At 41.9% G+C, this 144,179-nt stretch overlaps 6 protein-coding genes and 2 long non-coding RNA genes across 20 annotated transcripts in view; 5 read left to right on the plus strand and 3 right to left on the minus strand.

Annotated features, from left to right (window-relative positions):
* The window catches only part of LOC106567894 (arrestin red cell), a 12,890-nt gene extending 12,592 nt beyond the window's left edge, over positions 1-298 (minus strand). For 2 of the 4 annotated variants that reach the window (XM_014137760.2, XM_014137761.2), the window contains exon 1: positions 26-297. In XM_014137760.2, coding sequence (XP_013993235.1) covers positions 26-48 — 23 coding nt within the window. In that variant the 5' untranslated portion in view covers positions 49-297. Of the gene's footprint in view, positions 1-25 lie in introns of all 4 variants that reach the window. The other 2 variants (XM_014137759.2, XM_014137763.2) reach the window with 2 other exon arrangements.
* Positions 299-24,306: 24,008 nt separating this feature from the next.
* Positions 24,307-32,780, plus strand: LOC106567893 (transcription initiation factor TFIID subunit 9). Of its 2 annotated transcripts, none has more exons than XM_014137757.2 (7): positions 24,307-24,596; positions 25,378-25,459; positions 26,300-26,436; positions 26,537-26,671; positions 26,774-26,855; positions 27,059-27,169; positions 32,427-32,780. In XM_014137757.2, exons 1-7 carry the CDS (start codon positions 24,534-24,536, stop codon positions 32,579-32,581), a joined length of 765 nt encoding a protein of 254 aa, XP_013993232.2. In that variant the 5' UTR covers positions 24,307-24,533; the 3' UTR covers positions 32,582-32,780. The 2 variants fall into 2 exon arrangements, with proteins under 2 accessions (XP_013993232.2, XP_013993233.2); XM_014137758.2 differs by lacking the exon at positions 24,307-24,596 and adding an exon at positions 24,654-24,771.
* Positions 32,781-33,632: 852 nt separating this feature from the next.
* On the plus strand, positions 33,633-63,190 carry LOC106567892 (E3 ubiquitin-protein ligase Siah2). Of its 3 annotated transcripts, XM_014137755.2 has the most exons (3): positions 33,635-34,200; positions 58,123-58,703; positions 59,032-63,190. In XM_014137755.2, exons 1-2 carry the CDS (start codon positions 33,793-33,795, stop codon positions 58,672-58,674), a joined length of 960 nt encoding a protein of 319 aa, XP_013993230.1. In that variant the 5' UTR covers positions 33,635-33,792; the 3' UTR covers positions 58,675-58,703; positions 59,032-63,190. The 3 variants fall into 3 exon arrangements, with proteins under 3 accessions (XP_013993229.1, XP_013993230.1, XP_013993231.1); XM_014137754.2 differs by having other exon boundaries at positions 33,633-34,200; positions 58,123-63,190; XM_014137756.2 differs by lacking the exon at positions 33,635-34,200 and adding an exon at positions 43,570-44,992 and having other exon boundaries at positions 58,123-63,190.
* Positions 63,191-67,130: 3,940 nt separating this feature from the next.
* LOC106567889 (RNA-binding motif protein, X-linked 2) lies at positions 67,131-69,892 on the minus strand. 2 transcript variants are annotated; one of them, XM_014137748.2, is made up of 6 exons: positions 69,628-69,892; positions 69,110-69,225; positions 68,820-68,871; positions 68,480-68,609; positions 68,142-68,328; positions 67,131-67,914 (listed from the first exon to the last, which is right to left on the minus strand). In XM_014137748.2, the coding sequence occupies exons 1-6, from the start codon at positions 69,630-69,632 to the stop codon at positions 67,313-67,315; spliced, it is 1,092 nt and encodes a 363-aa protein (XP_013993223.2). In that variant the 5' UTR covers positions 69,633-69,892; the 3' UTR covers positions 67,131-67,312. The 2 variants fall into 2 exon arrangements, with proteins under 2 accessions (XP_013993223.2, XP_013993224.2); XM_014137749.2 differs by lacking the exon at positions 68,820-68,871 and having other exon boundaries at positions 69,628-69,784.
* On the plus strand, positions 69,867-74,837 carry LOC123726085 (uncharacterized). The gene is made up of 3 exons (XR_006758359.1): positions 69,867-70,041; positions 74,288-74,358; positions 74,610-74,837. It is a non-coding gene; the product is annotated as an uncharacterized lncRNA (long non-coding RNA).
* On the minus strand, positions 74,360-82,394 carry LOC106567891 (uncharacterized). Its single transcript, XR_001320191.2, has 4 exons — positions 82,319-82,394; positions 79,629-79,859; positions 79,010-79,424; positions 74,360-75,928 (listed from the first exon to the last, which is right to left on the minus strand). It is a non-coding gene; the product is annotated as an uncharacterized lncRNA (long non-coding RNA).
* LOC106567890 (brain mitochondrial carrier protein 1) lies at positions 81,947-97,571 on the plus strand. Of its 5 annotated transcripts, none has more exons than XM_045692261.1 (10): positions 81,948-82,114; positions 82,702-82,800; positions 85,190-85,248; positions 87,365-87,503; positions 89,171-89,265; positions 90,905-90,990; positions 91,174-91,269; positions 91,523-91,647; positions 91,824-92,037; positions 93,454-97,571. In XM_045692261.1, the coding sequence occupies exons 4-10, from the start codon at positions 87,424-87,426 to the stop codon at positions 93,493-93,495; spliced, it is 738 nt and encodes a 245-aa protein (XP_045548217.1). In that variant the 5' UTR covers positions 81,948-82,114; positions 82,702-82,800; positions 85,190-85,248; positions 87,365-87,423; the 3' UTR covers positions 93,496-97,571. The 5 variants fall into 5 exon arrangements, with proteins under 5 accessions (XP_013993226.1, XP_045548217.1, XP_045548216.1 ...); XM_045692260.1 differs by having other exon boundaries at positions 82,705-82,800; XM_014137751.2 differs by lacking the exon at positions 85,190-85,248 and having other exon boundaries at positions 81,947-82,114.
* A 3,009-nt stretch (positions 97,572-100,580) lies between these two features.
* On the plus strand, positions 100,581-133,270 carry LOC106567888 (protein POF1B). 2 transcript variants are annotated; one of them, XM_014137746.2, is made up of 13 exons: positions 100,581-101,153; positions 103,334-103,477; positions 124,378-124,586; positions 125,699-125,732; positions 127,243-127,323; positions 127,465-127,557; positions 128,052-128,165; positions 128,327-128,479; positions 128,658-128,777; positions 129,657-129,785; positions 130,203-130,273; positions 130,459-130,590; positions 132,345-133,270. In XM_014137746.2, the coding sequence occupies exons 1-12, from the start codon at positions 100,815-100,817 to the stop codon at positions 130,583-130,585; spliced, it is 1,614 nt and encodes a 537-aa protein (XP_013993221.1). In that variant the 5' UTR covers positions 100,581-100,814; the 3' UTR covers positions 130,586-130,590; positions 132,345-133,270. The 2 variants fall into 2 exon arrangements, with proteins under 2 accessions (XP_013993221.1, XP_013993222.1); XM_014137747.2 differs by having other exon boundaries at positions 130,459-130,576.
* Positions 133,271-144,179: the final 10,909 nt, after the last annotated feature.

Raw genomic sequence — 144,179 nt, forward strand, 5'->3', positions numbered from 1 at the left:
ATATTGCGGGGGAATTCATCCTTACCTGGTGCCGGCCTTATCCCCCATCTCCTCGACGGGCTTTCGGTAGATGGATGTATTTTTCTTATTTTTTCACTTAATTTTATGGTGTCTTTTCCTCCACCCTTCCAAGCTTATTTGCTCTCTAGCGCTAGCAATTTCGCTTCCGCAAAAGCAGGAACTCATCCGATCCGTGCAGCAATAAAGATGCGCTTTGGGGAAGAGTACTGTAGCATTGCGCAATACCTACGCACTAGCAGAAGGCGCTACGCCCAAATGGTAGTGCTTTTTGGGATGCAACGTTCAGAGCATTGCAGACAGAATTGCAATGTGTAGAACAGAACTCTTTTTTTTTTTTTTTTTTTTACAATATAGTGAAACATGTCTGTTCTACACTACTATTATATATGAACATTCTGGAAATAAGTGAAATGTAGATGACAACTATTACAGCCATCCTACAATCTAAACTTGATGCCCTCAATCTCACACAAATGATCAATGAACCTACCAGGTACAACATCAAATCCGTAAACATGGGCACCCTCATAGATATCATCCTAACCAACCTGCCCTCCAAATACACCTCTGCTGTCTTCAACCAGGATCTCAGCGATCACTGCCTCATTGCCTGCGTCCGTAATGGGTCTGCGGTCAAACGACCACCCCTCATCACTGTCAAACGCTCCCTAAAACACTTCAGCGAGCAGGCCTTTCTAATCAACCTGGCCCGGGTATCCTGGAAGGATATTGACCTCATTCCGTCAGTAGAGGATGCCTGGTTATTCTTTGAAAGTGCTTTCCTCGCCATCTTAAAAAAGCATGCCCCATTCAAAAAATGTAGAACCAGGAACTGATATAGCCCTTGGTTCACTCCAGACCTGACTGCCCTTGACCAGTACAAAAACATCCTGTGGCGTACTGCATTAGCATCGAATAGCCCCCGCGATATGCAACTTTTCAGGGAAGTTAGGAACTAATATACACAGGCAGTTAGGAAAGCAAAGGCTAGCTTTTTCAAACAGAAATTTGCATCCTGTAGCACACACTCCAAAAAGTTCTGGGACACTGTAAAGTCCATGGAGAATAAGAGCACCTCCTCCCAGCTGCCCACTGCACTGAGGCTAGGAAACACTGTCACCACTGATAAATCCACAATAATTGAGAATATCAATAAGAATTTTTCTACGGCTGGCCATGCTTTCCACCTGGCTACCCGTGTCCCGGTCAACAGCCCTGCACCCCCCACAGCAACTTGCCCAAGCCTCCCCCATTTTTCCTTCACCCAAATCCAGATAGCTGATGTCAGCCAGGCTAGACAATCTGACCGGCCCCAGGCTAGACAAATCAGCCAGGCTAGACAATCTGGACCCTCTCTTTCTAAAATTATCCGCCGAAATTGTTGCAACCCCTATTACTAGCTTATTCAACCTCTCTTTCGTATCGTCTGAGATCCCCAAAGATTGGAAAGCTGCCACGGTCATCCCCCTCTTCAAAGTGGGAGACACTCTAGACCCAAACTGCTACAGACCTATATCTATCCTACCCTGCCTTTCTAAGGTCTTTGAAAGCCAAGTTAACAAACAGATCACCGACCATTTCGAATCCCACTGTACCTTCTCCGCTATGCAATCTGGTTTCCGAGCTGGTCATGGGTGCACCTCAGCCACGCTCAAGGTCCTAAATGATGTCATAACCGCCATCGATAAGAGACAATACTGTGCAGCTGCATTCGTCGACCTGGCCAAGGCTTTCGACTCTGTCAATCACCACATTCTTATCGGCAGACTCAACAGCCTTGGTTTCTCAAATGACTCTCTCGCCTGGTTCACCAACTACTTCTCAGACAGAGTTCAGTGTGTCAAATCGGAGGGCCTGTTGTCCGAACCTCTGGCAGTCTATGGGGGTGCCACAGGGTTCAAACCTCGGGCCGACTCTTTTCTCTGTATACATCAGCGATGTCGCTCTTGCTGCTGGTGATTCTCTAATCCACCTCTACATAGACAACACCATTCTGTATACTTCTGGCCCTTCTTTGGACACTGTGTTAACTAACCTCCAGACGAGCTTCAATGCCATACAACTCTCCTTCCGTGGCATCCAACTGCTCTTAAATGCAAGTAAAACTAAGTGCATGCTCTTCAACCGATCGCTGCCCACACCTGCCTGCCCGTCACTACTCTGGACGGCTCTGACTTAGAATATGTGGACAACTACAAATGCCTAGGTGTCTGGTTAGACTGTAAACTGTCCTTCCAGACTCACATTAAGCATCTCCAATCCAAAAATAAATCTAGAATCGGCTTCCTATTTCACAACAAAGCATCCTTCACTCATGCTGCCAAACATACCCTCGTAAAACTGACTATCCTACCGATCCTTAACTTCGGGGATGTCATTTACAAAATAGCCTCCAACACTCTACTCAGCAAATTGGATGCAGTCTATCACAGTGCTATCCGTTTTGTCACCAAAGCCCCATATAATACCCACCACTGCGACCTGCATGCTCTTGTTGGTTGGCCCTCGCTTCATATTCGTTGCCAAACCCACTGGCTCCAGGTCATCTATAAGTCTTTGCTAGGTAAAGCCTGCCTTATCTCAGCTCACTGGTCACCATAGCAGCACCCACCCGTAGCACGTGCTCCAGCAGGTATATTTCACTGGTCACCCCCAAAGCCAATTCTTCCTTTGGCCGCCTTTCCTTCCAGTTCTCTGCTGCCAATGACGGGAACGAACTGCAAAAATCACTGAAGCTGGAGACTCATATCTCCCTCACTAACTTTAAGCACCAGCTGTTAGAGCAGCTCACTGATCACTGCACCTGTACATAGCCCATCTGTAAATAGCCCATCCAACTACCTCATCCCCATACTGTTATTTATTTTATTTATTTTGCTCCTTTGCACACCAGCATCTCTACTTGCACACTCATCTTCTGCTCATCTATCACTCCAGTGTTTAATTGTTATATTGTAATTATTTCGCCACTATGGCCTATTTATTGCCTTACCTCCGTTATCCTATCTCATTTGCACACACTGTATATAGACTTTTTCTATGGTATTATTGACTGTATGTTTGTTTATTCCATGTGTAACTCTGTGTTGTTGTTTGTATTGCACTGCTTTGCTTTATCCTGGCCAGGTCGCAGTTGTAAATGAGAACTTGTTCTCAACTAGCCTACCTGGTTAAATAAAGGTGAAATAAAATACATTTAAAACACAGGCAGGGTGCTGAATGTTTCTATGCACATTCATAGATTTTCCTGAATAGTTTCCCATATGACATAATATAAGGGTAGCTTTTTTGGTGTAGTAGATGCATTTGTATTGGGTCACTCCACTACACAGAATTAATATGTCAAACAAAAGTCCCTTGACTTTTTCAGGCGGTCAAGATCAGGGTTCACATCCATATTGAGAGTAGACCAGATTCTGAGTGATCAATGGTGTGTCTGTGTGCACTGCATGTCCACATCAGATACGAATGGTATACGAGTCTGAATGGGACAGGCAGAAGAATCTAATTTGCAGTCCTGTGCAGGTGTACTTCGGCAGCTCAAAGCTCAGACTGACCGGCCCTACTTCCTTTAATGAGGCAGAGCTAAGGCCAGAGACCTCCAGCTGAATGTACAGGGATAGAGGAAGTGCTCACCATGTTGCTCAATGCTATGCATAGTTGTCTATCTATTACATGTCTATTAGGGTCAAATTGTGTACCTTGAACTACAGGATTATTTTGCACTTGCTAAGTTTTCACTGAAGTATGTTAATCATATAATGCTGTCTGCAGATGCCTCATTGCTCTACGTGACCTGCAAATGGCTCATGGATTTTGAGAACCTGGTCTATAGCTAACGATCTGATCTTCAATCTATCTGATCTATTGCAAACAAGTGTGCAGAGATGTGATTCTTCCTCAATGATAAGACATTCCTGATTTCCTGACATCAGCATCACTGAAACTGACCTATTTTACCCTCACATTACCAGACCTGCTATCTGCTATTGTGCTGATAATGTTTAGTCACCTTGAACAGGGCGGAGAGCTGGGCGCCCCCCAGGGAAGCGAGGGATCTCCCAGTGGGCAGCCTTGTTTTTAGGCTTCAGTTCAGCACTCTGGTCCGGGCTGCTCAACTCCTGAGAGAAACTGGAAAACAACAAGGGTGAGAAGAGATGGAGAGAGCGAGGAGGGGGTGGTTGTTATGTACTGAGAGGGTACACATGGTGAGAGACTGAGAGAAGGATGGAAGGAACAGGAGATAGAGAAATTAGTTTCTCCTCACCTAAGCGAGCCCTTGGGGACCGGTATTGTAATGGAAACATCAATAGCAGCGCTGTAAGAGAGAATAGATTGCTTAATTGACAGATAGCGACCTACGTTGCAGCCCAATCAGAAAAGGCAAGGATAATCACACTGACAGACTACATTTAACTATTATAAAGTACTCATAAAGCATTATAAAGTGTTCAATGACTTCCACATTAGCTACATGCAAACTCTACATTCTCAACATAATGTACACGCATATCAGCATTCCCTGTTATTAGAGAACTGACCTCTTTGGGGGCAGGTCACACCGCAGCTTCAAGTACATCATTAACCTAAAGAAAATAGCAATTGTGTGTTGAGGGTGGTGGTTGGGATGTTGATTTCCTAACACTCAAGTTAGTAAAATGTGGAAGTTAAAATGACTGTTTTCATCATGAGTAAGAGGAAGTGAAATGTGTGTGTTCTACATATTTTGAGATGGTTCTAGTAAAGGGTTCTCTACCCAAAAGGAATGAAGCACTGTCCCTCTCAAAAGAAGGGAAAATATGGAATGGAGGGGCTGTGGGCAGGTCATCACACAACTGGTATTGCATCACTGTTTGCTTGAGAGCGAAAAAGTGTGTGTAAAAAACATTGAGGGAGAATACATTTGTATATGTAACAGAGAGAAAAAAGTCTTGGTGTACAGTCGTGGCCAAAAGTTTTGAAAATGACACAAATATTAATTTTCACAAAGTCTGCTGCCTCAGTTTGTATGATGGCAATTTGCATATACTCCAGAATGTTATGAAGAGAGATCAGATGAAAGTCCCCTTTTGCCATGCAAATGAACTGAATCCCCCAAAAACATTTCCACTGCATTTCAGCCCTGCCACAAAAGGACCAGCTGACATCATGTCAGTGATTCTCTCATTAACACAAGTGTGAGTGTTGACGAGGACAAGGCTGGAGATCACTCTGTCATGCTGATTGAGTTCGAATAACAGACTGGAAGCTTCAAAAGGAGGGTGGTGCTTGGAATCATTGTTCTTCCTCTGTCAACCATGATTACCTGCAAGGAAACACGTGCCATCATCATTGCTTTGCACAAAAAGGGCTTCACAGTCAAGGATATTGCTGCCAGTAAGATTGCACCTAAATCAACCATTTATCAGATCATCAAGAACTTCAAGGAGAGCAGTTCAATTGTTGTGAAGAAGCCTTCAGGGCGCCCAAGAAAGTCCAGCAAGCGCCAGGACCGTCTCCTAAAGTTGATTCAGCTGCGGGATCGGGGCACCACCAGTACAGAGCTTGCTCAGGAATGGCAGCAGGCAGGTGTGAGTGCATCTGCACGCACAGTGAGGCAAAGACTTTTGGAGGATGGCTGGTGTCAAGAAGGGGAGCAAAGAAGCCACCTCTCCAGGAAAAACATCAGAGACAGACTGATATTCTGCAAAAGGTACAGGGATTGGACTGCTGAGGACTGGGGTAAAATCATTTTCTCTGATGAATCCCCTTTCCGATTGTTTGGGGTATCCGGAAAAAAGCTTGGCCGGAGAAGACAAGGTGAGCACTACCATCAGTCCTGTGTCATGCCAACAGTAAAGCATCCTGAGACCATTCATGTGTGGGGTTGCTTCTCAGCCAAGGGAGTGGGCTCACTCACTCAGCTATCCATTAGCTCGAAAAGCTATCGCCATTTTTTTGTACAGCGCGACTCAGACCAGAGCACACCGGACCTATTCTCTCTCCTTTCCCCGATTTCTACCGCAGGCTCAGGACATTTACACCTGGATCTTGCAGCTAACTAACTGCTACCTGAGTGACTATTGGCAACGTCGGTCACGGAATTAACACACATTATTACGGAGCTAGCCAGCTGAAGAGTTCCGTCAGCCACTCGTGGGCTATTCCTGAGCTAGCCAGCTGAAGTGTCCCCTGGGCTACAATCACCTATCCTGACCCGCTTTACTGCCGATGCGGAGCCCCATCGGGCCCTCACGACTGGACCACCGACGTTATCTGCCCTAGGGAGTTATCCAATTGGCCCCTCCGTCGCGACGTAACCTGAACGCCCATCTGCGGCCCACTAATCGTTAATCGTTAGCTGTCTTATCGGCTGCGATCTGAATAGGTCTATCGGACACTTTTCTTGGGCCACTATAACTAACTATTTTGCCAACTTGGACTGGTCCCCCCTTCCACACGGAACCCCACTAACCCACAGACGGAAACGCACGAGGTGGCTAAAAACAGACCTCCCTCCATCTTCCACCAGCTTGCTACCTATGGCCCGGCTAGCTGTCTGAATCTCACTGGACCCTTTGATCACACGGCTAAGCATGCCTCTCCTCAATGTCAATATGCAATGTCCATTGCTGTTCTGGTTAGTGTTTATTGGCTTATTTCACTGTAGAGCCTCTAGCCCTGCTCATTATACCTTATCCAACCTCTCAGTTCCTCCACCCACACATGCTATGACATCTTCTGGTTTCAATGATGTTTCTAGAGACAATATCTCTCTCATCATCACTAAATGCCTAGGTTTACCTCCTCTGTATTCACATCCCACCATACCTTTGTCTGTACATTATACCTTGAAGCTATTTTATCGCCCCCAGAAACCTGCTCCTTTTTCTCTCTATTCTGGACGTCACAGACGACCAATTCTTATAGCTTTTAGCCGTACCCTTATACTCATTCTTCTCTGCTCCTCTGGGGATGTAGAGGTGAATCCAGGCCCTGCAGTGCCTGGCTCCACTCCTACTCCCCAGGCGCTCTCTTTTGATGACTTCTGTAACCGTAATAGCCTTGGTTTCATGCATGTTAACATTAGAAGCCTCCTCCCTAAGTTTGTTTTATTCACTGCTTTAGCACACTCTGCCAACCCGGATGTCCTAGCTGTGTCTGAATCTTGGCTTAGGAAGTCCACCAAAAACTCTGAAATCTTCATCCCTAACTACAACGTTTTCAGACAAGATAGAACGACCAAAGGGGGCGGTGTTGCAATCTACTGCAGAGATAGCCTGCAGAGCTCTGTCCTGCTATCCAGGTCTGTACCCAAACAATTTGAACGTCTACTTTTAAAAATCCACCTCTCCAAAAACAAGTCTCTCACCGTCGCCGCCTGCTATAGACCCCCCTCGGCCCCTAGCTGTGCTCTGGACACCATATGTGAACTGATTGCCCCCCATCTATCTTCAGAGCTCGTGCTACTAGGTGACCTAAACTGGGACATGCTTAACACCCCAGCCATCCTACAATCCAAGCTTGATGGCCTCAATCTCACACAAATGATTAATGAACCCACCAGGTACAACCCCAAAGCCGCAAACACTGGCACCCTCATAGATATCATCCTAACCATCGTGCCCGCTAAATACACCTCTGCTGTTTTCAACCAAGATCTCAGCGATCACTGCCTCATTGCCTGCACCCGTAATGGTTCAGAGGTCAAACGACCTCCACTGATCACTGTCAAACGCTCCCTGAAACATTTCAACGAGCAAGCCTTTCTAATCGACCTGGCCCTGGTATCCTGGAAAGATATTGACCTCATCCCGTCAGTAGAGGATGCCTGGTTATTTAAAAAAAATGCCTTCCTCACCATCTTAAATAAGCATGCCCCTTTCAAGAAATTTAGAACCATGAACAGATATAGCCCTTGGTTCTCCCCAGACCTGACTGCCCTTAACCAACACAAAAATATCCTGTGGCGTTCTGCATTAGCATCGAACTGCCCCCGCGATATGCAACTTTTCAGAGAAGTTAGAAACCAATACACACAGGCAGTTAGAAACACCAAGGCTAGCTTTTTCAAACAGAAATTTGCTTCCTGCAACTCAAACTCTAAAAAGTTCTGGGAAACTGTAAAGTCCATGGAGAATAAGAACACCTCCTCCCAACTGCCCTCTGCACTGAGGATAGGAAACTCTGTCACCACCGATAAGCCCACTATAATAGAGAATTTCAATAAGCATTTTTCAACGGCTGGCCATGCTTTCCACCTAACTACCCCTACTGCATTCAACAGCACTGCACCCCTCACAGCTACTCGCCCAAGCCTCCCCCATTTCTCCTTCTCCCAAATCCATTCAGCTGATGTTCTGAAAGAGCTGCAAAATCTGGACCCCTACAAATCAGCTGGGCTTGACAATCTGGACCCTTTCTTTCTAAAATTATCTGCCGAAATTATTGCAACCCCTATTACTAGCCTGTTCAACCTCTCTTTCGTGTCATCTGAGATTCCCATAGATTGGAAAGCAGCTGCTGTATTCAAAGGAGGTGACACTCTTGACCCAAATTGCTACAGACCTATATCCATCCTACCCTGCCTTTCTAAGGTCTTCGAAAGCCAAGTCAACAAACAGATTACCGACCATTTCGAATCCCACCGCACCCTCTCCGCTATGCAATCTGGTTTCAGAGCTGGTCATGGGTGCACCTCAGCCACGCTCAAGGTCCTAAACGACATCGTAACCGCCATCGATAAGAAACAATCCTGTGCTGCTGTATTCATTGACCTGGCCAAAGCTTTTGACTCTGTTAATCACCACATCCTCATCGGCAGACTCAGTAGCCTTGGTTTCTCAAACGATTGCGTCGCCTGGTTCACCAACTACTTCTCTGATAGAGTTCAGTGTGTCAAATCGGAGGGCCTGTTGTCCGGACCTCTGGCAGTCTCTATGGGGGTACCACAGGGTTCAATTCTTGGGCCAACTCTTTTCTCTGTATACATCAATGATGTCGCTCTTGCTGCTGGTGAATCTCTGATCCACCTCTACGCAGACGACACCATTCTGTATACTTCTGGCCCTTCTTTGGACACTGTGTTAACAACTCTCCAGACGAGCTTCAATGCCATACAACTCTCCTTCCGTGGTCTCCAACTGCTCCTAAATACAAGTAAAACTAAATGCATGCTCTTCAACCATTCGCTGCCTGCACCTGCCCGCCTGTCCAGCATCACTTCTCTGGACGGTTCTGACTTAGAATTTGTGGATAACTACAAATACCTAGGTGTCTGGTTAGACTGTAAACTCTCCTTCCAGACTCACATCAATCATCTCCAATCCAAAGTTAAATCTAGAATTGGCTTCCTATTTCGCAACAAAGCATCCTTCACTCATGCTGCCAAACATACCCTCGTAAAACTGACCATCCTACCAATCCTCGACTTCGGCGATGTCATTTCCAAAATAGCCTCCAATACCCTACTCAACAAGCTGGATGCAGTCTATCACAGTGCCATCCGTTTTGTCACCAAAGCCCCATATACTACCCACCACTGCGACCTGTACGCTCTCGTTGGCTGGCCTTCGCTTCATAATCGTCGCCAAACACATTGGCTCCAGGTCATCTACAAGACCCTGCTAGGTAAAGTCCCCCCTTATCTCCGCTCACTGGTCACCATAGCAGCACCCACCTGTAGCACGCGCTCCAGCAGGTATATCTCTCTGGTCACCCCTAAAGCCAACTCCTGCTTTGGTCGTCTCTCCTTCCAGTTCTCTGCTGCCAATGACTGGAACGAACTACAAAAATCTCTGAAACTGGAAACACTTATCTCCCTCACTAGCTTTAAGCACCAGCTATCAGAGCAGCTCCCAGATCACTGCACCTGTACATAGCCCATCTATAATTTATCCCAAACTACTACCTCTTCCCCTACTGTATTTATTTATTTTATTTATTATTTTGCTCCTTTGCACCATATTATTTATATTTTAACTTTGAACTTTCTTCAAATTATAATTCTACCATTCCAGTGTTTTACTTGCTATACTTTATTTACTTTGCCACCATGGCCTTTTTTGCCTTTACCTCCCTTATCTCACATCATTTGCTCACATTGTATATAGTCTTATTTTTATCTACTGTATCATTGATTGTATGTTGTTTTACTCCATGTGTAACTCTGTGTTTTTGTATGTTGTCGAACTGCTTTGCTTTATCTTGGCCAGGTCGCAATTGTAAATGAGAACTTGTTCTCAACATGCCTACCTGGTTAAATAAAGGTGAAATAAAATAAAAATAAATAAATAAAACAACTTACAATTTTTCCTAAGCACACAGCCATGAATAAAGAATGATACCGACACATCCTCCGAGAGCAACTTCTCCCAACCATCCAGCAACAGTTTGGTGACGAACAATGCCTTTTCCAGCATGATGGAGCACCTTGCCATAAGGCAAAAGTGATAACTAAGTGGCTCAGGTAACAAAACATCGATATTTTGGGTCCATGGCCAGGAAACTCCCCAGACCTTAATCCCATTGAGAACTTGTGGTCAATCCTCAAGAGGCGGGTGGACAAACAAAAACCCACAAATTCTGACAAACTCCAAGCATTGATTATGCAAGAATGGGCTTCCATCAGTCAGGATGTGGCCCAGAAGTTAATTGCAGCATGCCAGGTCGGATTGAGAGGTCTTGAAAAAGAAGTGTCAACACTGCAAATATTTATTATTTGCGTCAACTTCATGTAATTGTCAATAAAAGCCTTTGACACTTATGAAATGCTTGTAATATACTTCAGTATTCCATAGTAACATCTGACAAAAATATCTAAAGACACTGAAGCAGCAAACTTTGTGGAAATTAATATTTGTGTCATTCTCAAAACTTTTGGCCACGACTGTAGTGTGTGTGTGTGAGTGTGTGTGTGTGTGTGTGTGTGTGTGTGTGTGTGTGTGTGTGTGTGGTGCGTGCGTGCGTGCGTGAGTGAATTCCATGAGCACCTCTCCTTGGCTGGGACACACTTTCTGGATTCTGTAGGTAGGAGCTGTTTGAAGTTTGGAGTTTTGGCCTGCCTGGTGACATCCCCAAGCGGTAAATTACCGATAAGACCAATAAGAAAGAGTTCCAAATCTCTCTGCCAATAACAGCTAGTTTTTCGTTTCACCCCTCCCCTCTCTGTGTCAGGCTGTGGGCAACTGGTGCATGGAATCAGGCGCAGGAGAGCAGAGATGAGTGTACAAGGTAATTTATTCCACGAACAGCACTAGTATAAAACAAATACTAAAGGTGCGTAAAATTACCGGTCACTCGTAAATGACGGGCGTAATAACGCAAACAATACCAGCCAACAAGTAACGACCTGAACATTATACACAAACACGCGCACAAACATGGGAGAAACAGAGGGTTAAATAATGAACATGTAATTGGGGAATAGAAACCAGGTGTGTAGAAAACAAAGACAAAACAAATGGAAAATGAAAAGTGGATCGGCGATGGCTAGAAAGCCAGTGACGTCGACCGCCGAACGCCGCCCGAACAAGGAGAGGGACTGACTTCGGCAGAAGTCGTGACACTCTCACCACTGACAGATAGTCCTAGCAAAATTCTTGCTTGAGAAATTGCTCTTTATGTTTATTTTTGAGAACAATCACAGTAAGGTACTTAATTGTTACCTAAAAATTATTAAAGATTGAGATAAAAACGGCTGCATTGGACCTTCTAAAAAATTGCCTCATATTTATCCATTGCAGGATTTTACAGGAATTGTAGTAATAAGGTCACCAATATGGCCAGCACAGTGGCTGATCTAGCCAGTGAAGGATGTAGCATTTGCAAGGGGATGGTACTGATAGGTTTGGATTTCTGAACTTTAAATGTTATTAATCATTAGTTGTAATAGAGACCTGAGGGGTGCCATTGCCGAGGGGCTACACCAGAGGTTCATGGTTATCTGTAGGAAGAAGGTATATGGTGGGTGCAATTAAGCTTGAAATGTACTGAGTATAGGGAAAGCGATCACATGTGGCAGGCATTGATAAGGGGAGAGAGCCATGGATTAGTGATGAAGGGGGTCAAGGACAGGTCAGGTCACATTAAGGGAGAAGAAAAATGTATTACTCGTATCACTTAGTTTCCTGCCTAGGAATAAAGATACAATGTTTAGCGAGAAGGAGGAGACCACCCAAAGTGGGGTACATATACCACCATGTTTTTGTCTAATATAGCTGTACTGACCCTCTGGGAAGAATAAACTTGGTTTGAGCTTTCATAGTGTCCGGTGAGTTTTTACTCTGAGAATTAGAACCTAACAGTAACAACCTCTCAGCTGGAATTTTCCTATGATGAACTCTTCATTCAGTCCAATTCGCATCTCTATGGACAGGGCGAGGAGCAGAGAAGAGAAGGAAAGGGAGAGAGAGTGAGGAGAAAGGAGAATTTGAGAATGTAAAAATGGTTAGGCATGGAAGAATCAGAACCTGTTTAAGGTTGTACTTGCCTCTGACAGCACATCATTCAAAATGAAGACTTTAAACAAGAAAGCTCACCTGAGCAGCTTGGCATGTAACACTTGACTCTGATCTCTTCGTCACGAATCCCTTGAGAACAGTGAGGGAATTTCATCAGTTTATGATCATTCATAAATATATAATCCTTAGAGTATATCCTTATAGAAATATAAAACCCTAAATTATATTTCTGACCTGGTACAGTTTAATACGTAAGTATCCAATTGAAATGCCTGGGGACAGAGAGAGAGAAATGGAAAGGACAGAAAGGAAGTATAGGTTAAGGAGGAGATACTGATCACATGCATGGCTCCACCATGTTATCGGTAACTGAACTAAATTACTATTGCCCCGTAGCACTCACTTCTGTCATCATTAAGTGCTTTGAGAGGCTAGTCAAGGATCATATCACCTCTACCTTTCCCGACATCCTAGACCCACTGCAATTTGCATACCGCCCCAATAGATCCACGGATGATCGCCATTGCATTGCACACTGCCCTATCCCATCTGGACAAGAGGAATACCTATGTAAGAAGCTCAGTCTTCAACACCATATTAACCTCCAAGCTCGACATTAAGCTTGGGGCCCTGGGTCCGAAACCCTGCCCTGTGCAACTGGGTCCTGGACTTCCTGACGGGTCGCCCCCCAGGTGGTAAAGGTAGGCAACAACACCTCCACTACGCTGATCCTCAACACAGGGGACCCACAAAGGTGCGTGCTCAGCCCCCTCCTGTACTCCCAGTTCACCAGTGAAGGCTGCGGAGGGGAGGACGGCTCATAATAATAGCTGGAATGGAGTGAATGAAATCAAACATGTTTGGTACCATTCCATTTACTCCATTTCAGCCATTACTAAGAGCCGTCCTCTGCTCAGCAGATTCTACTGCTGTTCACACATGACTGCGTGGCCACGCACATCTCCAACACAATCATCAGGTTTGCTGACAACACCATTTTTGTAGGCCTGATTATCAACAATGACGAGATACCCCACAGAAAGGAGGTGAGGGCCCTGGCGGAGTTGTTCCAGGAAAATAACCTCTCCCTCAACGTCAACAAATCGAAGGAGATGATCGTGGACTTCAAGAGACAGCAGAGGAAGCACGCCCCCATCCACATCGCCAGGGCTGCAGTGGAGATGGTGAAAAGCTTCAAGTTCCTCAGCGTACACATCACTGACAATCTTAAATGGTCCACCCACACAGACAGTGGTGAAGAATGCGCAACAGCACTTATTCAACCTCAGGAGGCTGAAGAAATTCGCCTTGGGCCCTAAGACCCTCACAAACTTTTACAGATGCACTATTGAAAGCATCCTGTTGGGCTGTATCACTGCCTGGAACGGCAACTGGACCATTCCCAACCGCAGGGCTCTCCAGAGGGTGGTGCCTGCCCTCCAGGACATCTACAGCATCCGGTGTAACAGTAAGGCCAATAAGATCATCAAAGACCTCAGCCGCCCAAACCACAGCCTGTTCACCCGCTACCATCCAGAAGGTGAGGTCAGTACAGGTGTATCAAACCTGGGACCGAGAGACTGAAAAACAGCTTCTATCTCAAGGCCATCAGACTGTTAAATAGTCACCACTAGCCGGCCTCCACCCAGTACCCTGCCCTGAACTTTAGTTACTACCCGGCTACCACCCGGTTGCTCTACCACCTTAGAGGCTGCTGCCATATGTACATAGTCAAGGAACACTGGTCACTTTAATAATGTTTACATACGGTTTTAACCACTTCGTATGTATATACTGTATTCTAGTCAAGGACTATCCTATTTAACAATTGCTGTACATATACTATTCTTCAGACATACTATATATTCTATCCATATACTGTCCATGTTGTCTATACATCCAATCATACATATACTGTGTATATACACTACCGTTCAGAAGTTTGGGGTCACTTAGAAATGTCCATGTTTTTGAAAGAAAAGCGAATTTTTTGGTCCATTAAAATAACATCAAATTGATCAGAAATACAGTGTAGACATTGTTAATGTTGTAAATGACTATTGTAGCTGGAAACGGCAGATTTTTTATGGAATATCTACATAGGCGTACAGAGGCCCAATATCAGCAACCATCCCTCCTGTGTTCCAATGGCACGTTGTGTTAGCTAATCCAAGTTTATAATTTTAAAAGGCTAATTGATCATGAGAAAACCCTTTTGCAATTATGTTAGCACAGCTGAAAACTGTTGTCCAAATTAAAGAAGCAATAAAACTGTCCTTCTTTAGAAATGAAGGCTATTCCATGTGAGAAATTGCCAAGAAACTGAAGATCTCGTGCAACGCTGTGTACTACTCCCTTCACAGAACAGCGCAAACTGCCTTTAACCAGAATTGAAAGAGGAGTGGGAGGACCTGGTACACAACTGAGCAAGAGGACAAGTACATTAGAGTGTCTAGTTTGAGAAACTGACGCCTCCCAAGTCCTCAACTGGCAGCTTCATTAAATAGTACCCGCAAAACACCAGTCTCAACGTCAACAGTGAAGAGGCAACTCCGGGATGCTGGCCTTCTAGGCAGAGTTACAAAGAAAAAGACATATCTCAGACTGGCCAATAAAAATAAAAGATTAAGATGGGCAAAAGAACACAGACACTGGACAGAGGAAGATTGGAAAAAAGTGTCATGGACAGACGAAGTTTGAGGTGTTCGGATCACAAAGAAGAACATTCATGAGATGCAGACAAAATGAAAAGATGCTGGAGGAGTGCTTGACGCCATCTGTCAGGCATGGTGGAGTCAATCTGTTGGTCTGGGGGTGCTTTGGTGGTGGTAAAGTGGGAGATTTGTACAGGGTAAAAGGGATCTTGAAGAAGGAAGGCTATCACTCCATTTTGCAATGCCATGCCATACCCTGTGGACGGAGCTTAATTGGAGCCAATTTCCTCCTACAACAGGACAATGACCCAAAGCACAGCTCCAAACTATGCAATAACTATTTAGGGAAGAAGCAGTCAGCTGGTCTTCTGTCTATAATGGAGTGGCCAGCGCAGTCACCGGATCTCAACCCTTTTGAGTTGTTGTGGGAGAAGCTTGGCCGTATGGTACGTAAAGTGCCAATCAAGCCAATCCAACTTGTGGCAGGTGCTTCAGGAAGAATGGGGTGAAATCTTTTCAGATTTCCTCAACAAATTGACAACTAGAATGCCAAAGGTCTGCAAGGCTGTAGTGGAAGGAGCAATCACTGCAAGGCTGTAGTGATTGCTGGAAATTGAGAATTTTTTGATGAAAGCAAAGTTTGAAGGACACAATTATTATTTCAATTAAAAATCATTATTTATAACCTTGTCAACATCTTGACTATATTTTCTATTCATATTGCAACTAATTTCATGTATGTTTTCATGGGAAACAAGGACATTTCTAAGTGACCCCAAACTTCTGAACGGTAGTGTATATACTGTATACAATACCGTTCCGGACTACGACATTTCTCGTCCTAATATTTCTATATTTCTTAATTCCACTATTTTACTTTTTGGATTTGTGTGTATTGTTAGATATTACTGCACTGTTAGAGATAGGAACACATGCATTTCGCTTCACCCGCAATAACATCTGCTAAATGTGTGTCTGCGATCAATAAAAAGTGATTTGGCACCAATGACTACAGACATCCTTTCAATCACATTCACAAATATCTTGTTTTTGCCTCCCTGAAGACAGAAGGGAAAATACAGAGTGTTGAATACATACATGCATACATACAATTGAAGTCGGAAGTTTACATACACCTTAGAAAAATACATTTAAACTCAGTTATTCACAATTCCTGACATTTAATCCTAGTAAACATTCCCTGTTTTAGGTCAGTTAGGATCACCACTTTATTTTTTAAGAATGTGAAATGTTAGAATAATAGTAGAGAGAATGATTTATTTCAGCTTTCATTTATTTCATCACATTCCCAGTGGGTCAGAAGTTTACATACACTCAATTAGTATTTGGTAGCATTGCCTTTATATTGTTTAACTTGGGTCAAACATTTCGGGTAGCCTTCCACAAGCTTCCCACAATAAGTTGGGTGAATTTTGGCCCATTCCTCCTGACAGAGCTGGTGTAACTGAGTCAGGTTTGTAGGCCTCCTTGCTCGCACACACCTTTTCAGTTCTGCCCACACATTTTCTATAGGATTGAGGTCAGGGCTTTGTGATGGCCAGTCCAATACCTTGACCTTATTTTCCTTAGGCCATTTTGCCACAACTTTGGAAGTATGCTTGGGGTCATTGTCCATGTGGAAGACCCATTTGTGACCAAGCTTTAACTTCCTGACTGACGTCTTGAGATGTTGCTTCAATATATCCACATCATATCCCTCCTCGTGATGCCATCTATTTTGTGAAGTGCACCAGTCCCTACTGCAGCTAAGCACCCCCACAACATGATGCTGTCACCCCTGTGCTTCACGGTTGGGATGGTGTTCTCTGGCTTGCAAGTCTCCTCCGGCTGGTGCGTTTGCACACACACGGCTGGCTGTTTGACCTGTCTGAAAACAGCTTGTACTATAGCTTTGTCTATAAACAATTACCTGAACTGCATGCAATTGAACAAGTCACAGGAATCACGTGATCTTTCGTTGTCATTCTTGTTGACATGGGCAGATTACTTGAAAAATGTACTCGCCCAATCCGTAAGCCTACTAATACATTCATAATAAATTACAAACGTAACATAGGTGGCACAAGGGGACAGTGGAGTGGTTTCTCTTAGACAATCTTGTCCAAAAGTAAACCTTCCACAGCCTGGATAAATAGATTCAGTTTTGCCCAAATATAGCAACACTTTGTTGTCAACCAACCAATCTCTAACAGAATGCAATTCCTTACTCGAGGTCTCCTCTATATAAGCAATACCCTTCCCTGATAGGGCTGAGTCATCAGCATAAAGCATGAGTTTGCACTTTATTGCAGCTGGCATATCATTGACATACATATATAAGGAATAAGAGTGGCCCTAAGATTGATCCATGCGGTACGCCACAGGATATTTATTATAACATCAATAGCATTACATCCTTGTGTTCTGTTAATCAGGTAAGACCTAAACCAATTGATTGCTATATCATTTAGACCTATGCATTTCAGTTTCATCAGAAGAATGTCATCGTCCGGTGTCAAACACGTTTTGCAAGTCTAACATGACCATACCTGTATAGTTCCCCTTCTCACTTTCCTGCTTGATCTGCTCAAAAAGGTGCATAATGTAAGTAGCAGACTCCGTAGTTTGTGCTTGAGAAGGTGTACTTCAAGTTGATAAAACACTCATCTCAGTCTCAACAACTTTAGATAAGGTGCTGAGGAGTGACACAGGCCAGTAGGCCGGAGGACACAGTCTTTGTAGATGAGGTGATCTCCTTTGGAGGACAAGATGAACACCTGGGATATCATCTTCCTGGAGAACAATAATAAGAAAACAATGCATGTTAACTTTAATGGGTAACATCAACCTAGGTCCAATTTAGCTGCTTTTAGCAATGCTAGTATTTACACACTAGCATTGCTGGGAATAAGCTTGAAAAAAAACTGAATAGTCCGCCGGAAGTTACATCAAATACAATTTCAACTTAATCTGTCGATTTTCTTTAGGCTTGGTCCTTTTGCAGGGGGAAATTTGAGATAAAAAAAATAGATCTACTAGATTGTGTAATTAAACAGCATTTCCAAACGTGGGTCTGTTGTAGACCCATGCAGTACCTCATGTCAAAATAAAAATCCCCCACAAGTTATATTTTTTTCAGGTATTATGCACGTGTAGGACTTTTATGTTGACACGAGGTAAATGGAGAGGAATTGGGTCTACCCGTTTGGAAAGTCTTTAATTTATTTTCTATTACATTTTTTTCTTTCTTCAATTTACTCCCTGCATAAGGACGAACCCTACGAGTAAATTGAAATTGAATTGTATTTAACCTCCGTCTTCCGTAGGACATTTTTTTTTTCAAGCTATTTCCTATCAACGCTAGTGTAAATACTAGCGTTGCTAAATGCAGCAAGGTCCAATAGTATAAAGAGCTAGACATCAACTAAACTACTGTGTGCTCAGACATTCAAAGATCAACATTTCAAATGCTTGTGATTCACAATTATTGAGATTAACGTACCAGCAGCCAAAGAACAACCTACTCACTTGACTTGGCTAGAATGTGACTCCTAGTCTTTAACGTTACCACATTACAATAGCTAACTGTAAATTCAAATATCATGATTTAGTATGGAATGGAACTTTGCTTTCCTACAGGATGCTTGCTTACTTAATAATACAAAACAAAATCCCTTTGTATTTTTGTATTTTTACTTTTTTTAATGTTTTTTTTTTATTAAACAGTAACATGCAAAACACAAAAACAGAACAGCCAGAGGGATTCCACAAAGAAATACGGAAGAGAAAGAAAAAAATAATACAAATCCACATTATATCAATTCAAATACAGACATGTAGTGAATACATTTTTGACATTTTTTTGTATACGTTTTAATGATTCTAAATAGTTTTCCAAATCAGATAAAAAATAAAGAAAAGGGACTTTTTCTTCATAAATGTTGATTTGTGTATCCTAATGAAATAAAGAGATGTATGACATACTCACGTTCAATTGTGGAATCAGTGTAGTAAAATAATGTCAAACTTTTGTTGCCAAGATATAGTTTTACATCAGTCCAGAATACTTCACTGTGTAAACAATGACAGAATAAGTGTTCAATAGATTCAGTTTCTAGTTCACAAAAACTTTATTCACTGGTAACTTCAGGTATATATTTAGAAATCAAGCTATTACACGGTGTGGCAGACCAGAAGGTTTGGTCAAGACGTTTACATAGATCAGACACGGACAGAGTATGATTAGCTCGGTTTCAAGGGTGTTTATTAAATAATAAAGGAAAAAGAAAAGAACACTAACCAGTTAACATTCTCTATAGAGTCAAGGCGATCCTTAGAGTCACTCAAATTGTTATCTAAGGAGTAAAGATTCTCATAAAACTTAGTGTTAAAGTATGACAACAACTCTCCATTCTCAGTGGTAAAAAAGTATCTACTGTTCTTTTCACCTTTTTCAAACCATTGTTTTCTGGATCTTATGAAGGCTCCTCTAGCCTTTTCCTCATAAAATGTATCTAGTTGATTCTGTGAATCCTTCAATTTAGCTTTCTCATTAAGATCAAGATGCTCAATCTCTGGGATAGCCGCAACTGTCTTAGAGAGTTCAGCTACCTCACATTTCCTTCTTAAAGCAAGCCGTTTTCCACAAGTAATACAGGCTGAGCGGATTTTAAATTTCAGCAGTTCCCAATATTTCCCATATTCTGCATTAGATGTAGCTAAATTCCAGTAAACAGAAATTAGATTTTTAATCACATTTTCTAAATCATCATGCAATAACAATGAGTTGTTTCATTTCCAATAACCACCAGAGTATTTTTTATCATCATTACTGCACATTCTGAAAGTCAGTCATATGACTTTATGATCCGTTAAGACTGCAGGCAGTATTTTTACCTCTACAGTGTTGGGCTCAAGACTAGAGGTTATCACCTACAAGTCAATTCTTGATTGTAGTGAACGATCTCTATTACTCCATGTGTATTGTTTCTCTCCAGGGTTTTTAACTCCCCATATGTCAATTAAGTCCAGGCTTTGGCAATCAATATGTAAGTAGGTAGCAGTCACGCAATTGTAAATGAGAACTTGTTCTCAACTTGCCTACCTGGTTAAATAAAGGTGAAATAAAAATAAATACAAATTTGTACACACACACACACACACACACACACACGTGCGTGCGCACGCATCAATTCTTTTTTGATGATTGTTGAAGGCCAGCTAAATTAACTTCAAGTTTCACAGCGCCACCTAGTGAGATTATTTAATTCATTGCACTTTCAAATTCACCATATTTTTGCAACATTGAATAGCTTTATATTTTATAAGAGCAATGTATTCACAGTAAATGTGTAGTTTTCATTTACCCTCCCCGCCCCCCAATAATCTAAAATTAACAAAGTCTAGGGGTCATGAACGCTGTGAACCAGAGCGTGGCGGTACCAAGCACATTTTAGCTTAGTCTAGGTTCAAAATGTCCCATTGTGGTTGGAAGTGATTTGGAACTCAGGCATGAGGTAGCTTAAACAAATGTCTGGTGAAGTTTTTGTCCTGAAGGGAAACGTTTTTGGGACAAGATGGCGGGTAGGCCTATGCCCGAATAGTTGTTGGATTTAGAGATGGAGTCAGGGGAACGCATATACAGTTGAAGTCGGAAGTTTACATACACTTAGATTGGAGTTATTAAAACTTGTTTTTCAACCACTCCACACATTTCTTGTTAACAAACTATAGTTTTGGCAAGTCGGTTAGGACATCTACTTTGTACATGACACAAGTCATTTTTTCAACAATTGTTTACAGACAGATTATTTCACCTATAATTCACTGTATCACAATTCCAGTGGCTCAGAAGTTTGCATACACTAAGTTGACTGTGCCTTTAAACAGCGTGGAAAATTCCAGAAAATGATGTCATGGCTTTAGAAGCTTCTGATAGGCTAATTGACATCATTTGAGTCAATTGGAGGTGTACCTGTGGATGTATCTCAAGGCCTACCTTCAAACTCAGTGCCTCATTGCTTGACATCATGGGAAAATCAAAAGAAATGAGCCAAGACCTCAGAAAAACAATTGTAGACCTCCACAAGTCTGGTTCATCCTTGGGAGCAATTTCCAAATGCCTGAAGGTACCACGTTCATCTGTACAAACAATAGTATGCAAGTATAAACACCATGGGACCACGCAGCCGCCATATCGCTCAGGAAGGAGACGCGTTCTGTCTCGTAGAGATTAATGTACTTTGGTGCGAAAAGTGCAAATCAATCCCAGAACAACAGCAAAGGACCTTGTGAAGATGCTGGAGGAAACAGGTACAAACGTATGTATATCCACAGTAAAACGAGTCCTATATCGACATAACCTGAAAGGCCGCTCAGCAAGGAAGAAGCCACTCCTCCAAAACCGCCAAGAAAAAGCCAGACTACGGTTTGCAACTGCACATGGGAACAAAGATCGTACTTTTTGGAGAAATGTCCTCTGGTCTGATGAAACAAAAATAGAACTGTTTGGCCAAAATGACCATCGTTATATTTGGAAAAAAGGGGGAGGCTTGCAAGCCAAAGAACACCATACCAACCATGAATTACGGGGGTGACAGCATCATGTTGTGGGGGTGCTTAGCTGCAGTAGGGACTGGTGCACTTCACAAAATAGATGGCATCACGAGGAGGGAAATGATGTGGATATATTGAAGCAACATCTCAAGACATCAGTCAGGAAGTTAAAGCTTGGTCGCAAATGGGTCTTCCACATGGACAATGACCCCAAGCATACGTCCAAAGTTGTGGCAAAATGGCTTAAGGGCATCAAAGTCAAGGTATTGGACTGGCTATCACAAAGCCCTGACCTCAATCCTACAGAAAATGTGTGGGCAGAACTGAAAAAGCATGTGTGAGCAAGAAGGCCTACAAACCTGACTCAGTTACACCAGCTCTGTCAGGAGGAATGGGCCAAAATTCACCCAACTTATTGTGGGAAGCTTGTGGAAGGCTACCCGAAATGTTTGACCCAAGTTTAACAATATAAAGGCAATGCTACCAAATACTAATTGAGTGTATGTAAACCTCTGACCCACTGGGAATGTGATGAAAGAAATAAAAGCTGAAATAAATCATTCTCTCTACTATTATTCTGACATTACCCATTCTTAAAATAAAGTGGTGATCCTAACTGACCTAAGACAGGGAATTTTTACTCTGATTAAATGTCAGGAATTGTGAAAAACTGAGTTTAAATGTATTTGGCTAAGGTGTATGTAAACTTCCGACTTCAACTGTAGGTGGGTAAGAAGGTGGGCAAAAAAACTAAATAAAGTGGAACATATTAAGAGTAAATATGGAATGCTGCAGAAGGAAATTGAACATGATGAGAATGAGGGTGAATTAACTGCTGTGGCAGGTGCAGTGAAGCTGAGTTTGAGCCTCATCCCAATGGTGATAAAGGTGATTATTGACCCAGTGGCAGTGAGATTTTTGAAAAGAATGGACCCTTGCCTTCTGCCTGATCAGTATGTGTTGTCAGGTTGGGTGGAGAAGAGGTTGGGGATTGTTGGGTTGGTAAAAGTAACGCCAAGAGCAGTTGTGTTGATTTTTAGTTTTTCTATCATCCAGAGGGAGCATGTGCTTCGACCACGTGACTAGGGACAAGAACTGTGAATTGCTTTCTTCTCTGGAGCAGGGCGCTGTTGAATGGAGTGATAACTGGAGTGGCGTTAAGTGTTGAGGATGGTCAACTGAAGTTTAAGATTCCCGGTGTCTGTGCGACACGGACCTACTGAAGAGCTTGGTGAATCAGAGAAGACACTGTCTGTACTACTGAGTTTTGATGCAGAGTCTTTACCAGATGATGTCAAGTTAGAATGTGTCAGTTTTCCCATGAGAGCTTTTGTCCTGAACCCATTATGGTGTTTTAGGTGTCAAGCATATGGTCATGTGGCAGCAATGTGTGAGAGGGAGATTCCTAGATGTGAGAAGCGTGCAGGAGGACATGATACAAAGGAATGTGTAGTATCAGTGGAAAAAGTTGTGTGTGTAAACTGTAGGGGTACCCATGGTGCTGGAGATCAGAGGTGTCCGGTGAGAGAAAGGCAGGTTGAGGTTGCCATGATCAGAGTATTGCAGAAGGTGTTATATGCTGAGGCAGTGAAGAGAGCCCCAGGACAGCAACACAATTAGACCCAACCAAATCATGAAAAAAGAAAAAGATAATTACTTGACACATTGGAATGAATTAACAAGAAAAACAGAGCAACCTATAATGCTATTTGACCAAAACAGAGAGTATACAGTGGCAGAATACCTGACCACTGTGACTGACCCAAACTTAAGGAAAGCTTTGACTATGTACAGACTCAGTGAGCATAGCCTTGCCATTGAGAAAAGACGCCGTAGGCAGATCTGTCTCTCAAGAGAGACAGGCTATGTGCACACTGCCCACAAAATGAGGTGGAAACTGAGATGCATTTCCTAACCTAATGCCAAATGTACGACCATATTAGAGACACATATTTCCCTCAGATTACACAGAGCCACAAATAATTTGAAAACAAACCCGATTTTGATAAACTCCCATATCTACTGGGTGAAATACCACAGCGTGCCATCACAGCAGCAAGATTTGTGACCTGTTGCCACAAGAAAAGGGCAACCTGTGAAGATCAAACACCATTGTAAATACAACCCATATTTATGTTTATTTATTTTCCCTTTTGTACTTTAACCATTTGCACATCGTTACAACACGGTATATATACATAGTATGGCATTTGTAATGTCTTTATCCTTTTGGAACTTCTGTGAGTGTAATGTTTACTGTTCATTTTTGTTGTTTATTTCACTTTTATATATTATCTACTTCACTTGCTTTGGCAATGTTAACATATGTTTCCCATGCCAATAAAGCCCCTTGAATTGAATTGAGTTGTAGAGGAAGATGGGTCCAAAGAGGATCCCTGTGAGTAGGCCAAGGCCAATAGAAAGTGATAGGAATTACGTGTGATTCAATAAGTATATATATTTGTTACATTCATGGCTATGGTTGTCAACTGTACCTCAGGAAGGGAATGTAAACCACAGAGGATAAATATTGTGGTGGCAGCTGCAGAGAAGTACTTGGGTGTACGAGATTTTACTGCAGAAGAGTTACAAGGTGTTTTGAACATCCTCTCAGGCTGCTGGCCTGGTGTAGCATCAGATAGAGCCAAATTAGTGCAATAATGGTGAGATTTTAATGGCTGTAGTAAATTAGTAGGGATTTCTTTTCGCAAAGGGAAATAAAATCATACTGCAGAATAGTAGGTTGATACAATAGGTGGCGTCTTGCACCTATAACATCTGTTTCCGGCCAGGCATAATACAGAAGAAGAATATTATTATTATTATTATCCCATCTTCAACCTAGATTTTAGTGCGGAAGTGGATGCGCGGGAAAGGAACAAACGTGAAAATGGCTTCTCCGAAAACTGTTCCTAAAGATGCACAGGTAGGAGTAAACCACCTAGTTACAATTTGTGAAATGTCATAGTCTCAATCATTCACAGTAATGATGAGTGTTTAGTTAAATATCTATTGTGGCTTTGTCTGAAGTTTTTAAGAAGATTTTTGCAGGATTTTAAGCTCATCTCGCTAGCTAACGTTAGCTAGGTGGCTAACGTTGGGTAAGTTACGGTAGCTTGCGAGCTAGGTAGTTAGACAGTTATTTATCTTTTAGCTAGATAACGTTAGAACTAGAACATAATGCTTTCTTTTTCAAAGTGCATTTATGTAGGGTGCTGTTCAGAAATATAACTCAATGTCATTCTATTTGGATGTATTTTTATAACGCATCTACTTGCCTATTGTATTGGGAACAGTAGCTATAGTAGCTAGTTAACGTTAGCCTGTTATCAGGACAAACTAACGTCAGCAGCTGACTTAATTTTTATTGTTGTAGCTAGCGATCTAGTTAGTGCAGTTTATTTACCTTTATTTCAACAAGGAAGTCATATTGAAACTAAAATCTCTTACAAATGAGCCCTGCACAATACACAAACAAGCACATAAAACAGGTAAGTATAGATAAACATAAATATACTCAATGTAACACATTAAGAACACATAAGAACAAAAAGTCAATTAAAACCAACACATACTTAATTATAAAAATCCTGTCAGCTGTCTGAATTGCCCTAGGGACTTCAAAGCTAATGTCAGCATTGACGAGTTGATGGCACAGTATACTGCTTTTCTAGCTTCTTATCCTCTCTAATTCTTCCTTTGCAAAGGTTATGATCCAAATCCTCAAAGACATGGGGATAACAGATTATGAGCCCAGAGTGATTAATCAAATGCTGGAATTTACCTACAGTAAGTATACATTCAATTCTCCCTTGTTATTTATGCTCTGTGTGCAATATTGCATATTAGCAGCTACAAGACAAACGTTAATGTACCAAAACAATAGTGCTGAGGGATTAGTGCTTTTTGAGGTCGTTTCCATGGATTTCGGTGTCAATTATTTTTACACACTAAATGTATTATGTGGGTTGAATGCTGTAATGACACAGAATAAAACAATTAATAAAGGTCTCATGATGGTAGTGGTTGCCCATTACTGCTTATCACTTATTAACCATAATTTATTCACATTAGTTTACTTTAAAAATGTATATTTCAGTTGTTTATTTAATGTCTTTTAGGCCTATTTGATGACTTTATTATTTCCTATCTCTATAGAGCTGCTGTCTGACGAAATCACTCTTTTAGTAGTTTTTGAAAGTAAATAAGGCATATTTTTATGACTGCTGAATACCAACTATTATTCTTATATAATGTTTTTACAGGTAGAGAAGCAAGTGCTCTATCCATCTCGATCGCTCGTTTTTCCTCTTCTCTCCGTCTCAGACCAGACAAGTAGGCGCGCAATGGATTATGGTCATTGTAGTTCATTACCATGATTTCTGTGCTAAACTATTTATAATATTGGCCTGTTGGAAATTACAACTCTGTACTACATCGCACAGATCGGGCTTGACCTGATTCATCTCTAGAAAAACTGCACGTTGCGCTCACCAAAAAATTAAGAACTAAATGGAATTGAAATAATTGAACAGACGTCGGTCAATACATTTTTGAAACCCCCAAAATAACCAAAATGTCGGTTAATTACTGAGCACTACAAGAAAATAAAGTAATTTGATTTTACAGGGTATGTGACAACCATTATCGAGGATGCCAAAATCTATGCAACACATGCCAAGAAGAACAATGTGGATGCTGACGACATAAGACTCGCGATCCAGAGTCGCATGGACCAGTCCTTCACCTCCCCACCACCACGAGATGTAAGATTGAGTAGCAGTGCCAAGATCGACATCATTATTTGCCTATTCAGGTGTTCATAAATGATCAAGGCTAACTCCTGACTATGTTGACTTTGTGTAGTTCCTGCTGGAGGTAGCTAGGCAGAAGAACCAGACCCCTCTGCCTTTGATTAAGCCATACACTGGGCCCCGCCTGCCCCCAGACCGTTACTGTCTGACTGCTCCTAACTACAGGCTCAAATCCATACAGAAAAAGGTAACCTCATGATCTGCTCTGCGCTTGCAATTCATCTTTATTTTATTCTATTCCATTCTGTTCTATGTTGAGAATCTTTCTGACTGTTCCTCTTCTGTGCAGATGTCCTCATCCGCGGGGAGAATAACAGTGCCTCGTCTCAGTGTAGGAGCTGTATCCAGCAGGTCCAGCACACCTACCTTTGGTGAGGGACCCTTTAGTGCATTAACTTTTCAGTAATATCTCTTCATTGTATTACATATTTTTCAAACACATTGTCACAAGCACGTATATTTGACATTGGGATTTGGGTTGGCCTTTTGGTGTGCAGCCCTGTTGCTACCTTATCTGATGTATTTTCTGTTTCATTACAAAAACATTGACTCCTTTCTTCTTGCATGTTTCCAGGCACTCCCTCAGTTCAGTCAGTCACTACCAAAGTGGGGACGCCAATGTCTCTGTCGGGGCAGCGCTTCACCGTTCAGATCCCATCCTCACAGACCGCAGCCTCCAAGTCCTGTAAGAGACTCCTTGAAATAAATTCATTAGGCCCAAATCTATGGATTCCACAATACTGAGAATACAGATAACTTAAGTAGGGGCGTGGATCAGAAAACCAGTCAGTATCTGGTGTGACCACCATTTGCCTCATGCAGCGTGATACATCTCCTTCGCATATAATTGATTAGGCTGTTGATTGTGGCCTGTGGAATTTCGGTCCATTTCTCTTCAATGGCTATGCGACGTTTGTGGATATTGGCGCGAACTGGAACATGCTGTCGATCCAGAGCATCCCCAACATGCTCAATGGGTACATGTCTGCTGAGTATACAGGCAATGGAAGAACTGGGACATTTTCAGCTTCCAGGAATTGTGTACAGGTCCATGCGACATGGGGCCGTACATTATCATACTGAAACATGAGGTGATGGCGTCGGATGAATGGCACGACAATGGGCCTCAGGATCTCTTCACAGTATGTCTGTGCATTCAAATTGCCATTGATAAAATGCAACGGTGTTCGTTGTCCGTAGCTTATGCCTGGCCACACCATAACCCCACCGGCACCCTGTTCACAACGTTGACATCAGCAAACCGCTCGCTCACATGACGTCATACACTCTGTCTGCCATCTGCCCGGTACATGTGAAACCGGGATTCATCCATGAAGAGTACACTTTTCCAGCGTACCAGTGGCCGTTGAAGGTGAGCATTTGCCCACTGAAGTCAGTTATGATGCCAAAGTGCAGTCAGGTCAAGACCCTAGTGAGGACACAGAGCATGCGAGTGAGCTTCCCTGAGACGGTTTCTGACAGTTTGTGCCAACAGTTTTCAGTTGGGCAAACCCATGGTTTCATTATCTGTCCGGGTGGCTGGTCTCAGACGATCCCGCAGGTGAAGAAGCCGGATGTGGAGGTCCTGGGCTGGCTTGGTTACGTGTGGTCTGCGGTTGTGACATTGGTTGGACGTACTGCCAAATTCTCTAAAATGATGTTGGAGTTGGCTTATGGTAGAGAAATGAACATTACATTCTCTGGCAACAGCTCTGGTGGATATTCCTGCAGTCAGCATGCCAATTGCACGCTCCCTCAACTTGAGACATCTGTGGCATTGTTGTGACACCACTGCACATTTTAGTGGCCTTTTATTGTCCCCAGCACAAGGTGCACCTGTGTAATGATCATGCTGTTTAATCAGCTTCTTGATATGCCACACCTATCAGGTGGATTATCTTGGCAAAGGAGAAATGCTCACTGACAGGGATTTTAACAAATTTGTGCACCAAATGTGCGTATGGGAAATTTCTGGGATCTATTATTTGAGCTCATTAAACATGGGACCAACACTTTTAAATGTTGCATTTTACATCTTTGTTCACTGTATTTACAGTGCCTAAAGAAAGTATCCACACCCCTAAGACTTTTTCCACATGTTGTTACAGCCTGAATTTAGAGATTGTGTCACTGGCCTACACACAATACACCATAATGTCCAAGTAGAATTATGTGTTTAGAGATTTTTACAAATTGATTAAAAATGAAAAGCTGAAATGTCTAACTATTCAACCCCATTGTTATGGCAAGCCTGGAGTTTAGGAGTACAAATTTACTTAACAAGTCATAAGTTGCATGGACTGATTTTTGAATGACTACCTTATCGCTTTACCCCACACATACAATTATCTGTAAGGTCCTTCAGTCGAACAGTGAATTTCAAACACCGATTCTACCACAAAGACCAGGGACATTTTCCAATACCTTGCAAAGAAGGGCACCTAATGGTCGATTGGTTAACAATTTTAAAAAGCAGACATTGAATATCCCTTTTGACCATGGCGAAGTTATTAATTACACTTTGGATGGTGTATCAATACACCCAGTCACTACAAAGATACAGTTGTCCTTCCTAACTCTGTTGCCGAAGAGGAAGGAAACCACTCAGGGATTTCACTGAGGCCAATGGTGACTTTAAAACAGTTACAGGGTTTAATGGCTGTGATAGGAGAACTGATGATGGATCGACATTGTAGTTACTCCACAATACTAACCTAAATGACAGAGTGAAAATAAGGAAGCCTGTATAGAAAAATAATATTACACAACTTGCATCCTGTTTGCAATAAGGCACTAAACTAAAACTGCAAAAAAATGTGGCAAAGATATGTACTTGGCAAAGACTTGGGAGGGTTTTTTTTTTTAGGATAAAAAGAAACTGAGAACCTGGTTGTCTGCTTTCCAACAGACACTGGGAGACATTCACCTTTCAGCAGGACAGTAACCTAAAACACAATGCCAAATCTACACTGGAGTTGCTTACCAAGACGACATTGAATGTTCATGAGTGGCAAGACTTAAATGGCTTACCAACAACCAACGTTCACAGAGATGAATGAAAAATCTGATTTGCAAATATTGTACAATCCAAGTGTGCAAAGTTCAATCAAACTTTATTTTTCACGTGCCGAATACAAGTGTAGCCTTACCATGAAATGCTTACTTAGAAGTCCTATATTTACCAAATAAAGTAAAATAATTATATAAAGTAACAACAATTACAGGGGTACCGGTACCGAGTCAGTGTACGGGGTACAGGTTAGTTGAGGTAATTTGTACATGTAGGTAGGGGTGAAGTGACTATGCATAGATGGTAAACCGTGAGTAGCAGCAGTGTACAAAACAAATGGGGGGGGTCAATGTAATAGTACAAAACGCTCAACAGCTTCGATCCCCAAGCCATAAGACTGCTGAACAATTAATTTGTTTGAATTAATTGTTCAGCAGTCTTATGGCTTGGTGATAGAAGCTGTTGAGGAGCCTTTTGGTCTTAGATTTGGTGCTCTGTAACCGCTTGCCGTGCATTAGTAGAGAGAAGCGGCTATGACTGGGTGTGCGTTCCTCTGACACCGCCTATTTAAATAGGTCCTGGATTGCAGGAAGCTTAGCCCCAATGTTGTACTGGGCTGTACGCACTACCCTTTGTAGCTCCTTACGGTCAGATGCTGAGCAGTTGCAATACCAGGCGGTGATGCAACCGGTCAGGATGCTCTCGGTGGTGCAGCTTTAGAACCTTTTGAGGAGATGGGGACCCATGCCAAATTTTTTCAGTCTCCTGAGGAGGAATAGGTTGCTCTTGCCAGCATACTTGGGGTCCAACATGTACGCTGTGGTGTGTATAGGCTTCAGGCAGAAGTCTTCATGCTTTTTGATGTATTTCAGAACTGCAGTTTCCTCTGCTTGGAGCAACAGTGAAGTGGGCAGGGCAGTACGGATTTCTTCTCTTACATCTGCAAGCAGAGTCTGAACATCAGACAGGATGGCATTGTCTCCCTCAATCCATGCAATGGCTACTGCTATGGGTTTCGGGAGTTTCAGGCTGCTTACCGCTCTCTCCCAAAATACATCATCCAGGAGGATCCTCTTGATGGGGCTGTCCATATCGGCAGACTGCGATATGGCCATTTCTTGTAGAGACTCCTTCCCCTCCAGGAGACTGTCAAACATGACAACACCAACCCCACTGGTGTTGCTGGGCAGCTACAGTGTGGCGCTCTTATTCTTCTTACTTTGCTTGGTGAGGTAGATTGCTGCTATAACTTGATGACCCTTCACATACCTAACCATTTCCTTGGCTCTCTTGTAGAGTGTATCCATTGTTTTCAGTGCCATGATGTCCTTGAGAAGCAGATTCAATGCATGAGCAGCACAGGCAATGGGTGTGATGTGAGGGTAGGACTCCTCCACTTTAGACCAAGCAGCCTTCATGTTCGCAGCATTGTCTGTCACCAGTGCAAATACCTTCTGTGGTCCATGGTCATTGATGACTGCCTTCAGCTCATCTGCAATGTAGAGACTGGTGTTTCTGTTGTCCCTTGTGTCTGTGCTCTTGTAGAATACTGGTTGAGGGGTGGATATGTGTAGTTAATTATTCCTTGCCCACGACCATTCGACGACACCCATCAGAGATGATTGCAATACAGTCTGTTTCTCTATGATTTGTTGGACCTTCACTTGAAATCTGCATCCAGCAAATGAGTAGATAAAGCATGTCTGGTTGGAGGGGTGTATGCTGGGGGAAGAACATTCAGAAATCTCTTCCAATACACATTGCCTGTGAGCATCAGAGGTGAACCAGTTGCATACACAGCTCGAGCAAGACATTCATCAGCATTTCTCTGACTACGTTCCTCCATTGAGTCAAACTTCTGATTCCAGGACCATGAGCTGTTGCTATTGATAAGGTGTCTGATTTATAATTTTAACCTCGAATAGAAGTAAAGGAACTTTTGCCAGAGGTTGCTTGTTGTGGGTGCTTAGGGAACTTTATGCACTTGGCCAGATGATGATTCTGCATCTTTGTTGCATTCTTTACATATGATTTGGCACAGTATTTGCAAATGTACAAGCTTTTCCTTCTACATTAGCTGCAGTGAAATGTCTCCACAAATCAGATAGTGCCCATGGCATTTTCCTGTAAAGATTAGAAAAAAATGAGTAAAAAAACCCAAATACAATTCCATGTACAAGTAAATAGTTAAGCCGTTAAACAACTCCTTTTGTAAGATAAATGTTTTAAAATGAAACATATTGAAACAGGTGAATTAACACTCCTCAGTTAGCAGGCTCAAGCAAGCCAAAACCCACATGGTAGCAAAAACTAACTATCAGAAATTGTTAACAAGTTAGAAATGATTTAAACACACTTTCCTGTAGGCTACTATTTACTAGTTAACAAATAATGTATGTCATATACAAATATATTCACCCTACCTAGTATTTTAATCAACTTACCAGAAAGCATGTAGTCCTTGGCTCAGACAGTGTAGTAGTGTGGGCTCGATAGCATCTCATTAGTGTGCAAGATCTTCAGAATCAGCTGTACATGTGATGGAAGAATGCACTGTGCATGCAAGGGTTGCAATTCCATTGAATTGGGGATAGTTGAACCAAAATATGCCATAAGACCTAGAATTGCCATGTGAATCCCACAAAAAAAGGTACACTGTTATAAGCAAACTTTTTCTTTTGATGAAATGAAGCAAAATTCCCCAAATTCCCGGGCTTAACTTCCCATGGAAAATTTCTGGAAAGTTTCCGACCCTTGGAATACTTCAATGGGTATGAATACTTTCTGAATGCACTGTACATCATTAGTAATTCAGGTCTCTGAAGCTTCAATTCAGTAGTTTGTGGGGATTGTCTTAGCATTTATTCAGTGAATAAAATGTGAATTCAAAATGTTAATTATAAATCATGATTTTTGTCTTGTTTTCCAACAGCCACACCATCCACCCCAACGGTTCAAAACGTCCTAATCAATCCCTCCCTGATCGGCTCTAAGAACATCCTCATCACCACCAACATGGTGTCACAGAACTTGGCCAGTGAATCGCTGAAAAGGAAGCATGAAGATGATGACTATGATGCATTATGACCTCATGGATAAGTAGATAAAGCAGGGAGGAGTCGGCTAGATGAAAGCAAGCGTGTGCTGTAAATATTGTAGAAGGTAGTTTTGAGGTTAGCCAGCCAGTTTACAATTATCCCATCACATTGTGTAAAATGAGTAACTGTCATGCCTGTTTGCCACCAATTTTTGTACATACAAATAAAAAAGATATTTGTGACAAGAAGAAATTTGTCATTTAGCAGACACTCTTATGAAGAGTGACTTATAGGAGCAATTGGGGTTAGGTGCCTTGCTGAAAAGGGCACATTGACAGATTTGTTTCACTTAGTCTGCTCAGGGATTTAAACCAGCAACCTTTCAGTTACTGACTCAGCCTGCTTAAGAGTGCTATCTGCCACCTCCAATAGCAAGTCTAGTCCATTATAACTGTTATAATGGGACTTAAAATGAAAGCAAGAAGTGAGTGAATACAATAGGGGTTTTCCAGTTGTTTGGGCATAGTTCAGATGTATTCCAGTTAGTGGCCAATAGAGGGAGACTTCCCCAATCTGATTATAATTGTATTGGGAATAGGAACACTTGAATATCAAAGCAGTAGGCTTGTGCTCTTTTTTTTTTTATAGTACTGAGATAAACAGTAAGAAACTGGACTGTCCTGTCAAACATTACCCAGCTACTAGGATACAACAATCATATTGCACATGAATAACTTGGACTTCCAAACTGTCCAGTAAATTGTGCAGCGTTCTAAATGTTTTACACGATATGTTATTTTACGATCAATGGTTTATCAAAACCTCTGATCCCAACGTTCATTTTACACCATGACTACGGTCGCGTTCCCCTGCTCAGACGTTGCATGTATCAACCATTGGTTGCAAGGCACGTCGACTGTCAGCGACTGACAGATTGCTATAACATATGTGGTTAGCTGATGCATAAAATACCTATCCAGGCGTTGTAAGATCTGGGAAGCGTCAGCAAAGCCTGGGCTGAAGAAAGTGCACGTTACATAACCGCCCAGGCTCACTTTCTAATTGGCGCAGAAGCTGTCAGTTCAAACCATGCTCTCCAATGGACTACTTGCTTTCTGTCAAACACAGGCCGCCATGTTCTGTCCCCGGGGGCTTGTAGATTTCTTGGAGCGGAGTCTGCCACGCCGAGGAGTGCGTAAACAGTGTTCTTGGGCTTCAAACTTCGCGCTGGGTTTATCCTAAAGAACTGAACTAATCGCTATGAGCCACCCGTCCTCTGCGGGCGGCGGGGGCGGAGGACTCGGTGCCGGGAAAGCAGGAGGAGGAAAGCACGGAGGTTCGGGAGGAGCTGCGGCCGCCGCAGCTGCTGTCGCCGCCGCCGGAGTTGGAGCTGTGGCCGGGTCTGTCTCGGCTCTACCTGCCGCTGTTGTTTCCTTGCCCTCAGCAGCACTACCTGGACAATCTGCTGAACTTACAGCCTTGTTTGAGTGCCCGGTTTGTTTTGACTACGTTCTGCCACCGATTCTGCAATGCCAGGCCGGGCATCTAGTTTGCAACCAATGTCGTCAAAAGCTGAGTTGTTGTCCAACTTGTCGAGGCCCTCTCACCCCGAGTATCAGGAACTTGGCTATGGAAAAAGTTGCCTCTACTCTACCGTTTCCTTGTAAGGTAAGAAAATACAGAGTTGCATTGAATCCGAAATACGCAGATATCTGATTTTAACTAGATTGTCGTACTTATTGCCAATTAATAACTTGATTGACAGCTAAAAGAGAGCTCGCAGTCACTTTCACAAATGTGTGTGCGAGTCCCTCGTGCGCTCCGATAGCTAGATCAAAACGAGTTCGGGTGACGATACAAGGTCCAGGTTTGTAGACCTCCGTACTGTCGCATCTTTCCCATCAGATATCTTCCAGTGTATTGTACTTGGGTAACGTTACTTTAAATGAGTCTAAAGCAAACAAAGAGTATTCGAATTGAAGGTTTGGACGTTGATTCCACGCAGGGGTTACTATTGCATCTCTGCTTTTTTTTTTTACTACTGGGAAGTAGCTAGTTATGATCTATACTGTGTTGTCATCATGGTTAGTCACTTGTTATGTAATTGTCAGAGAAGACCAGAATTGAATGGACCACAACATTGACGAATACTGTCCTGGCAAAGAACAAGAAGCCCTTGTATTGAACTAACATTGTCAGTTAAAGTATCTGGTGTTGTCATAAGGACCAGAAGTGTTGTCATTGTCTTTGTGAATCATCAACAGTACATTCTGTAAATCCGCTCAATCATTCACACAGTTTATGACTGATCAAATTACCTTTACAAATCAAGAAGTTCAGTTTGTAGTTCACACCCTTTCATTGGACCTGCTGAGATGATGCTGATATCATCACTCTTAACTGCTCCATGCGGGGTTCGATTAATCTTGCCCGGGCGCCCGTGTAGGTGTGTCTTGCACCGGCTCAAAGATGATTGCATTGAATTTGGAACCAGGCTGCCTCCCGGGCGTGAGCCAGGTGCCCCTCTGTCCAACTGCAAAGTCAGTTCAAAACAAAAGTGACATAATTAAGGATGTGTAGTAATTTTTAAGATTCTGTGTTTTCCCATGCAAAAGTGAATTGCTTTTGATAAATATGCTTTATCAGCCTTCCCAGTGAGAACTAGTTTGAAAACTCAAAATGTATTTTATGGAAAAGAGCTTCTGGATGATGCCTTGTTGACAAAATGATGCTTTACTGTTTGAATTGAGAAGGGCTCTCCTCCCTCCCCGCTTTCGCCTGATGACATGACAGGCTTTTTCCCGGTTCAAACTGGGCCAGCGTAAAATAACTCCCTCAATGTCCCAGGGTCCTGAGGGTCATGAATCCCTTTGGATTCCGACATTCAAAATGGAGCAGAGGAGGCTTAATGTGTGCAATTAAATTGGCTCTCACTACTCTCATTCATGAATGCTTGGATCCACTCAGTCAAGCCGTCGCTTGACGTCATGGTAGTGTGAAACACAGAAACGCATGTATTCCCCCTCTCTGTCAGCCAGGGCAGTAGCTGCTCCTGCATCTTAATGGTGCTGTGATTGCATTGCGGCCGCATTAAAGATGTATCAGCGCTCTGTGGTGCTACAATCCTTTTGAAAGATGATCTCTGCTTCATCTTCTCATTCTCTGGCTGAGGCTAAAGGCTGTGTCAGAGAGAAGCGGCGATAAAGAGACTAAGGTCAGTAATTTGGTATTTAATACCTGCCTGTATATCCATCCATATGTCCTCAAGTGTTTTTGTTGGGGTGCTAAGGCCTCTGCAGGACCCAGGCCCGCAGAGACGAACATTTGAAAGCTATATGAAGCCCTGCCCTGCCATGTCCTTCCTTGTCCTTCCCAGCCCTGCCTCAGTAGTCAGCCAAACCATCTTCAGCCCTCATCTCTCAGTAGTACCAACAACATAGAACCCTTTAACCTTCTCGAACTTCCACTGAGGACAGGTATCACTATGACCGATAACAGCACAGGACTAAGCAGACGCTTGACCCAAACATTATAGCTCTTGTTCTTCCAGTAGTGTTTCCTCTGAATGTCTGTGTTTATCTTCTCTAAAGCTGCAGCTCAGTGCTCCACTGCACATAGAGGTGTTATATAGTGATTTTATGCATGCCCATTTCCTCAGGAGCAGCTCAATGTTTATGCAGTTACTTTTGATGTATTTTGGACTTTTCCCAACCAGGTCCTCTCCTCTCCTGGTGTTAGTGTTGTAACGGTCTCAGCGTTGGCCTGCAGCCGCCACACTGTGTAATGGGATTAGACACGGATATGCTGAGCCCCAGGCCTGCCTGCCTACCTGCCTACCTACCTGCCTACCTGCCTACCTGCCTACCTGCCTACCTACCTGCCTACCTGCCTGCATGGGCTGACAATTTATTTTCGGTAGGAGTCAGTCTATTCTGGACCGGTTCCTGTTTTTTTGGGTTGTTCCCACACACACTGCCGGCACTCAACTGCCTTCCCTACGGTTTATTGTTGGCTACGAAAGCTGATTTTAACAGACGCTCGGGTGCGGACAAACACACCTTTTTGGACCCCTCTAATCACACCCCTTATCTGAGTCATTTAGAATGGCAGAGCCTGATTGCAGCAGACGGGGAACAACACACAAACATCATTATACATAGTAGGAGTCGCGTATGCATCATAATAGTAATGTCTCATATTCTCTCTTTCTCTCACACACACACAAACAGGTAGGCCTACTCACAAACCCTCACACACATTCCCCCCCACACACACTTACCTCCACTCCCCTCCACTCTCATAATGGAGATTTTAATGAGAAATCAGCAACATTTCACACTTCAGCTGAGCTTAGAAGCAGATCAAAAGCCCACACACACATTCTTGCTCATTCATTGTCTCTCTCTCATTAGCCTATCTCTTTCTCTCCCACACACACATGCACACATTGTTTCCCCTCCTTTCTGAGGTGTGTTCCCTCCATTATATGGCTGAGGGAGTGAGGATGCCTAGCCTGCTGCCTCTGGTTAATTTCACAGTTGAGCTGTTTGCAGGGTGACCCATGTGCCCTTGCAGCTTTTGTCGAAATCAGGCATTGGGCCATGTGAACAGACACACACACACACATACACCATGAGACAATTGTCTTAGCAGGAAAGATGCACTATTTCCTGTTGATCGAAGAAAAAAATCCTCTTAGGGAATTCTGGTTACTCATTTTCAGGAAATGAGTTGACGACTGAATAAACACACTTGAATGGAGAGGAACTCGCACATGGTTAATTCCACTCAATAAAAAACCATAAGCTTAAAGCTCGATTTCAGGGTGCAAGTGTTGTTGGGACATTCTCTTTTTAGAAGCAGCAAAACTGTTAGCAGGTCGAGAATCGTCTTCCCCTTATTTCATGATTGGTTATCCCAACACAAGTACAGCTTTTAATTGGATGTGTCAGGTCTGTATTGATTGACTATTTATGAAATGCTAACTATGTCTGGTCTTTCCACCCTACTGCATCCCCCTTGAGGTTGCATGGCCTGTGGTGCTGCGCTGGCCTGGCACGTCTCTCCTGAGCATGTGATTCCTCACTTCACTTCTGCCTCTATGGCCCCATGTTATTTTTAGAAGCAGGCAATGTGACATCTGCTTTGCATACTCCTCTGCCTCCGAGCTGAGACCTCTGCTGGGAGGGAGCAGGCAGTCTGTGTGTGTGTGTGAGGTGTGGTTAAAGTTGTGGCGTGGTTAGTCGATAAAGCAGGACGCCTGCTGAGGCCTGTGTGTGTTAGAGAGAGAGCAGGGCTGATGTATGACAGATGGTAGTTCAGCTCAGTTGTGGTGTGGATGGAATGGCTGTTCAGTAGGTGTGTTTTACAGTATTAGTGTGAGAGCTGCTTCCTTACTTTGGATGTTTTTCTATTAGCAGTCTATTGAGTTGGTTGCATACTTTTACATTTTTTTTGTCATTCATTATTTGTGTTTGCATTTGTTAGGATGTCAAGGGAGGTGTTAGGAAGTAGGACGGTGCAATGTTTGTTGTGGTTGTTTTTCAGTGAATGTATCAACTGCTCTGTACAGCAACATGTCTGTAGTGCCACTATCTCCTAATGTAGGGAACATAACTGCAGTGTTTATGTTTTAGACCAACAATTTAAAATGATAGACATCATTTGGAGATGAAATGGAATGTGAGTTTATAATGTAGTAGACCCTGCGAGTCAGTATATCCGACCTCTACTAGCTATTACAGCTGATGTGATGTCTCACCATGGGGGTTTCTAATGGGGATTTGATTAAACCAGCATTAGCTGTCTGGATCTCACTACCGCGGTCTTGTTAAGTGTGTGATTTAATGAAGAGGATCGTGAGCAGACTCTGGGGCATTCTATCTCCTCGGCTCTCCTCTCTCCTCGTCAGTCTTTCCCTGCATCTCCTCGGCGCTCCTTCTCACAGCCATCATCAAATTTTCACACTGTCAACCTGACAATGTCATCCACAAATACATTTCCGTGTGTGTGTGTGTGTGTGTGTGTGTGTGTGTGTGTCCACACAAACGCTGGCAGATTGCCAATCCCATCCCCTCTCCCCCTCTGAAGTGTTGCTCTCCTGTGTGTGTGTGTGTGTGTGTGTGTGTGTGTGTGTCAGCGTTGTGATTGACACGTGTGCTTCTGTGTTGCGGTCTTGGGGGTATAGCTGAGGGGAGAGTCTCAAGCCGGAGCCGTATGATAACATCTCTACCTGCCTGTGGAGTATTGATTGTTCCAGTAGTGTAATGTGTTTTCCCTTGCATAAATGTATAGAACTGTCTTGGAGTGGTATTTTTTAGACATACATCTCAATAACTCATTCTACTGATGTATGCGGTAGGGTAGTGGTCACCAACCTTTTCTGAGTCAAAATCACTTTCTGAATCAAAATACAAACCGAGATCTTCCGCTTAGATTTCTTTTAAACATGACTTAAAAAATGTAATCCTATGCCACATGAAGCTATTAAAAACATTACTGTAGCAATGAGGTTTGTGGAGTTAGGCTATAGGCCCAATACATTATCACCGCATATTGGCTTTGCTTGAATTTCCCTGCCAATGCATTGTTGACCTGACCATTTTTTGGTAGGCTATTTGATCACACCGGCAATCGATCAGTTGTATTACTTATGAGGCACATCTGAGTGAGCATACATTTTAAATAATTTGCTTTTTATTTTTTATTTTACTGGGCTGATGGTACCTGCATCTGATGGTCAGTCTCAGCGGCGGGAGAGAACAGTAGTGCACTTGATTTGTTCTCCGGGCCCGCCGGGAAGGCAGAGTTTGAACCTTCAGACACATGAAATGGTTCAAAATCAGAACACGCAGAGCTGAATCGGGTGCACCCTACCGCCAACTTTTGAGGGGAACTCAAGGCTTTATCGTTGGGTTTTTTACAGATGTTTGGCGACTAGAAATGCCTTGGAGATCGACCAGTCGATCGCAATCAACCAGTTGGCGACCACTGTGGTAGGGTGTGTATGGTTTGCTGTGTGTTCACCAAGCCCCTGAATGGGATTTATTTGACTGGAACCAGTTTTCATCATGCTGTATTAGCAGCCTGGGCTCAGTGGGGGTGAGATGTACTTGAATGAATGTCATCATGAAAACAAAAGAACATGATTTATCTGCTTTATGAGCTCCTAGCCCAGCTACCACCACATCGGTCCCTTTCTATTATAATGCTGAATCTCAATGACCAGATCATCAGTGTGTCCTCTACTCTTCCTTTTCCTTCCTCTCCTTCCCCTTATCTCTCTTCCTCCTCCTCCCTCTCTCCTGTGTGAGGAGTCATTCACCTCAGCCAGGCCAGAGTGATGGTCACACCTGACTGCACCATAAACCCTCATCCGTCAGCACTTAATTGAATTGCCTGGTGTTTAAGAACACTGTGCACCCGTCTGTCTCTGCGCGATGTCGGTCTTTTAATCATGCCTTTTCTCATTCGTCATTCTCTTCCTCTCTCTCATGCTTTTTCTTGTTATTTCCTCATTCTCTATCACTCCTCATTTATTGATTTAACCTTTTATTTAACTAGGCAAGTCAGTTAAGAACACTTTTATTTACAATGACGGCCTGGCAAAAGGCCTCATTCTCTCTTTCAAATTAAACATTATTTGCCACATGCGTCAAATACAACGAGAGTAGACTTGACCGTGAAATGCATGCTCGTGAGCCCTTCAAACGATGCGGAGTGAAAGAAAAATGATATAAATAGTAACAGGAGAAATAAAACACAGAAGGATGAAGCTAATATACAGGGAGTACTTTCCCTTCCTGTTCTAGTCTTGCTCCCCATCTCCTTCCCTTTGCTCTCACCCTTTCATCATCTGTTGTTTGGCAGTAATGGAGGCTCCTGGTCCTTTTTGGCTTCAGAGCATCCTGTTTGTCCTTGTCCATGTTGCACTGCAGTGTATGGGTTTGTGTGTGTGCATGCGTGTGCCTCATTACATCACACATGACTCCAGCTGTCTGATTCAGAGGGGTTTGGGTTAAATGGGGAAGACACATTTCAGTTGAAGGCATACAGTTGTACAACTGACTAGGTATCTCCCTTTCCCTAATTGTAACCTCACCTGATACTGTCACCCACAGCTAACACTATAAATATTCAGCCATGTACACTGCAGGGACGCTGACAGTTAGCTATGCAGCTTATGTAGGGGTGTCGTGTGGTTGTCTGTGTCTGCACATCTATCCATATGCATTTCGGTGTCTTTATGAGTGTGTGCTAACACACACTGGTGTGGGTGTTTGCACACACTATGTATGTGTGCCTACTGCCATACCTCTTGTTTGTAAACTTGGCGGCGGTGGGTGTTCTGAAGGCATTGCATTAGCAGAACTTCTCTCACTCTGGTTTAGAGAGTCCTCTGGAAGGACCTGCTGCTGAATCTGTTGTTTTTCGACTGAGGTGTGTCCGAGCCTCCAGACACAAGTACACACGCATACATGTACCTCCGGCTTCTCATCCACATCCCATTGAGGGAGGTAATAGAGGCCGGCCTTGGATAGGGGGGACACCATGGAAACGATGCTGGGGAAATGGAAAGTCAGTCGGCCAAGGCCAGCTGCTCTTCGATCAACCACCTGCCAGAGTCAATGAAACCAGCTCCCAGCACAGCTGTTTACAATATCCATCTCTCACACACACACACAATCTGCCAGGAAAAGGCTCTGCTCTGGAGTCCGAACAGTCTGTCCTACAGGGGCAGATGGATGCGGAGGGAAAAAGAGAGGAACAAAGAAAAACATGGGAGAGGAAAGCCAGGAGGTTGTTGACATAGACAATGTACAAACTGAGTAGACACATAGTCAACATATAGAACATTCAATGGAAATCAAGTAGAGGTCGACCGATTAATCAGAATGGCCGATTAATTGGGGCCGATTTCGAGTTTTCATAACAATCGGAAATCGGTATTTTTGGACACCGATTTGACCAATTTTATTTATTTATATATATATATTTTTACTCCTTTTAACTAGGCAAGTCAGTTAAGAACAAATTCTTATTTTCAATGACGGCCTTGTAATGGTGGCTTAACTGCCTTGTGCAGGGGCAGAACGACAGATTTTTACCTTGTCAGCTCGTGGATTCAATCTTGCAACCTTACGGTTAACTAGTCCAACGCTCTAACCACCTGCTTTATATTGCACTCCACGAGGAGCCTGCCTGTTACGCGAATGCAGTAAGAAGCCAAGTTGCTAGCTAGCTAGCAACTTATCTTATAAAAAAACAATCAATCAATCATAATCACTAGTTAACTACACATGGTTGATGATATTACTAGTTTATCTAGCCTGTCCTGCATTGCATATAATCGCTTAGGTACACGTTGCTCCAACCATAAACATCAATGCCTTTCTTAAAATCCATACACAAGTATATATTTTTTAAACCTGCATATTTAGTTAATATTGCCTGCTAACATGAATTTATTTTAACTAGGGAAAATGTGTCACTTCTCTTGCAACAGAGTCAGGGTATATGCAGCAGTTTGGGCCGCCTGGCTCATTGCGAACTGTGAAGACTATATCTTCCTAACAAAGACAGCCGACTTCGCCAAACGGGGGATGATTTAACAAAAGCGCATTTGCGAAAAAAAGCACAATTGTTGCATGACTGTACCTAACCATAAACATCAATGCCTTTCTTAAAATCTATACACAGAAGTATATATTTTTAAACCTGCATATTTAGCTAAAAGAAATCCAGGTTAGCAGGCAATATTAACCAGGTGAAATTGTCACTTCTCTTGCGTCAGGGTAAATGCAACAGTTTGGGCCACCTGGCTCGTTGCGAACTAATTTGCCAGAATTTTACGTAATTATGACATAACATTGAAGGTTGTGCAATGTAACAGGAATATTTAGACTTAGGGATGCCACCTGTTAGATAAAATACTGAACGGTTCTGTATTTCACTGAAAGGAAAAACATTTTGTTTTCGAGATGATAGTGTCCGGATTCGACCATATTTAATCACCTAAGGCTCGTATTTCTGTGTGTTTATTCTAATATAATTAAGTCTATGATTTGATAGAGCAGTCTGACTGAGCGGTGGTAGGCAGCAGCAGGCTCGTAAGCATTCATTCAAACAGCACTTTCGTGCGTTTTGCCAGCAGCTCTTCGCTGTGCTTCAAGCATTGAGCTGTTTGACTTCAAGCCTATCAACTCCCGAGATTAGGCTGGTGTAACCCATGTGAAATGGCTAGCTAGTTAGCCGGGTGCGCGCTAATAGCGTTTCAAACGTCACTCGCTCTGAGACTTGGAGTAGTTGTTTCCCTTGCTCTGCATGGGTAACGCTGCTTCGAGGGTTGCTGTTGTCGATGTGTTCCTGGTTCGAGCCCAGGTAGGGGCGAGGAGAGGGACGGAAGCTATACTGTTACACTGGCAATACTAAAGTGCCTATAAGAACATCCAATAGTCAAAGGTATATGAAATACAAATCGTATAGAGAAATATTCCTATAATAACTACAACCTAAAACTTCTTACCTGGGAATATTGAAGACTCATGTTAAAAGGAACCACCAGTTTTCATATGTTCTCGTGTTCTGAGCAAGGAACTTAAACGTTAGCTTTTTTACATGACACATATTGCACTTTTACTTTCTTCTCCAACACTTTGTTTTTGCATTATTTAAACCAAATTGAACATGTTTCATTATTTATTGGAGGCTAAATTGATTTTATTGATGTATTATATTAAGGTAAAATAAGTGTTCATTCAGTATTGTTGTAATTGTCATTATTACAAATAAAAAAAAAAAAAATTGGGCAATTAATCGGTATCTGCTTTTTTTGGGTCCTCCAATAATCGGTATCGGCGTTGAAAAATCTTAATCGGTCGACCTCTAAAATCCAGTAAACAAACTCTGGAGTATAAACTGATTTACACTGAGGATGCATCTTAATATGCAGAGGGAGGGATGCTGCTGTAACGAATACAGTGCCCCCCCCCCACCCCACGCACACACACAGGCAGTCTCCCCGCCCCCTCCATTCGTTCGTGTGCTGCAGTCGTTCGATGGGGGAATGTTTTTGCGCGGCGCCTTGTCTGTTACCGCGCTGAGCTGAAAGGAGAGCGCAGCATAGTGTGTGTGTGTGTTATGCAGGCATTCCTCTGTCTAGCCTTAGGTGATTCAGTAGGAGCTTTTGCTGTGTGTGACAGCCACTATTCTGCTGTTGGTCGTGTGTTTAGCTCGATAAGCCATCGAGGAGGAGCTGTCATTGAGCGCTGTTTGCATTTGACTGCTGCAGGAGACCGCCAGGAAGGGAGGGAGCAGGAAAGCGGGAGCGCTGGAACGATGGAGAGACAGCTGTTACCCTTCATGTCCATTGGTCTGTTCATCTTCTCTAGAGATGCTGCTTGCTAGTGTTTAGCTGTGTGGCTGATACAGCACGTGCCTGAGTCAAGCTGAAGTCGTACGATGGCGGTACTGAATGTTCTCTCTGGGTAGAGGACGGACGGTGAGGTAGCTAGTCAGCTGGGCTCCATGCTGCTGTGTGCTGAGCATCACACTGTGTTTGTGTGAGCGAGAGAAGAGAAGCAGCTGAATTCCTCCACAGCAGAGAGGTTCGGAGCTCCTCGTGGCTTTGTTTAGGCTGCCTGGCAGGAGAGAAACAGTGGGCTGGTTTCAGTGTGTTCAGTCAGAGGCACAATAAATGTGTGAGCTGAGCTTTGCAGGTGGCAAGATTAGTGCTAGAGGTAACTTAGTGTGACTGTGGACCGGACAGACACACACCCATTCATTCACACTTAGAGAGACATGCATACCATTGACTGTGTGAAACCGATATTAGGGACTTTGTGTATTTTCAGCCGTTACTGCATCATTAGAGCAGTCAGTTAGGCAGGCAGCTCTCCTTACACCTCAGGCTGCTGTTACATTACAGCAGTGTTCTTTGGGGACTGATACTCAGATTGCTTTATTTAGCCAGCTGTGGAGCCCCTCATCTCTCTTACCTGGCTTATGGTTGAGACGGATAGGTATTCTATCCTTCGAGTGCAGAAGGGATTTAGCCCCTAAACTACTTGAGACTGTGAATTCAGCAGGTCTTTGGTAGACAGGCATTGAGATTTGGATTGGATCTGCTTGTGAAGGAAGAGTGCAGCCATTGATGGGTCTCGTGGGGGGGGTATAGTAAAGACTCAGTGGTGCGTGAAATTGGTTGAGGGATAGTGTGTCAGACGCGGGGGGGTGGGGGTGTTTGTGTGTGTGTCCATTCTCACGCGTCATGCTGTGCCCTGCATCCTGCCTGCCTCTCCTCAGGGAGATGGCTCAGTGGCGCTGCCTGCTGGGGTGGCACCGCCATCACGGGGTCAGCACGGGGGTCACGGCAGGGGCTGGGCTGGGGTCAGAAGTCAGGGTTGTGGTGGGGGGCACGACTCGACCCATCTGCCGCACCAATCCGCAACAGGGGAGCAAGGTGAGTACCTTAATTTACTCAGCAACCTTTCAGACAGTTTAAACCTACTATTTTTACACCACACTTTAGATCAGCTAGATACTGCTAAAAGAGCAATGAATAATATATAAACCCCATCCTTTAGGTGTCTATCCCCTCAGAGGGTTCTGTATTCTTTTGAGAGGAGTTTGTGTGATGCTTGTCATATAGGGGGCCTTGCTGCAGATGTGAGGGTTGTTATGCCCAGAGCCGTTTTTACCGCCAGAATGTAACTCGTTTGATTAAATTCTTGCCTCTGTTCTGCATGATGTTGAATATTTAGCAGCAGATGAAGGAAAGTCTTGTACTAAAATTAGAAGCGCTCTGCTCTCACCATGGCATCAAAACAATGTTGCTATATCTCATTTTGAAGCCTGCTATTGCAGCCAGGGAAAGAGTGTGACTGAAGGAAAAACAATTGGATAAGAAGAACAGGTAATGGAACATGTGGTGTTCAAGCTGGGAAATTTGATGCCTCTAACCCAATTACTAGACAATCTCTCACTGCCGGCCAATCTCATCCCAAACTTTTAGCCAGATTGCTATTGATCCTAGTGTGGGCAGAGGAATGGAGAGGAGGTGGTGGGTGTATGGCTGTGTCAGGGCTGGGGTTGGAGGGGTGGGGGGAGATGGAGAGGATGCAGATGGCCCTCTGTGACCCATTCCCTGGCAAAGAGGGTAATCAAACACCCCTGGTCTGGCAGCTGGATGACTGTTCGGGACACATGAGCCTCTGGGTACTCTGTTCAGTAGTCTGTCATTATGACCTCATCACGCTTCCCAGGCAGAGTACCATGAGGTCACTGCCTCTCACTGGAACTACAGGAGAGGACCACACCTACTCTCTATTCCTCACCAGCTTCTTGCTTTTCTTCTACAGTTCACTATTGTTTTTTCCTTTCCCTCTGTTTTTCTCTCTGTCTACCTCTACATCCAATGTTTCCTCTAAGCTGGGCGCAGAAGAAATATCAGCTTGCGCAGAGAAGCTTGAACTTCACTCAACTTTCTAGAGTTTTCCATGTTAACACTATCAACGTTTCCTTTTACTGTGGGAATTGTGATTGAATCAGCGCAATATTATCCACTTACAATGCAACATACCAAAACAAAATAAACTATGCAAGACTGAGTATGCTAAACTAAATATGCAAGAGATTTTGTTGTAGGCAGAATGCATTGGAGTAGGATTCTATACAGACCGGTGCAGAATAACCAATCAGCTGTAGTAGGCCTATGAAAATGGGCCATTGCCATATATGAATCTTTGCCATTTACTTTGAACTGGACTGTGTTTACAGCATGAGCAGTCATGAGTAGATGTGCTTGTTTTGAGATCAAAGCGAGAGCTGCATGTAGCCACGTGTGATCTATTAGCCCAGTTATAGATCATATGTACTGATTGCTTCCGACAAGCACAAAACGTGTACATTTCTAGACATCTTTGAAAATCAAGTCAGGTAAAGGGGCCATGTTGTATTTTGAGACGGACTTGAATAAGCTAAATAGGTAGAGGGTAGTATCATTTGTCTGATTCTTTATAATAATGGTATGGGAATAAAAATGCATTTTACTTTGTAAAGTGGTTTCTTGCATCAAACAACAACATTTTCAGTCACCTTGTCTGAAGGACAAGTAGATAAATAGGTTCATGTCAAGCCCTGCATGGTTTTGTTCAAACGTCTCATGGAATGTAGGCCTACAATAAACACCACACTTTGGCTGCTACTGTAAGCTATTTCCATTTTAAAATGTTATGGGATGCATTTTCTCCATTGTTGATGGTAGACCACTCTGTTAGGCCTACATTATGATAAAATAGCCACAGTAGCCTACTTGGCCACTCAGTTGGTAGAGCATGGTGTTTGAAACGCATGGTGTTTGCAACGCCAGGGTTGTGGGTTCGATTCCCACGGGGGGCCAGTACGAAAAAGAAAACAAAAACGTATGAAATGTATGCATTCACTACTGTAAGTCGCTCTGGATAAGAGCGTCTGCTAAATGACTAAAATGTAAAAATGTATAGCCTCCGTGTTCACAGCAAACACTCACTGGAAGTTGCACAGAATTTTCACAACGTTCAAGTTTGCTCTCAGTAGACATGACATTTTCTCAGTGGATTTTTTAAAATTTTTTAGGGAACGTCTACATCCACTTTGTTATTCTCTTGATCTCGCCACACTTCTCTTGCGCTCTCCCCTCTCCCTCCCTTTTTTGCTTACTTCATCGATCTTCTCTCTCCCGTTTGACCATTATTGTCCCTCCCTCTCTCTGTCTCGTGGGACATTCCCGCCATCCGTGGAGAAGCGCGAGAGAGAGCTGCAGGATGGAGGCTAGCTAGCAGGGTTTGTGTTCTGAGTGTGATGGCGGTTAATGATGCAGTCAGGCTCCAAGGAGTTAAGTCCCCTCAGCACCACCATCACTCCTCCCCAGGGCTCTGTCTCAGGGGATCTGCCTAGACAACACACACAAATTTACAGTATCCGTACAACCATCTCACACCCCTCTCATTTTCTCCAATCTGCTCTGTCAACGTCAATATGAAAGAAATCGTTCCGTTTATAGTAGAGGTCGACCGATTAATCGGCATGGCCGATTTTAATTAGGGCCGATTTCAAGTTTTCATAACAATCGGTAATCTGTATTTTTGCACGCCGATTACATTGCGATCCACGATGAGACTGTGTGGCAGGCTGACCACCTGTTACGCGAGTGCAGCAAGGAGCCAAGGTAAGTTGCTAGCTAGCATTAAACTTACCTTTATAAAAAAACAATCAATCTTAACATAATCACTAGTTAACTACACATAATTGATGATATTACTAGTTTAACCTCTATGGGCTAGGTGGGACGCTAGCGTGCCACCCGTGGTGCACTCCATCAACAGCAGGTGCATTTCAAGAGCGGCAAATTTGAATCCAAATAAATGTCAAAATTCAAATTTTTCAAACATACAACTATTTTACACCCTTTGAAAGATAAACATCTCCTTAATCTAACCACGTTTTACGATTTCAAAAAGGTTTTACGGCGAAAGCATAAATTTAGAGTATGTTAGGACAGTACATTTACAAGAGTTGTGTGTAATGTTTTGTCAATTCAAAGACAGGGTCACCAAAACCATAAAACCAGCTAAAATGATGCACTAACCTTTTACAATCTCCATCAGATGACACTCCTAGGACATTATGTTAGACAATGCATGCATTTTTAGTTCTATCAAGTTCATATTTATATCCAAAAACAGCGTTTTACTATGGCATTGATGTTGAGGAAATCGTTTCCCTCCAATAACCGGCAGTCAAGTCAGCGTCACAAATTAAATAATTAAAATTAGAAAACATTGGTAAAATATTATATTGTCATTTAAAGAATTATAGATTTACATCTCTTGAACGCAATCAACTTGCCAGATTTAAAAATAACCTTACTGGGAAATCACACTTTGCAATAATCTGAGCACTGCGCCCAGAAAAATACGCGTTGCGATACAGACTAGACGTCATGTTGGGGAGATCTAAAATCGAAAATACTATGTAAATAATCCATTACCTTTGATTCTCTTCATCAGATGTCACTTCCAGGTATCACAGGTCCATAACGAATGTAGTTTTGTTCAAAAAAGCTCATCATTTATGTCCAAAACTCTCCGTCTTGTTAGCACATGATCTAAGCCAGCCGGACTTCTCGTCATGAACGAGGGGAAAAAATATATTTACGTTCGTTCAAACATGTCAAACGTTGTATAGCATAAATCATTAGGGCCTTTTTTAACCAGAACATGAATAATATTCAAGGTGGACGAATGCATACTCTTTTATAACGTATTGGAACGAGGGTACCCAACATGAACTCGCGCGCCAGGTGTCTAATGGGCCATCATCGTTCCATGGCTCTTGTTCGGTCAGATCTCCCTCCAGAAGACTCAAAACACTTTGTAAAGGCTGGTGACATCTAGTGGAAGCAATAGGAAGTGCCAAAATATTCCCCAGCCCCTGTGTTTTTCAATGGGATAGGTTTAAAGGTAATACAACACATCAGGTATCCACTTCCTGTCAGAAAATGTCTCAGGGTTTTGCCTGCCAAATGAGTTCTGTTATACTCACAGACACCATTCAAACAGTTTTAGAAAATGTAGGGTGTTTTCTATCCATATGTAATAAGTATATGCATATTCTAGTTACTGGGTAGGAGTGGTAACCACATTAAATCGGGTATGTTTTTTTATCCAGCCGTGTCAATACTGCCCCCTAGCCCTAACAGGTTAACTAGCTTGTCCTGCGTTGCATATAATCAATGCGGTGCCTGTTAATTTATCAGCGAATCGCAGCCTACTTCGCCAAACGGGTGATTACTTAACTTCTCTAGGGCCAGTGGGACGAGTTCGTCCCACCTACGTAACAGCCAGTGGAATCCCGTGGCGCGTTATTCAAATACCTTAGAAATGCTATTACTTCAATTTCTCAAACATATGACTATTTTACACCATTTTAAAGACAAGACTCTCGTTAATCTAACCACACTGTCCGATTTCAAAAAGGCTTTTCAACGAAAGCAAAACATTAGATTATGTCAGCAGAGTACCCAGCCAGAAATAATCAGACACCCATTTTTCAAGCTAGCATATAATGTCACATAAACCCAAACCACAGCTAAATGCAGCACTAACCTTTGATGATCTTCATCAGATGACAATCCTAGGACATTTGTTATACAATACATGCATGTTTTGTTCAATCAAGTTCATATTTATATCAAAAACCAGCTTTTTACATTAGCATGTGACGTTCAGAACTAGCATACCCCCCGCAAACTTCCGGTGAATTTACTAAATTACTCACGATAAACGTTCACAAAAAACATAACAATTATTTAAAGAATTATAGATACAGAACTCCTCTATGCACTCGCTATGTCCGATTTTTAAAATGGCTTTTCGGTGAAAGCACATTTTGCAATATTCTAAGTAGATAGCCCGGCATCACAGGGCTAGCTATTTAGACACCCACCAAGTTTAGCCCTCACCAAAGTCAGATTTACTATAAGAAAAATGTTATTACCTTTGCTGTTCTTTGTCAGAATGCACTCCCAGGACTTCTACTTCAATAACAAATGTTGGTTTGGTTCAAAATAATCCATAGTTATGTTCAAATATCCTCTGTTTTGTTCGTGCGTTCAAGACACTATCCGAAGTGTAATGAAGGGTGATGCGCCCGACGCGTTTCGTGACAAAAAAATTCTAAATATTCCATTACTGTACTTCGAAGCATGTCAACCGCTGTTTAAAATCAATTTTTATGCCATTTTTCTCATAAAAAAGCGATAATATTCCGACCGGGAATCTGTGTTTTAGTACAAAGAGAGAGAAAATAAAAACATGGGGTCGCCTCGTGCACGCCCCTCTATCTCATAGTACTCTGACCGACCACTATCCAAACGCGCTAATGTTTTTCAGCCAGGGGCTGCCTCGACATCATTCAGCTTTTTCCCGGGTTCTGAGAGCATATGGGAGCCGTAGGAAGTGTCACGTTACAGCAAAGATCCTACGTTTTCAATAAAAAGAGTCAAGAAGCTCAAGGAATGGTCAGAGAGGGCACTTCCTGTACAGAATCTTCTCAGGTTTTTGCCTGCTATATGAGTTCTGTTATACTCACAGACACCATTCAACCAGTTTTAGAAACTTTAGGGTGTTTTCTATCCAAAGCCAATAACTATATGCATATTCTAGTTTCTGGGCAGTAGTAATAACCAGATTAAATTGGGTACGTTTTTTTATCCGGCCGTGTAAATACTGCCCCCAAGCCCTAACAGGTTAACAAAAGTGCATTCGCGAAATAAGGACAATCGTTGCACCAATGAACCTAACCATAAACATCCATGCCTTTCTTAAAATTAATGCACAAGTATATTCTTTTTAAACCTGCATATTTAGTTAAAATATTCATGTTAGCAGGCAATATTAACTAGGGAAATTGTTACTTCTCTTGCGTTCAGTGCAAGCAGAGTCAGGGTATATGCAGCAGTTTGGACCGCCTGGCTCGTTGTGAACTGTGTGAAGACTATTTCTTCCTAACAAAGACTGTAAATAATTTGTCAAAATTTTTACATAATTATGACATAACATTGAAGGCTGTGCAATGTAACAGCAATATTTAGACTTAGGGTTGCCACCCGTTCAATAAAATACGGAATGATTCTGTATTTCACTGAAAGAATAAACGTTTTGTTTTCGAAAAGATAGTTTCCGGATTTGACCATATTAATGACCTAAGGTGTGTGTTTATTATATTATAATTAAGTCTATGATTTAATATTTGATAGAGCAGTCTGACTGACTGAGCGGTGGTAGGCAGCAGCAGGATCGTAAGCATTCATTCAAACAGCACTTTCCTACATTTGACAGCAGCTCTTCGCAATGCTTGAAGCACAGCTCTGTTTATGACTTGAAGCCTATCAACTCCCGAGATTAGGCTGGCAATACTATAGTGCCTATAAGAACATCCAATAGTCAAAGGTATATGAAATACAAATGGTATAGAGAGAAATAGTCCTATAATTCCCATAATAACTACAACCTAAAACTTCTTAACTGGGAATATTGAAGACTCATGTTAAAAGGAACCATCAGCTTTCATATGTTCTGAGCAAGGAACTTAAACGTTAGCGTTTTTACATGGCACATATTGCACTTTTGTTTTTGCATTATTTAAACCAAATTGAACATGTTTCAAAATTGATTTTATTTCTGTATTATATTAAGTTAAAATAAGTGTTCATTCAGTGTTGTAATTGTCATTGTTACAAATATATGTATGTATGTATAAATATCGGCTGATTTAATCGGTATCGGCGTTGAAAAATCATAATCGGTCGACCTCTAGTTTATAGTTCTGTTTTTAAGCACAATGACTAAAATGGCACTAATGTACACTACTCTAAGGCTGTGATCCCAGACTCTCTAATTGACTGACCTGTAAAGTCTTCCATCAGGTTAGTCTGAGGCCCATTAACCCAGGTACCTTGTAGTCTCTGGACCAGGTCTCTCAGCCAGCCCTACTGCCTTGTCAAGATTAGCCACTTAGCAGGACTGATGAGTCTGCAACTTCACAGGCCTTTATGCTGCAACACAACAAAGGCCTGATGGAACACATCCTGGAGGGAGGACAAGACACTCTCTACCTCAGAAGGAGTGCTTCCAAAGTGCCTCAGCCAGTCAGTCGATACCAACCCAGCCCGGCACAGCAGTGGCACAGCAGTGAGGAAGTTGCCCAGGCGAATGGTGTCTTAGTCTGAGAAGCTGTTCAATAATTCAGTGTAGCGAACAACTTTTAACTGTTAGAACAGGCCTGACTGTTCCACTCCTGCACAGCCAGTGAGGTAGTTTGTGTACTTTGGGTTGGTCATCTCAAGATGTAGTGGTGGGAGAGAAGCTGGGTCTCTCAGCTGAATTGAGGTGGGTTTGGCAGTGTTTTACTGCTGCTTCAGGAGGTTGTCAGTAAATGGATTTTCTAGAAATGCCCTCACAGTTAATGGTCACACAACTGGGTGTTTTTATTCATCTTATCAAATTTGAGATGGTTACATGTCATTTGTTACTTGATTGCTGACCAGCTTATAATTGAGGTTGGCTGAGCTGGTTTTTGGACAGAATTTGAGAGAATCATGGACTCTGTTTTTTTTCACTTTAAAATGTATTCCAAAAAAACACCATTGATTTCAAAGTTTAACAAACCATACAACTTGACTACTTAACAGCACTACTTCCATGCACAAGGACAACTTAACAGTTTACACTGAAACATTTGCAAAAATTGATTTTTGTGGAAGAACTGTGCAAATGTAAACTTTGGTAACGGAATCTCCCTTCAGTTTTATATGCGACCGTGGTTTCCAAAAAACTCTTAAATATCTGCTTTGACTTAAGATTCAAAGATGTCTGCAGAAAGAATGCGGTGTCTGCTATGACATGGCACTTTGAGTTTGAAAAAATATATTTTGGTTATTGAACTATGGTAAGTGAAGTGGATTTACACCTGCTAATGGAATTAAATCATGGGTCCCTGATGTGTACTACACAGAAATGCATAATTATGGGTATGAATGTCATTCTCCTCATGTATTACAAGTTTGGTCATCGCAGAACACAGTAGAGTACAGTACAATAACTGTACCTTACTTTACTTTACTTTATTTTTCTTTACTTTATTGTATTGGTCTTTACTGTGCTCTACTCACTGTACAGTAAGTTGCTGTACTGTACTCAGTACTGTGCTCAACTCACTTGACTGTACTGTGATATCCAAACTTGTGAAACATTCATCTATGATGGGTTCAGATTTGGTACAATCCATTAACATCAAGGCCAGGGTAGCCTGACCAAATTTCAACTACTCTCTGGAGAGAGAGGCAGAGAGGGGGCGAGAGAGAAGGGTTGTCGAGACTGACTGTTTTAACACTTTTGGTTTGACCAACAGAAAGACAAAACGGTTATGAGCTGAACGTAACAGTATGCCAGTGAAAGGACGGTAGAAGGTGACCCAACAGTGGTTGGTGTCTTATGATTTCCCGTTGCAGTAATGGCGTTACTGATATTTGTTTTGTTGGTAATTCAGTAACCAAATTGGTAACGGAATTACAAGTTTTAATCACTTAATAACCAAAATGTATATCAGTAGAATCACCAACTTATTGGTAGGTGTACCATTACTTGTTAATTCTGTGAACTTTTATTATCCTCCCTCATGAGGTAGAGACATTAGAATATATCTTAAAGATATGTGGTGGTTTTTGTTCATGGAATTACAAGGCAATATTTCATAAACTCATAGAAGGTAAACGGCTTGGCAGGGGTCTTTACATCAACATTATTGTGTTTTGATGTATTTCTTTTTAAGACTTTTTCTGGCAGATGTTTTCCAAGACGCTTTTTCCATCTGTTTATCCAGAAATCAAAGCCTTTAATTATGCCTAAATTCTAAGATGGGGAAATGGTTGAAAATGTTAATCTATGCTTTCATTTCCCCAAAAATATGTTAACTTTTAGCTTTTCGACATGCTCCTTTGAACTTCACATGTTGGTGCTCATGGTTCCTTTTCGATGGAAATACCCTCAAGTCAAAAGCTGTCATCAAACACCAACAAAGAAGCCTACAGAATTTCAGAAAATATATGTACAATTAAGAATGTCAAAGCAGAGGGATAGAAGCCAAGGCGGTTTATCGAACTTCTGTTTTGATTCAACGTGAACACATAAGTCTAGGAAACGTTCACCAGCAGCTCCAGTCAGACTCCCCTCGCTGGCCAAGCTCACTGCACATGATTTGCAACTTAAATGTGGAAGTTCATTAATTCAGCAGCCAGCGGCTGGGCTGACCTTTGTGCCTCTTCAAAGGTTTGGCCCGTTTCCTGGCAGGAACCCAGCCCCGTCTCTCTAGACCAGGGATCATCAACTAGATTCAGCCGCAGGCCATTTAAAAAAAACAACAACAAAACACCCGCCAGTTGGGAAACCCCGCTCTAGACCTTGCCCCCCTGCCTCCGCTCCAGCACACGTACCCTAGTAGACCTATCTCCATCCCCATCTCCCCAGACCCATCGCCTCAGCCCCATCTCTATCTGCCCAGCACCAGTCCCATCCCTATTGCTAGCCCTATCCCCCAGCCTCCGCCATATCGCCCCCACCATGCAGCCCCATCCCAAGCCAGCCAGTACTAGAAAGATAATGCTTTAGTTAGGATTTTAGCAGGCCTCCAGAGCCCAGGCCTGGGCTAGATTAGGTTTAATTAAAATAAGCGTGAGGGAGAGAAGGAAGAAAATAGCATTTACCGCCACTGGGCGAATTTACCAGCTTTTGTTAATGTCAGGGGATTGCCAACAAACCAGTTGGTTTTTCACTCCCTGGTTTAGAGAGCTAAATTGATTTTAAACAATTGTGTGGGTGAATAAGTGTGAGGGGGTTGTGTGTGTGTGTGTGTGTGTGTGTGTGTGTGTGCACTACGTCATTGACAGTGTAGAGAAGTGTAGTTGACATGAAAACCCTGAGACTCTGTAGCACCCCACAGAGAGAGGCTGGGCTATGACTCTGGTCTGACACACACAAAACCACACTGGAGGAGGAGTAGATGGAGGATTGGACACAGTGTACAATCACTGTTATTGTATTCAGAGATGAAGAGGAGAACAAGGGGTTTGGTCCAAATGGAGCAGGGACATGCTACATTCCATGAGATGTAATGTGAGCGCTGCTCAGTTGTTTAGCGTGTATTCATGTTTTGGTGGCTCTGAGGAAATGTGACCATTTTTGATGGACAAGGTTTTTCAATTCAATTTTCCTAAATTAAATTCATTGGCAACATTGGGGAACTCTACCAGAGGTCCTCATTTACCCCTTCTCCCTCCCAACCCCCTAGCACACACACCCCTCATCCAGGAGGGGAGAGGAGGGAGCTTTATCACAGACGGCCTGCCGACAGGATTACGGCAACAAATCCTGTCAATCACTCATTAATAAAGGTGGATAAGAGGATCAGCTTCCCCCAGGGACTCAACCAGTGAAACAGACTGACTTCTATACAAATATTTGGTCTGGGAGAGAGTGAAAAAGGATATAGAGGAATTTGCGTGACTGCAAGTAGGCCCATTTGAAAACCCAAATGGAATGACGTTTAACCAGATTGTTAGGTTAATAATTGGGAAACTTTTAATGGACAGGAGAATCAGTATTTGATTTTAACCAACGTTTTCTAACCCAAACAGTTGCAGTTGTGTGTGTGTGTGTGTGTGTGTGTGGCCCCTGATGGTTTTAATACCCAGCTACCCTATATATAACGCACGGTTTGTCGGACATGCTTCTATTCTCTCAAATGGTCCAGTGGGTCCAATAGCTATGTTAGATCACACCAAGTGGGAAGCCTCTAATCTGCCACATAGATGAATATTTAATGGGGCAAATATTAAAACTTGCCCCCTAGGGCAGTTAACTGCAGGGTTGTGCTCAATTCAGAATTTTGAATTGACTCCCATTCAACTCATGAGTTAATTTGACTTGATTGGCCACACCCCACAGGATGTAGAATTTGAGTTTGAATGACAGGAAGTAGAATGTAATTCAGTGCAATTCAAAGAAATTCCACTCCGTCATAGAACATGAGATTTTTCATTGTATCTGACAGGTCACACTTCCAGATACCAAGGAATATATCACTTTTCTATGGAAACAATGTTCATACTCTTTTAACCTTAGTGCTTAGAATAGCCAATTAATAATTTAAGGGTTACTAATGCATTCTGGAAAATGTATATATCGACATGTTTTATGTACAAGATGTATATTTATATAGATTACACCTAATATAGAAGAGGCATTTGAATTTCATTGCATTCTATTTCCTTTTAATTCATGTTTACTATTTAAAATATAAATCCAATAATTGAATTGGAATTTGAGTCATTCTCAATTCAATTCTGAATTTACCACAACCCTGGTTAACTGGGGCCAAAACACAAGCATCTCTCACACCATGTCACCCCACATCCTCCCTCGGTCCCCCTCCTTCACACACTCCCATCCTTTCAACACCAGGTTAAAAGGAGGACACAGCACATAGCCCCTGTTGGAATGCTTAGAAAAATGCATCCTTTCTTCCTTCCTACCTTGCTTGGAGTAATGACTGATCTAACAGAACTGAGTGGGTATATTGTGACATTTGCTTCAATTCCTTCCTGAAGGAAATTCAAATTCAAGCTTTCCATCATAGACAATAGGTTGCCTATCTATCCCAGGTTATCCACCTTAATGACATCAAATGGATCTCCTGTCCTTGTGTTAGTAGCCCTTCAGGACGCGTGTCCAGCTCTAGTTCAGCAGAAGTCCTCTCCCTCCAGCCTTATCAAGGCCAAACAGCCAAATCCGCCCCCTCTTTGCACCTTTCGTTAGATAATCCACTTATTACTCCAACCATTCAATACCTCCCCAGCACTCCCAGAAACGGAGGAGCTACGCACATGACATGTCTTCCCATACTGTCTGTCCTCTCCTGCTACATTATCTTTACTGTTATCTGCTGATGATTCAGTATGTGCATTTCTTTTAAAAACATCCCTGCTAACGATGTCATGTGTCTCCATTTAGTTGAATGGCCTTGTATTGCATTGTTTTCATACGTCATTACCATCGAATCTTCTAAGATTTGTCCTGCCTAACATCTCCGTTGATGTGTTTGGAAGCTGTAGTAGTGCCAGAGGGTTTGTCTGGAGAGGTGCTGCTGCTGTTCAACTAGATTAAGCAGCCGTATGAGGAGGAGAGGAGGGAGAGCATACCAGTATGACCTTCATTGGTATTCCCTGTCGAAGATGATCAAGGAGAAAGCCCTGTACTGGAGCCATGCAATTCATCTCTTCTTGATTGACCTGAGCCTCTCTTTTAAGGAGCATGCATGCCTCACACCAGCTCATATACATGCACACATAAACATCTATAGGCAGCCGCTTCGTCGTCGAACACGCACACCACACACGTACACATCACACACTCGTACCCTGACACTTTCACGGAAAATGGAATGCCGCTGGCATTTACACTCAACCTTGGCTCCCCTCATCTGTGTAGCCTTAGTTTTCTATGCATGACATTGGTTGGACAGTAATGTCTCGCAAATGGTAATTGGTGATATTACAATCTCATGGGTCTTTTGATGAACATTTATCTTTATCATGTTCTTCACTTCCCCCCACTCCCTACCCTCCTAATTTTATCTACTACTCTTCACATGCTCTCCCTCACACCCCCCTCCCTTCTCCATGTCTTTGTTCCCTCTCTTGCACTCTTTCCCTGCCTCTCTTTTCTCTCTCCTCCCCCACATTTTTTTTCTCTCAATTTGTTCGTCTTTCGTTCCCTCTTCACCAACATCATTCCTTCATTTCCTCTTTTCCCCCATCTCCTTTTGTCATCTCTTTTCTTTGCCCTCTCCCATTCCATCTTTCCTCTCCCATCTGTGGCTCAATCAACTCCACTCCACTTCAAGCTTATTGTCATAAACAAGAATTGGTTATCAATCAACATACCTAAAACCAAATTGTAAACAATTATCATTTTCTCTCTCGCTCTCCCCCTCCAGTACGCATCAGCCGGCTGCCTGTTGTCTCTCCACCACAGTGAGAAGCCTGAACACGAGGAAGTGTGTGAGTTCCGTCCCTACACATGCCCGTGCCCCGGAGCTTCCTGTAAGTGGCAGGGCTCCCTGGAGGCCGTCATGCCTCACCTGATGCATGCCCACAAGTCCATCACCACCCTGCAGGGAGAAGACATCGTCTTCCTGGCCACAGACATCAACCTGCCGGGGGCTGTGGACTGGGTCATGATGCAGTCCTGCTTCGGCCACCACTTCATGCTGGTCCTGGAGAAGCAGGAGAAGTACGAGGGCCACCAACAGTTCTTCGCCGTGGTGCTGCTCATCGGAACGAGGAAGCAGGCCGAGAACTTCGCCTACCGCCTGGAGCTCAACGGGAACCGGCGGCGCCTCACCTGGGAGGCCACGCCCCGCTCCATCCACGACGGCGTGGCAGCTGCCATCATGAACAGCGACTGTCTGGTGTTTGACACATCCATCGCTCACCTGTTTGCTGACAACGGCAACCTGGGGATCAACGTCACCATCTCCATGTGCTGAGCTGCTCAGATGTGGAAACACACACACCCGTGCGTAGAAGTTACACACCTCTCGTTCTCAGACTTACACACAAACTAGTATACAGTTACTGACTGCTGTGTGATGCAGTAGAGTGTGTGTGTGTGTGTGTGTGTGTGTGTGTGTGTGTGTTGAGAGGACAGGTAGGAGATGGAGAGGATATATGTGTGTGTGTTGCTGCTTGAGGCTGGTTGGCTCCCCATAATGCTTGAATGGAGACTGGCCTGTAGCGTAGTTTCAAGGTGTGTGTGCCTGTTCTCTCGTTGTGTGTGCTGGAGACCGTGTACAGTAGCTTACATGTGGTGGGCTTGTAATGATTGATGCCCTACCTGTGCCCAGGTGAGTTTGCCTTGCTCCCAGGACCCCACATCCCTCAACTGCTCCCACCGCGCTCACCCCCACCACCTCTTCTGCCCAGCCAACCAGTGCCAGGCAAGGAGGGCACTGCCCAGGGTAAGAAGGGGCGGTCCGTCAATCTGCAGCCACCCGGCAGATTCAGAGAAGCTCCACTTCAACAGCCAGTGGCCCCTGCAGATGCAGCTTTCTAATCCTCACAGCGAATCAAGTTTCAGTAAATTGCACAGTGGACAAATCGGGGCTTCAGAGACGCATGTGGGCAGAGTCGGGGCCTAATGGTGACCAATGCGCTGCCTCCCAGTCTGGGTTAGTGTGAGCTGAGGGGTTGCTCATGCTCTACTAAAGGATTACACAGACTACTAACCAACTCCTTACTGTTCAAAACAGTAAGCTGCAAAACGCAACCATTTCCATAAGTATGTCATGCTTAATTAAACAAGCCTATGTTATGTCCAGAGTGTCTATGAAATGAAGATGGTGACACTGTAACTGAGGAAGTTCAGTGTATAATATACACTGAGTGTACAAAACATTAGGAACACCTTCCTAGTATTGAGTTGCACCTTCCTAGTATTGCTTTCAGAACTGCCTCAATTTGTTGCGGCATGGACTCTACAAGGTGTCGAAAGCATTCCACAGAGATGCTGGCCGATGTTGACTCCAATGCTTCCCACAGTTGTCAAGTTGGCTGGATGTCCTTTGGATGGTGGACCGTTCTTGATGCACACGGGAAACTGTTAAGCATGAGAACCCCAGGAGTGTTGCAGTTCTTAACACACTCAGACCGGTGCGCCTGGCACCTACTACCATACCCCGTTCAAAGACACTTAAATATTTTGTCTTGCCCATTCATCCTCGGAATGGCATATATACACAATCCTTGTCTCAATTGTTTCAAGATTTAAAAATCTTTCGCTAACCCATCTCCTCCCCTTCATCTACACTGATTTGATGTGGATTTAACAGGTAACATCAATAATGGATCATAGATTTCACCTGGTTAGTCTGTCATGGAAAGAGCAGGTGTTCCTAATGTTTTGTACACTCAGGCGATTGATCCTGATTGTAAGCATATCTGTCCAGCATGTAGAATAAAGAAAGGTTCGATTTTTTTTGGTCTTAGGCGCTCATCATAACGTATCATAAAGGTTACATAATGCCGTCGTAATGATGGTATGAACCCTGTCATAACCACTGTTCGGTAAAACCCTAGTGCCTAGTTATTCACATGGATTCTGTATGACAATACAAACAACAAAAGAAAACAAAGTTAAGTTGAATATTTACATTCTCAAACAACAAAAGCATGTTACTTCTCTGAAGTCACAAGTTCTGTTGCTCATACCCTGACTGATCGAAGGTTAGCTTGTTTGCTAAGAATGAAGTCCCACACCTTTTTGTATGGTCATGTTTCATTTTCTATCCCTGAATGAAAGACCGGACCTTGGGACTATAAGATTCTATCTTACATTTTGGTCAAAAATGAGTTATTCAGATAGTTACTCTTTTGGTGGTCCTTTACATGTGAGAGAGGTCTGGGTTTATAATGAATAAATTATAAGTTATATTTGTGCAAACATCTTTTTAACTTTAAGGTTCTATCTGCAATCCAATGACAAACCAGCATTGTGAATCAAAAATAATTGCATGTAAGGTGATATACTTATTGAGTCATAAAAGAGTAAGACATCGCAAAACAGTTTTGACATCTGGGACTTGGAAAAATACTCCCATCTAAAAATGATATATTTTTCAGATAGAACCTTATAGTCCCAAGTTCTTGATTATTATATCATAGGTTCTGGTCCTCTTTTTCAATTCGATTTTTTTTTTTCTTTTTTTCTCACCACTTTTTCAGAACAATGGCCATAATGTAAGGTAAAAACGAATAAATCCAGGTGCATTAGAGCATCTTATAGGCACTTAGGAGAGGCATTACTGTTTTTGTCTTGTTCTATATCAATACGAAAACCTCCATGGAAGGGGTATTTCACTGAAATTACAAACTTATCACATTTTATTGATTAATAGCAAGTAGTTTACTGACCTTGTGTCAGAGACCAGAAAAATCTATCAGTTTACTCATCCAGAGCTAAGCTTTAAGCAACGCTACTAGTTATCCGTAGGATATAGTGCATTTGTCATTTTGGGGAACTTTCGCTGTAACAAATGGGATGAACGTTAATTAAGAAAGAATAATTCACTACAAAACAGTTCTGAGATGTGTGAACTTTTATGCTCAATATCTCAGAACTGCTTTGCGCAGATGGTCCCAAGGTCTCGAGGTGTCATGTCATATGTTAGATAGCATTATGTTCACTTCATGACACAAGTCAAGTCACATTTTATTGTGTGTGTGCGTTTGTGAATACTTCAATGTTTGCCTGAAGATTAGGTTATTGTCAAAGTTTGTAAAGCACTGAGAAGGTTCTGGAGCAAGTACTACAGTACCACCACGGTTGGGATTATATATGCTGTGTTTTTCTCTGCATACACTCCTTACCAACAGAGAAAAGTATGGAGGAGGCACGCATTTGTAAATACACACATTTTCTTAATCGTTGAACCTGGTTTACCTTCAGTTATTTTATGCTCTGATATACTGTAATATGGGGGTAGTTTTCCTCTTGTGTCAGTCAACCCACCACAGCCTTACTTTTGTATGTATCCTAACTAGCATGCCCTGCGTTGGGAGGGCATCTCTGAGGACTAACTCAGACTGACTCAGACCAACCCTTAGTGTCTTGAACAGACTCTCGGTTTGAGTGGACTTGGGTAAAATCCTGTGACAAAGTGGGTAAAAATGGGCATCCCATAGTAGTCTAGCCATGTACCTTCGCCCTCACCTGGCATCATAGTAACCAAACAAGTACCCACCTTTCCATGAAATACCTCTAATGACGTCGACCACGGATATGTCTGTAATCCAACAGTCCTCTCCTGCTCGCTCTCCTGATGTCCTACATGGGGGGGGGAGGTATCCCCACTACTTGCCCACAAACCCCTGCAGTATACCCAGAAACACCCTCTGCCGATCACCACAACTCTCGTCTTTCTTATAAATATTTGAAATATGTAAATGTTGGATGACCATATTTTCTAAAAGATAGTATGAGGATATTCTGTCAATTTGAGCGCTATTTATGTGTTGTACATAGGTTTTGAGGTTATTTGGAGCTGTTGTAACTACCTGATATTCTGCTCTAGTGGTCAGTGTCCCTGCTTTACCCACTGCCTGGACAGACATTTCTGCCAACACAGTCCTTTGGGCAGCACAGTTCTGCAATCACTATGGTTTATCTGTAATGTCAGCAAAAAATGCTAACTGTGACGGTCATATTTTCCTATAATGGACTTAAGCCTTTAATGCTGCGTCAGTTATCATGATCAGTTGCCATGAGTCATCGAGAACTGCAGTCATCTTTTAATAATTTTTTTAACCTTTATTTAATCAGGGAGTCATACTGAGACCAATGTCTCATTCACAGATTATCCCTGAATTACAGAAAATACGCATATCAATACACAATGCAAGCAGAAAGAAAAACATGGTCATAAAAAACAAACACATACATCAGTAATAATAGTAAAGATGATCTGTTTGGCATTTCATTAATATATTGTTAATGGGGCAATAGGAGATCAAATCAGTGAAAACTAAGGCAGAGACACTGTCCACAAAATGAGATTTCAGGATTTTATGGTGCATTTGTTTCCACTTTGCAAATTGAAAACACCTTTTAGGGCTTTTCACATGATTCAAACACAGAAAACCTGATTTTTTTTAACAGTTTCCCTTCCAAAATGTGGACATTATTTCATTCATATTGTAATTAATTATAGATCATAGAAATATTTAATAGAAATCTGGAAACACTGGACAGCTACTTTAAACATACGATGGCAGATAGAAATCCTTTGCAGGTACTGTCATATGAATACCAAGTCTTAGAAATGCTAATGAATACCTAGGTTGTCATTACAGTGGGTATCATAAGTATTCATCCCCCTTGGATGTATTTACAAAGTGGGATTGAAATTGATGTAATTGTGATTTTTTTGGGGGTCATTATACTACACGAAATACTCAATGTCGAAGTGAAAATAATTCTACAAATGAATAAACATTTTATTACTTGAATATAGTCGTTGCATAAGTATTCACCCCCTAATTTAGTTCAGGAGTAAAATTTGGCGTAATAAATTACATGGACTCACTCTGTGTGAAATAATAGATTTGACAATTTTTTTAGTGGCTACACCTTCCTCTGTCCTCCATATGGCATCTGTCAGGTCCCTCAGTCAAGTATTGAATTTCAAGCACAGATTCAATTACAAAGACCAGGGAGCCTCATAAAGAAGGGCAGTGATTGGTAGATGAGTAACAATAACAAATCAGAGATGGAATCTCTTTAAGCATGGTCAAATTAATAATTATGCTGTGGATGATGTATTAAACCACCCAGACACAACAGTTGTCGTTCTGAGCTGGAGGACAGGAAGGAAACTGCTCAGGGATGTCACCATGAGGCCATTAGTGATTTTAAAACTGCTACAGAGATAAATGGCTGTGATGGGAGAAAGCAACTGAGGATGGATCAACAACATTCTAGTTACTCCACAATAATGACAGTGAAAAGGCTACAAATATACAGAATATTCCAAAACAAAGCACTAAAGTTATACTGCGAGAAAACACGGCAAAGGAATACACTTTTTGGCCTAATTGCAAAGCCTTATGTTTGGGGCAAATCCAACACAACACATCACTGAGTAACTGCCTCCTTATTTTCAAGCATGGCAGCATCATGGTATGGGTAAGCTTGACATTGGCAAGAACTGGAATCTTTCAGGATAGATCCTAGAGGAAAACAGTCTTCAGTTTGCTTTCCACAAGACACTGGGAGACAAATGCACCTTTCAGCAGGGTAATAAACTACAACACAAGGCCAAATCTATACTGAAGTTGTTTACCAAGAAGACCGTTAATGTTCCTAAGTGACCAAGTGAAAGTTTGGACTTAAATCTGCTTGAAAATATATGGCAAGATTTCAAAATTGCTGTGTACCCCCAACACCTTGACAGAGCTTGACACATTTTGAAAATAATAATGGGCAAATATTGCACAATCCAAGTGTGAAGAGCTCTTAGAGACTAACCCAAGACTCACAGCTGTAATCGCTGCCCAAAAGTGTTTCTAGCATGTATTGACTCGGGGTGAATACTTAAGGTACTATATATTATTTTTCATTACATTTTAAGAAATGTAAAAAATAAAAATTTCACTTAGGCATTTCAGAGTACCGTAATTTCCAGACTATTAAGCGCACCTGAATATAAGCCGCACCCACTGAATTTTAAAAAATATATTATTTTGAACATAAATAAGCCGCACATGTCTATAAGCCGCAGGTGCCTACCGGTACATTGAAACAAATTAACTTTACACAGGCTTTAACGAAACACGGCTTGTAACAAAAATAAATAGGCTTTAACGAAACACGGTTTGTAACAAAAAAATAATAATTAGCAGTAAGCTTTAGTTGTCTTTTTGCACTGAGTCAATTCCTCACGCTGCTGTTTCCAACGTCTTATCATCGACTCATTAAGACCAAGCTCCCGTGCAGCAGCTCTATTTCCTTTTCCAACAGCCAGTTCAATCGCCTTCAATTTGAAAGCTGCATCATATGCATTTCTCCGTGTCTTTGCCATGATGAGGGTGACAAAATGACTACCGTAATCAGAATGATGGGAAGTTTGAGAGCGCTCGATTTAATCTAAACAGTAAACAAAAAAGTTGTTTGACCTTAACCCGTTCGGCAATTTCATTGGTCTAATGAAAGCTTCATGCCGCCAAAAAACTGATCACGTCACAGAATGTGTTTTTTGGAGAAAAAAAAATTGAAAGCGGGAAAAATCCATATTAACTGCGTCATTGCCGCGAGGTTCAAAGCCTGGGAAAAAAGTTGCGGCTTAAAGTCCGGAATTTATGGTATGTTGTATAGATCGTTGACAAATCCATTTTAATCCCACTAAAGCAATAAATTGTGAAGACATCCAAGGTGGCGGAATACTTATGATATCCACTGTACACTGAGTGTACAATATTCCTAATATTGAGTTTGACCCCCTTTTGCCCTCAGAACAGACTCAATTTGTCGGGGTATGGACTCTATAAAGGTGTCAAGCGTTCCACAGGGATACTGGCCCATGTTGACTAATGCTTCCCACAGTTGTGTCAAATTGGCTGGATGTCCTTTGGGTGGTGGACCATTATTTATGCACACAGGAAATTGTTGAGCATGAAAAACCCAGCAGCATTGACACACTCAAACCAGTGCACCTGGCACCTACTACCATACCGCATTGAGGCATTTTCATCCGCCTGTCAATCCATTATAATCATTCTACAACCCTGAAAAGTACACACGTTCTTGACATACCTCAGGGAAATACAACCCAAGTGTTTTAGATTCAGTACATTCATAGTAAACATGATGTCAAATACATATTTTGTACAGCAGGCCCAATACTTCTCTCTTACCGAGTCTTGCCAAATCCTGTAAGGTTTCTATAACAGATATATGGGTGCAATTTGTTATTTGTGATAGATACTCTTGACAACTTCTTTTCAACTCTGGATGGACTGCATCATCTGTGTCAGATTGTGGATTGAGATGTGATCATTACAGTTTATGATCAGAGCTTATTTTCTGTTTTTAAAAGTTTGTTTTCTGTAAACAGGAAATGATGGGGGCTGATATTATCAGTGTTGTTAATTGTAATGGCAAAATATTTGTTCTGCTTGTGTGATGTGTTCCTATACAGTAGGAAACCTTTGAGGCTATATAGTGTGGAGTTTATAAACCAAGACAGAAGGTCAATATCTGGGTTGTTTACCTGAACTTTATTATTATCTCATCAGAGAATTTGTCAAAACCCAGTTAAATATGATGCTTGCATGATATTCAACTATATTGCATCACATAGTGCTAAATTGCACCAACTTCCATGCTCCAAAACTCCCCTTTCAATTGCAATTATGTCCCTAACTAAAAAAAGATATATTTGGGACACCGCAATGCTCTCCTCTCCTTTTCTTCCCAGCCTGGCTAAGTGTCTGCTCATCTGGGGCCCAGGTCAAAGCAGAAATTGACCTCTACCTGGAATTCATAAAAACTGTCTAGTACATCACCACCTAGGCAACTAACATAGCATCAACTGGACAAGAGGATAGCATAGCGGATCTATTCATGCAGCCAGACAACAACGGTGGTGACTAAAATCCCAGTGATTAAGTGAGTGTGGCTTGTCTGTTGCCTGGCCCCCCACTGGGAGAGTTTAGAGAGGATAAGGAACGGTTAACCCAGGGAGAGGGAGATTAACTCATATCTGTCTGAGGACAAAATGGTGGCTCGTCCTCAGTCTTTGTACCCCAGTTTGGTATTTTCATTGGAACCCTTGTGTGATGAGATTAAAAGAGCTGATTACATGTACTGTGTTTCAAATGTCAACGATCGACAGGCTCCTTCACACGCTTAACCTCTTGGTTGGAATTAAATTGTTTCTTTAATGGCTGATGATCACAGGCAGAATATGCTTTACCTCTTTTTCCCCTTTCATGTTTTGACACAAAGTGAATTTATTCATGGTATATATTTCTGTAGCAATGCTTTATTCTCTCTCGCTAGGTGATTAACTATGTTGCTGTGGCTTTTAAACATAATTTAGCGTGACGTTCAGTGATACGGATAAATTACAGTTAAAATCCTGTAAAGCAGGTATGGGCTAGTGATACCATGTAAATACTCTTTGTTTGATTAGAATTATTCATTTTCTAATTTTGTTGGTTCTTCACTGAATTACAAGTTGTGTAATGTTGTTTTGGACAGTCAACGTTATATCTTTGGAGGCTATTTCTCTCTTTCTTTTCACCCAAAATTACCTCTATTTTTGAAGCCAAGAGGAAGCTCTGATCTTGCGTTAGGTGTCTTTCACTTGAAATCCTATTACAAAAATAAATATGTTATTTATATGGCATCTGTCTCACTCTTGTTTGAAAGCAAATCTCAAGTCTTCTCTACAAAAGCAATTGTCATTTTTATTTACAACAGTAAATCAGTAAGTAAAATTAGTGTACATACAGCCGTTTAAAGGTGGCAATCTATTGGAAATCCAGTTCCCATTTACTCTGCTGCTGATGTTGACTAAGCTGTTGTCGTGGAAACAGTATAGGACATCTTCTCATGGCATGTATTTTCTGTTACTTTCTCCTGTAGTCTCTCTCCCGACTGTGTGCTTCTCTGTGCTTACTGGACTGGTCTCTCTCTCTATTCCTATCACTGTCCCCGTCTTTCTCTCGCTCCCTGTCCCTATTTCTATCACTGTCCCTGTCTTTCTCTCGCTCCCTGTCCCTATTTCTATCACTGTCCCTGTCTTTCTCGCTCTCCCTATTTCTATCATTGTCCCTCTCTCTTTCTCTCTCCTCCCTGCCTGTCCTCTTGCTCTCCAACTGCAGTCCTCCATCTCTCCTCTCCCCCATCTCATGTCTCCTCTTCTCATCCTCCCTGGACCTATCCCTCTCTCTGTCCTGTTGGTCTCCATGGCGATTTCGGAACCCTCCATACTCCTGCCTGTGTGTATCTTGGGGGTTCCGTGGTTCTGCCCCAGGCCTCTCTCCCCTGGACCTCAGCCGCTCCTCTGCCGCCCCCCGCTGGCTGTACTTGTCATAACCCAGGTCCTCTTTCTCCTTCTTCACCCTCACTGTCGGGGCAGACCCAGGGGGAGTCTGGGCCAGCCTCTCCCTCTGCTCCCTCTCCTCCTTTAGGGCCTTCTTCTCCTTTTTATTTTTCTTCTCTTTCTTTTCTGGTTTGTAAATGAAAGAAAAGATGGAGTGAGGTCAGGTAAGAGGAGATGATATGAACATGACAGACACCTATTTGAGACACACTGACAGCCAAGTTATCCTTCACTACTCGGCTGTACTCAGTGTCCTTGCCTTACAATTAAAGTCTACTTTAGTCAAAACAGCTCTGGGAATGACAAGCAGCAGACATGTGCCATCTAAGCCTCCAGTAGTATCCCCTCCTCACCTTTCTTGGGCTTCTTCACTGGTACAGCATACTGTTCCTCTTCTTCAGACTCAGAGGATGAAGGGTCGGGTAGTTTAGGGGCACAGCCCTCCTCCCTTAGGCGCTTGGTGATATCGTCCATGTCCTCATTGTCTTTGGGAGGGCGGTAGTTCAGCACGTGGTCCACTCGGATGGTCCGCCCCTTTATCTAGATGTAATGAGGTACAGTAATTTACAAGTATTTTGCCAGTAAAAGGGTTTGGAACATCTAACCTTCATTTATGCATGTTTACTGGTTTAGTCTCAAAATGTATTTCTCTCTTGTTCTCTCTCAGCTGGGAGTGATTACTGTTCATTACCTTGATCCCGTTTAAGTTATCCACAGCCAGGATTGTGCTCCTCTGGTCCTCATAGCAGATGAAGCAGAAGCCTTTGGATTTACCAGTCTTCTTATCACGCACCAGGTTGATGTTGGCTATCTCGCCATACCTGCAGACACACATTAAGCAGGATAACTCAATCTAATGCAGAATGTTTTATTCAGAATGAAAAGGAGGAAGGTTCAGAGGGAAGAGTGGATGGAAGATAAGGATGGAACGATACATGCAATTGGATAAACAAGAGACAGAATGAACAGGGGGAGAGAAAGGGGAATGTGAGTGGAGAGATGGGAGGAAAGGGTATATGTATGGGCCTCACTGAGAGAAGACACAGACGATGTCACCTTCTGTCAGCTCATAAGGAAACCCACCTGCAGGTTACAACAGAAACACTAAGGTAAAAAAAAAAGGCTTTTTACTCTGGTGGTGAGACTGGAGAGCAAGCCATTAACTGTGAATAAACAAGCCACTCATTTTCAGCCCCCAACTGGTGAGCTGCCAGTACACTCTAAACACCAACCTTGGCTGTTAGTATGGTGTGGATTTGTAATACAAGGGTTTTGATCAATTCTACTCAATCCCACGGGTGTCTCTGACACAGCCTCTTACCGATGAAGATCCAGGCACTGTCCTTGTACTCCGAGTGCCATGACACAGTCTCCTTGACCCCCAGTGAGGCCTCTCTCTCATTCAGCTCATTGATCAGCTTCACTTTGGTCAGGGGACTGCAGGGTGGGACGAGGGAGAGATGGACTAAATAAGTGTTTAACATGCAATAGAATACAGAATCTTCTCTCTGCTGAGCCTGTCTCTTTTCTTGACCATCCATGGCCAAGCTTTTTTTTTACCCCATGAGTAACTACATACCATCTGACTAGTTAGCTAGCAGCTATTATGGTTAGTATGGTGTATTTATATAATTTTAACATTAGTAACAGTAGCAAATTATTAGCAAGACAACGTTAGCCATGTTGACTGATGTCTGAGTAGTTAGTGGCTGGCTAGTTAGTTAGCTAGATCTCTTCACATGATCACTATTAACATTACACCTAAGCGAGTAACTATATAATAGTTTTGTATCGACTATTAACAAATTGTACAGCACATAATCAGTCACTTATACTCACTTCATTATTAAGTGATCTTCATGAACGTAAACGCGATTCTGACTTTAAAATGGAGATCCCGTTTGTCACTACTTTAGTTAGCTACCACAGTCACAAAGTCAACATTGGCTATATCGTACATATTAACAAAAAAACATAAATTACGACCAAAAAGCTTCTTTTTTTTTTAAGGTTAAAGTTTGGCATAAGTTTAGCAGTGGGGTTAGTGTTAGGTTTAAAACCAGATTTTAGGAAGAGAAATTGGAGAAATAGGCGGGGTTTAGCCATTATGACTTTCTGGCTGGGGTAACAAGTGACAACCGGAGATACCCGAACAACTTCCGTTTTCGACGCGTCAGACTAAGCGGAGGGGATTGTGGGAGGTGTAGTTCAAAGGCATGTTCCCTTCTCAGTAGACGAACCTCAGACAAACTTGTAAGTACGAACAAAATCTTTTTTCCATAAGAGTTCCGCCGAAAAAAATGCATTTTAATGTTATCCAATTCCAAGAGTATTTTTTTGATTCAGCAAAAGTTTGCTTCAACGATAATGCATTGGCCCACACTTGTATGATCTGTTCTCTTTATGAAATCGGCTTTTATAGCACCATCAACCCTCATATTCGTGAGTGTAATTGTATTGCCTAGTTGTAAAATATGGATGTATTTATCCTATAAATAAGTGCTTATATGACAAGGAAGTGCCCATTAATGAATAATCATTCAACCATTGTCTCATTTATTTGAACTAACAAACACTCAAACAATACCTACCTCATATCAAGGTTTTCTCAATATGTTGCCACTATGGTACTGTAAGTGACAACAATAAAGCAATTCTTCATTGACACAAAGAGAGTAAATCATTTGGAGATGATGCAAAATGTGGGCAATAAAACACAACACACATTTCCCATGTACCTTCTGCATGGAGGTAATAACACACACTACTTTCATGAGAAATGACTTTGTAAAAAAAAGTTGTTCATATAATCATTGACATCAGAGAACAACCATTTGTACACAAAACAAGCTGTTCCACTTCAAAACACCTACACCTACTTACACCTCTCAACAGTGGTGTAAAGTACTTAAGTAAAAATACTTTAAAGTACTACTTAAGTAGTTTTTTGGGGTATCTGTTCTTTACTTTACTATTTACATTTTTGCCTACTTTTACTTCTACTTCACTACATTCCTAAAGAAAATAATGTATTTTTTACTCCATACATTTTTAAAAAGTACTCGTTACAACAAAAATACTCGTTACGTTTTGACAGGACAATGGTCAAATTCACGTACTTATCAAGAGACCATCCCTGGTCATCCCTACTGCCTCTGATCTGGTGGACTCACTAAACATAAAAAATAATGTGTAAATTATGTCTGAGTGTTGGAGATTGCCCCTGGCTATCTGTAAATAAATAAAAACAAGAACATTGTGCCGTCTGGTTTGCTTAATATAAAGAATTTAAAATTATTTATACTTTACTTTTAATACTTAGTGCCTTCGGAAAGTATTCAGACCCCTTGACTTTTTCCACATTTTGTTACGTTACAGCCATATTATTTTTCGACAACTTGATTGGAGTCCACCTATGGTACATTTTATTGATTGGACATAATTTGGAAAGGCCTGTCTATATAAGGTCCCACAGTTGACAGTGCATGTCAGAGCAAAAACCAAGCCATTAGGTCGAAGGAATTGTTAGTAGAGCGCCGAGACAGTATTGTGTCGAGGCACAGATCTAGGGAAGGGTACCAAAAATGTCTGCAGCATTGAAGGTCCACAAGAACACTGTGGCCTCCATAATTTTTAAATGGAAGAAGTTTAGAATCACCAAGGCTCTTTCTAGAGCTGGCCGCCTGGCCAAACTGAGCAATCAGGGGAGAAGGGCCTTGATCAGGGAGGTGACCAAGAACCCGATGGTCACTCGGACAGAGCTCTAGAGTTCCTCTGTGGAGACGGGAGAAACTTCCAGAAGGGCAACCATCTCTGCAGCAGTCCACCAAACAGGCCTTTATGGTAGAGTGGCCAGACGGAAGCCACTCCTCAGTAAAAGGCACATGACAGCCCGCTTAGAGTTTGCCAAAAGGCACCTAAAGACTGTCACACCATGAGAAATAAGATTCTCTGGTCTGATGAAACCAAGATTGAACACTTTCGCTTGAATGCCAAGCGTTACATCTGGAGGAACCTGGCACCATCCCTACGGTGAAGCATGGTGATGGCAGCATCATGCTGTGGGGATGTTTTTCAGCGGCAGCGACACTAGTCAGGATGAGGCAAAGATGAACAGAGCAAAGTACAGAGAGATCCTTGATGAAAACCTGCTCCAGAGAGCTCAACAGCTCAGACTGGGGAGAAGGTTCACCTTCGGGTCTGAATACTTACATAAATGTCATAAATGTAGATTGATGAGGGAAAAAACAATTTAATCAATTTTCGAATAAGACTAACTTAACAAAATGTGGAAAAAGTCAAGGGGTCTGAAAACTTTCCGAAGGCCGTGTAAATTCCATGTATTTTTGATACTTAAATATATTTCAAACCAAATACTTTTAGACTTTTACTCGGGTAGTATTTTACTGGGTGACTTTCACTTTTACTTTAGTAATTTTCTGTTAAGATATCTTTACTTTTACTCAAGTATTACAAATGAGTACTTTTTCCACCACTGCTTCTCAGACACACATAGACAACGGGCTCGTTTAAGTGGTAAGGTGAAAGCAACCGAATGTAGACAAAAGTCGAGGAGTTAAGTCGGGGGAGGTGCATCTGGGACAGCCTAAAGTCTGACACTAACCGGGTTTCCATCCAACCTTTTAATGCAAGTAAAGTACATGTCGGAAAAAAAAAAACATTTAATGACAGGACTGATGGAAACAGAACATTTGTCGGTAAACTGTCCAGCTAGACAAAGTGGGATCTTTTTTGTCAGGAAAATTAATTATGCGAGAAATGTTGGTGGAAACGCTTTTATGCGCAAATATTGATATAATAACTATCATATCGAAGTCCCGCGATAACATGTTGTGTGATCCTCCCACTAGGACTAGTCGGGAAAACATACAGTGTCAATACCAGAGTGGGCAAATTCGCTATTTAACGCCAAATAATTTGCGAGAAAACCATCATTACAGTTGAAAATGTGATGGAAACCCATTTAACTTTTATTTTTTATTCGGTACATTCGAATTTAACTGCAAAAGTATGTATATGTGCACTACATCATCACGCACAGCTTTTTATCTGCAACAAGTCAATTTGATGGAAACATCTCTGGTGGGAAAAGGTGCATCTTTTTTAATGCAGATTTTAGAATATTTGCATGAAAATCTGTCGTCAATTAGGTGGAAACCTAGCTACTGATGTTGTTTTCCAACAGCAAGGCTCAGTGCAACATGGCGGTGTTGTCATTGTTTATAAAAGTTTTTCTTTATAATGTTGAAATAAACATGTCTCCAACCTAATAAATCCCAATAATAAAAAAATAATAATATATCAAAACTCAAACTGAAAATATATATGTTTGTACATTGTACACTCAATTGGTGAGAGAGAGAGACTCAAATATCACAGTAATTTGTACATATCCACTGTATACATGAATTGCAGCAAAGTTTGCTCCTGTTTCAGTCATGTCATTGGTCACGTTCGAGTGGGTTAGGAAAAAACATCCTAATGATTGGTTGACAATAGAGCCTCCCACAATACAGGCATGGCTGCTCTGGGAACATACATTTTAATGTTGCAGGGAGGTTCTGAGGACGTTTTACTATGGTTCCCTAAAAGTATTCCTGGGAGGTTTTATTAAGGATCTGAGAACAGAAATTCTAGGTTATTTTATTTTCATTAAAACTTTCACTGAATGTTTCAATAAGACTTTTAATAACACTGCTAGCTTAGTTTAACTGTTTTGATCTCCAAGCACAGATAGGACACATTCATTTGCTTAGGCATTAATCATGCAAACACTGTGGCACTGTGTCAATGACATTTAAAGCTATGATCTTCTGTTCTCTATCCACCATGATGCCATGTTTTTTTACCTCATACAAAGCTGTTCATTTTAGTTTATTCAAACAGACCCCATTTCAAAGGAAACAAGCACTTAGTAAGATCAGGTGTGGCCAATTATTGGGTTTTAATGGAAAATATTTGTAGTGTTCTGAAAAAATGTAACCATGTGTAAACCTACAGAAAACGTTATGCTGAAGTACTGAAATTCCCACAGGAGAACATTGTTTCTTAACATTCTTGGAACAATTTGATGACATTCCCAATGCCAATCCAGTTGGAAAATGTTCCTAGAACATTACCAAAAAATGTAACTAAATGTAACCAAGTTTGAACTTTTAGGAAACGTTCTGTTAAAGTAATGAAATACCAAAAAAATAACATTATTTTGTCAAGTTCCTTAAATGTACTGAGAATGTTCCAAAGCCAAGTAACTATCCTGCACCATTCCCAGAACAATCAAGCTCTAAGAAACATATAGCACTCAGAGCATTATGTGCTAGCTGGGTGGGAATGCAGAGGGACAAAGTGCATACTTTGCAGAGATAATATCAATTAGGTTAATAGAGGAAACAGAGGAAAAACAGCAAATAGGTTTCATGATGTCTCCACAACCATTATCTCACTCTGTTATTTTTCCACTTTTGGTTGTTTTTGTCAGTTGGTTGCTGTCGCCAGACGTGTGACTTGAACCGTTTCTACCAGAAATGGAGAAAGCTCTAAGCTGCCACAGTAAGTGTCCAAATTGGTTTATTCAACCTCAATGAGTTGTTCTCAAAATGTTTAAGTCATTTACAAGGTGGTTGAGGCAGAAAGCGATGCAGTGTGGCCCTGTTCAGTGGTGACCGGGGGAAGGTGGGGTCCAGGCTCAGGGTATCGTCCACAGATATAACAGTATAAGTGTACACAGTATACGCAGCTCTGTCTGACATCTCTCACTAGCCTCTAACACAGCTGTGTTCTTGAACCTGTCCTTAACGGAGATGAGTGCCCCGATCTTCAGCCACACCTCCCTCTGCCAGCAGGCGTACACCAGAGGGTTGATGAGGGAGTTGGACAGCCCCAGCAGCTACAGGTCGTTCTCCAGCACCTTGTACAACTCACAGCCCTCACACAGCACCTGCACCACACACACCACAAAGGGCACCAGCAGATGGTGAAACATCCCATCAGCAGAGCCACGGTCCTCAGGGCCTTGACGTGGCCCCAGTAGTGGCTGCGCTGTGGAAGCCTTTAGCTGGCCTGACGGATCTGCATCTGGTGGCCGCAGGCAATCTTCAGGATGTCCAGGTAGAAGTAGGCGAAGACAGAGAGGCTGGGGAAGAAGCCAGCACAGAACACCACAATGAAGCCCCTAGGACAGATGACAGAGAAGAAGGTGCAAAGGCTGCTACTGTCTAAGTTTCTCTGCTGTAGCTGCCGCGCCATGCCTACAGAGCAGAGGAGAATAATAAACATACTATATACTACTATATTTATAGTATTTAGATTATTAATATAAAAATATATCATGTTCATTATCCAGTTGATCAAGAATTCACAAATTGAGTCTCTTCATCCCCTGAATTGAAATGAAACCCTGTTGTTAGGGACATCAGGGTATCTGGCAGGGCCAGGTTGATAAAGAAGCACCAGCTCTGACTGCCCTTCCTGCACATTAGCTGAAACAGAGCAGCAGCCACCAGAAGGTTGGTTGAGATAATGAGGAGACAGGCCACACTCAGGACCCATCCCATAATTTCTGGTGTCATTGAGGTGTAGACAACAGGGGTTGGTATAGGTCTCATACCAGGCATCATGGCCGTGAGGTTGCCAGCCGACTCTCCTATCCAGCATGTCTTATTGTAAGCTGCCATTGAGTCATTTACAAGCTCTAAGTCCTTTATATCTGTGAGATCCCCACCCCCTCAAAACAAATAAATTATATCCACCAACATCCACTCCTGCTGTGGTATATTGATATTTGAATCCAAAGACCCTTTTTCCTATTTGTATTGACTTCTGTAAATGTTTCTTGTTAATATCTTTCTCTCCCAAACTCCTTGTAAAACAATGATAAACGGTGCTGTTAATTAAAACGTTATAATGGGAAAAAAGGTAGAACATTCAGAGCGACTCATCCACTCCTGGTGTGCCTTTGCTCCTGAGAGGGAAAAGTATCTCCGCCTCTCTCGTCTGCAGCTGTGGTTCCTCTGCATCTGACTCTTGTCCAGCCTGCTATCTGGCTGCACCTTGAAAAGTCCCTGGTGCAGACATCCGGGATGATGGGGCCATTTTCCACAAGGGTTCACCACCACCGAATCTGGGTTAATGACAGTAGTATGCAGTATAAACATAATCTGACAATACACTAAGATAGATCTGCTTTTGATGCCATCTGTATCTTCATCATTAAGTCGTTTTTTTTTTAAGCCCCATTCATTGAATTCATTGAGTAGTGCAGTAAGGTAAGAGAGAAAGAGTTTTCTGTGGCGTGTCTCTTGGGAAGACCCATCTGTAGGCATATATGTGAGTCCTTTAGAAAACACAAGGAAGAAAAAAAATCCAGATAGAGACACGGAAGATAAAACAACCATCTACTCCCACTTACTAGAATCAATAAAGAGTATCTGCTCTCTTGGCTCCTCTAGTGTCTAAGGTGAGTCCTAGCAAAAATAATATAATAGAAGGACTTTTCATCTTGAGAAGCCCCTTCATCTTGGCACACAACACTGCACGATCACAGTGCTGTACAAAATGTCCTGTGACTAACCACTGTACCTATTGGTCGTTATGGCTAAGGGTTTTCTGTATGTATTTACACAGCTCTAGACAAACAGAGGCAAAATACATGATAAGGAGAGATAGGGAGAGAGAGTTTATATTTGCCAGACAGGATGACATGAATCTCTGTTATCAGTCAACTACATCCGTTTTACGTATGGGAAACATTTCATTGGGTGACATAACTTACTACCCTGCACAAATTACTACCCAACTTCCTCATAAGAGTATGCATTTACAGTTGAAGTCGAAAGTTTACATACACTTAAGTTGGAGTCATTAAAACTCGTTTTTCAACCACTCCACAAAGTTCTTGTTAACAAACTATAGTTTTGGCAAGTCGGTTAGGACATCTACTTCGTGCATGACACAAGTCATTTTTCCAACAATTGTTTACAGACAGAGTATTTCACTTATAATTCACTGTATCACAATTCCAGTGGGTCAGAAGTTTACATACACTAAGTTGATTGTGCCTTTAAACAGCTTGGAAAATTCCAGAAAATTATGTCATGGCTTTAGAAGCTTCTGATAGGCTAATTGACATAATTTGAGTCAATTGGAGGTGTACCCATGGATGTATTTCAAGGCCTACCTTCAAACTCAGTGCCTCCTTGCTTGACATCATGGGAAAATCAAAAGAAATCAGCCCAAGACCTCAGAAAAAAAATTGTAGACCTCCACAAGTCTGGTTCATCATTGGGAGTAATGTCCAAACGCCTGAAGGTACCACGTTCATCTGTACAAACAATAGTACGCAAGTATAAACACCATGGGGCCACGCATCTGTCATACTGCTCAGGAAGGAGATTCGTTCTGTCTCCTAGAGATGAACGTACTTTGGTGTGAAAAGTGCAAATGAATCCCAGAACAACAGCAAAGGACCTTGTGAAGATGCTGGAGGAAACAGGTACAAAAGTATCTATATCCACAGTAAAACGAGTCCTACATTGAAATAACCTGAAAGGCCACTCAGCAAGGAAGAAGCCACTGCTCCAAAACCGGCATAAAAAAGCCAGACTACGGTTTGCAACTGCACATGGGGACAAAGATCGTACTTTTTGGAGAAATGTCCTCTGATCTGATGAAACAAAAATAGAACTTTTTGCCCATAATGACCATCGTTATGTTTGGAGAGAAAAGTGGGAGGCTTGCAAGCTGAGGAACACCATCCCAACCGTGAAGCACAGGGGTGGCAGCATCATGTTGTGGGGGTGCTTTGCTGCTGGAGGAACTGGTGCACTTCACAAAATAGAAGGCATCATGAGGATGGAAAATGATGTGGATATATTGAAGCAACATCTCAAGACATCAGTCAGGAAGTTAAAGCTTGGTCGCAAATGGGTCTTCCAAATGGACAATGACCCCAAGCATACTTCCAAAGTTGTGGCAAAATGGCTTAAGGACAACAAAGTCAAGGTATTGGAGTGGCCATCACAAAGCCCTGACCTCATTCCTATAGAAAATTTGTGGGCAGGACTAAAAAAGTTTGTGCAAGCAAGGAGGCCTACAAACCTGACTCAGTTACTGTCACGACTTCCGCCGAAGTCGGTCCCTCTCCTTGTTCGGGCGGCGTTCGGCGGTCGACGTCACCGACCTTCTAGCCATCGCCGATCCACTTTTCATCTTCCATTTGTTTTGTCCTTGTCTTACACACCTGGTTTCAATCCCCCAATTACTTGTTCATTATTTAACCCTCTGTTCCCCCATGTTTGTTTGTGAGTGATTGTGGCCTTGTATTTATTTGACGTGTATTGTGGTTATTGTTGAGTAAATTGCGTACATTACTCATATCTGCTGTCCTGCGCCTGACTCATCTACACCAGCTACACACAGACGCATTACAGTTACACCAGCTCTGTCAGGAGGAATGGGCCAAAATTCACCCAACTTATTGTGGGAAGCTTGTGGAAGGCTACCCGAAACGTTTGACCCAAGTTAAACAATTTAAAAGGCAACGCTACCAAATACTAATTGAGTGTATGTAAACTTCTCACCCAATGGGAATGTGATGAAAGAAATAAAAGCTGAAATAAATCACTCTTTACTATTATTCTGACATTTCACATTCTTAAAAAATAAAGTGGTGATCCTAACTGACCTAAGACAGAGAATTTTTACTCTGATTAAATGTCAGGAATTGTGAAAAACTGAGTTTAAATGTATTTGGCAAAGGTGTATGTAAACTTTGACTTCAACTGTACATGTCTCTCTTCTCTCTCTTTCTGTAACTATTTCTCAACTCCCTCCTCTCTCACACCCTCAGCCACAACAACCCAACCAGGTCAGTCTAAACAGTATCACCAGGTTCACATCAAGTACACAGTGATCTTTTCATGTAGAGCAAAGATCCTCTTTTTATCACAGAGGGGGGAAAAACCTCTGGCTCCCACAGAGATACAATGTGGGAATGTTATTCATCCCTACTAGACCTTTCAGTGCCATTCAAAACTTCTGTTGGTCAGCAGTAATTGTGCCCACTGCCCCTGTACCAGTAGGAATTCTCCCCCTGTTTACACCTAGCACTGCCCACTCCTCACCTACGGGTTCTCAACCCCCCCCCATGCCCCGGCTAGAAACTTCTTGAAGGTGTTGTTATTCTTTGAATAGACTACAGTACCTCCTGTCTTGGGCTTGAACTTTGAAGTTGAACGCTGAAGTTGAGAATCGTTTGGACTGTGAATTAAAGATGTCTTTAAAGAGACGGCTGCTGTCCATGTTGTTGGGCTGTGTCTACTGCGTGGCTTCGCTCTTCTGCTTGAACCCCAACAACTGTGTCTCCATCAGCACCCGGTGAGTCTGTGTGAGTATGTGTGAGTATGTGTGTGTACAGGCATGAGTGAGTGTGTATTTCAGTGTATGTTTACCCGAGTGTTTGTATTTGTGTGAAAAATGTCTTAGTCATGAATCATGGTGTGTGTTAATAATATATTTTCTGTTCATCTGTTGGTAATTTGCAACAATCTGAGGTAGTGGCATGTCCTCTGTTTTATGTGTGTGATTTTTATATGTGTGTGTTGGCATATGTTTCCTCGCTTGATAGAGAATGAAATACACAGTATAACAATACAGGATGTAAAAAGAAGATTGCTATTGAGTTACTTTTTTGTTTTAATATACTCACAGTAAGGGTAATAAATAAAGTATTCATAAAGTAATTAACAAAGTAATAATGAAGTAATCTTTGCTCGAATATAAATATATATATTTTTAATACGGTATGTTAAACAGAACCTTACCTTGAACAGTTTGCTGTGTTTGGCACCACTCACTGATCATGTCTTTTGTGCTCTTTTGACAAACCATTTTAGGAATCTCATGACAGTTGTCCAGCAGCTGTACCAGCGAGTCACTAGGCTTATGCGCACCACTTTGTGATCTTGTGGAGCCCGTTAACACTCATCATCCTCAAGACTGAGTCACTCTACTGCCCTACCCTTTCCATCCAATGGAGATGACCTGCAGAGCACCTGCCACAGACAGAGCAAGAGGACAAATAGTGCTCTCACAGTCATGGATTGTTTTTTTGGAACACCTGAACATTCTTAGCCTCTTACCATTTCAGTTCACTGTAATAAAGAGGGAGATAGTAAAAAAAAATTTATTGATTCAGATAGATTTAGTAGTTGAGATCCTACTGGGCTTGTTGTGTGAGATGTGAATGAGGTGGTGGACGCAAAGAGGGCTGGCCTTTTGTGGGCCCTAAGCGAGATTTGGTTGAGAGTATATTTTAAAGTTAATTTACCGCAATACTACACATTTTGCATGGACCGGAGAGAACATTTTGCAATTTTATAATTAATTTCATGGAATTCTACTTATTTTGCAGAGATAAAAATTTGAAGTTTTAAAGCTAATTTCCTGCAATTCTACACATTTTACCATAACTCATGCCATGTCAATATAATATGATATCTGAGTGAGAGTGACTAATACAATCAATGGGGGCACACTGGAGTTCAGGGTCCCTGGGCATGTGCCCTGCGTGCCTGGTCGGTAATTCGGCCATGATTACTAAAAGTTTAGATTGCTGGCTAGACTAATTTACCAATCTCAAAAATTGTTGACATGAGCTAATTGAGTGACTGTCAGTGACTGACATGACAAGAGATTATTCTACTATTCTAACTCTCAACAGTTAGTTGAGACCCTGCCTGAGTTTGTTTGTGTGGTTTGGGGGCCCCTAGTGGCCGCTTATGTCTCTTAGTGGATAGGGGTGGCCCTGGACGCAAACATACTTGTAGGTCTACTATGTTTTCAGGTTTCACCTGTGATTCTGTGGCTCAGGCTGTTCCCTTTTATATGCTTGACTGATCTTTCCGTTATAGAACTTGAATGTTAGCACCATTGTTAGTACAGGAGGCAAAACATTTGTAATACATGGATGGGACACAATGAGCTGGCCATTGACACTGTGGATTTTATTTTGGCAGCTTTCCGTAGGCATAACGATGTAGGGTGTGGTTGCTCTTGCCTTGAGGGGAGACGCCACAGAACTGACTGATTTAAGTAGCTGGTAAATTTGTTTTGCACACAGAATGCCATTCAGAGAGCATTTTTACTTTTGCAGAGTATGAATGAGTATGAACATACTTTTGCCGTGTATTAACTATTATGAGAATGCTTTTGCATAGCTGAAGAAATGCAGTGCATGTTAGAAGCATTTGCTTAAGTGCATGAGCTTTGTGTTAGTGGCAGAAATGTCCTGCATTGTAATGCGAGTGCTGGAAAAGCCAATTACAGGATCATTCAAAGATGTCATTCACTTCATGCCCTCTTGTGGAAAACTGAGCAGTTATTTCTACATGATGGTCAATAAATGAATGCTTTCAATGAGCTTCAAATCTACCAATGGACATGGAAAAGGTTTCCTGCTGGAATTGATGTGATTGTGTTTTGTTAAATCTGCTCCATGAATGCATATAGTGCAGTATGTGCTGTCTTCATAAAATAATACTGGGCTTTTACCTTGTGCAAATTATGGGAAGATAGGCAGGGGAGTATTGAACAACATGTAGTTCAACTTTGCATTAGTTTGGTGGTAGTTTAAATAAATTCAAATCTAGGTAGTGTTTTCAGTAATTACGTTTTTGCCATGTAGCAGTGTAGCTAACTACTGGAACTACAGACTACTTTTTTTGCTAAAATTAAATTAAAAAAGGTGAAGTAGGCAAGAATTTATTTTTAGTAGTAACTTTAGTTAAGTAAACTATATTTTCTTAGTATCTTCCCCAACATTGAAGATAATATGTCCAATACATTTGTACCACTTGACTGATCTAAATGTTATAACAGTTTAGTATTTTGTCATTCATGCTGCAGGCCTATAAAACTGATATAATACACTTTACATTTGTTTTCATAAATGTTTGCCAGTATATTTTTTATATGCCTATAACTTTCACTCACAACATAAGTCTGGTGTAATAGATAGCCATATGACGTAATATATTTACTACATGATAAATATATATGTAGGCCTAAGGAAATTGTAACAAAGGCAAACTACATAAAAAGGGCGTTGCATCATTATCGCGTACCCTTCCAAATGGTTCCGGAAACTTCCGGTGCCCTCTGTGCCTCTTTCGGCACAAATCCACTAGAAATGGAAAGCTCGTAGCCGGATAACTTTTGTGTTGTTTTATTTATTGAATAAACCCACTTGATGTCGAAGATATGGAATCCAAAATAAAATAGCAGTGCACAACTTTTATTTACATTACTGGTAGGTGTCATTATGTGGTGTTGCAGTTTGTAGCGGGTTTCGTAACTTATTTCTAGAACTGTTGGCTTTAGCTAAGAAGCTACAGTAACTATAGTAGCAAGCTGGTTGTCGCTAACATGCGGACCTGACGGCCAACGCGGGTTCTGCTAAATGAACGATTATTCCTTTGATTTGATTGACATTTCAGATAGGACTGCGACTCACCTCTGTATTTTAAAAGTTGAACTGGTGTTAGCGTAGTATCAGATAACATTACATTGTGTCATCTTGTGGTGAAAATATGAATGACATTGCTGTCATTCGCGTGTTCCTACACACAGTGATGTGGGCGGGGAATGAAGCAACCAAAGCCAATTGGAATCCTTTAAATGTTGATTGACTTAAATTGCAGCCAATAGCAATTCTCAATATTTGTGATGGCTAATTTCATGACTCTTTGAGAGAGGCGTTCCTTTCCGGCGCAATATTCTGTGATGCTGATTGTATGAGCTCTCGGGGAGTAATCAAATCAGGTAGCACAATGTTACATGATGTACGATTACAACAATTTCTTTATTTGTATTTCGGCGGCCTGCTGTTGTTTTTAGCAGGGCTCCATCACGTAGAAGCGGCGGCCACCGAAATGACCAATCTGAACTGGAAACCGTTCATCTACGGAGGGATGGCCTCTATTGTCGCAGAATTCGGTAAGTGATGCACCAAACCATTTCACACTATTTTAATTTAATCATGCATTCATTTTATTATTATTTTACTCACACACATTTAAGACGTATGTTTAGCTCCATCACATTGAGAAACACTGCGAGATTTGCATCAGTCTCTCTTCTTGAGTGATGGCGAAGGCCCTAAATGATGGATGCTGCATCAAATGATTAATGATGCTACTCCATTGGAGTAGATCTACAGTGATGCAATTGTGTGCAACCCCAAGCAATTATAGATTTACTTAGATAAACCAACTTAAATGATACCGCTCCTTAGAAAAAATGTAAAACAATGCAACACACCTATTTGCTGAAAGCAATCATGTTGGTTTGCATTGCAATCAATGCATTGTTACTCCACCTCATTGTATTGAGATAATATATATACCCTGTGATAGTAAACCCTGTGAAAGTAATCACCTCTTCCGCTTTACTTCAGTATCATATCCCCTAATCTTTTGAAGGGGCTTGACAATTAGATCATTACATTAATTACGTATGTATGTATGTATGTATGTATGTATGTATGTATGTATGTATGTATGTATGTATACACTGAGTGTACAAAACATTAGGAATACCTTCCTAGTATTGAGTTGCGCCCCTTTTGCCCTCAGAATAGCCTAATTTAGTCTGGAAATGGACTCTACAAGTTGTCGAAAGCGTTCCACAGGGATGCTGGCCCATGTTGACTCCAATGTTTCCCGCGGTTGTGTCCAGTTGGCTGGATGTCTTTTGGGTGGTGGACCATTCTTGACACACACAGGAAACTGTTGAGCGTAAAAAACCCAGCATTGTTCTTGACACACTCAAATAGTTGGACACAATGCATTTAGTTTTTGGCAGACTTTTAAAGCCAGAATGGAATGTTTGTTAGTAGGTGAGCCTGAGAACGAACTACCATACCCCATTCAAAGGCACTTAAATATTCTGTCTTGCCCATTCACCCTCTGAATGGCACACATACACAATCCCTGTCTCAAGGCTTAAAAATCATTATTTAACGTATGTGTGTGTGTGTGTGTGTGTGTGTGTGTGTGTGTGTACACATACATACATACAGTACCAGTCAAAAGTTTGGACACACCTACTCATTCAAGGGTTTTCTTTACTTTTTACTATTTTATACATTGTAGAATAATAGTGAAGACATCAAAACTATGAAATAACACATGGAATCATGTAGTAACCACAAAAGTGTTAAACAAATCAAAATATATTTTAGATTCTTCAAAGTAGCCACCCTTTGCATTGATGACAGCTTTGTACAGTCTTGGCATTCTCTCAACCAGCTTCATGAGGTAGTCACATGGAATGCTTTCCCAAGAGTCTTGAAGGAGTTCCCACATATGCTGAGCAATTGTTGGCTGCTTTTCCTAAACTCTGTGGTCCAACGCATCCCAAACCATCTCAATCAGGTTGAGGTCGGGTGATTGTGGAGGCCAGGTCATCTGATGCAGCACTCCCATCACTCTCATTCTTGGTTAAATAGCCCTCACACAGCCTGGAGGTGTGTTGGGTCATTGTCCTGTTGATAAACAAATGATAGTCCCACTAAGCGCAAACCAGATGGGATGGCGTCTCGCTGCAGAATGCTGTGGTAGCCATGCTGGTTAAGTGTGGGTTGAATTCTAAATAAATCACTGACAGTGTCACCAGCAAAGCACCCCCACATCATCACACCACCTCCTCCGTGCTTCACGGGGGGAACCACACATGTGGAGATCATCCGTTCACCTACTCCATTTCTCACAAAGACAGTGGTTGTAACCAAAAATCTCAAATTTGGACTCATTAGACCAAAGGACAGATTTCCACCAGTCTAATGTCCATTGCTTGTGTTTTGTTGCCCAAGCAAGTCTCCTCTTCTTATTGGTGTCCTTTGGTAGTGGTTTTATTGCAGCAATTTGACCATGAAGGCCTGATTCACACAGTCTCTTCTGAACAGTTGATGTTGAGATGTGTCTGTTACTTGAACTCTGTGAAACATTTATTTGGGCTGCAATTTCTGAGGCTGGTAACTCTAATGAACTTATCCTCTGCAGCAGAGGTAACTCTGGATCTTCCTTTCCTGTAGCGGTTCTCATGATAGCCAGTTTCATCATAGCGCTTGATGGTCTTTGCGACTGCAAATATTCCACCTTGACTGACCATGTCTTAAATGAATGATGGACTGTCGTTTCTCTTTGCTTATTTGAGCTGTTCTTGCCATAATATGGACTTGTTCTTTTACCAAATAGGACTATCTTCTGTACACCACCCTTACCTTGTCACAACACAACTGATTGGCTCAAATGCATTAAGAAGGAAAGAAATTCCACAAATTAACTTTGAACAAGGCACACCTATTAATTGAAATGCATTCCAGGTGACTACATCATGAAGCTGGTTGAGAGAATGCCAAGAGTGTGCAGAACTGTCATCAAGGTAAAGGGTGGCTTCTTTAAATAATCTTTGTTTAACACTTTTTGGTTACTACATGATTCCATATGTGTTATTCCATAGTTTTGATGTCTTCGCTATTGTTCTACAATGTAGAAAATAGTAAAAAATAAAGGGAAACCCTTGAATGATTAGGTATGTCCAGACTTTTGACTGGTAGTGTGCCTACAGTGCATTCGGAAAGTATTCAGACACCTTCCCTTTTTTTTAATACATTACAACCTTATTCTAAAATGTATTTATAAAAATCTTAATCTACACACAATACCCCATAATGTCAAAGCGAAAACAGGTTTTTGGAAATGTTAGCAAATTTATTAAAAATAGAAAACATATACCTTATTTACATAAGTATTCAAACCCTTTCCTATGAGACTTGAAATTGAGACCAGGTGCATCCTGTTTCCATTGATCATCCATGAGATGTTTCTACAACTTAATTGGAGTCCTCCTGTGGTAAATTCAATTGATTTGGAAAGGCACACCTGTCTATATGTCTGTCTATATAAGGTCCCACAGTTGACAGTGCATGTCAGAGCAAAAACCAAGCCATGATGTCAAGGAATTGTCCATAGAGCTCCGAGGCAGGATTGTGTTGAGGCACAGATCTGGGGAAGGGTACCAAAAAATGTCTGCAGCATTGAAGGTCCCCAAGAACATAGTGGCCTCCATCATTCTTAAATGTAAGACGTTTGAAACCACCAAGACTCTTCCTAGAGTTGGCCACCCGGCCAAACTGAGCGGCCTTGGTCATGGAGGTGACCAAGAACTCGATGGTGACTCTGACAGAGCTCCAGAGTTCATCTGCGGAGATGGGAGAACTTTCCAGAAGGACAAACCGTCTCTGCAGCACTCCACCAATCAGGCATTTATGGTAGAGTGGCCAGACGGAAGCCACTCCTCAGTAAAAGACACATGGCAGCCCGCTTGGAGTTTTCCAAAAGGCACCTAAAGGACTCTGACTATGAGAAACAAGATTCTCTGGTCTGATGCAACCAAGATTGAACTCTTTGGTCTGGAGGAAACCAGACAACATCCCTACGGTGAAGCGTGGTGGCAGCATCATGCTGTGGGGGTGTATTTCAGCGGCAGGGACTGGGATACTAGTCAGGATCGAGGCAAAGATGAACAGAGCAAAGTACAGAGAGATCCTTGATGAAAACCTGCTCCAGAGAGCTCAACAGCTCAGACTGGGGGGTGAAGGTTCACCTTCCAACAGGACAATGACCCTAAGCACACAGCCAAGACAACACAGGAGTGGCTTTGATACAAGTCTCTGAATGTCCTTGAATGGCCCAGCCAGAGCCCAGACCTGAGCCCGATCGAACATCTCAGGAGAGACCTGAAAATAGCTGTGCAGCGACGCTCCCCATCCAACCTGACAGAGCTTGAGAGGACCTGCAGAGAAGAATGTGAAAAACTCCCCAAATATAGGTTTGCCGAGCTTGTAGTGTCATACCCAAGACTACTCGATGCTGTAATCACTGCCAAAGTTGCTTCAACAAAGTACTGAGTAAAGGGTCTGAATTCTTAGGTAAATGTAATATTTCCTTCTTATTTTGCAAACATTTCTAAAAACTAGTTTTTACTTTGTTATTATTGGGTATTGTGTAAAAACAATTGAATCCATTTTAGAATCAGGCTGAAACGTAACAAAATGTGGAAAAAGTCAAGTGGTCTGAATGCACTGTATATTATATTTGTGGATGATTTTACTTCTGCCAAATGCCTTTTACGTTTTTGCGCTTTAGACCATTGCGCTACATTTTTGTCGATTGAATAAGCGTACAAAAGTATTAAAAAAAAGCAAGGCTACTTCCTGTAAAACGATGCAGCACTTGCATAGCATATTATTAGCTGACCTAATGCCGCATTCCCGTGCTAGTCGGAACTAGGAAATTCAGAAATTTCCAACTTGCTAACTGGTTGTAATTATACACGTGCCATGTTTTAAAGAATCAGCAAGTCGTACATTTCTGAGTTTTCTAATTCCGACTAGAATGTGAACGTGGGATTAGTTACTGTGTGTCATCTGAACTTTCTTCATTGATCTCTAAACAAAACAATGTTGTCATGATGTTGTCTGTTGTTCTCCCCCTAGGTACATTCCCCATAGACCTGACTAAGACGCGGCTGCAGGTGCAGGGCCAGTCCCAGTACATGGAGGTGCGCTACCGGGGCATGTTCCACGCCCTGTTCAAGATCGGCAAGGAGGAAGGCATCAAGGCACTGTACTCTGGGTGAGCAAAAATAATATGGTTTAAACATGTTATACACTATAGAAAATAACATATTACATTTTACCTTTATTTAACTAGGCAAGTCGGTTAAGAACAAATTCTTGTTTTCAATGACGGCCTAGGAACTGCCTTGTTCAGGGGCAGAACAATTGATTTGTACCTTGTCAGCTCGGGGATTCGATCTTGCAACCTTCCGGTTACAAGTCCAACGCTCTAACCACTAGGCTACCTGCCGCCCCACATATTATGGCGTGCTATGTTGGAACATATACTTGCAAGTGAGTCTGCTCTGAAGTTGCACCTTTGGGCAGGTGAAGTTGCACCTTAGATCAGATGACTGCCTGGTGCGTATGAATATGAAAACACCATGAACACTGCATAGCAAAAATTCAAAGTGGTTATTGTATTCCAGATGCCTGCTATCATGGCTAGGATGAGGACATAGAGGGCTGTCATGCCATGTTTACAATATACTTTTGTTGTAGATGATCATGTTAAATGATATGCCATACATAACCATATGTTAATGTTCATGCTGTTTGCACAGTGTAATGCAACCTCATGCTGGATTTGTGGCAGTCAGTCTAAATGTAGTCCTTGGCCCTACTTGGTACTGTATGCAGAATTGTAGTAATCTTCTGCAGTTTATCAGAATTGATAATGTCAATGCTCAATGCTGGTGACTAGAGAGATTGTTGCAAATGTCTCAGTGCGTTGTTCCCTTCAGTGAATTGGCAAACGTTTTTACAGACTAAACAAAATATGTGATCCATACATGGTATTCACACATTACAGGACTACTGTAGGGAGGCAAGAAACTGTCAGGTCAGCTTAAGCTCCTGGCCTGAGTATGTCAACATCCAGGACACAATGTCCAGGTCTGAGTTCTTAGAGGAGGCTTAGGTCAGGGACTAACAGAATAGAAAACAACATCTTAGCTCAAAGGTGCGTCGGAGAAGCAACAACTGAACAATGGTACAAGTGATTCCTATGCTGCGAATTGGACTTGCAAATTCAACATTTTTGTTTTTTGTCAAAGCATGACTTTTCAAAGGTCTATGTGGCCAAATGGGTGAACTTGTCAATAAATGTTTAATTTGTAAGTATACACAGTGTCCGAGACTCTCTGTTCTACCATTGTGGAACATGGAATCAAACACAATATTTTTCTTCTTAGAACACAGTTAGATCATTATCATGTAAACCACTATCCATTAATCTAAATAAACTCTACTAGAACCTTCTCTCATTTTCAAGGATAATATCAACATTTGACCTCTGAGCTACTGACATGGAATCTGGTCTTGTTTGTGAGAGGGTGACCTTTGACAAGGGAAGTGGGCAGGATCTTTAGCACAACCTAGGGGCGAAGTGCTCTTCTTGGCTGTGGTTTTTATCAGGGAACTGCTTTTGAAATCCAGTACCTGTTAGGTCATTCTGCTCTCAGGGAGTCTGAACTAGTCTGATGACAACAATAGTCAATAGTGTGCAACCTAAACAAGAGTTGATTTAGGGAACTGAGCTCCACAGGTAGAATACAAATGCCTTCCAAAGTCTTGACAGTCCTGATGGCAAGGTAATGTGAAAATTAGGTAGAGTGCCTCTTCACTTGTTCATAGAAGTGACATTCCCTGATATTACTTCTGTCTTTCTCTTTTTCCGTGCAGCATCTCCCCAGCTCTCCTGAGGCAAGCCTCCTACGGGACCATCAAGATTGGGACATACAACACACTGAAGAGGTTATTTGTGACCCATCCGGAAGGTGGGTTTCAATGACTGTCCCCACTGCTTTCTATCTCACATCATATTCTCTTTGTTTGCTCCACCCATATAGCTCTTGATCAAATACCGAACTCCCAGCCAAATTCATGTTAGGGACTGACATTCCAAATACTCATACCAGGACAGGACAGTCACCCCTTTACAGCCGTGTGTGTGTGGGGGAGGAGGAGGAGGAGGAGGAGGAGGAAGGAAGAGGTTAGCTGGTCAACCTGAAAGGGTAGAGGGGACAGCAGTCAGCACTTGATTTTACTTCACCATATACTGTTAATTTGCACACACAAAGAAACAACAGGGATTTAAATAAAGCCTGTAATTTTCAAATAGACCATTGTGCTGATTTTTCTGAAGATCAGTGTTTTGTTTCCAGGCCTTCCAGTAGAGTTGACAGGGCATTTTCTCATACCCTCGTCAGCAAAAATAACCGCTGGGGAAAACCTTTCAAATACCTGTCTGGACAACCTGCATTTGCACAGATGGAGAATGCCTAACTGCTGTCACTAATGCCCAATCTAAACAGACGACTGGGAGCCTCCATGACAAGAGGGAACAAATCTCCTCCGCTGTCTATCAATAGGTTTGCATTACATTAACCGGCGTCAGCATGTATCCCCATATCACAGGAATCACTTTCCACTGAGAGACTATCTGTATTTACTGTACAAACAATTACAATATTATTTGAACCCCTGCATTAGAGAAATGGACCAAACGAAGTCTGACAGGGGATCACCTAGTTAGTAAAGGAGCTGATTTTTTTCTAAGATTTAGTAAGGATTAGGGTTAGTAGGGAGTGGGGACTGGGTTTTATTTGTGATTGTGTGTGTTGTAAACAGAAGACCTCTGCTGTTGTGCTTCTTCACTCTGCATGCCTCACTCTGCCAGGATGTGCCACTGTGTTTTGAATGCTTATTTTGATACAGGCTGTGGTTTGCCTGGTGTGGTGGTGGTTGGGCTGGGAATCCAGTGCCCGTTCTCCTGCCATAGTGAACGGTGCCAGGACCACACTAACTATTGGTCACATTGATCAAGGTTTCACTGTAACTATTGTTCTTAACTTGATCCGTTCTTTTTTTCCTGCGCCTGTGTCACACCTACTTCCACTGTAGATTTGTTTTGTTTGCCGGTGACGAATAATCTCTTGTCCTAACCCCAACTGTCATAACTTCTAGTAAATAAATGAAGGTCCCCATTCCATTTCAAACCTCGTACTGTAAGAGAGACAGGGTGCAGTCTCAATCTGTCCCATTACGGTAGTGTATCAATAATACAGTAGTGGTATGTTTTGAAATGGTGACAAATCCAAATTGCAGATAGATGTAGTTGGTAGTCATTTTTTACTTGTGATAATGTATAGGATAATGTCTCTCTGTTTTTTCTTTATGTACATGTAGGCTTTCTAATTCTCATGATTCTCTGTCTGGAGTTGAATTACTGCATGTTTGTGTTGCTCTTTTAGATGTTATGTTCACCTTGAAATAATAGATCATTTGCAAATCTTGTTGTTCAGAATTATAGCCTCTTGTTATTACGTGGGACATACTTCTGTCTTTCTAGCATTTCTCTCTCTCTGTGTGTGTTATGTGGAGGAGTAACGGGCTGTCCTGTGTTTGCCCTGACAGATGAGACCATGGTGATCAATGTGTTCTGTGGAGTGGTGTCTGGAGTCTTGTCCTCCTCTCTGGCCAACCCCACTGATGTCGTCAAGGTAAAAAAAAAAAGTATTTTAAAGAAGATCTAGATACCGGACATTGCAGATAGAAATGTCATGAATAGAACTGATGTGATTCCTTTTTGTGTCCGAGGCAGGTTTGTTCTATAATAGATTTTTATCTGAACGTTCCACAACGTTCTGGCCTGTTGAACACAAGCCCTGATGTTCTGTGTTCAGATCCGCATGCAGGCCCAGGGCAGTCTGTTACAAGGCAGCATGATGTCCAACTTCATTAGCATCTACCAGACAGAGGGAACCCGTGGCCTGTGGAGGGTGAGTGGTCCTCTCTCTGTCAGAACCTATCAAACAGTGGCTCTGATCTGTCCTAAACTACCCCCATGTACTGTGTGGTTGGGACAGCAGTAGTAGGTGAAGTATATAGGCATACTGTTGTTATGATTTCGTTGTTGTGGTCTTTGTTGTTGTGTAAGATGGTGACCAGTGAGAGAGAGATGTTTTTTTAGGCCATCTGAAGACCGTTGAGTGACTGGTACTCGCAGATTATTTATATTGTTGTCATCCTCAGGGCGTCATCCCTACAGCTCAGCGGGCAGCCATCGTAGTGGGAGTGGAGCTTCCTGTCTATGACATCACTAAGAAGCACCTCATCAAGTCTGGCACCATGGGAGACACCATACTCACACACTTTATGTGAGTTTAAACATCAATATTGGATAATGCATCTATAGAAATACTATTTGTTATTCCGTATGTACCGACATGCTCTCTTTAAAAAGATTTTATATTGAGTGTGCATATTACATTTTAGTGAGTGAGCATATTACACCTGAACCTCTGGCTTCTCCCACTTCTGTCTCTTCCTGCAGTTCCAGTTTTATGTGTGGCCTGGCGGGGGCGCTAGCCTCCAACCCAGTGGACGTAGTGCGGACACGTATGATGAACCAGCGAGTGCTGTCAGGGAACCCCATGTATAAAGGCACGCTGGACGGAGTAATGCAGACATGGAAGAACGAGGGATTCTTTGCCCTCTACAAGGGCTTCTGGCCCAACTGGCTGCGGCTGGGGCCATGGAACATCATTGTATCCTTTCCATCAGTGGAATCAAAGTTCAAACCCACTGTGTTGCCAGCACTATGATCCAAATAACTGAACCATCCGAACACCTCTCATACTCACTCCCTGCATTTACATATCGATTTCTGTTATCAGTTCAGTTTTGCTTCAGGTCATATTGAGTATTTTAAACTGTCTGGTTTGAGCCCTGAATTCTGATTGGCTGACAGTTGTGGTATATCAGACGGTATACCACGGGTATGACAAAACATTTTATTTTTACTGCTCTAATTACGTTGGTATTACGTTATAATAGCGATAAGGCACCTCGGGGGTTTGTGGTATATCCCAATATACCACGGCTAAGGGCTGTGTCCAGGCACTCTGCGATGCATCGTGCATAAGATCAGCACTTAGCCGTGGTATATTGGCCATATACCACACCTCCTTGTGCCTTGTTGCTTAATTATAGACATTGTAGAGCACCATTCCTAGCAGTAGAAGGCGCCAAATACATGCACCGAAGCAAAATATGCAAGGATAGAACATTGTTATATACTGAACTAATATATTAACACATGCAACAATTAACGGTTTTACTGAGTTACAGTTCATATAAGGAAATCGGTCAATTGAAGAATTCATTAGGCCCTAATCTATGATATCACGACTGGGCAGGGGCGCAGCCATGGTGGGCACAGGCCGACCCAGTGGGGAGCCATACCCAGCCAATCAGAATAAGTTTTATCCCACAAAAGGGCTTTATTACAGACAGAATACTCCTCAGTTTAATCAGCTGTCCGGGTGGCTGGGCTCAGATGATCCTGCAGGTGAAGAAGCCGGGCTGGCGTTGTTTCACGTGGTCTGCGGTTGTCAGGCCAGTTGGACATACTGCCAAATTCTTTAAAATTACGTTGGAATGCGGCTTATGGTAGATAAATGAATATCCAATTCTCTGGCGATAGCTCTGGTGGACATTCCTGCAGTCAGCATGCCAATTGCACGCTCTCTCAACTTGAGACATCTGTGGCATTGTTGCGACACAACTGCACATTTTAGTGGCCTTTTATTGTCCCAGCACAAGGTGCACCTGTGTAATGATCATGCTGTTTAATCAGCTTCTTGATATGCCACATCTGTCAGGTGGCTGGATTATCTTGGCAAAGGAGAAATATTCACAAACAGGGATGTAAACATTTCTGCACAAAGGTTGGGAGAGAAGCTTTTTGTGCAAATTGACCATTTCTGGGATCTTTTATTTCAACTCATGAATAATGTAATCAACACATTTTTGTTCAGTATATTTACAGTGATATTGAATAATACCAAATGATAATTTTATTCAGTAAAGTCTTAAATGTATTATGATCATTTTTGTATGAGCACAGACAATATATACTTCAAGGCTGCCGTCATCTGTTGTCCTTAACCAGAGCTATTTAGTTCTTCATCACGTTTGAGCAGCTGAAGAAACTCAACTTGTAGTTGGAACAGGAAGTGGACACTCCATCGGACTAGATGTAGGGATGGGCAACTCCAGTCCTCGGGGGCCGGAGTGTTGTCCCACTTTTTCCCCATCCCTTGCAAACACAACTGTTTAAGGCCAGGCACCATACCCTATTGGGGATTTTTTTTTTTTTTATCTTAATCATATCACAATCAACTTTTCCTAGTTGACTGTAGACAAAGTTTTGTATAAATGTTTGAAATATTAAGATCTGCAAATGAGGTAATAAGTATACATATTTGCATACCATACAAATTCATTTTTTATAGATGCTGGATGAATTCTGCTTAAATGTTTGTTTCCGTTTAAGACACTCCAGGACCAGACCTGTCCAGAGCAGATTCTGGATAAACTTTTTCTTTAAAATACTAAAGACTTGTACATTAAAATGCATTTTTTTTTGTGCAATTTTCCAAATGTTATCTAGAATTAAAAAAGGTTACACATCAACAATTCCCCCTTGGGCAAGTCTGGAGAATTTATCTAAGGATAACTACACACAATTTGAATGCAGATGCTTCTGAAGCTGAGAAAAATAAGTTGGCGGTGGGAAGAGTCTGACTTTTGGGAAATGACAGGTAACGACAAGTACACTGAATTAAGAATAGCAAAAGCCTATTTAGACAAAATCACCATCTCTTCAAAGTAAGTTATTAAATGTAGTCCAGTTTGTAACATTCTATGAAATGAACTTCAAAATTGTGTAATTCAATTCACTGAACTTTAAAATGATTGTCCATTTTTAAAGTGGTTAAAATGCATAATGTTGACGACGGTAGTATGATCAACTAAAGAAAATATACATTAAGCAAGTTTGACATTTTTAGGTTTGCTTCTTGGAAATACTAAAATTAATGAACCAAAATGCCAACAAACCTCAAAATTGATAGGTAGATGCAAAAATGCCACTTCAGCCTGTGGTGCCTGGCCTTAAACTGAAGATCATGATTTGTTGATTATTGGAGTCCGATGTGTTAGCTTGGGCTAAAGTGTGACACCAATCAGGCCCCCGAGGACTGGAATTTCCCATTACTGGTCTATAGTGTGTTGGAGAGCGGGAAACCCCACAACACCCCAGCCCATGTGTCAAACTCATTCCACAGAGGTCTGAGTGTCAAGGTTTTCGCTCCTCCCTTGTACTTGATTGATGAATTAAGGTCACTAATTAGTAAACTCCTCTCACCTGGATGTCTAAGTCTTAATTGAAAGGGAAAAACAAAAACCACTAGGCCAGGGTTATTCAACTCTTACTATACGAGTCTGCTGGTTTTCTGTTCTACCTGATAATTAATTGCACACACCTGGTATCTCAGGTCGAAATCAGTCCCTGATTAGAGGGGAACTATGAAAAATTCAGTGGAACTGGCTTTGAGGTCGAGAGTTGAGTTTGAAAACACTAGGCCCTGCATGGAATGCGTTTGACGCCTCAGCCCTTCGTCCTTGTTACATTCACAATCCCTCCCTCTGTCACACAATCTATATGTCTGTGCATGCTCATCTAAGTGTTATTTTAGTTTTATTTGAACATTTAATAATATTGATAGTATAAAAAAAAAACATTTAAAGTTATTAGTTGTATTATGTTTTTTTAAAACACTTCTTCATACCCCTCAACCACCCTTGAGGCCTCTCCTAGCAGCTCAATCTTAGGTTGTAGCAGAGGACGGAAGCCTGTTTGGGCCATAAGGTATTAGCTATGTACGTTGCCTGCCAGCAATCTTAGTGAGGAGGACTATCCTGGGTGGAACGGGAACTGGAGATCTACTTGAGCTTATTTAGAGAGATGTGGAATTGGCCTCTGATTGTGTCTGACCTAGTTTTTAACCACAGACGTGCAGGAAAAATACAAATGTTTTGTGTAATTTCAGCCAGAAAGTAGCGCACACGAGCCAAAACTGGTTCTGAAAATTGTGCACAGTTGTGTACGTCAACTATTTTGTATATGTTCCATCCTGAAATTGAAAAAAAATCTTCCTGCAATTCGTATGATATGTTACGTATCCCAATTCGTACAATATGTTACAAATGTAAAGATCTGGTTCAATCTCTTTAAATGTTTAGAATTGTCGTTTTACCTGTCTGATCTGACGTTTGAATAATCTATTCACTGTTTTGGGCAGCGCTAGCTAGCAGAGGATGCATGATGGGTTAACCGGGTTTTTATTTTCAAATCATTTATTCTCAATGACTTACCTTTTTAAGAAAAGGTTACAATAGATTCTGTTTGGTCTGTTAGAGGAACTCAGGACAAAGCTGAGACTGTATCTGTATGGCCAATAAGATGAGATTGGGGACTCTTTTGTCATTACTTGAATGCAGTCTGTTGTTGAACCAAAGCCACCAGTTGTTCCCTGAAGAGTGAATGCTTTCTGTGCATTTCACTACAAAACCCCCCGAATACCTGATAAGTTGTTGGCGCACGCACAAATTCTACTGTAAAAAAAACGTCACTTTTCGTCAAAAGGTAGTAGAACTATTGAAAGGTTTTAAATTATGTAATTTTCCTTTGCCCTCTCCATGTCCCCTGACCTCTGTGTGAAACAGAGATATGTTTTTTCTTGTCCGGAACAAGCATAGCAGTGGAAGCAATTAGGACATTTCTTGGACCTGCCTGGTTGTCATGGTGATTCCCATAAAAGTACATTATGTACATGTATGGACAGAGAGACACACGTGAAGGTGGATACACCATATTGTGACAGGCATTTCTAGCTTGTACATAAAGTTACTTCAGAGTACTTGCTTTTTGTTTATATTTTGAGGTTTGAGTAAAGCCCTGAATAGAAATGGCCTGTAGTACTAGGATATGGGGGCCGTAGTGCCAAAGTGTGCATGTACTGCACCGCTGTTGTAAAGCGCTGTCCCTGAATAGGTCAGTGTTGGCTAGGTACCAGGAGAACTGCACTGTTACATACTTACTCAAGCCTTACACTTTACTTTCATAATCATGTTTCTAATTTCTATGATGCCTCTTTCTGTGCCTGTTGTGTTTTTATTAGAATGACAAGTTTTGTTGTAGCATTTCCAGATCATGTATATGGATATTAGGTGTGAGAGATGTAGGTGTTATGTACTGTGTAATTAATTGAAACCGACGTCCTGTTTTCTTTAGGTTTGATTTTTACAGATCATGCTTACGGACGGCAGATGGCCTAGAGGTTAGAGTGTTCGGTCAGTGACCGAAAGGTTGCTAGTTCAAAGCCCTGAGCCAACAAGTTGAAAAATGTGTCTGTACCCTTGAGCAAGGAACTTAGCCCTAATTGCTCCATGATCGCCGTTGATAATGGCAGACCCTGGCCGTGACTCCACTCTCCAAGGGTGTCTGATGGGGAGTTGGGAGATTTAAAAAAAACTATCACAAATGAAAACAAACTTGTACATGTGTGAAATAGGACAATTATAAGCATTCATTTGTTGTTTCAGCAGTCATGTTTTAATAAGCCGTCCTTTCAGCGTTTTCAGCTTTACCATGATGATGTGTCTTTATCATGATGATGTAATACTTTTTTCCCACAGAGAATATTGTGTGGGTTTCTTTCCTTTTAAACACATCCATTGTTTGTTGTTTGTGTGGAAGAGACTATTATATTGGCTAATATATTTAGGCAGATTTATTGAAAAATATGAATGAATAACTTTTATTTTTATTGGATCGAATTTCTTTCCAAAGCTTTATCTATTTTTTAAATAACCTCATGTTTTCCCATATGAACTTAACAAAGAACACTTTCTTGAAGTCTTGAACTTGTTTCCCCTTTACTCAAAAATGCAGAGTATGTTATGTACTTATTTTTCTCTAATTGCTGTTCTTTTATAATGATTATTGGACAATTATTTCATTTATACAACCCATATAGTTGGCTCCAGCTGAATTCTGGTAACCACAAATTGATTATTACTTTGATATAGATTAATACATAGTTGGGTGATCAGTACATTTTCAGTTCATTCACTTCAGGGAGTGATTTGAGTTTCCAATTTAAGGATAGAAAAAACCCTAATTGAAAATGGATTCAATCATTGTATTGGAATTTCAGAATTGACCAACCCTGAATCCAATATGCTTTCTCTTCATAATCCTGTCTTTCTTTTTATATCATGAAAATGACAGTACAATGTTGTCATTCAGCTGTTACCATTTGACTCCTTAGACTTGCCTTACTGTATTGTTATACAGTTCCTTCAGAAAGTATTCATACCCTTTGACTTATTCCACATTTTGTTGTTACAGCCTGAATTCAAAATTCATCTACACCCAATACCCCAGAATGACAGTGAAAACACATTTTTTGAAATTATTGCAAATGTATTGGAAATGAAATACAAAAATATCTCATTTACATACAGTGCCAGTCAAGAGTTTGGACACACCTACTTATTCCAGGGTTTTTCTTTATTTTTTACTATTTTCTACACTGTAGAATAATAGTGAAGACATCAAAACTATGAAATAACACATGGAATCATGTAGTAAAAAAAAAGTATTAAACAAATCAAAATATATTTTATATTTGAGATTATTCATAGTAGCCACCTTTAGTGTGAGCAAAGCTGTCATCAAGGCTAAGTATTCACACCCCTGAGTCAATACATGTTAGAATCACCGTTGGCAGTGATTTACAGCTGTGAATCTTTCTGGGTAAGTGTCTAAGAACTTTGCACACCTGGATTGTACAATATTTGCACATTATTATTTAAACAATTCTTCAAGCTCTGTCAAATTGATTGATCATTGTTAGACAGCCATTTTCAAGTCTTGCCATAGATTTTCAAGACAATTAGGTCAAAACTGTAACTAGGCCACTCAGGAACATTCAATGTCGTCTTGGTAAGCAACTCCAGTGTATACTTGGCCTTGTATTTTAGGTTATTGTCCTGCTGAAAGGTGAATTGGTGTCTGTTGGAAAGCAGACTGAACCAGGTTTTCCTCTAGAATTTTGCCTGTGCTTAGTTCCGTTCCTTTTTATCCCCCCAAAAAACTCCCTAGTCCTTCCTGATGACAAGCATACCCCTAACATGACCACCATGCTTGAAAATATGAAGAGTGGTACTTAGTATTGGATTTGTCCCAAACATAACGCTTTGTATTCAGGACATAAAGTACATTTCTTTGCCACATTTTTAGCTGTTGTACATTCGTGCCTTATTACAAACACGATGCATGTTCTGGAATATGTTTTATTCTGTACAGGTGTCCTTCTTTTCACTCTGTCATTTAAGTTAGTTTTGTGAAATAACTACAATGTTGTTGATCCATCCTCAGTTTTATCCTATCACCTCATGGTGAAATCCCTGAGCGGTTTCCTTCCTCTCCGGCAACTGAGTTAGGAAGGATACATGCATCTTTGTAGTCACTGGGTGTATTGATACACCATCCAAAATCTAATTCATAACTTCACTGTGCTCAAAGGGATATTCAATGTCAGATTTTTTTTTTACCTATCTGCGAGGCATCTGCGAGGCATTTTACCCATCTGCGAGGCATTGGACCTCCCTGGTCTTTGTGGTTGAATCTGTGTTGTATGTGTGGGGTACAAAGACGAGGCAGTCATTCAAAAATCATGTTAAACACAATTATTGCACACAGTGAGTCCATGTAACTTATTATGTGACTTGTTAAGCACATTTTTACTCCTGAACTTATTTAGGCTTGCCATAACAAAGGGGTTGAATACTTATTGACTCAAGACATTCCAGCTTTTTATTTTTAATTAATAAAAAAAAATGTCAAGCATAATTCCCCTTTGATATTATGTGGTATTGTGTGTAGGCCAGTGACACAAAATCTACATTTTAATCCATTTTCAATTCCGGCTGTAACGCAACAAAATATGGAAGAAGTCAAGTGGTATGAATGCTTTCTAAAGGCATTGTATATTTTGACGACAGTAAATCGTATTTATTTCTGTTTTCATGGTTGTATTCTCTACTGCTGGATGACTCAGCTGGCTGGGACACTGTTTGGTCTCTGTCAGATCTTTTAACCTGTCATATTACCTGGTCATGTGCACTTTGGTCAAATGTCTGTCGATAAAACTGTATTTGCAATCATATTTATAATCATTTTGCTTGTTTAGTCAATTGATTGTATGGTTGATTAATTATGTGTAAACTATTTTCAGTTATGAATTGGATTTGGCTTTGTATAAATAACAAGAATGTACACTTCCGAAATAAAATATATCCACTGATGGTTTTGATACATCCATCAGTGATCTATTTAAGCAATAAGGCCCGAGGGGTTGTGGTATATGGTCAATATACCACGGCTAAGAGCTGTTCTTATGTAAGACGGAGTGCCTGGACACAGCCCTTAGCCTGGTATATTGGCCATATATGACAAACCCCCGATGCGCCTTATTGCTATTATAAACTGGTTACCAACGTAATTAGAGCAGTAAAAATAAATGTTTTGTCATACCCGTGTTATAAGGTCTGATATCAAATCAAACTTTATTTGTCACGTGCCGATTACAAGTGTAAACCTTACCGTGAAATGCTTACTTACAAGCCCTTAACCAACAGTGCAGTTCAAGAAGAGTGGTACCGAGTCAGTGTGCGGGGGTACAGGTTAGTTGAGGTAATTTGTACATGTAGGTAGGGGTGAAGTGACTATGCATAGATAATAAACAGCGTGGTTGTCAGCCAATCAGTATTCAGGGCTCGAACCACCCAGTTTATCATTATCTTTAAGCACCGAACACAAGGGTGGACAGTTGAATAACCAAGTAAGAAGGAAATTACCTGATTTAGAATGTGCACACAAGAATTGTCTCACTGTACCACAGGTCAAAATAGACTATGCATTCTATATATATATATATATATAAAGGCAGGATTTCCAAAAATCGAACGCACCTCCGCAGGCTGTAGTAGCCTACAGGTCAACACCTGGAACTATCATACAGATTACAATTTTATACAGTGTATCTGTGGCCTGCCCTGTTTTGAATATGTTTGCCTCCCACATGACATTTTCCCGTCCATCTGATTTGAGAACGAGGCACACTATGTCAGTAAGTCATTTGCATAGATCGCCGCCCCCCAATGCTTTAGTTGCGTAGTCTATTATGCAAATCACTTTCTCTTTCAAGGAAGTTTCAGCGTTTCATAGGGACTGGACTTATTTGATTTAGCCTTCACTCTGCAACTATTTTTCATGAAGTAGGCTATTCGATTGTCTTCGATAATAAAGGTCGCATGCGAGCACACATGGTCTAACAAGGACACTTTGTGGATAAACTTGGTAAATAGCCGTTTTCAAAGTTTCTGTCTGGGCGTAATTCTTCGCAGCAAGATGTCTATTCACAATACCTCCACATCATACAGGACCGTCAACGTCTCATCGGACCCGGCCACCACAGTGCTATCCTCGGGCCAATACATCGACGGTTACAGAACTATGAGTGTTTCGCATGCTCCGGTACAGTATGGTATTGATAATGGCTACGAGACCGTGCGCTACCTGATGCCCGTACAGCAGCCGATGCAGCAGCAGCAGATGCAGTACGTACTGGTCAACCAGGCCCCTCAGGTTATGCAGCAAATGGTGTCACCTGTATATTTGCAGAGTATGCAGAGGGTCAGCGTGAGTAGTTTGGAAGAATCGGACATCTACCGACAACAAAATGTAGAGGTGAGTTTATTACAACACACTGTATGATGGGGATTGATGGGGTTAATGAACAAATGGGGTTAATGCCTAAAATAGTATGAGTTTAACATTTCTAATATTTGTATATCATTTATTTTAAGAATGTAAAGAACTGTTTACACTTGGGCATAATGTTACTGATGGTCTTTGGGCCGCGTTAGGAAATCCATCCATGTGCAAATAAGAGAACAGTTTGTCAGTGCAGGTCGACATGACAGGTATAATATCATAATCTGCCCAGTGCATTGTCTTTACACCATTCTTTCTTTCTTTGATACTGTACAGAAAAAAAGCCACATGCTTGCTTTGTGATAGTGATTTGGCAGTAGGCTAAAGGAACAACAATTTGCTCCAGTATAACCCCGAGGGCTTCATTTGAACAAACCTAATGCAATGGTAAATCTAAACTTTGGTGGTAGTCCTAGGGTGTGTCAGAAATATTTTGGCTATTTTCACAACCAGAATTATGGGCGCGTAGCTGGTGGTGGCGGGAAACGGCTGGGTTTTGATGAATAAACAAGTTGAAGGTTTGTAGAGGCTTGGCCCCTCACTGGCCAATCAGAAAGTGCTCCATGGCTAAATATGTGGTTCGTTCAAGTTGTGCATTTATGGTCTTTTATGTATTGCATTGTCATCCACTACAATTTGAATGTTAGTCCATTATAGAGCCTAGTATGTTAAATAGCCTACAGAAACAAAATAACAAAATGTAGGCCTATCCCTAATTTGCTAAATATGTTTAACATATTTTTGAACATTAATTGCATGGCTTCAATATGGAAATATATAGGCCTACTGTAAAATGCATAATGTCTGAGCCATGGACATGCCAAACGTTGTCAATAAGCAAGATTACATTCACTATTAATTAGACCTTGAAAGACAGTGAATAATTCTAATAAAACATAACAACAACTTGTTTTAAATAGGCTGTCTAAATACAGTTAGAGGCACCATCATTTCTCCCCGTGGAAATATAATATTAGGCCTAAAAGACAACGTAGACTATGGAGGTTTTTACTCACATCACACTTTTCACAGGACCCGGAAAAAGATCCAATATAAAGAGAAAGGGGGAATGTCCACTCACCGTTACGACTTCCAAATATATATAACTATAGCATACCATCGCTGTCGATATGGCCAGTAGTGACTTTGCCACATGAAAGGTAAACAAACAAACAGGCAAATATAACCTACAAGCGGATTCAGCACCATGGGCAAAAAAGTCTCGCGATTTGACACTTCAGTCCAACAGAGGAAAGTGGAAGAGTTTTTTTTAATCAAAATGATAAAGTATTTTTAAATTACTTGATGTTCTTAAACAAGCTTCCTACAGTCACTGACACCATTCATGGAATGGACATTGCACATAATGAGTCTAAACATTTCAGAGAAGCTGGACAAAAATAATGTCCGTTGACTATTTTGCTGTTTGTGATATTTTCATAAAACATTGGTGAGGTAGTCCTACATAAGGCTACTGTTTGTGCCTCAGCTGGTAAACTCAATGCCATAACCAATTGCATTTGGCAGGCCTACCCCTAAGACCAGCTTTTGGTCGGTCTTAAATATCTCTGGTTGCGCTCACTGAAATTGGCATATTGGTGCATGTTTTTACCTCATATTTCCGCCTCTCTCACCTCAGCACAAGACCGCTGATGTTAGACAGGTAAACTACCGAACCTGTCGTAGGTCTGGAAAATGCAAGTATGACAGTTTTTACGCAATTCTCAAAATTGCAAACTAACGTATGTTTGACATTTGAGCCTCCTTTATACTTCCAGCCTGAAAATGCATCTCTGAGCCTGAGAAAAGCACACAGATGAAAGATGCATACTTTCCTGAATGCTTGTTTTTGCTTGAATCCCACAGGGTACTCCTGTTATGGAGCCATACCTAGTCAAGTTTAAACCAGCCGTCACACCTTATTACAACTAAATAATAAATCTACTTCTTACATCCCTCTGATTCAGCAGCCCCAGTCATCACTCTTATCTGCAGCAGTGTTTCTCGTTGAACTTTCAGTTTCATCATCAAACCAAGTCTTTTTCCTTCTTAGAAATTTGATGTGTAACACAAATTACATAGTAAGTGCTACCAGTAATATTCTAGAACCTATACTCTTAATGACCCTGTGCCTGTTTTTTTTCTTCCTTCAGAATTTCAATGGGAAAACTCCTTCTGTCTTCAGCCAGGCGTCTAGCTCCATCAAGAGCCCTGAGCCTGGTGTCGGAGAGGCGGAGGAGGAGGAGGAGGAGGAGGAGGAGGAAGAAGAGGAGGAGGAGGAGGAGGAGGAGGAGGAGGTGAGAGGGACTAAACACACCTGCACACACATCGAATTTACTTGCGTACTGCTCTTCACACAGAGAGACACACACACACACACACACCACACATACACCTTCCTACATGCAAACCTGTTTAGTGCACATGAAAGCATCTAATTACACATGCACACACACACCTGCACAGGGCACACACACAAATATGCACTAACACACGCAAGACCTGACATGCACACATTTTATTTTTATTCAAAATACAATTGTAAGGAAACCAGCTGCGATAGGATTGTGAGTTTGCTCAACAAAAAATATGTTGAGTAAACTCACAACAAAAAGTTTGTGTGTGAATATTTTGTTGAGCAAACTCTCAATGGCAGCTGGTTGCCTTACAATTGTATGTTGAATCAACATCTTTTGTTTTCACAGTGTGGGTGTACAGCACAGCACTTCAGTCAATTATTCATGCAAGAAGTCATGCAAGCATACTGTAAATAATGCTGAGAGCTAACACACACACACACTACAGTCCTGGAATATATTTGCCTGCCTGGACCTTTATTTCTGGAGTCAGGTCTATTGACCGTTTATGACCCTTGACCCTGTTCACAGCTGTTTCTCAAATAACAGTTATGGAACTATGATAATTACCTAATGGTGCGGTCATTGTATTGAGCATTTAAGCTTGGTCTAGTTTGACCTAGTGGTGGCTTTGGAGCTTTTAACATGCCTTTACTAGAACAATGAGCCAATCACACACACACCTTTGACTAAAGTTTGGCCTTTTCGATACAGTTGGTTTTATGAATAGAGAACACAAACTGTATTACAGCTGAACTTTGTTCATCAGCGTTGTCCCTAGTCTTATGCAACGCTATGCGTGTGGCCAGGTTAGGGTGTGGCATGCCACCCTGTTACCAAGAAGCCTTTGCTGTGATCAGAGGCGGCAGCTCTTTTTGATCAGACCAGAGATGTCATGATAATAGCTGTTGTTCATGTGTGGTGTTGTTATCACCTGGCTTTCATGTCAATTTGCTGGGAGCACATTAACTGACGTATTGCTGTTCAGTATTGTTTTGTCAAATAATCATCACGGCATACTTGGGTCATGTCAAAGTGTGTGTGTGACTGAGTGTGTGAGTACATGTGTGTGTGTTAATGTGTAGATTTTGTCTGAGCGAGGATATCTTTTTAGCCGCTTGAAGAGGCATACTGAGCGCCTGAGGAGTTATTAGCATATTGTCTTGTTTAAGTCGTTCTAGGTTATTGTCATCTCACTTTGTGTTGTGACATGCCTATGTTGTTCAGGCTTGCATTCAACATATTTTAAGAATGAAATGAAGCATTCATTAATTCCAAGATCAGGACGCTTCAGGGCGTACAGCCATAGACTTAACGTTCTTCACGGATTCAGTTTTCCTTTCTCACTGAATCACATAAAACATATCCATTAATCACTACTGATTGTCAGGTACATTGTGAAGGGAGGACTGATCCAGCTTGTTCCTAACAACGCCACACCTATGTGTGTTATTGTATCTGGAAGAGGTGAGGTTGAAAGACAGAATTCTAGGTTTCTTGCTTTCTTCACACTAAGGAAAAACCGCAGCACTCTAACATGAATGTTAGTTTTCTCCTATAAAGATTTTGGGATTTAAAGTGATGTGTCAAAACAAATTTCAGTCAGCTTTGTTGCCCTGAGGGACTAAGATAATCACTTACCTTCTAATCTTCTGCTTGCATGACTATGTAAAATGTAGGCAAGTTAGTAGACGGCTGTACACACAGGAACTGTCTCTCACCCCCAAATTAGATTACTTTGTGCAGGCCCGGTCCTGGCCACTCTGCCGCCCTAGGCGAGGCAAAAATAATTGCAGCCCTTCTAAACCCTGCAAATCTACACTAGTCCCAGTAAGCAAAATGATGTTGAAAAGACGTCTATAATACACATTTTTCTGACGTTGAAGTTAGGTTCATTTTAGTTTCTGAATGTAAGGTTAAAATACTTATTTCCCGGACGTTGAAATTAGGTTCATTATCGGTTCTGAATGAAAGTTGATAAGACGTCAGTTATAGATGTCTATTTATGGACCAAATCAATGCTGGTCCAGACCATACCAAATCTGAACCAAACATTGATGTCTATATTTGGGCCGAATCAAGGCTGGTCCAGACCGGACCAAATCTGAAGCAAACATGGACGTCAATGATTGGTTCAAGGCCAGTCCGGACCACACCAAAAAAAGACAGCCGGACCAGACAGGACCCCCAAAATTTTCCAAAAAATATTGGGTGTAGCCTACAAATACTAATTCCGATTTTTTTGGTGAAATGAAATGTTGTCATTTTTCCAGACTGAATTCTTATACATTTCCATCCAAAAGAGCAATTGTCCAATAACTATGCTTCAAATGTTGATTTCATACATTGTGACAATAATGACACATCATGAGAATGGCCGCAAGTGTTCAGATGAGCATGACATTCTCTTTTTCAACCTATTTATTGAATATCTGTTGAATTATCGGCCGATACTGATATAGTGGTAAAAGGCCAATATCGGCGATCATGAACTGATATATCGGTCAGACTCTAAATTTTTCTATGTCAAACTTGGTTTTTGCATATAGGCAGCAGCCAGTTTAATTGCCATTTGGATCTAGACAGGTTATTTCAGTCTCTGGCCTGTGTTCCCACGATACACGAACAGCCCAGCGATGATAATGACTGGGCTTGGCATTTTATTGGCACACTGCTGCCCTTGATGATGAAAATTGCGAACACAAGGTACATACAGGTAGTTGATTGCTCAATAACTAGTGGTTACAGGCCTGTACACAGTAAAATGGTTTGCTGATAATTTTGGTTTGTGTGTTGTATGTGTTGAGTGATGTGCGTGTGTGCCTGGGTGTGCGTGCGCGAGTTTGTGTATTTGTGTATGACCAAACAGACCTCAATTTTATTTGCATATGTCCTTGTTATTGTTTACCTTATGCCTTCACATTCCTGTGAGGTCCTTTCCAGTGTCAAATGGTCAGACTGTTAGAAAGCTAACACTCCCTCCCACTCTACACAGGCAGTGTCACAATTCCCCAAACTCTGCTGTTACAGTGTAACACTGATGCCCTGGTTCATACTCCTGTCCTGACCTACATCAGTATTCACATGGACACACAGGGCCTTTGTGGATAAGTTATTAAAGTCTAGAAGGACTGGACACACTTCCAGGTGGAGCCATCATGATGTATTGCCTTCAAGTTTTAGATTACAGATGTATAGATAGTTAAAGGGGATTGCTGTCTCAGATTCTATAAGAAGAATACATGTGTTTGAAGGGATGACATTTTTATTTAGATCAAATTGTATGTGATACAAACCAGATACAAGTGGCTCAGTTGGTAGAGCATGGTGTTTGCAACGCCAGCATGATGTGTGCAACGCCAGGGTTGTGGGTTCGATTCCCACAGGGGGCCAGTGCAAAAAAAAAAAAAAAAATGCATGAAATTAAAATGAAATGTATGTACTCACTACTGTAAGTCGCTCTGGATAAGAGCGTCTGCTAAATGACTAAAAATGTTTAAAAAAAATGTAAAAGTGTGCTTTTCACTCTAGATAAATGAGTGTGTCTGGGTTTATAAGGGCTTTCTTAAGAAAATGGAGGAATTTGAAATAGGGTCTGATCAATGATTATAGAATGTCTGTGTAATATCCTACTGCCCCCAGAGAGGGAAAGCTGGTTCAGCTGGATGGGTGTGTACAGTGTAGTAGGGATTTTAAGGGCAATTCCATGCTAGCATAGCCTGGAAATATGTTTGGTATCTCAGATTAAACTGTCAGATCTCACATAGAAACTTTATTGGGAGGAAGGATGTTTTAATATGCTTTTACATTTGTAACACAAACCATTTTTGAGAAAATCATGATTTAAAGTGACCATTTTAGTCCTTTTTTAGAGCTATACAGGCCACATGTAAGACCCAATGATCCGTGAACTGTACATTATACAGACAACAGCTCCTAACAGTGTGCTCTAAAATATGGAGCATCGCTACATTCTGAAATACAATTTTACACATGAATGAGAACTCCCTCAGCTGGTGATTTGCTAAATGCGCAATCCTACAGGTTAATGACCTATAATGTCAATTTCTATGTATAAAATGTATAATTTCTTCAGAAGGAGCAGAGAGCCACTCTGGAAATGTGATGTGTTTGAAGAGTATATTGTTCTAAATATAAGCTAAATCAAAAAGTGGCCTTTTGAGATGTTAATAATCAAATTTAATGTGAAAATGTTATTTCAGAATATAGCCATACATATTTTATAGCACACTGTTAGGAGTACGACACCAAGGTTTTGTCTGTATCATGTACGGTTCTGTCACGATTTTCTAAGACAGAACCCAGAAGCAGACCAGGACAAGGTGAGTAAAATGAAGGTGAGTATTTATTGGTAGTCTTGATGTGTAAATTGAATAATCCAGGAGACGGAACAGCAGCGGAGGTGAGTTGATGAGAGTAAATGGGTTGATCCAATGAAGTCACTGAATCCACCGACGGCCAGGTAAGGGAGTTGAATGTTCCGGGAGAATGACTGTAGACAGAGTAAACGGGAGTGAGTAACCGGCAACAAGTACAGAATAACAAAACAAACTCAGGGAACATGAGGCTGATACGCTGGCACAACATACTGTTCGTTGCTAACGATCCGGCAGGGAATGGATGTCAGGTCAGGGCTTATGAAGAGGTGATGATCAGGACCAGGTGTGCAGATGGTTGATGAGATGCAGGTGCGGGTAATCAAAAGTTCTCCCGCCTAGCTTCGTCGCCTGGCAACCAGACAGGAACCTCAGACAAAAGACTCCAAAACAAAAAACAGTCAGCTCAGGCAGAAAACAGACTCAGGAAGCGGGATTCTTGACAGGTTCATGGATCATAGGGCCTTACAGGAGAAATGTATAGGTCTAAAAGGTGCCTAAAATGACCACTATCATCATGATTTTCTCAAAAAGTGGTTTGTGATACAAATGTAAAAAGCATGTTAAGGGCCTCACCAATATCTAATGGTAGAGTGTGGCGCGAAATACAAATACCTTAAAATGCTATAACTTCAATTTCTCAAACATATGACTATTTTACACCATTTTAAAGACAAGACTCTCGTTAATCTAACCACATTGTCCGATTTCAAAAAGGCTTTACAGCGAAAGCAAAACATTAGATTATGTCAGGAGAGTACCCTGCCAAAAATAAATCACACAGCCATTTTCAAAGCAAGCATATATGTCACAAAAACCAAAACCACAGCTAAATGCAGCACTAACCTTTGATGATCTTCATCAGATGGCACTCCTAGGACATTATGTTATACAATATATGCATGTTTTGTTCAATCAAGTTCATATTTATATCAAAAAACAGCTTTTTACATTAGCATGTGATGTTTAGAACTAGCATACCCACCGCAAACTTCCGGTGAATTTACTAAATTACTCACGATAAACGTTTACAAAAAACATAACAATTATTTAAAGAATTATAGATACAGAACTCCTTTATGCAATCGTGGTGTCAGATTTTAAAATAGCTTTTCGGCGAAAGCACATTTTGCAATATTCTGAGTAGATAGCTCGGCCATCACAGGCTAGCTAATTTGACACCCACCAAGTTTGGTGCTCACCAAACTCAGATTTACTATAAGAAAAATTGGATTAACTTTGCAGTTCTTTGTCAGAATGCACTCCCAGGACTTCTACTTCAACAACAAATGTTGTTTTGGTTCGAAATAATCCATAGTTATATCCAAATAGCTCCATTTTGTTAGTGCGTTCAGGTCACTATCCGAAGGGTGACGCGCGGGCGCATTTCGTGACAAAAAAATTCAAAATATTCCATTACCGTACTTCGAAGCATGTCAAACGCTGTGTAAAATCAATTTTTATGCTATTTTTCTCGTAAAATAGCGATAATATTCCAACCGGGCGACGTTATATTCATTCATAGACTGAAAGAAAAACATGGAGTCGTCTCGTGCACGCGCACTCCAGTGTCATTGTTCCCTGCCTGACCACTCACAAAAACTCCTGCTTTTTTTCGCCCAGAGACTGCAGAGACGTCATTCCACTTTCTGGCGCCTTCTGAGAGCCAATGGAAGCCTTAGAAAATGTCACGTTATAGCAGAGATGCTGTATTTTTGATAGAGATGCCCTAGAAGGAGAACAAATTGTCAGACAGGGCACTTCCTGTATGGAATCTTCTCAGGTTTTGGCCTGCCATATGAGTTCTGTTATACTCACAGACACCATTCAAACAGTTTTAGAAACTTTAGAGTGTTTTCTATCCAACTCTACTAATTGTATGCATATTCTAGTTTCTGGGCAGGAGTAGTAACCAGATTAAATCGGGTACGTTTTTTATCCGGACGTGAAAATACTGCCCCCTATCCCAAACAGGTTAAACATCCTTCCTCCCAATGAAGTGAAAATTGCCAGAACATTCTGTGATACCTAAAAATATCTTTGGACTAAGCTGTTGTGGAATTGCCCTTAAAATTATTTGACTGGGTTGGGCAATCTCCTAACAGCAATCCTTCAGAGCTGGTTGTTAATTAACTATGATAAGGATAAGCATATTCAGCTCATAATGACATTTTGTCTTGACTCACAGCCAACATCCTAATGATATAGCCCATGTTCATGCAATAAAACATAGTAAGATAAGAATGTCAAATAGAAGGGCTTGTTTGTTTCTGCATTCTTCTTGCACAGTCTGTTTCTGCTTCTCCCTGCTTTCCCACCGTTTCTCCTGCTTTACTATCACTCTCACCCTCCTATACCATTAACCCATAGTTTCCTCTCCTAAACCATTTTCTCATAGTGATCACCCTCCCCTATACCATTACCTCATAGAGATCACCCTCTCCTATACCATTACATCATAGAGATCACCCTCCCCTATACCATTACCTCATAGAGATCACCCTCTCCTATACCATTACCTCATAGTGATCACCCTCCCCTATACCATTACCTCATAGTGATCACCCTCCCCTATACCATTACCTCATAGAGATCACCCTCTCCTATACCATTACATCATAGAGATCACCCTCCCCTATACCATTACCTCATAGAGATCACCCTCTCCTATACCATTACCTCATAGTGATCACCCTCCCCTATACCATTACCTCATAGTGATCACCCTCCCCTATACCATTACCTCATAGAGATCACCCTCTCCTATACCATTACCTCATAGAGATCACCCTCCCCTATACCATTACCTCACAGTGATCACCCTTTCCTATACCATTACTTCATAGTGATCACCCTCTCCTATACCATTACCTCATAGTTGAACTCCCCTTCTCCAATACACATTCTACAGCCTGAGGTCAGCATAACCCCTACACTAGTGCCCTGCTTCACTTGGAGACAGATATACAGTACCAGTGAAAAGTTTGGACACACCTACGCATTTAAGGGTTTTTCTTAATTTTTACTATTTTCTACATTGTAAGATAATAGTGAAGACATCAAAACTATGAAATAACATATATGGAAGCATGTACAGTTGAAGTCGGAAGTTTACATACACTTAGGTTGGAGTCATTAAAATTCGTTTTTCAACCGCTCCACAAATTTCTTGTTAACAAACTATAGTTTTGGCAAGTCGGTCAGTCATTTTGTAATTTTTCTAACAATTGTTTACAGACAGATTATTTCACTTATAATTCACTGTATCACAATTCCAGTGGGTCAGAAGTTTACATACACTAAGTTGACTGTGCCTTTTAAACAGCTTGGGAAATTCCAGAAAATTATGTCATGGCTTTAGAATCTTCTGATAGGCTAATTGCCATAATATGAGTCAATTGGAGGTGTACATGTGGATGTATTTCAAGGCCTACCTTCAAACTCAGTGCCTCTTTGCTTGACATCATGGGGGGAAAAAATTGTAGACCTCCACAAGTCTGGTTCGTCCTTGGGAGCAATTTCCAAACGCCTGAAGGTACCACATTCATCTGATCAAACAATAGTACGCAAGTATAAACACCATGGGACCACGCAGGCGTCATACCACTCAGGAAGGAGACGCGTTCTGAGATAAATGTACTTTGGTGCGAAAAGTGCAAATGAATCCCAGAACAACAGCAAAGGAATTTGTGAAGATCCTGGAGGAAACAGGTACAAAAGTATCTATATCCACAGTAAAACGAGACTTATATTAACATAACCTGAAAGGCCACTCAGCAAGGAAGAAGCCACTGCTCCAAAACCGCCATAAAAAAGCCAGACTATGGTTTGCAACTGCACATGGGGACAAAGATCGTACTTTTTGGAGAAATGTCCTCTGATCTGATGAAACAAAAATAGAACTGTTTGGCTATAATGACCATTGTTATGTTTGGAGGAAAAAGGGGGATGTTTGCAAGCCGAAGAACACCATCCCAACCGTGAAGCATGGGGGTGGCAGCATCATGTTGTGGGGGTGCTTTGCTGCAGGAGGGACTGGTGCACTTCACAAAATAAATGGCATCATGAGGTAGGAAAATTATGTGGATATATTGAAGCAACATGTCAAGACATCAGTCAGGAAGTTAAAGCTTGGTCGCAAATGGGTCTTCCAAATGGACAATGACCCCAAGCATACTTCCAAAGTTGTGGCAAAATGGCTTAAGGACAACAAAGTCAAGGTATTGGAGTGGCCATCACAAAGCCCTGACCTCAATCCTATAGAAAATGTGTGGGCTGAACTGAAAAAGCGTGTGTGAGCAAGGAGGCCTACAACCTGACTCAGTTACACCAGCTCTGTCAGGAGGAATGGGCCAAAATTCACCCAACTTATTGTGGGAAGCTTGTGGAAGGCTACCCGAAACGTTTGACCCAAATTAAACATTTTAAAGGCAATGCTACCAAATACTAATTGAGTGTATGTAAACTTCTGGCCCACTGGGAATGTGATGAAAGAAATAAAAGCTGAAATAAATCATTCTTTCTACTATTATTCTGACATTTCACATTCTTAAAATAAAGTGGGAATCCTAACTGACCTAAGACAGGGAATTTGTACTAGTATTAAATGTCAGTAGTTGTGAAAAACTGAGTTTAAATGTATTTGGCTAAGGTGTATGTAAACTTCCGAATTCAACTGTAGTAACCAAACAGGTGTTAAACAAATCTAAATATATTTTACATTTTAGATTCTTCAAAGTAGCCACCCTTTGCCTTGATGACAGCTTTGCACACTCTTGGCATTCTCTCAACCAGCTTCTCCTGGAATGTTTTTCCAACAGTCTTGAAGGAGTTCCCACATATACTGAGAACTTGTTGGCTGCATTTCCTTCACTCTGCGGTCCAACTCATCCCAAAACATCTCAATTGAGTTGAGGTTGGGTGATTGTGGAGGCCAGGTCATCTGATGCAGCACTCCATCACTCTTCTTGGTGAGAGGCACACCTGTTAACTTCTATGGGCTACGTGGGACGCTAGCGTCCCACCGGCGGTACACACTATCAACAGCCAGTGAAAAATCAGAGCGCCAGATTCGAAAACAACAAAATGTCATAATTCAAATTTCTCAAACATACAACTATTTTACACCATTTTATAGATAAACATCTCCTTAATCCAACCACGTTATCCGATTTCAAAAAGGCTTTACGGCGAAAGCATAAAGTTAGATTATGTTAGGACAGTACATAGACAAATAATATACACAGCCATTTTCAATGCAAGGACAAGCGTCACCAAAAGCAGAAAACCAGCTAAAATTATGTACTAACCTTTGACAATCTTCATCAGATGACACTCCTAGGACATTACGTTAGAACAAGAAATGCATGTATTGTCTATCAAGTTCATATTTATATCCAAAAACCCCATTTTACATTGGCGCGTGACGTTCAGAAAATGTATTTCCCCCAAAACTGCCGGTGAATCAGCACAACAATTTACAAAAATACTCATTATAAACGTTGATAAAATATTAAACTGTTATTCAAAGAATTATAGATTAACATCTCCTGAATGCATCCGCATTGACAGATTTCAAAATAACTTTACTGGGAAAGCACACTTTGCAATAATCTGAGTACTGCGATCAGAAAAATACATCAGGCAATTACAGATACCCGCCATTTTGGAGTCATCTAAATGCATAAATAGCATTAGAAATATTCACTTACCTTTAATAATCTTCATCAGAAGGCACTTCCAGGAATCCCAGGTCCACAATAAATGTTGTTTTGTTCGATAAAGTTCATAATTTATGTCCAAATAACTTCATGTTGTTTGCGCGCTTGTATGTGGGAACTCCTTCAAGACTGTTTGTAAGCTACTCAAAATGTAGCGAGGAAAATGTCACGACGAAAAGTCAATAAAAGTTCTATTTATGTTCGTTCAAACATGTCAAACGTTGTATAGCATCAATCTTTAGGGCCATTTTAACGTGAAACTTCAGTAATATTCAAACCGGACGATTCCATTGTCTTGAAAAACGTTTTGGAACACAGCTAACTCCCAAGTGAATGCGCGCCAATGAACTGATGTCCTTCCCTGGGTCTACAACTTCCCCACCTTCTCGTTCGGTCTCTGTTCACCATAGACGCCTCAAACAACTTTCTAAAGACTGTTGACATTTAGTGGAAGCCTTAGAAAGTGCAAAATGAACCCTAACTCACTGTGTGTTAGATAGGAAATCACTTGAAAAAACTACAGGCACCACCAACCATTTCCTGGTTGTATTTTTCTCAGGTTTTTGCCTGCCATATGACACCATTCAAACAGTTTTAGAAACTTCAGAGTGTTTTCTATCCAAATCTACTAGTTTCTGGGCCAGAGTAGTAACCTGTTTAAATTGGGTACGTTTTTCATCCGGCCGTGAAAATACTGCCCCCTAGCCCAGACAGGTTAATTGAAATGCATTCCAGGTGACTATCTCATGAAGCTGGTTGAGAGAATGACAAGAGTGTGCAAAGCTGTCATCAAGGCAAAGGGTGGCAACTTAATTTAACACTTTTTTGGTTACTACATGATTCCATATGTGTTATTTCATATTTTTGATGTCTATTTCTACAATGTATAAAATAGTAAATATAAAGAAAAACCCTTGAATGAGTAAGTGTGTCCAAATATTTGACTGGTACTATAGGTTTAACTATATGGAAACAGATACAAATGTAGGATCTTAATTTAATCCAGTTTGCTACAGCTGAAAAATGATCCTGCAGTAACAGGAAATGTGAATTATTATGTGGATTATATGGACATTTTCCATAAGGGATAATCAAGTCTGACATTTCAAAGTGGAAATTACAAAGTTCAGAAGCCTTTTTAAACCTCAAATACACTACACGTATAATCAAGCATTGCATGAAAGTTCTCCTGCAACAGGGTTATCAAATTACATTTTTTAGGTTTGACTCAAAGGGTATCTTGACCTTACAGTCTGGTAACCTATGTGTGTTTGTATAGATATAGAAAAGTTTCACTCAGGGTATAGCTAACCTCACCATTGTGCTTGAACTTAGTTATGCATGCCCAGTTCAGTTGTATCCATATAAGTTAAACTCCGTGCTATGGAGGGGCAGCAGCATAAAGTGTTTACAGAGCCTATTGCTTCTTGCCTCAGGTGTTGCTCTGCTCTCCAAACCGGTTGAGTGGCAGCCAGCTTCAGGGCCAAGCCTATCACCATAACCTTTACCAACTACCTCTCTTTCACTGGAAGAATCCCTGGAATGTTTCCATATCAGACACACCCAACCAGGAGCCAGGCAAGGTTCAAGGACACTATCCCTCCACACGGGTGATTACACCCAAAACACAGCAGTGCAGGCAGGAGCGAGTAAGCCAAACTATCACTTATTTCTACACATTAAAAAGACCCTTATTAATAACCCCTTGTCGCTCATCACATAGTACAGTACATGTCATAATCATATATTTTATTTATTTATTTAACCTTTATTTAACAAGGCAAGTCAGTTAAGAACAAATTCTTATTCACAATGACGGCTTACCCCGGCCAAACCCTAACCCGGACGACGCTGGGACAATTGTGTGCCGCCCTATGGGACTCCCAATCACAGCCGGTTGTGATACAGCCTGGAATTGAACCAGGGTCTGTAGTGATGCCTCTAGCACTGAGATGCAGTTCCTTAGACCGCTGCGCCACTCAGAAGCCCAAAGGTTAGCTCCCAACATGGCGCTAATATCTGAGATGTTATTACAGAATGGGTAGGGGAGAGAGAAGGTGAAATAGAGGGCGACTGTTTTTTAGATTATTACAGTATTATAGAGCAGTGAGGAGGAGCTCCATGGACCTTTTCTGTCCAGAAGTAATTTCACCATTCATTGTAGCCATTGGCGCTCTATAGAGTTGCTATTTTCTCAAGTTTTCGTGTCAATTAACTTGTGACATTCCTTGATTACTCATTATACTAATGAAGTCAGATTTAATCAACAAATACGATAGTCAGTTTAAAAATGGCTAAGGGTACACAAGACTGTGTACATATCTGGCTGTGTTGGCTAAATCACTACATATCCCATCGGACCAAGCGGGGAGAGGCTGCCCGTTTTCACAGTTCCAAGACCGGTCAGAAACGTCCAGCTGACCCTACGCCAATGATGCTGGTGGATCCTAAAACTGAATTTGGATCCACGTTAAGTAGCAATGATATTCTTCGCCACCTTTGTCTTTCGACACTAGAAAGAGCTTAAACCAATCATGACTATTCAACAAAACAAATCATTTTCAAGTTTCTTTCCAGCGAATGTCTTAGTTATATGATTGAATAACTAGCAAAGGGGTTATGAAGTTGAGGGTGCAGTTTTTATGACGCTTGGCAATGTGGGACGAAAACTATCATTGTTCAGCTGGGAGAAAACGGGGGAAACAAGCTCGGGACAGGATATAGGTTTTTATGCCCTAATAGCAGGAGCTGGCGTTTGATTAAACAATTCAGAGACTGAAACAAATACATCAGATGACAAATATTTAAGTAGAGCGACTCGATATACACATCCTGAAATCAGCTGTAACTGTTAATAGTAAAACAAAGCTTAAAACGATGTTTCAGTGAACCTGAATCCAGAAAATTGCAAAGCAAATTCTCCAGTGTTAAATCAACACTGACCATGTTCAATTTAACCCTGGGCCGGTGTCTATACGGGTCCACACTTTTGAGTGTTAAATTAACAGTGTGCTTTGTGCTGACACTGTTACACTTTGTCAATGTTAGGAAATGAACACTTTCAGTGTTATGCAATAACACCTCATATAGTATTTTTAATATTGAATTGAACCCCCTTGCTTACACCAAGAGGTTCATATCTCTTGACAAGGTTGGGTAATGGACATTTACAAAAATATTTACAGGTCTTTATTGCCACATGCTCTTATGTAAGCGCTTATACTGTAAATACTTTAGAACTGGCAGCAGACATGATACAACTTTAATGAATATAACCATAGACCACTTAAACTGGTACAACCCTTCTTGAAAGTCACACCCCCACTAAGCGACTCCCCCAATATAATTTCCCAGTGTGCCTTGCCAATTTGAGTGAATTGTACAGTTACAACCCTTGACTGTGTTTATTAGTGACAGACACATAATTGTTGAATTCGTTCATTTTCATTCCTGTGGACTTCAAAAAGTGAGTTTCTACTGTAGGCAAATGTTAAATATACACACAGTACCAGTAAAAAATTAGGACACACCTATTCATTCAAGTGTTTCTCTTTATGTTTACTATTTTCTACATTGTAGAATAATAGTGAAGACATCAAAACTATGAAATAGCACATATGGAATCATGTAGTAACCAAAAAAGTGTTAAACAAATCAAAATGTATTTTAGATTTTAGATTCTTCAAAGTAGCCACCCTTTGCCTTAATGACAGCTTTTAATTCTCTCAACCAGCTTCATGGGGTAGTCACCTGGAATGATTTTCCAATAGTCTGGAAGGAGTTCCCACATATGCTGAACACTTGTTGGCTGCTTTTCCTTCACTCTGCGGTCCAACTCACCCCAAACCATCTCAATTGGGTTGAGGTCGTGTGATTGTGGAGGCCAGGTCATCTGATGCAGCACTCCATCACTCCCCTTCTTGGTCAAATAACACTTACACAGCCTGGAGGTGTGTTTTGAGTCATTGTCTTGTTGAAAAACAAATGATAGTCACACTAAGCACAAACCGGATGGGATGGCGTATCGCTGCAGAATGCTGTGTTAGCCATGCTGGTTAAGTGTGCCTTGAATTCTAAATAAATCACTGACAGTGTCACCAGCAAAGCACCCCCATACCATCACACCTCCTCCTCCATGCTTCATGGTGGGAACCCAAAATGCGGAGATCATCCGTTCACCTACTCTGCGTCTCACAAAGACACGGCGGTTGGAACCAAAATTCTCAAATTTGGACTAATCAGACCAAAGGACAGATTTCCACCGGTCTAATGTCCATTGCTCGTGTTTCTTGGCCAAAGCAAGTCTCTTCTTATTGGTGTCCTTTAGTAGTGGTTTCTTTGCAGAAATTCGACCATGAAGGCCTGATTCACGTACACCTCTGAACAGTTGATGTTGAGCTGTGTCTGTAACTTGAACTCTGTGAGGTGCAGTTAATTGCCCATTTCTGAGGCTGGTAACTCTAATGAACTTATCCTCTGCAGCAGAGGTAACTCTGGGTCTTCCTTTCCTGTGGCTGTCCTCATGAGATCCAGTTTCGTCATAGCGCTTGATGGTTTTTGTGACTGCATTTGAAGAAACGTTCAAGGTTCTTGACATTTTCTGCATTGACTGACCTTTATGTCTTAAAGTAATGATGGACTGTCGTTTCTATTTGCTTATTTGAGCTATTCTTGCCATAATATGGACTTCTATCTTCTGTATACCACCCCTACCTTGTCACAACACAACTGATTGGCTCAAACGCATTAAAAAGGAAATAAGTTCCACAAATTAACGCTTAACAAGGAACACCTGTTAATTGAAATGCATTCCAGATGACTACCTCGTGAAGCTGGTTGAGAGCATGCCAAGAGTGTGCAAAGCTGTCATCAAGGCAAAAGGTGGCTACTTTGAATAATTTTTTTATACTTTTTTGGTTACTACATGATCCATATGTGTTATTTCATAGTTTTGATGTCTTCACTATTATTCTACAATATAGAAAAAAAGTTTTTAAATAAAGAAAAACCCTGCAATGAGTAGGTGTGTCCAAACTTTTGACTGGTACTGTGTGTATGTGTGTATATACAGTTGAAGTCGGAAGTTTACATACACCTTAGCCAAATACATTTAAACTCAGTTTTTCACAATTCCTGACATTTAATTCTCGTAAAAAATCCCTGTCTTAGGTCAGTTAGGATCACCACTTCATTTTAAGAATGTGAAATGTCAGAATAATAGTAGAGACAATGATTTATTTCAGCTTTTATTTCTTTCATCACATTCCCAATTGGTCAGAAGTTTACATACCCCCAACTAGTATTTGGTAGCATTGCCGTACTGTGAGACGCCTAAGACAGCGCTACAGGGAGACAGGATGGACAGCTGATCGCCCTCGCAGTGGCAGACCACGTGTAACAACACCTGCACAGGATCGGTACATCCAAACATCACACCTGCAGGACAGGTACAGGATGGCAACAACAACTGCCCAAGTTACACCAGGAACGCACAATCCCTCCATTAGTGCTCAGACTGTCCGCAATAGGCTGAGAGAGGCTGGACTGAGGGCTTGTAGGCCTGTTGTAAGGCAGGTCCTCACCAGACATCACCGGCAACAACTTCGCCTATGGGCACAAACCCACCATCGCTGGACCAGACAGGACTGGCAAAAAGTGCTCTTCACTGATGAGTCGCGGTTTTGTCTCACCAGGGGTGATGGTCGGATTCATGTTTATCGTTGAAGGAATGAGCGTTACACCGAGGCCTGTACTCTGGAGCGGGATCGATTTGGAGATGGAGGGTCCGTCATGGTCTGGGGCGGTGTGTCACAGCATCATCGGACTGAGCTTGTTATCATTGCAGGCAATCTCAACGCTGTGCGTTACAGGGAAGACATCCTCCTCCCTCATGTGGTACCCTTCCTGCAGGCTCATCCTGACATGACCCTCCAGCATGACAATGCCACCAGCAATATTGCTCGTTCTGTGCATGATTAACTGCAAGACAGGAATGTCAGTGTTCTGCCATGGCCAGCGAAGAGCCCGGATCTCAATCCCATTGAGCACGTCTGGGACCTGTTGGATCGGAGGGTGAGGGCTAGAGCCATTCCCCCCAGAAATGTCCGGGAACTTACAGGTGCCTTGGTGGAAGAGTGGGGTAACTTCTCACAGCAAGAACTGTGAGAGGAGGAGATGCACTGCAGTACTTAATGCAGCTGGTGGCCACACCAGATACTGACTGTTACTTTTGGTTTTAACCCCCCTTTGTTCAGGGACACATTATTAAATTTCTGTTAGTCACATGTCTGTGGAACTTGTTCAATTTATGTCTCAGTTGTTGAATCTTGTTATGTTCATAAAATATTTACAGCTGTTAAGTTTGCTGAAAATAAACGCAATTGACAGTGAGAGGACGTTTCTTTTTTTGCTGAGTTTATATATATATATATAGTGCTTATATATATATATATATATATATATATAATATAAATAACTGTTTACTACAAAACGTTACATATTTCATAATGCCTTGCTTTGATTGCCATGTTTTATCACAACACAGTGGTGTTAGGGACATACAGGTTTACAGTCCACATCAGGCCCTCAAGTCACATTATGCTGGCTTGCAAAGTAACATATAATTCCTATTGTAATCCAGCCAGAGTTAGGACATCCAACCTTTGGGATTTTTATACACTGGCAACCTGCATTCAGAATAAATGTCAAGGTTAGGAACATTGATAATGGACTACCTAAAAACATTCCAGTAAAAGGTGAAATAAATCTAAGGGTGAGCGATAATTACCCCATTCTTATTTGCACTCAAACATATCAGTGTGTGTGCGTGCTTTAAGTGTGAACAGAAACCTAACCAGCTGAAAACCATAGCTTCCTATTGGCTCAGTATCCCCTTTGGAATCTGGCCTGACTGGCTGCTGTGCGGCTCCACCACACCTACCATGGTTTGAAATTTGATATGGAGGAAGAGATCAGACAGAGAACACTATCTTCTCTCAGTCTACTGTCAGTGAAACCAGGTGAAACCAAACTCTGATCAGATCAGGCCAAAAACATAAACATCCGATTTCTAGATTTGTGAATTAGCCAAGATATTACATCAAGGGATATCTGAGACTCTTTCTACAGCCCATTCTTTTTCTCTGACATTTTCAACGTAATTTGTAATTTAAAAAAATATATATATTTAACCAGGTAGGCTAGTTGAGAACAAGTTCTCATTTACAACTGTGACCTGGCCAAGATAAAGCAAAGCAGTGCAACACAAACAACAACACAGAGTTACACATGGAATAAACAAACATACAGTAAAATAATACAATAGAGAAAGTCTATATACAGTGTGTGCAAATGAGGTAGGATAAGGGGGGTGAGGCAATAAATAGGCCATAGTGGCGAAATTATTACAATATGGCAAATTAAACACTTGGGTGATAGATGTGCAGAAGATGAGTGTGCAAGTAGCGATACTGGGGTGCAAAGGAGCAAAATAAATAACATAAATAACATTATGGTGATGAGGTAGTTGGATGGGCTATTTACAGATGGGCTATGTACAGGTGCAGTGATCTGTGAGCTGCGCTGACAGCTGGTGCTTAAAGCTAGTGAGGGAGATATGAGTCTCCAGCTTCAGGGATTTTTGCAGTTCGTTCCAGTCATTGGCAGCAGAGAACTGGAAGGAAAGGTGGCCGAAGGAGGAATTGGCTTTGGGGGTGACCAGTGAAATATACCTGCTGGAGCGCGTGCTGTGGGTGGGTGCTGCTATGGTGACCAGTGAGCTGAGATAAGGCGGGGCTTTATCTAGCAACGACTTATTGATGACCTGGTGCCAGTGGGTTTGGCGACGGATATGAAGCGAGGGCCAGCCAACGAGAGCATACAGGTCGCAGTGGTGGGTAGTATATGGGGCTTTGGTGACAAAACGGATGGCACTGTGATAGACTGCATCCAATTTGCTGAGTAGAGCGTTGGAGGCTATTTTGTAAATGACATCGCCGAAGTCGAGGATCGGTAGGATGGTCAGTTTTACTAGGGTAGGTTTGGCAGCATGAGTGAAGGATGCTTTGTTGCGAAATAGGAAGCCGATTCTAGATTTAATTTTGGAATGGAGATGCTTAATGTGAGTCTGGCAGGAGAGTTTACAGTCTAAGCAGACACCTAGGTATTTGTAGTTGTCCACATATTCTAAGTCAGAACCGTCCAGAGTAGTAATGCTGGACAGGTGGGTAGGTGTGGGCAGCGATCGGTTGAAGAGCATGCATTTAGTTTTGCTTGCATTTAAGAGCAGTTGGAGGCCACGGAAGGAGAGTTGTATGGCATTGAAGCACATCTGGAGGTTAGTTAAAACAGTGTCCAAAGAAGGGCCAGAAATATACAGAATGGTGTTGTCTGCGTAGAGGTGGATCAGAGAATCACCAGCAGCAAGAGCGACATCATTGATGTATACAGAGAAAAGAGTCGACCCGAGGATTGAGCCCTATGGCACCCCCATAGAGACTGCCAGAGGTTCGGACAACAGGCCCTCCGATTTGACACACTGAACTCTGTCTGAGAAGTAGTTGATGAACCAGGCGAGGCAATCATTTGAGAAACCAAGGCTGTTGAGTCTGCCGATAAGAATGTGGTGATTGACAGAGTCAAAAGCCTTGGCCAGGTCGATGAATACAGCTGCACAGTATTGTCTCTTATCGATGGCGGTTATGTTATCGTTTAGGACCTTGAGCGTGGCTGAGGTGCACCCATGACCAGCTCGGAAACCATATTGCATAGCGGAGAAGGTACGGTGGGATTCGAAATGGTCGGTGATCTGTTTGTTAACTTGGCTTTCGAAGACCTTAGAAAGGCAGGATCGGATAGATATAGGTCTTTAGCGGTTTGGGTCTAGAGTGTCTCCCCCTTTGAAGAGGGGGATGACCGCAGCAGCTATTAAGCTATTGCCTTCAATAGACGGGCCCTATCTATTGATTGTCCTGATATAGGACAGCCAGCCATTATGAGGCACCAGGATCCAGTCGCTGAACCAACCCTATCTCTGAGTGGATGAAGTGGAAACTGAGCCAGTGTTGTGAGAGCATGATGGTTCTGCCTGTACTGACCTGTAAAATGTAGGGGCGGCGGCTCATTCTAATATTTTGCGGTGTGGTTTGCTCACAGCTCTTTTTGTGCAACTGTGAGCGAGAGAGTCATTCCAGTTGATCTAATCTGTTGTGTTTTGTCTTTACATGTTAAATATGACTGGGGTTAGTTATGGTGTCTTTTGAAAGACGCCTTTAATAAGGCCTTGTGTCAGTTGAGGACTGTTGACAAAATCAGTGCTTGTTAATTCTCTAGCCCTGGACGCCCAACTGTTCCAGGGCTAGCACACCTCATTCAACTTTTGATATGGCTACCCGAAGAAAAACCCTGTATGTTTCTTCAAAATGTTCTTTGTAGAACCTTTGAGATTAAGAACGGTTCTTTATAGAACCATTCTCGATAATGGTTCTATGAAGAACCATAAAAAAAAGGGTTATAGCACAAAAAGGGTCATGGCTAGAAGGGATACAGCTATTGTCAAATTAGCGTAAATGTTTATTAGAGGCTAGAGCCCTGCACGGGCATGAATTTTAAGGCCGAGCCCCACCCATGCCCATGACGTTCAGGCCCTACCCAACCCAGGCCTAATTGCTTCTGCCAAATTTAAGGCCCTGCCCGAAACCCAAAATCAGAAAACTTTCTCCGTTAGTAAATCCATTAACTGCTCCTCTCTGTCTCACTCGATCGCTCGTGCGCACGGTCAGCTCGCTCTGCATGCACTCTGCTCATGGCTGCTCCTAGTCTGTGTACTATTAATATGATTCCAATGGAGTTTCCCATCTCCTCAAAAGTATCTCTGGCTCTGCTCAACGACCAGAGACATGAGAGAGCAGTAAGCTACTTTTGGTCACTCTAAGCAAATGGCTCAGCTTCAAAATGTTAGTGATCAATTTAGTGATACCCGAGCCCTGCCCGTACCATAGTTACTGATGAAAAACAGGCTATACCCGGTCCTAACCCGATATATAACGTCGGGGCTCGTCGAGCTCGGGTCGGGTAGCAGAGCTCTGTTAGAGGCCCTCCTCTTGGCCACAGAGACAACATTTTGCAGTTTTAAAGCCTGCAATTCTACATAGTTTGGGGGCGGAAAGAACATTTTAAAGATAGTTTCCTGCAATTCTATTCATTTTGTCATCGGACTGAGAGAATAATTGCATTTTCAAAGCTAATTTCCTGCAATTCTACACAGTTTTCCATTGAGCTGAGAGAAAATGTGCCATTCTACACATTTTGCAGTGGCTCATGCCGTGTTCTTATGCGACCTGAGTGACTTAAACATTATAGCAACATCAATTGCGGCCCCATGCCATTTTTTGCATTTTAGATTCTCCCTGGCTGTCTAGTTTTTATTTTGGTGAGTCGTAGTTCCCCAAAATGTACTTATTAAATAATATATTGTTCCATTATCTTTTCTACATACTTTATGTCTAGTTTTAGTCATTTAAGTTTACACTGAAAATGTTTTACCATACCGAAAATGATATATTTCATTTTGTATTTTTGGGGCAAGGAACAGTTGCATGTGTTGTGTTGTATTGTAGGAAACCGACTGTTGGGTAATTGATTCAATGATTGTAGATTGTCTCTCTCTTTTGCTTGTGGTAGACTGATGTGCAAGATTGAACTTTTTCCCTCTCTTTTTCCTCAGGAGGTAGAAGAGGAGAGTGTGGAAGAGAGGGTGGTGGAGAGGGTGATAGAGAACGTGTCTCAGGTGAAGATTAAGTGCAAGGTGAGGGAGGTACAACCAGTGGTGAAGATGGACACCCGTTTCTTTGGAGAGCTGCTGGCGGAGGTTTATAGGAAGAACTGTGACATCCACACGTGCATCTCAGAACACGTGGCCAAGATACGCGGACGGTGGGTTTAGCTTTTTTCAACATAAAGTCTTATTAATGTGTAGGGCTTATAGCTTTGTTATAGCTTTGTTTTTCCTCCAGCACTAACCATAAAACATAACATACTAAGAAAAACAATAAGGAAGCAAGACAGAAACCAAAGGGAGAAAGTACTGTAACTCTATCTCCTTCTACACTGTAGGGGTAGTTTTGGGTGCTGGTTGAGTATTTAAATAATCAGTGTTAGCTCTGGCTCTCCTCAGTTTCACACTGGGTTCAGAATGTCACACTCGCTCTAATTCAATTTGTCATGCTAGGTCATAAAATACTGGATGAGGTTTGTCAGGCTAGGTCATAAAATACTGGATGAGGTTTGTCATGCTATGTCATATAATACTGGATGAGGTTTGTTAGGTTAGGTCATAAAATACTGTATGAGGTTTGTCATGCTAGGTCATAAAATACTGGATGAGGTTTGTCAGGTTAGGTCATAAAATACTGGATGAGGTTTGTCAGGTTAGGTCATAAAATACTGGATGAGGTTTGTCACGTTACGTCATAAAATACTGGGTGAGGTTTGTCAGGTTAGGTCATAAAATACTGGATGAGGTTTGAGGCGCAGGCACTGTTACTCTGTAACCCATAGAGACTACAGTATTGGGGGAATATAACGCTCCTGGAGCCATTAAAGTCTCTAGTAGTCATTGTCAACACATTTTACATAAACTTTCTAGACTCACTAGCTAGGCCATATAATATGTACAGTAACGCTGTGGAATGTACAACTCCCTAATGTTTTTTGGGATAATCTGCTCAGCGACAATGTTTCCCAAGGAGTCCCGTAATTACAACCGTGAGTCAGACCTCTCTCTTTCTCTAGACTCTCTGTTTACTCATAGTACCTGTGATTCACTGAGCAAACACACCCCTCTGTTTCCCTGTCCTTTTGCATCCATGTGAACCTGTGTGTGTGTGTGTGTGTGTGTGTGTGTGTGTGTGTGTGTGTGTGTGTGTGTGTGTGTGTGTGTGTGTGTGTGTGTGTGTGTGTGTGTGTGTGTGTGTGTGTGTGTGCGTGTGTGTGTGCCTCATGACCTGTCATGTTCTTCAGTGTTTACCTTTCCATCTCTCTCCCAGGAAACACCTCCTGGACCCCAGCAACGACTACAAGGTACAGCAGGGAGGGAGGGGCGGCTGCCATGATGGTTTTACACAGTACACCATATAAGTCTTGTACTTTACGGTTTAAACAGTTACAGTGCATTCTTAAAGTATTCAGACCACGTTACAACCTTATTCTCTCATCAATCTATAAACAATACCCCATAATGACAAAGTAAAAACAGGTTTAGATTTTTGGTGTGCAAATGTATAAAAAAAATATGACATTTACATAAGTATTCAGAACCTTTACTCAGTACTTTGTTGAAGCACCTTTCGCAGCGATTACAGCCTCGTGTCTTCTTGGGTATGACACTACAAGTATGGCACACCTGTATTTGGAGAGTTTTTCCAATTCTCTGCAGATCATCTCAAGTTCTGTCAGGTTGGATGGGGAGCGTCACTGCACAGCTATTTTCAGGTCTCTCTAGAGATGTTAGATCAGGTTCAAGTCCAGGCTCTGGCTGGAAGCTTGTCCAGAAGCCACTCCTGTGTTGTCTTGGCTATGTGCTTTGGGTTGTTGTCCTGTTGGAAGGTGAACCTTCGCCTCAGCCTGAGGTCTTCAGTGCTCTGGAGCAGCTTTTCATCAAGGATCTCTCTGTACTTTGCTACGTTCATCTTTGCCTCGATCCTGACTAGTCTCCCAGTCCGTGCCGCTGAAAAACATCCCCACAGCATGATGCTGCCACCACCATAGGGATGGTGACAGATTTCCTCCAGACGTGACGCTTGGCATTCAGGCCAATGAGTTGGTTTCATCAGACCAGAGAATGTTGTTCCTTATGGTCTGAGAGTACTTTAGGTGCCTTTTCGGGAAACTCCAAGTGGGCTGTCGTGCTTTTTACTGAGGAGTGGCTTCCATCTGGCCGCACTACCATACAGTCCTGATTGGTGGAGTGCTGCAGAGATGGTTGTCCTTCTGGAAGGTTCTCCCATCTCCACAGACGAACTCTGGAGCTCTGTCAGAGTGACCATCGGGTTCTTGGTCACCTCCCTGACCAAGGCCCTTCTCCCCCTATTACTCAGTTTGGCCGTGCGGCCAGCGCTAAGAAGAGTCTTGGTGGTTCTAAAATTCTCCCTTTTAAGAATGATGGAGGTCAACTTTGAGTCTCATAGCAAAGGGTCTGAATACTTAGGAATACTTATTAGGTAATAAGGTATTTCTGTTTTTTTATGATTTTAAATTTGCTATTATGCGGTATTATGTGTAGATTGAGGAGGAGAAATATTTATTTGATCCATTTCAAATAAGCCTGTAACGTAACAAAATGTGTAAAAAGGGAAGGGGTCTGAATACTTTTTGAATGCAGTAGGGAAAAGCACAATGGTTTTGTTAGTAATTTCATTTTCTCACTAGGTGCTCAAAGTGCTCTTTAGAAGAAGGTAACCATTCGAAACATGAAAGACTAAACGTGTGTGTGTGTGTGTGTGTGTGTGTGTGTGTGTGTGTGTGTGTGTGTGTGTGTGTGTGTGTGTGTGTGTGTGTGTGTGTGTGTGTGTGTGTGTGTGTATTTGTCCAGATGGAGAGAGAGGACATCGAGACCCTGATCCCCAAAGGAGCATCTGAACTGACCAAACAGCAGATCCGTTACCTGCTGCAGGTAACACCTGTTTCTATTGGCTGTTTAACAGTGTTCTCCCAGAACATTCCCTCTCTGTCTTTCCCTCTATTAATCACTCTCTCCTGTCACTCTTGTTTTTCTCACATATCTTCTCTAACCCCCCCCCTCCCGCTCTCTCAGACCCGTATGACAGCTGACAAGACAATGCGTCTCCTGCTGACCACCTTCAGCAGCCTGAGGGAGGAGCTGATCCACATGTCAGAGGACCTGAGGGTAAGACCTGGGGCCTGGGCCCCTAAAGTAGCCTCTTATGGCTCTTTTCTAAACTGTCCCATTGAAATATACATGTAGGCAGTCTTACAGAGTATTACTGCGCCTGTCTCTGTTAATGATTTATAAATGCACTAGATCGGTGGTTCCCATCCTTTTTTGGTTACTGTATCACCAACTGTTTTTTGCTCTGTCCGGAGTACCCCTGAAGTACCCCTTCATGTGCATTTTACCAGTAAGCCTATGGTCTCATGGGTCTTCTCAAGTACCCCCTATGGATAGGCCAAGTACCCCCAGAGGTACCCCTGGTTTGGAACCACTGCACTAGATGACTGACAGGGGACGCTGTTAATGCATACTTTTACATTCAATTCTGTGAGCTAAACATTAAAATGTACAAATGTATAAAACCATTTTCCTTAAAGTATAATGTTTTGAAAGTACTAATGTCACTGTCTTCATGACAACAAAAAATACTTTGGTCTCTGTTCTCCCAGCGTCTGGAGAGTGAGAAGGAGACCCTGGAGAGAGACTTAAGCTTCAAGGCTGACCAGGCTGAGCAGTATGACCGCCTCCTAGAGGCCGTACGAGAGAACAACAGACAGCTACAGGTAAGTGTGTGTGTTGGGGGAGTTTGTTATTGTGTGTCTTCCACTGTGTGTTGCTTGTGTGTGTTTGCCTGTGTGTACACCTCCTCTGCACTGTATGTTAGTGCAATGGGTGTATACAGTATATGTCTGAGAAACTCTGTCCATCCATCCATCCTATATAGATGTCTCTGAAGGAGAGCAGCTCCAGCCAGCGGACCCTGGAGACTCAGCTCCTGAGCAGCCACAGTACAGACTCAGACAGGGAGTTCCGCATCAGAGAACTGGAAGGCAGCTACCGAGCCCTGGAGAAGGAGAACGAAATGCTCAAACAGAAGGTACTCTAACTTTACTCTCCATCTCTGACTCTAACCTATCTCACTTCAGAGCTAGAATAAACTCTTACCAATTCTTCCTGCACATGATTACTTAACTATAGTATCTGACTGTAGAATTATTCTCATAGAACCAACTTCCTTAACTCACTTGTCTCTCTCTGTATCTGTTTTCATCCAGCTGGCAGGTCAGAGCAGCAGTAGCACCATTCAGTTTAAGACAGAGGAGCTGTCACGTCAGTACTCGGAGCAGCTAGCTGCCCTGCGCCAGGAGAAGGACAAGGAACTGCAGAGCCTCAGGGTGAGAAGCCTACAGAAATGTATGGATACAGGGATGGGCTTTCCTGCACAGTTGGAAGTAGTGTAGCAGTACTGACTGTACTTGTGAGCAGAAATATGGGTATGTAGTGTTATACTAACTATGGGTATGTAGTGTTATACTGACTATGGGTATATAGTGTTATACTGCCTATGGGTATGTAGTGTTATACTGCCTATGGGTATATAGTGTTATACTGACTATGGGTATGTAGTGTTATACTGTCTATGGGTATGTAGTGTTATACTGCCTATGGGTATGTAGTGTTATACTGACTATGGGTATATAGTGTTATACTGACTATGGGTATGTAGTGTTATACTGACTATGGGTATGTAGTGTTATGCTGCCTATGGGTATATAGTGTTATACTGACTATGGGTATGTAGTGTTATACTGACTATGGAAATGTAGTGTTATACTGACTATGGGTATATAGTGTTATACTGCCTATGGGTATATAGTGTTATACTGACTATGGGTATATAGTGTTATACTGACTATGGAAATGTAGTGTTATACTGACTATGGAAATGTAGTGTTATACTGACTATGGGTATATAGTGTTATACTGACTATGGGTATGTAGTGTTATACTGACTATGGGTATATAGTGTTATACTGACTATGGGTATATAGTGTTATACTGACTATGGGTATATAGTGTTATACTGCCTATGGGTATATAGTGTTATACTGACTATGGGTATGTAGTGTTATACTGACTATGGAAATGTAGTGTTATACTGACTATGGGTATGTAGTGTTATACTGACTATGGGTATGTAGTGTTATACTGACTATGGAAATGTAGTGTTATACTGACTATGTGTGTCTCTGACTATCTGTGTGTCTGTCCAGACCCAGCTGACACGGATCACCACGGAGTATACCACGGAGAGATCAGGTGACAAGAGCCTGCAGCTCCGCATCACACAGCTGCTGACAACACTGGAGCAGCGGGAGGTCGTCATCAAACGTCAGGAAGAGGTCAGGGGTCATAGTTACTGGTCACTGTTCAGCCTTTAGGCACAGATCTAGGATCAGATCTAAGAAAAAACTCAAACAAGATTTGTATGTATTGCCTGACTTAAACCCCCTTAAGAGAACCAAACTAACCCAACAGGTTTGGATTAGGGGAAAAAAACTGCTTTTAGGGTCTTTCATCTCATTTGTTCCCATAATCAAGTTATGGGTTTTGGTCCGGCCAGTCTGACTACATTCTCTCACAGTCCTTGTGTTAACGTGGCTCTGAAGGTTCTTTTAATTTCACCTTAGGAATGTGTTTATCTGACACGCTTGTACACCTTTAGCTACATCATTAACACCTGTTTTACAGCACAGGCCTTCTTCCTCCTCCCTTATTATTCATCTCTGACCTTCCCATTTCTGACCTTTAACCATCAGGAGATCTGGCGACTGCAGCAGAAGAAGAGCGACAGCGCCAAGAATGTCACCACAACCACTGTCACCAAAAGGTCAGCCCCCCCACAACACCATGAGCCTATTTTATGGGGAATATTTGGAAGAAGCTCCCCTAAAATGGGTTAATGTAATTTAGGATGCCTAGTGTGGAATTTCCCAAAACAGGATTTTGTACTGGTATACAGTAAGTACATAACCAACCAGTATGCGGTCCTTACTGTGTATAACTGATGTGTAGGTACAGTAACAGGTACCCCCTCTTGGGCCTGCTGAGTGAGGACTTCCAATCTACATTGCCCGTCAAGGACGCCAAGACCATCATCATCGAGAGCCGGACGGGGGAGATTATCAAACAGGTAGAGTAGAGCAGGTAAGAAGTGTAAGATAGACGGCCATGCTAGAATGGACAAACTATAGTATAGCTCTACTGTAAGAACTGACGAGTAAGAACATCAGTTATTGTTCTGTTTAGAGTTTGAAGTGAGGGGTAAGATTAGGGAAATAATTAAGGTTAGGGTAAGTTGTGAAATATGATTAGTGATGTCCATTCTGACATGGCCAAATAGTGTTAACCCTGTGTGTACTGTCATGGGGAACCAGGAGGGAGAGAGCCTGGGTTCCTTACTGGGCTTTTACTATCTGGCCCTGTCAGAAGCTGGGCCAGGGGTCGCTGTGTGAGGAGGGATGATGAGAGGCGGATGGATGGATGGATGGAGGCAGTTCCCTCTGTGGTCCTGGAGAGCTAGGCACTGATGGCATGGAGAGACCATGTTCAATTCTGCCTCTGTCTGTTAGTAGTAAAAATAAATGGATGTTCTCCCAACTCTACTAAATTCCACATCAGGGTGGTATGTTTAATTGGACAGGTGTCCTTGTTTGTGAGAAGCATGCAAGAGGTAGTGATTGAGTTGGAGTGGATATACAGTGCATTCAGAAAGTATTCAGACCCCTTGAATATTTCCAAATGTTGTTACGTTACTGCCTTATTCTAAAATGTATAAAATTGTTTTTTTCCCCTCATCAATCTACAAACAATACCCCATAATGACAAAGCAAAAACAGGTTTATGTTTTTGGCGTGCAAATGTATAAAAAAAAAGGAAATATGACATTTACATAAGTATTCAGACCCTTTACTCAGTACTTTGTTGAAGCACCTTTGGAAGCGATTATAGCCTCGAGTCTTCTTGTGTATGACGCTAGAAGTTTGACACACCTGTATTTGGGGAGGTTTTTCCATTCTCTGCAGATCATCTCAAGCTCTGTCATGTTGGATGAGGAGTGTCACTGCACAGCTATTTTCAGGTCTCTCCAGAGATGTTCGATCGGGTTCAAGTCCAGGATCTGGCTGGGACGCTCAAGGACATTCAGAGATTTGTCCCGAAGCCACTTTCAGCCACTACTGAGGAGTGGCTTCAGTTTGGCCACTCTATCATAAAGGCCTGATTGGTGGAGTGCTGCAGAGATGGTTGTCCTTCTGGAAGGTTCTCCCATCTCCACAGAGGAACTCTGGAGCTCTGTCAGAGTGACCATCGGGTTCTTGGTCACCAAGGCCCTTCTCCCCCTATTGCTCAGTTTGGGCGGCCGGCCAGCTCTAGGAAGAGTCTTGGTGGTTCCAAACTTCTTCCATTTAAGAATCTGACTTATGTAAATAAGTATTCAGACAATGGGGTACTGTGTGTAGATTGATGAGGACTTTTTTTTTATCTAATCCTTTTTAGTAATAAGGCTGTAATGTAATAAAATGTGGGAATAGTAAAGGGGTCTGAATACTTTCCGAATGCACTGTTGGGTGACATTACCGACTTTTCCAGGGATTGGAGATCCACTGTTAGTCTTAGAGCTGTCATGACGTCTGAATCAAAGCTGTCATTAGCACACTAGTCAAAACAACAACATCAATCAGAGGGTTAGATTAGAGCAAGCTTTTCGTCTTTCCAAGGCATAATGAAAGAGTTGTGTGGCAGATTTATACTGAGTGAGAAAAAGCGAGGAACAGACATGTAATTAAGTACATCTGATGGATTAGTCCTTCACGCCATAACGACTGTATCCATGTTGTTTATTTTGAAACAGGAAATCATTACAACCCCTTAAAGAGACTTCTTCTCTCTGCTCCGCACAGGAATGAACGACAAGAAGACCCTGACGTTCCTACTCCCTCCCTCCCACACTCTGTCCGTCCCTCCCCTTCTCCCCCCGCAGCTGCCGTCTCCCTCTTCCTCAGGGCTCCCAGGGTGGTGGTGGTGGTGGTGGTGGTAGGTTCAACACCCCTATATTTGGGATGAGTGGTTTGGAACAAATGGGGTTGCTTAGACGAGAGGCTTCACTTTGGTTGTGATAGGGACACCAAATACTCAACGACCAAATATGTTATAGTAGAAGCTTATGCTACAGCCACGAGGGCTGGGGAGTGGACAGGGAAGAGGGGGTTGGTGCTTATTAGTGTGCAGCTATCTAGTCCGCTGTCCTCCATGGAGCCAGCACTACCCTGCTAATCTTGGGGACAACTCCTCTAAAGGCGTTATGGTTACTTTGCATGTAAATAAGTTAGCTAAATATGCTTTAATTATGTGCTAATTAAAAAGACTATGGTGAAACTCGCTTTGGCAGACATTTAATAAAAATGGCCACCTCTGGTCTGGTCTTTTGCTATTCTTTTGTGGCAAGGTAATGGTAGATAACTGTGATATGTTTTAGATGCATTTTGTTTCATGTTTAAACCTTAAGAGGTGCATGGGTTTGTTTTGAATGAGGGGTTATTTGAATGGAATGCTGTGCTTGGGGTTGGGGGTTGGAGTGGGTGTATGAGAATATGAATGACTGGGTTGGGCATGGACTGGTGCATGGTTCTATGGGTAATATACCATAGTGGATGACCTGGTCATTTTAGAAGCACAATAAACACTGTATGGAGTACTATGTTTTTCCTTCAATTGTTATCTGCTGAAGTTCTCTTTAATGTGCTCTCACATTTAAAGTCAGACTGTTCTTTTCTATTTAGGCCTTAACCTCTGCTTTTTGGAACTGTGAATAAAATGTAGAATTTAACGTCACTTGTCTTTAATTTTTTTATGTGTTTTATTTTCTTTTTACCTATGAAACGCCAATAATAAGGCCTAGGGGCAACTGCTATATTATCCAGTAGGGTGCCACTGTCAGTGTGCAGTTACCTTCTCATGGCAGCAGAGGGGGCCAGTGGCTTACACTTGTGCCTCAGAGTGACGGAGTGGTATGGAGCAGCCCCTCTCTGCTCTGCTCTCAGTGAATGAGGTCATGATATCTCTGTAGGGCTTGGCTCAGGCAGACTGTCAACCATTTCACTGTCCCATTCACTGGACTCTCTGTCTGACGATGCACACATGCCCTGTGATCTATATATGCTTGGTAATGGTAGAAGGACACTAGGAACTAGTGTTTTAGTGGTTAGATATTGCAGTGCTATTAGTAGTATTAACAGTCAAATAAGTAAAATTATTAGTTGTGTTGTTAGTGTGTGAGAAACTTTTCTGACACATTTCTTGACTGAACCATTTCCATAGCCTGTTTTATGCATGCTTCATGAATTAGTGATGAGGCGTGGTGCTGGTCCCTGCTAGGTCCTCAACTGCTCTCTTCAGGAGAATGAGGTCAGGAGGGAAGCTACGGCTCCTAAAGGAAAATACTGTCTCATTCATAAAGTTAGGGATTATCTGGGCCTCTGCTATCTGACTGGCCTACCTACCTGGCCTCCTGATTGCCTGGCTAACCAGACTCCTTGCTCCGGCCAAACGGTACACCACGCCCAAGTCTGGATCTGAGTACATCGCAGACCCTTCACTGAATGCGAACACATTCGGCCATCTGATTGGTCCAGAAACCGATGGGTTGGACCAGAGCCAGAACACACGTGGGTAAAAAAAAATCATCATTGGTTTTGATACTCTGATTGTTTAGAGACAATCCAATTGCTTTACGACTTTGTTTTGTACGACACCCCTCGTACCCCTCATCACCACAAACGACTTCAATGATGGCAGTCTCAGACTAAAGTATGTAGCGAACGGCAGAACAGCGTTGTCAGACTAGCCTCTTGGTACCTGTACATATATCACATCCTAACAAGTTATGACACACACAAGCAAGCACCCACGCAGAGTTACACGTACGCACACTATTGTGTCTATATGATCACAATAGTGATTTGATTTTGATTAATGTTGGTGCCAAACTCCTTCCAGAACTTCTCATTGTACTGCTCCTCTGCAATCTTCTTTATCATGTCCAGGGTCTTACGCACTTAGTTTCCCCTCTTCCAATCCGTCTCTCTCTCGTTCTCCACATCTCTATCCTCTCTCCCTCACTTCCCACTGCATGGCCTGATGTAGCTCTGAGAGTTAGAGATGCATGGGCTAGTGTGTGTGAGGTTGAGCGTTGGATGGGTGAGGAGAGAGGGGGAGATGTGGGGGCTGGGGATAATGGGGAAGCATTGATTATGGCTGATAATTCAGGGCTTTGATGTGGATAATGCAGTCTCTCTCTTCCTGCACTGCCTGTGTACTCAAAGCCCCTGGGGGCCACAGAGGATATTGGGTTTACACACTCTCTCTCTCTTTCTCTCTCGCTCTCTCTGTGTTTGATAGAATGAAAAATAGAGCATGCACGCACATGTAGAGTGTGTGTAAGTGAGTGATTGTGTAAGTGTGTGTTTGTACAGTACTACCACACAACTGTTTCTGTATGTACAAATTCACAGGGGTTTTACCATGTCTGTCTGCCGGTGTTCCTTAACTTCCTCAATTCTGTTGTGTCTATATAAGTTTTAGTTTTCATTGTTTTTCACTGTCTCTTTCCATCCATAACCAAAACCGTACTCTCTCTCTCCTTCTATCCTAACACAAACCATACTCTCTCTCTCTTTCTAATCTGACTACGCACACTCACAGGGCCCTACACACTTACAGGGCCCTACCGACTCACACACACACACACACTCACTCCATCATCTGCTCACTCACACATAATATGCACATACATTTATACTGACTCACACACACACACACACACACACACACACACACACACACACACACACACACACACACACACACACACACACACACACACACACACACACACACACACACACACACACAAGCTGCTGCTACTCTGTTTATCTTATATCCTGTTGCCTAGTCACCTTACCCCTATACATATCTACCTTCATCACTCTAGTATCCCTGCATATTGTAAATATGGTATTGGAACTGACTCTGTATATAGTATGCTTACTTAGTGTATTCTTATTGTATTTTTATTGTATTCTTCATATTTCCTCTTATTTCTCATGTTTTTTTTCTTCTAGTATTACATTGTTATTGATTATTGCATTGTTGGGTTTAGAGTTTGCAAGAAAGGCATTTCACTGTACTTGTGCATGTGACATTAAAACTTGAAAAGGACTAGGAAATGTGTGAGTGGCAGCTCTCTCTCTGGCCTCTGTTGAACCCTCTTTCCCTGTTACCCCTGTATCCCATCTAACCAGGACCCCTGCAGTGGGTCATTGGCGCCTGCCCCTCCCTGCAGCACTCCACCAATCAGGCCTTTATGGTAAAGTGGCCAGACAGAAGCCATTCCTCAGTAAAAGGCACATGACAGGCACCTAAAGGACTCTCAGACCATGAGAAATAAGATTCTCTGGTCTGATGAAACCAAGATTGAACTCTTTGGCCTGAATGCCAAGCTGCACATCTGGAGGAAAAATGGCACCATTCCTGCGGTGAAGCATGGTGGTGGCAGCATCATGCAGTGGGGATGTTTTTCAGAGGCAGGGAATGGGAGACTAGTCAGGATCAAGGGAAAGATGAACAGAGCAAAGTAGAGAGAGATCCTTGATGAAAACCTGCTCCAGAGCGCTCAGGACCTCAGATTGGGGGTGAAGGTTCACCTTCCAACAGGACAACAACCCTAAGCACACAGCGAAGACAACGCAGGAGTGGCTTCTGGACAAGTCTCTGAATGTCCTTGAATGGCCCAGCCAGAGCCCAGACCTGAGCCCAATCGAACATCTCTGGAGAGACCTGAAAATAGCTGTGCAGCGACGCTCCCCATCCAACCTGACAGAGCTTGAGAGGATCTACAGAGAAAAATGTGAGAAACTCCCCAAAAACAGGTAAGCGTGTAGCGTCATACCCAAGAAGAATCGAGGCTGTAATCGCTGCCAAAGGTGCGTCAACAAAGGTCTGATTACTTATGTAAATGTGACATTTCAATTTTTTTATATATAATTTAGCAAAAATGTCTAAAAACCTGTTTTTGCTTTGTCATTATGGGGTATTGTGTGTAGATTGATGAGGGGGAAAAAACGATTTAATCCATTTTAGAATAAGGTTTGTAACGTAACAAAATGTGGAAAAAGTGAAGGGGTCTGAATACTTTCCGAATGCACTGTATATGCTTCAAATGCCAAACCACGCACACCCTCATCACCCCTCAAGCTCCTCTAACTCAACTCTTTGTCTCTCTAGTCTGTACCCCGCCCCTACCATATCACACACCCTCATCCGGCAAAGGCGCAGGTGTTGCTAACATTTACGATAGCAAATTTCAATTTACAAAACAAAAAACAATGACGTTTTCGTCTTTTGAGCTTCTAGTCATGAAATCTATGCAGCCTACTCACTCACTTTTTATAGCTACTGTTTACAGGCCTCCTGGGCCATATGCAGTGTTCCTCACTGAGTTCCCTGAATTCCTATCGGATCTTGTAGTCATAGCAGATAATATTCTAATTTTTGGTGACTTTAACATTCACATGGAAAAGTCCACAGACCCACTCCAAAAGGCTTTCGGAGCCATCATCGACTCAGTGGGTTTTGTCCAACATGTCTCTGGACCTACTCACTGCCACAGTCATACTCTGGACCTAGTTTTGTCCCATGGAATAAATGTTGTGGATCTTAATGTTTTTCCTCATAATCCTGGATTATCGGACCACCATTTTATTGTGTTTGCAATTGCAACAAATAATCTGCTCAGACCCCAACCAAGGAGCATTAAAAGTCGTGCTATAAATTCTCAGACAACCCAAAGATTCCTTGATGCCCTTCCAGACTCCCTCTGCCTACCCAAGGATGTCAGAGGACAAAAATCAGTTAACCACCTAACCGAGGAACTCAATTTAACCTTGCGCAATACCCTAGATGCAGTTGCACCCCTAAAAATTAAAAACATCTGTCATAAGAAACTAGCTCCCTGGTATACAGAAAATACACGAGCTCTGAAGCAAGCTTCCAGAAAATTGGAACGGAAATGGCGCCACACCAAACTGGAAGTCTTCCGACTAGCTTGGAAAGACAGTACCGTGCAGTATCGAAGAGCCCTCACTGCTGCTCGATCATCCTATTTTTCCAACTTAATTGAGGAAAATAAGAACAATCCGAAATTTCTTTTTGATACTGTCGCAAAGCTAACTAAAAAGCAGCATTCGCAAATGGAGGATGGCTTTCACTTCAGCAGAAATAAATGTATGAACTTCTTTGAGGAAAAGATCATGATCATTAGAAAGCAAATTACGGACTCCTCTTTAAATCTGGGTATTCCTCCAAAGCTCCATTGTCCTGAGTCTGCACAACTCTGCCAGGACCTAGGATCAAGGGAGATACTAAAATGTTTTAGTACTATATCTCTTGACACAATGATGAAAATAATCATGGCCTCCAAACCCTCAAGCTGCATACTGGACCCTATTCCAACTAAACTACTAAAAGAGCTGCTTCCTGTGCTTGGCCCTCCTATGTTGAACATAATAAACGTCTCTCTATCCCCCGGATGTGTACCAAGCTCACTAAAAGTGGCAGTAATAAAGCCTCTCTTGAAAAAGCCGAATCTTGACCCAGAAATTATAAAAAACTAATCGGCCTATATCGAGTCTTCCATTCCTCTCAAAAATTTTAGAAAAAGCTGTTGCACAGCAACTCACTGCCTTCCTGAAGACAAACAATGTATACGAAACGCTTCAGTCTGGTTTTAGACCCCATCATAGCACTGAGACTGCACTTGTGAAGGTGGTAAATGACCTTTTAATGACGTCAGACCGAGGCTCTGCATCTGTCCTCGTACTCCTAGATCTTAGTGCCGCTTTTGATACCATCGATCACCACATTATTTTTGGGAGAGATTAGAAACCCAAATTGGTCTACATGGACAGAGAGTTCTGCCTGGTTTAGATCTTTTCTGTACGGAAAGATATCAAGTTTTATCTCTGTGAATGGTTTGTCCTCCTGACAAATCAATTGTAAATTTCGGTGTTCCTCAAAAAAAATGATTAGAAAATTAATCCATGCTTTTATAGTTTGAATAGAAAAATGACGTTGTTACTCTACTTTCCGGCTACCCCGGATAAAGCACTAAATAAACTTCAGTTAGTGCTAAATACGGCTGCTAGAATCCTGACTATAACCCAAAAATTTGATCATATTACTCCAGTGCTAGCCTCCCTACACTGGCTTCCTGTTAAGGCAAGGGCTGATTTCAAGGTTTTACTGCTAACCTATAAAGCATTACATGGGCTTGCTCCTACCTATCTTTCCGATTTGGTCCTGCCGTACATACAGTGCCTTGCGAAAGTATTCGGCCCCCTTGAACTTTTCGACCTTTTGCCACATTTCAGGCTTCCAACATAAAGATATAAAACTGTAATTTTTTGTGAAGAATCAACAACAAGTGGGACACAATTAGGAAGTGGAACGAAATTTATTGGATATTTCAAACTTTTTTAACAAATAAAAAACTGAAAAATTGGGCGTGCAAAATTATTCAGCCCCTTTACTTTCAGTGCAGAAAACTCTCTCCAGAAGTTCAGTGAGGATCTCTGAATGATCCAATGTTGACCTAAATGACTAATGATGATAAATAGAATCCACCTGTGTGTAATCAAGTCTCCGTATAAATGCACCTGCTCTGTGATAGTCTCAGAGGTCCGTTTAAAGCGCAGAGAGCATCATGAAGAACAAGGAACACACCAGGCAGGTCCGAGATACTGTTGTGGAGAAGTTTAAAGCCGGATTTGGATACAAAAAGATTTCCCAAGCTGTAAACATCCCAAGGAGCACTGTGCAAGCGATAATATTGAAATGGAAGGAGTATCAGACCACTGCAAATCTACGAAGACCCGGCCGTCCCTCTAAACGTTCAGCTCATACAAGGAGAAGACTGATCAGAGATGCAGCCAAGAGGCCCATGATCACTCTGGATGAACTGCAGAGATCTACAGCTGAGGTGGGAGACTCTGTCCATACGACAACAATCAGTCGTATACTGCACAAATCTGGCCTTATGGAAGAGTGGCAAGAAGAAAGCCATTTCTTAAAGATATCCATAAAAAGTGTGGTTTAAAGTTTGCCACTAGCCACCTGGGAGACACACCAAACATGTGGAAGAAGGTGCTCTGGTCAGATGAAACCAAAATCAAACTTTTTGGCAACAATGCAAAACGTTATGTTTGGCGTAAAAGCAACACAGCTCATCACCCTGAACACACCATCCCCACTGTCAAACATGGTGGTGGCAGCATCATGGTTTGGGCCTGCTTTTCTTCAGCAGGGGCAGGGAAGATGGTTAAAATTTATGGGAAGATGGATGGAGCCAAATACAGGACCATTCTGGAAGAAAACCTGATGGAGTCTGCAAAAGACCTGAGACTGGGACGGAGATTTGTCTTCCAACAAGACAATGATCCAAAACATAAAGCAAAATCTACAATGGAATGGTTCACAAATAAACATATCCAGGTGTTAGAATGGCCAAGTCAAAGTCCAGACCTGAATCCAATCGAGAATCTGTGGAAAGAACTGAAAACTGCTGTTCACAAACGCTCTCCATCCAACCTCACTGAGCTCGAGCTGTTTTGCAAGGAGGAATGGGCAAAAATGTCAGTCTCTCGATGTGCAAAACTGATAGAGACATACCCCAAGTGACTTACAGCTGTAATCGCAGCAAAAGGTGGCGCTACAAAGTATTAACTTAAGGGGGCTGAATAATTTTGCACGGCCAATTTTTCAGTTTTTTATTTGTTAAAAAAGTTTGAAATATACAATAAATTTCGTTCCACTTCATGATTGTGTCCCACTTGTTGTTGATTCTTCACAAAAAATTACAGTTTTATATCTTTATGTTTGAAGCCTGAAATGTGGCAAAAGGTCGAAAAGTTCAAGGGGGCCGAATACTTTCGCAAGGCACTGTACCTACACGTACGCTATGGTCACAAGACGCAGGCCTCCTAATTGTCCCTAGAATTTCTAAGCAAACGGCTGGAGGTAGGGCTTTCTCCTATAGAGCTCAATTTTTATGGAATGGTCTGCCTACCCATGTGAGAGACGCAGACTCAGTCTCAACCTTTAAGTCTTTACTGAAGACTTATCTCTTCAGTAGGTCCTATGATTAAGTATAGTCTGGCCCAGGAGTGTGAAGGTGAACGGAAAGGCTGGAGCAACGAACCGCCCTTGCTGTCTCTGCCTTGCCGGTTCCCCTCTCTCCACTGGGATTCTCTGCCTCTAACCCTATTACAGGGGCTGAGTCACTGGCGTACTGGTGTTCTTCCATGCCGTCCATGGGAGGGGTGCGTCACTTGAGTGGGCTGAGTCACTGACGTGGTCTTCCTGTCTGGGTTGGCGCCCCCCCCCTTGGGTTGTGCCGTGGCGGAGATCTTTGTGGGCTATACTCGGCCTTGTCTTAGGACGGTAAGTTGGTGGTTGGAGACATCCCTCTAGTGGTCTGGGGGCTGTGCTTTGGCAAAGTGGGTGGGGTTATTTCCTGCTTGTTTGGCCCTGTCCGGGGGTTTCATCGGATGGGGCCACAGTGTCTCCTGATCCCTCCTGTCTCAGCCTCCAGTATTTATGCTGCAGTAGTTTATGTGTCGGGGGCTAGGGTCAGTCTGTGGAGTATTTCTCTTGTCTTATCCGGTGTCCTGTGTGAATTTAAATATGCTCTCTCTAATTCTCTCTTTCTCTCTTTCTCTCTTTCTTTCTTTCTCTCGGAGGACCTGAGCCCTAGGACCATGCCTCAGGACTACCTGGCATGATGACTCCTTGCTGTCCCCAGTCCACCTGGCCGTGCTGCTGCTCCAGTTTCAACTGTTCTGCCTGCGGCTATGGAACCCTGACCTGTTCACCGGACGTGCTTGTTGCACCCTCGACAACTACTATGATTATTATTATTTGACCATGCTGGTCATTTATGAACATTTTAACATCTTGACCATGTTCTGTTATAATATCCACCCGGCACAGCCAGAAGAGGACTGGCCACCCCTCATAGCCTGGTTCCTCTCTAGGTTTCTTCCTAGGTTTTTGGCCTTTCTAGGGAGTTTTTCCTAGGGAGTTTTTCCTAGCCACCGTGCTTCTTTCACATGCATTGCTTGCTGTTTGGGGTTTTAGGCTGGGTTTCTGTACAGCACTTTGAGATATCAGCTGATGTACGAAGGGCTATATAAATAAATTTGATTTGATTTGATTGGCCTTCAACCCTCACCACCTTCTGTGATCATTACCGCTACTCCCTAACCCCAGCCTCCCCTAGCCCCTACCATTCTGTGCCCATCACCGTCAGGTTTTTCTATTTGACCTTTTGACCTGGGAGAATGTCTTTGTTTGACAGCTGTCATGTCATGTCACTCTTTCTCATGTCTATTTCCCAGTCTCTTTTTCTCATTCTGTTTCCCTGTGTTAGGAAGAGCCCTCGCCCGTCCACTTTCTCTGTTTGCCTCTGTCAAGCAGAGCCCTCACCCCTCCGCTCTTTGTTTCCCTCTGTCAGGAAGAGCCCTCGTCCCTCCACTCTCTCTGTTTCCCTCTTTCCGGAAGAGACCTCGCCCCTCCACTTTCTCTGTTTCACTCTGTCAGGAAGAGCCCTCACCCTCCACTCTCTCTGTTCTCCTATGGAAGAGATGACTGCCCAGCAAACCGGGAACATTCCCAGAACCTTAGATAAGATTCCCATTAAGTTCTAGTTAGGGTTTTGTCTAGCATTAGAATGATAACATCCCCAAAACATTCAAATAATGATAGGATTTTTTGTTGTTGTTAAAATATATGAAATATCCTTGGAATGTTCTCCTAACATTCACTAAAATGTTGTGCACAATATCTGTAACAACCACCACAGAACATTCTCTAATAGTTCTTATTGTGTTATTACATTACCTGGAAATCTAATGTACCAGTAATATTTTCCCCCAAACCAAAATTGGTTCTGTGAAAATTCCCAGAGCATTCGTTAGGTTACAGAAAATGTTCTCATAACACAAAAACTGTCCAGACGTGCTGATGATTATGCAATGTTTGTGTAAAACATTCCCGTGATGTTGCAAGAACGTTCCCAGAAAACATTTTGTCTTGTCCCCGAATTTCCCTGGGTTAGTTACAGTTGAAGTCGGAAGTTTACATACACCTTAGCCAAATACATTTCAACTCAGTTTTTCACAATTCCTGACATTTAATCCTAGTACAAATTCCTGTCTTAGGGCAGTTAGGATCACCACTTTATTTTAAGAATGTGAAATGTCGGAATAATAGTAGAGAGAATGATTTATTTCAGCTTTTATTTCTTTCATCACATTCCCAGTGGGTCAGAAGTTTACATACACTCAATTAGTATTTGGTAGCATTACCTTTAAATTGTTTAATTTGAGTCAAACGTTTCGTGTAGCCTTCCACAAGCTTCCCACAATAAGTTGGGTGAATTTTGGCCTATTCCTTCTGACAGAGCTGGTGTAACTGAGTCAGGTTGTAGGCCTCCTTGCTCGCACACGCTTTTTCAGTTCTGCCCACAAATGTTCTATGGGCTTGAGGTCAGGGCTTTGTGATGGCCACTCCAATACCTTGACTTTGTTGTCCTTAAGCCATTTTGCCACAACTTTGGAAGTATGCTTGGGGTCATTGTCCACTTGGAAGAACCATTTGCGACCAAGCTTTAACTTCCTGACTGATGTCTTGAGATGTTGCTTCAATATATCCACCAAATTTTCCTACCTCATGATGCCATTTATTTTGTGAAGTGCAATAGTCCCTCCTGCAGCAAAGCACCCCCGTGCTTCACTGTTGGGATGGTGTTCTTTGGCTTGCAAGCCTCTCCCTTTTTCCTCTGAACATAACGATGGTCATTATGGCCAAACAGCTCTATTTTTGTTTCATCAGACCAGAAGACATTTCTCCAAAAAGTACGATCTTTGTCCCCATGTGCAGTTGCAAACCCTAGTCTGGCTTTTTTATGGCGGTTTTGGAGCAGTGGCTTCTTCCTTGCTGAGCGGCCTTTCAGGTTATGTCGATATAGGACTTGTTTTACTGTGGATATAGATACTTTTGTACCTGTTTCCTCCAGCATCTTCACAAGGTCCTTTGCTGTTGTTCTGGGATTGATTTGCACTTTTCGCACCAAAGTACGTTCATCTCTAGGAGACAGAACACGACTCCTTCCTGAGCGGTATGACGGCTGCGTGGTCCCATGGTGTTTATACTTGCGTACTATTGTTTGTACAGATGAACGTGGTAACTTCAGGCATTTTGGAAATTGCTGCCAAGGATGAACCAGACTTGTGGAGGTCTACAATTTTTTTCTGAGGTCTCGGCTAATTTCTTTTGATTTTCCAATGATGTCAAGCAAAGAGGCACTGAGTTTGAAGGTAGGACTTGAAATACATCCACAGGTACACCTCCAATTGACTCAAATGATGTCATTTAGCCTATCATAAGCTTCTAAAGCCAGGACATCATTTTCTGGATTTTCCCAAGCTGTTTAAAGGCACAGTCAACTTAGTGTATGTAAACTTCTGACCCACTGGAATTGTGATACAGTGAATTATACGTGAAAGAATCTGTCTGTAAACAATTGTTTGAAAAATTACTTGTCATGCACAAAGTAAATGTCCTAACCGATTTTCCAAAACTATAGTTTGTTAACAAGAAATTTGTGGAGTGGTTGAAAAACG

This window comes from Salmo salar, chromosome ssa13, assembly GCF_905237065.1.
Source record: "Salmo salar chromosome ssa13, Ssal_v3.1, whole genome shotgun sequence".
Taxonomy (NCBI): domain Eukaryota; kingdom Metazoa; phylum Chordata; class Actinopteri; order Salmoniformes; family Salmonidae; genus Salmo; species Salmo salar.

Excerpts from the sequence above, each read along its gene's own strand:
- LOC106567893 (XM_014137757.2), top strand. The coding sequence starts at position 24,534 with ATGCGCGGGAAAGGAACAAACGTGAAAATGGCTTCTCCGAAAACTGTT. Across the intron at positions 25,460-26,299 it reads AATGCTGGAATTTACCTACA|GGTATGTGACAACCATTATC; the intron begins GTAAGTATACAT and ends TTGATTTTACAG. Across the intron at positions 26,437-26,536 it reads CCTCCCCACCACCACGAGAT|TTCCTGCTGGAGGTAGCTAG; the intron begins GTAAGATTGAGT and ends GACTTTGTGTAG.
- LOC106567892 (XM_014137754.2), top strand. The coding sequence starts at position 33,793 with ATGAGCCACCCGTCCTCTGCGGGCGGCGGGGGCGGAGGACTCGGTGCC. Across the intron at positions 34,201-58,122 it reads CTCTACCGTTTCCTTGTAAG|TACGCATCAGCCGGCTGCCT; the intron begins GTAAGAAAATAC and ends CTCCCCCTCCAG.
- LOC106567889 (XM_014137748.2), bottom strand. Across the intron at positions 68,610-68,819 it reads ATCGTCTGTGTCTTCTCTCA|GTATGGCGAGATAGCCAACA; the intron begins GTGAGGCCCATA and ends GTGTGTCTGCAG. Across the intron at positions 67,915-68,141 it reads AGTGAAGAAGCCCAAGAAAG|AAAAGAAAGAGAAGAAAAAT; the intron begins GTGAGGAGGGGA and ends TTTACAAACCAG.
- LOC106567890 (XM_014137750.2), top strand. The coding sequence starts at position 82,599 with ATGAGCTCTCGGGGAGTAATCAAATCAGGTAGCACAATGTTACATGAT. Across the intron at positions 90,991-91,173 it reads ACCCCACTGATGTCGTCAAG|ATCCGCATGCAGGCCCAGGG; the intron begins GTAAAAAAAAAA and ends TTCTGTGTTCAG. Across the intron at positions 91,270-91,522 it reads GAACCCGTGGCCTGTGGAGG|GGCGTCATCCCTACAGCTCA; the intron begins GTGAGTGGTCCT and ends TGTCATCCTCAG.
- LOC106567888 (XM_014137746.2), top strand. The coding sequence starts at position 100,815 with ATGTCTATTCACAATACCTCCACATCATACAGGACCGTCAACGTCTCA. Across the intron at positions 103,478-124,377 it reads AGGAGGAGGAGGAGGAGGAG|GAGGTAGAAGAGGAGAGTGT; the intron begins GTGAGAGGGACT and ends CTTTTTCCTCAG. Across the intron at positions 128,480-128,657 it reads ACGAAATGCTCAAACAGAAG|CTGGCAGGTCAGAGCAGCAG; the intron begins GTACTCTAACTT and ends GTTTTCATCCAG.